The sequence below is a fragment of the Antennarius striatus genome, chromosome 4, assembly GCF_040054535.1.
Source record: "Antennarius striatus isolate MH-2024 chromosome 4, ASM4005453v1, whole genome shotgun sequence".
Taxonomy (NCBI): domain Eukaryota; kingdom Metazoa; phylum Chordata; class Actinopteri; order Lophiiformes; family Antennariidae; genus Antennarius; species Antennarius striatus.
Genome location: NC_090779.1, coordinates 16,900,149 through 17,023,922, shown reverse-complemented (window position 1 = coordinate 17,023,922; position 123,774 = coordinate 16,900,149). Strand labels below are relative to the sequence as shown.

Genomic DNA, 123,774 nt, shown 5'->3' with positions numbered 1-123,774 from the left:
AGCTTATCATTATATCAGGAAAAAGGCAAAATCCTATTGTCGACCAGGATGTAAATTAAAGGTGAGGTTCACCTTAAAAATAAAAGTAGACTCACTCACTCTGGTAGTATTCGGCAACGCAGATGCGTTCGGTTCAAAGATAAGAGTCTTAAGCTGTGATAATAACTGTGCTAACGTCAAATGTTTGTGTCGAGTCTTTGTAATAAATTTTCCACAGACCAAGGTTTATTAATTTTTCACGAATTGCTTTGTACAAACAGCAATCCTGAACCCAGAATATTTTAAAGATTATACAAATATTGAAAAAGTAAAAGCAGCGCAGCTCATTTTAAAATCAAACAATGTTTGGCATTTCTGCTGGTTAAATAATCTCTAGGACGTATGAAATCATTTCATTTTCCTGTGATCATTTCTAAGATTATTGTTGCCTCTCTACTATGTAGATGAAGCTTAATAGATTTTCTTATTTGGTGCTCAGTGCACAAAAATGTATAATTTACAAAAGTTGACAGTGACTGATCAGCTTCAGACAAGTTTTATTATAGAAAGAAACCAGTAACCCTAACCAGTACTTCATAATTGAAGAAATTCTGACCATGTAGTGTTCAAACCGGCAACACATAAGACTGAATATTAAAAAATAGTAGTTTGAATACTATAAATAGTTGAGTCTATCATGTACAATGACAGAATGCTTCAACGTACAAAGGGACGGCAGGAGCTGTTTGTTTAAACAAGGTGGTTGCAAAATTGCTGCAGAAACACTGAGGAGTTGTTTAGGGGAACTATTTTATGGTCTATCCATTACATAGTGATACCATTCTGAAGTCTCTCTGTAGAATTCTGAGTCTGCACATACTCCTGCTTGTGTAAAATGATGAAGTAAGCTGAGTGATGTGAGTAAAAGTAATGGATGGCTCAAAACAAACTATCTGCATGGAAAGATTTGAGTAATAGGTAATTGACTGAGATGTAAGACTATCATTTTTTGGGTTTTTATTTTTTAAACCAATGCCTATCTTTCTTGACCAAATATATTTTTTTGTTAAGCTTTACAAGTCTGTCTCACGGCATGGAGGCTTTTTGTCACGCAGGCGTGGAGGATGTTGTCATCTGTGTCCAAAGCTGAGGCTGGACGTCTCACTGCCCAGCTGTGTTCCACTTTGTGCTTACATTGCCATTTCAGCCTGTCCCACTCTGTGTCCCTTCACTTTAGCCTCTCATCTTCTTCATTCTCCACAGGAAGTCCTCTGTTTTGTTACCATCCTCCTCCTTTTCTGGCCTGTCTGCTCTGTACATCCTGCCTTCTCCCTCAACCCCCCCCCCCCAGACTAAATTAACATTTCAACCAGACTAGATTACACCGCATCTTGAATTAGCACTTTCTCCTTCTCATAGCCTTCCCTCCCGCTGTTGTGATGTTGCATTTGTCTGTTTAGATGTCTTTTTTTTTTAAAAAATGTGATCTGTATCGTAGCACTATTTTTATTTGTTCAGAAGTAATATATGAAGCCAAGGTCTCCTCTGTTTATTCTTGGGGTGGGGGTGGGGGTGGGGGATTAAAACTACAATTGAGCATAAAAATGAAGTCAATAAAGACCAAACTACAAAAACATTTTTTAGAATTTGACTTTGGTTTGATTTAAAGAGACTGAAATCACAATGTACTGTCGTGGCTTGTGAGTGTCGGTAGGGGGCAGTGTTGAGTCAGTCTGGACCTGCAGGTTTCTACTGTTCAACGCCTCTACAAGGTCTCAACCCCACATAAAGCGAGAAACCCGCACTTAAAATGTCTCGTAATTAACAGCAGCATATTTCCACTCGATGTTTATTCCTTGGGGGGTTGAAGGTGGTGACGGAATCTGAGTCAAACATTAAAAAAAAAAAAAATTATTGTTCACGCTTTATAAAAATTAATGAAGGACACAGAAGGAGGAGGAAGAATAAAGCGCAGCGGCGGGGACGCCCGGGGCCCGGCTGTGATCGCGGTGCGCAGGGGTGATGCCCGTGGGACCCCCCCCCCCCACACACACACACACACCCGGGGACACTGCCTACATATTATTCCAGGCTGCCAACTGTTCTTCAACCTTTACGTGTGTGTGTGTGTGTGTGTGTGTGTGTGTGTAAGGGGGTGGCTATTTTTGGTTCCAGCGGCCGCTCAGCAATAATGTTTGACCAGCGGACACAATGGGACCGGAGCGCCGGTGTCAATTGACATGAATGTGAAATCAGCTAATTGTGGAGCTGATTTGTAGTTTTAATTAGTTTTTTTTTCTTCTTCTTCTTCTATAATCATGCAGTTATTAGGCAGCGCCGGGCAGAACATGACAGCTAATTAATGCAAGCCTAAAGAACATCCAGAGGGGAAATAAAAAAAGAAGAGGTAAGAAGAACCCGATCATAGCTCAAGGGAAACATGTGAAGGTGTGAATGAGGAGATAAAAGGTTTTAAAAACTCCACTCTCACAGTGGTCACATGTTTCTGTTCAGGCTTATAATGCTAAGCATGACGCACTGAAGTTCTCCCAGTAGATCTAATTATGAGCCCCTAGAATGAAAGCGTGTTCACCCGTGAACCCAGTGACCTGCTCCTGGACGGGGTTACTGCAAAGAAAAGCAGCTGATGACTAAAGCTGCTGCTGGCAGCACGTTGTTTCCCCTGCACGCATACAAAGCTGATCCATTTATAATAATTTAAAGTTTAAGTTGCCTCCGCATCCAGGCTGTGGAAACAGTTGGGGTTTTTTTTTTTTTTTTTTAAGGCTTTTTGGGCAGCACACTTTTTGTAATTCGACAGTAGGGAGAAGATTGGATGCTGGCACCCAGTTAGAACCTGAACGCCCAGAGTGATCCCACTTTTAGACAATGATACAAACAAGAGGCGGTGAACCATCTGTTCTTTGGGGTGTTGTTTGAATGTTAGGGGCTGTATTTGAGATGTTTAAACCCTAAAGGTTTTAAGATCTGGCAGCACAAAAAGCCTGTCTATGCAACACCCGAACTCAAGTTTATTCCAGCATGAAACATCTCCACAATATTAACATTAACTGTCAGTTAAATAAAAAAAAATAAAAAAAAAGGATATAAAACAAACATACAAAATTGCGAGATGATTATCCCCTTATATCTTAACAACTGTCACCAGTCTGGCCTTTTTTTTGTATCCAAAGACTTTTGATTCAACTTGTGCGGCAAGTTTTTAGTGTTTTAGTTGGGAAATAAAACAGCTGTTTGTCTTTCTATGTACAATGCTCACGATAAAAAAAAAAGGGAAAGCGCTTTACAGCAGATGAAGACATTCTGGGAGAAAAGCCCCAAAATCAATATATGCTGTGTGGGGAAAATGAAGAGAAAATGATGTCTCCCACCACTGGCTGCAATGGAAAAGAAAAATGTGGCAAAGGTCAGCTGAGCGGCTTTGGGCTAAGCGTCTCCCCCATTCACAAACAGCGTTACTCTTCTACAAGTCAATGAGATTTTTTCTGATATTTCTGTGTTGCGGTGGCAATTCCCACTGCGCATTGATTTAAAACACAGCATCCTCCACAGTTTCCTGCTTATCAAACAGCCCGCGGGACGTTTTAGTACGCCATCCCGGTACAATGCAGAAATCTGCAGTGATATTTTTTTTTTTTACTATTAATGAACTGTTTTGGCTTCAAAACCCCTTGGAATAAGATCCTAAAAAGTACAATAAAAGGTGTTTATCCCTCTAACTGACTGCACTTCTTACCAACATTTTCCAGTTCCTCCTGGGAGGGGGATCCCCAGGGATTCCCAGGTTAGATAAGTACTCCCTCCAGTGAGTTCTGGGCTCCACTCTGGGGGTCTCCTCCCAGGTGGATGTGCCTGGAAAACCTCCAAAGGGATGCGCCGCAGAGGTTAATAAAACATAAGAAATGCTAATTTTTCATACCACTGCCTCTGATGTGCCAAATGTTTGCACAGGGAACACTGCACTTATTTTTACATATGAAATTCAGTTTACTCATCACAGAGAGCACTGGATAACATTTAGCTTTGGGTGAGGCTTGATATGTCTAAAAATAACTAAAGATATGATGGTTTAGGTTATGAGGAACGTTTTGACTAACAATGGAGCTTGGAGACCGTGTTTCCTTTGTCCTGCAAACTGGGACTGTTGAGCTTGAGGGACAAGGCATTTACCTTTTAGGAGGCCCTGAGGCATAATGCTATTACAGTATGTTGCATTATGGGAAAAGAGTTCTCAGGAGTTTAAGAGCCTTGGCCTATATTGGGAGTCTGATAATATATAAAACCTGTTTTTATTTATTTATACCATTCTGTTCATTCAGTCTTATGGGAACACATTACAACATTTGTGAAGCTCTCCTTTTTGACACATCCGGCAGGATAATGCGGGACGGGCCATTTAGGCAAGAATGAGCCGGTGCTTAACACTTTAAAACTGATGATGGGTCATGAATACATCTGATAGAAAAACCATGTATTAAATGAGAGAAATTAAAAAATGTCAATAAATACATAAAAAACAATCGACTGACTCCTTGATGTGCTGTCCTGTGTTTTTGTGTGATGCTGCAGGCGCAGCTAAATTGAACTCTGTGTCTTGATGAAAGCTGTCCTCTCGCCGTGGCCGTCCACTTCCTCGCTGTCTGATTCAGACTGGTAGGAGATCAGGTCCTCGTCCCCCCACACAGTGGGGATCCCCTTGTAGGATATCCGTGCTTTCCTGTCCTCTCTTTGGCTGATGCCAAAACCAAGGCCCACCCCCACCCCCCTCATCTCTGAATACACAGAGGGCAGTTTGGTCCTCCAGCTCAAAGAGGCACCACGGGAGCGCATCTGCAACAAGAAGAACACCCCAACGAAGGCAGCAAGGATGAAGGCACAGCTAAGCACGGCCATGACAGCTGGCAGCTGAGTGGAAGGAGCTTTGCTGAGCTCTGGAGGCTCTTTGTCTTTTCCTTCGTCATTATCCGCTGCTGGGATCTCCCCCTCTGGTTCGACTCCTGCAACCTGGAGTGTCCCAACTGGTGGTGTTTTACGCAGGACCTGGTTCTGGTGCAGGCAGGAAGTGAAGACCAGATGGCTGTGAGGCGGACAGGACAGGCAGTCTGACAGTCCTGTGCCAGAGCAGGTGAGGCAAGCAGGGTTGCAGGGCAGACAGGCCTGGACAGAATATAAGTCGACCCAGTTCTCCAGGGAGAGGTTGAGGAGCTGCTGTCCTGAGGTGAAGCCCAGAGGACACAGCTTCACGCAGCCCTGGAGGAAGAGGTAGAAGCCGGGGCTACACTCTGGATGGAGAATGGAAGATGGAAACACAAGGAAGATCTTTTCTCACCATATACAATAAAACAATCAACCTACCATCTAAAACATTTCCTCCTCTGTGACGATTACTTTGGAAATTCACTGGAAAGAGTTACAGTCATCATTTTAACCCCAGAACACCATCGCCAGGTGATTTTCAAGTATATGTATTTACATAATTTTCAACATATTGCGATTGTATGAGTGCCCCCTTGTTCCTTACAGAGTGCTTTCACCAGGATAGTCTTAAATGTCCCAGGAATGGGTGAACCAAAGACAAAGTTTCCAGTATCCTTTTTTTTTTAAATTAATTTTTTGTTTTGTAACAAGTAATTTTTCAGTAATTTTGTCACTTTTTTTTAGGGTCCCCCCACGACACTTTTCTTTCATTTTGTTAGACCTGTCACAATTGGAAATAAAAGAAAAGCACTCTCATTTCTCATGTGTTGTCATATTTTAATGAATTTTGATGACAAGTAAAAATCACTGGCATTACTGATTGTGCTACTATTTTAAAGGATCATGTTCTAGGGCTAATAAAGTAGTTTACCCTAAGTTGTATATTTTTACTTTTTCCGCTGATGTCCCCAGACCCACCGAAAGATATTTGTGTGTTGAATCACCTGAACACTGTCTTTTGTAACCTTTTTTAAAAGAAAAAAAAAAATCACAGAGTGACTCCCAGGAAGCTAAGTTTTTAGGACACACGCCTTATGTAAAAAAAGTGTAATCAGGAACTATTGAAATGTAAATTCTAAATAAATTATGTAGAAGACGGTAGAGATTAAAGCCTCTATGCTTAGAAGCATAGCTTAAGTTCCAAACTCATCTGCCTTTCAATGAGGCAGTCATGCTCCTCTACAGTTGTTGACAACGTTGGACATCTTCAGCACTGATACAGATCTTGCTCTGATGCAGTTTTTTTAATCTGTCGCTGCTCTTTTATGCATCCCATATATGTATATACACATATGCATATCCTGACTTTTTTGATAAACAACAAGAGAGGCTAAAACAGGCAATCTGTATTCACAACATTAGTTTTTAAGCAAGCTAAAATACCAAGCACAGCTCAACCAAAAGCCTGTTTAGTACTAATGACTGTGTGCCAGAGCTAATACAGATGAGCCCATTCAACTTAAGTAGCTCCCGTTCACAGTTTTGTGTGTGAATGATCTCACCAATGCAGATCTGCTGAGCGTCAAAGGTCTTGCAGCTGTTGTTTGACGGTCGAGGGAAGTCAGATGATGAGGGGTTGATGATGCTGGGTCCGGTGCCCCACAAGATGAGGGTGAACTGACTCAACACACCTGAGAGAGTCGGAGAGCGACAGATAACAGAAAAAGAGAAGAGAGGTGAGAGTGTGAGATGTGGATGAGAATATTAATGCAACGATTCACCCAGAGCGTAGTGAGGACAGGATAAAGGGGTGGGAAAAAAAAGAGTGATGACAGTGGACTAAACAACATTGGAGGAGGATAAACAGAAGCTGAGGATACAGATGCATTCCTACTGCATTTTATTTCCCTGGATGCTTTAAGTAAACAAAGCCGCAGTAAAGCTCTAGGATTCGACTTGGACAAGATGCTTCCGTTTGCCTGTTAACAGAAAATGCAGCTCAATACAAGAGTTGTAAAAATAATTCTCAAGATACAAAAGTTCAGAAGGTTGCCTGCAACTTTTATTTGCAAAAGGATATTTTGTTTGCCTGGCAGTTGTAAGGTTTTAATCGGGATATATTTCTGAAAGCTGTGCCCCCGGAACCAAAAATTGGTTCCAACTAAATCAGATGAGAGGACAGGAAGTTTAGGGGAAACTGAGGACAGGCTACAAGGACAGGCGTGAAAAATGTGCAGAAGGACTTGAGTTGATGAGGGGACAGTTAATGACGACAAAACTGTGTGATTGATGCGACCGGGCTGAGCAGCTAATGACATGGAATTACCATAGTCGCGACCATTAGAGGCCACGTTCTCAATTTCCAGGGTCCATTCCCCTCGTGGGTCCTCATCCCATGAGTGGGTGGTCATGAAGGCCCAGTCATTGAATCCCTCTGCTGAAAAGTCATTGGGTCTGAGAGAACAGGGGGAGACAGGAAGATGTTCGCTTTATTTTTCCGCAGTACACCGAACACTTCTTCCCCAGCCAGAATGCTTGCGGGAATACCTGTACACCAGAAAAAAACAAAACACACACACACACACACACACACACACACACACACACACACACACACACACAAACTCATGGCGTGTTCTTCTGTGTGCGAGACAGACGTACAGTATAGGTTTTTAGATGTGGAAGGTGGTGTGTTTGTTCACCTGGGGAACAGTAGGGTGGAACGTGTTCCCAGGGGGCTGATGAGATGAATGGCCAGTTTTCCTCTCTGATTGTGAGCGAGCGTGATGCGAGCCTGAACGTGTTCCAGAGAGCTGACATACTCTGGCCGTCCCCAGCAGGCATCCACACTCTTGCTGAACACCAGCTTGTTCCCAACGTCTCTGCAGATTTTGACAAGTGGTGGGCAGAGTGGTTAATGTTGTGTGGCTGCAGAAGCGGACACAGACTGTGCTGCAAATCTATGCGACCATCACAGCTCTGGGCAGAATGCTATCAATCAGTCCGGGCTGGATTTCACAACAATTGCTTTTACTGTGGTTTGGATTCACTGTAGTTTAAACACATGAGACAGAGCTTCAAATGACCCCCCCCCCAACCTTGGTTCTGTGAGCATGGTGTGAACACACTGGTGCTGCGGTCCAACTGTGGTCCAGTTCTGTGCCAAAGCCACCATAGCACCTGCGTCCAAGAGCCCATAACCGTAGGAATGACTCACTGTGGGGGAGAAAAGAAAAAGCATGTAGCGACTGGCAGGTGGGCAGATTGCGGTGGACATAATATCACATCAAAAGAAATGACAGTCAGCCATCCACTCAGTTAAAGTAAAGTTTTATATTCAGCCCTTAAGCATACTGTCACAAATGGAGATACTTCAGACACACTTGAACTGTGTCCATCTTTAGATTTAAGAGCTTGAGGATCTACTGAGATTAGTCATCCATTTTTGAAGCAAGCAAACATCTGAATATACAGTATGTGTGCTTTTTTAATTTATTATCAGTGACGTTTTTATTCATAAACGCAGACAAATGTGTGAAATATCTGAAAATCGTTTTATCTTTGTTGGAGTGATGATCGTGTCACGTGTGAGTGGGGTAGACAACTGACAGGACGGCATTGTGGGATTACTTTCTGCACAGAAGCAAACACACAAATAAACTTACTGTGTACAGAGTAGATTAGTGTTTTCTTAAATTCAACGAGTCTTTCCACGGTAATTACTTCTCTATTGGCAGCAAGTTGGATTCATGTAACTGCATTAAATACTTTTTTGGGGGGGGAATTCAGAATAACCTATAGTATGGCACAAACATGGCACACACACAATACCACACAAGCTTGATCTGGTCTCGCCAGCCTCTACCTCTACGTCCCACTCCATTGGTCCTCCAGTCTACGGCGCTGAGGTGTGCGCGCTGGGATGTTCTCACCACCAAGTGCTGCATGTCTCTCCAGGTCAGGTTCATGCTGCACAAATACAGAAAAATAAGAAGAGGAAATCATGATGACTGCTGGTATTATGTCTACTTTGTGCAAACAATGACAAAAGCCAGGTTTTGCTGACCTCAGCTGTTTCAAAAGTGAATATGAGGAGGTACACTTGTGACATATTATACAGAACCAGGAAGGCAGCCTGAAGGGTGTGTCAGTCAACCATGACAAACGGAAAGGCTCACACCACGGTTTTAATGCCATTATCAAAGGTATATTATAAAGGTATAGCGATGAAAGGTCAGGGAACACAGTAAAATAGTTGATGCAATATAGTGGAGTTCTGTGTCTTCACCATTCGGTAATACTCTCTAATAAGGTCTGGGACTGGGGGGTGGGGGTCACCTTCCACACAGCGTAAGGCCAACAAAACAGTTTTTTCTTCATATCGATTTATTGGGAGGCGCAGCACAGGAGATGATGAAAACTCTGCTCTGTGGGTTCAGATAATCAAAGCATGACTCACACTGGTGCAACACTATTCGACAGATAAAAACAAAAAAAACAAACACACACCGTGGACCATACGTTCGCATCAGCATTCACATCTCACACCCTCTCATGTGTTATTAATCGACAAGTTTGCCCATCTACTCAATGTCACCTCTGCTGAGAGTAAAGGGGAAAATAATAAAAGACCAGACGGCCAAAAACACTCCGCCTATTAAATGATTCCATCTATGAGACGAGTGTGGTCCCAGTCTGATAAACTGGCTATCCTGTTATTACTGCTGCCTGTCAGAAAGGGGAGCGGCCTGCTCGCTGACAGATACGACAGGATAGACTGTGTGGAGTGAACCTGAAGCTGTCAGTCAAGCGTCCTTCTCTAAGGATATCAGAGGTGACAATGGGACGGCGTGGATGTTCCCCTGAAATGAAACTATGCTTTGAGGTAAATGCTTGATTTGATTTGACACATGAGGGCTAATGTGAGTAAATTATTTATGAATTGACGACCGCTGACTGATAAGAGGATTGAATGCATGCCAGATAAAGATATGAACATAATGGACAACACAGAGCTGCTGATGGGAACGTGGATTCTGGCAGCTGAGGTCTAGAATGAGCGATGATGAGAAGCGTTGTGGAGTTTCTACAGGTATTCAGATGTATGTGTGGGCTGCAGCTGCTGATTTGTCTTGCTAATTAACTGATTATCAAAAGCTTGATTTAGTGAGGGGAAAAAAAAAAATCTGAGCTGGGATTCAGGCACACGGCTGACTGCCAGATGTGTGTGTGTGTGTGTGTGCGCACACGCAAATGAACACCTCTCATGTAAGAAGTGATTACATCGTTGATTGCTCATTGTAAAAAGGATGACACATAGTTTCAGTAGAAGGTTGAGACGTAGCAGTGTGGTTCTTACGCACTTGGCTTCCAGAGCCAGAGCAATGATCCCAGCAGCCAGTGGGGCAGAAGCTGACGTCCCGGTGTGAGAATCTGTGCATTTTTGCCTCAGGTCTGTGGTCACCTTAGAGCCAAGAGGGAGAGGAGAGAGTAAGACACTGAAACAGATACACAAGGAGTTCCTCACCTCAGAATGAGGAAAGGTCACAGTGAGAAAAGCTGAGAATTTGTCATAGGAGAGGACAAGACGAAGTCGGTCTGCAGTGACTGGAGATGGGTGGGGGGAGGGGGGTGAAGGGATGAGCAGGTAGGTTCAGCCTCAGGTCGGTGGATCCCAGCCAAAGGGCCATGCCAGTGATTGTCAACCAAATCAGCCCAGCCAGGTCGGGTGGTGTTGGTAACATGTTTGCACCATAGTCTCTTCCAGTGCCACAAAACTAATGAGGCCTGTCTGGGTCACAATGGGGCATGTCAGCAGTGACAAGAAGGCAGAGGGCAAAGCTAGTTGTGAAGGTTAGGGACAGATTCTGGGTTTGCCACTTTCTCATCAGACGGATTGCAGCACTAATGATCAGTTCCTGCAGGAAGAAGAGATCCGATTCTCCTGTCAGGCAAGTAAATGAAGAGGAGGTGTCAGAGGAGGTGCTGAAAAAAAAAAAAGGCCAAATATTCGCTGGTTCCAGCTTCTCCACTAAAATGTAATTTTAAATAACATGAAATTGAAAGATTAATCAATAGTAAAAACAAATATCAGTTAAAAAAATTAACACATACCCAACACATTGATTGGTCTCTTGGCAGTCCACCCACAAACAACCAAAGCATAAAACTATACAAAGTGATCAAAAAAATAGTAGTGTGGATAAAATAAAACTGTGTGCTCCACAAAGTAACTGATGCAGTGCATTCTTCAATTTAATACATTTGATGAGTTGAGTATTTGCTGGCCTGCAGCATGCTCCTGGTGCATTTAGTCGAGAATGACAGAGTTATGGTTGTTTCATGTTAGTGTACGTCCCTGAGGCGAGTCTTTCTTAAGATCACAAGCAGTTTGAAAGAAACATGTGTGTATCTCTGTGTATTTGTCAGCCGTGCGTGCTGTGTTTCACATCAGTCGCTCTGATTTTGACAGACTGATGCCCGTTTATGAGTTGAGAATTCCTCTTTACATGTACTTGAAAACGGTTGATATTGGATGAACGTGCATCAGCCTTTGACTGACTGCCACGAGGTATGAGATGTATGTTTTTTTTTTGTCATGCTGACACTGACAGTGCAACGAAGATTCAAAGTGCAAAAAAAAAAACCCGTGTAAAATCAGGGACGTTAGAAGTTTTGCTTCTGTGTGTGTGCGTGTGTGTGTGTACACCCACTATTTGTTTCTCCCCTGGGTTTCCAGAGCTGAAGGTGGTTGCAAGGGTGGAAGAGCATGGCTCGCTGTACCAAGGCACATTGCCAGACTGTGTGGTGCTGCTGATGGACAGGGTGTAGATGCTGTTGGTGTAGCCATCACAGTTACAGCTGTCCTGCTCCCGGCCACCGTTTCCAGAAGCCCACACGAAGATGGAGCCGAGTCTGTCACGTCCCTGTGGTGTAGAAACAGGAGACAGAAATGCATATGCTGAAATACCAAACCTCAGAAATGTACAGGATAAAAAGGGAAAGACGCTTAGAAAGACGTGGTTGAAGTGTGACAAACAACAGTCTGACAAAAGTACATGTCTCACCGCTATAATGCCTTGTCATTTATTGAACGCGCTTTGTTTCAGAACGAGCAAATTGCTTTAGGCACAACCGTTATTAATACATCATAATGCCGGGCGACTTACTGCAGCAGAACATCTGGTAACAAACAGAAGAAATGTAATTACAAATTCTACAGAACTGGGGCATGATGAATGATGTGATATCTGGGAAGACGACTGTGCACAAAAAATACACGAGATAAAATATTCACATTTAATCTAGGAAGCCAAAACTATCAGGCTAGTTTATGATTCAAATTTCACATAACATTTTTTTCAAAGAAACAAAGGATGTCCTGGCCAACCCATTTCCCTTTGTCTCAAGCTGATTGAATAAGCAGTTCTTCTTTTTTATTTTTTTATTTGGAAACCGATGGAATGTAGTTCAGTTTCTGCGACACTCAGCTACCAGGATCTTCGTAAGCGGTGGAAACTTTCTCAATTTTGCCCTCCATGCACTGATAACTTTTGGTCTTTAGAATTGATTTTTGAGATTTAGAAATTATTTCTACATTATGGATCTGTTTATCCCTGTCCTTACAGTGCTGATCCTAGGTCTCTGAATATAGCCAGAGGTAGTGTGACCAATACCTCAGGCTATATTCTCTCTGTCTTTGTTCATGACAAAAACAGAGAGCAACTGTAGTCACAAAGTTCTGAAAAAGCCTCTAGTTGTGGAACAACCTCAGTATTCTTTTGTCTTTTAGACACATCTTTTTAAAAGGGCTTTTCATTGAATTTCATTTTTTGCTTTAGGTATGTAGTCATATTTCAGTTTGCTTTTCTCTTCGTAAAATTTGATGAGCAAGGACTGTTTTTCTTTGTAAGGCCTTGCCAGCTCTCTTTTTAAATTTGTTATGTGACGCACCTATTTTTCAGCGCAATGCCAAAGAATCATTGTCACCTAGCAACTCTTTCATTCCGCTCTTACTATATCCCACCGCTCAAAACAATTCAAGCAAAAAATATTTTGTCAAAGTGTGAAATCATCAACACAGAGAAGGTGACTTTCAGATTGAAAGTAAAACATCAATGCAAAGTCAGAAATGAAAACTCTTCTTTTTCCACCAATGGTGGGTGGATGACAAATTCATTTTGTAGAACAAAACAGGAAGTATAGAGATGCATATGCTAAAGAAAGAAGAAAGAAACAGACGAAGCATGTACGAGAGGGACCTCTTTTACATCCCACATGTAGAGAAAAACAATGAAGCAGCGTGAAGCAAGAAAAATGTCAAGATGAGAGACACACAGTATATTCCATTTATTCCTCCAGTCTTGTTTATCTGCAGAAACAGTAAAATATAAAACTAGAATTATGGCCTTGCCATTCCATTCCCCCCACCAACCAGTAAGGTTGTAATTTACATCCATGCTCGTCCAGAATCATAAATCTACTGAAAACCAAGAAGTTTTATCAAAAAGCTTTTTTTTAAAAAATGCAAATTCCCACTATATTGTGATGTGACACCCCAGTGAAAAATCTCCTGTTAACAACACGCTGTTGTCACTTAGAGATGTTTTACTTAATGTTCTGCCAGCCCATGCAAATCACCATAATGCTATAAAATCCACTGAACCTGTGTTGGACTACCAGCAGAGAGATCCGGGCCTGTTTAATGGCTATCACCCAGGGAGAGGAAGTGAAGAAGGTGGACTCAAACAAGTAGCTTGGGGTCCAAATCAATAACGATCTGCACTGGACTAACTCACAACACTGAAGCCCGAAGGGTCGGAGCATGCTGTTGTTCCTGAAGAGACCCACATACAAAATTGATCTGCCTTGACTTTGTCAAGCTTTGTTTTTCTTGTTCTGTTCTATGTCAATATGTGTTTAAGTGCAATGACAAACATGGACAGAAACATAATTCCTGCATGCTTTTACATGCTTTGCCAGTAAAACCAAGTCTAATAAGAAACAATGTTTAGCCAGGAAGCAGACTATGCCTTCAAATATGGATGGTTCTGCAATAAAGCTATATATTATTATTATTATTATAAATGGATGCCTCACACACATCTTTTACGTGGTAGCACAAAAGATCTTGAAAGATTCAAGGTGCGCACTTGAGATTAGTGTCAATAATGCAGTAGAGGACCGAAGGTTACATGTGATTGTCTTGATCCTGATTCTGAGTCATAGTGTTGAACAATGGCTGGAAAACTGTCCCTGTAGAACGTTGTGTTATTGTAGTGTCTGGCTGTGAAGTTGGATAATGGAAAGATACCATTAGGGCATCACTAGATGTCATAATTAGCATATTCATTATTGAGTTATGGCTGATAGTGAATAGCGACCTTCATTTTTGACCTTTTGGAGTTAAAGTCCTAGTAAAGGTCACTAGTTATTGTCAGCCTGGCCTTGAACAATTGCAGCCAGTTAAGATGGGTTTGGATTCACACCCATCGGAGGACCTGGGAGTTCACGTGTTTTCCCATTCTACCTTTCCCTTCAGTCCAAAAATATGCAATATACTTTGAGTATATTTGTGACTTAAATATGGGTGTGAATGCTGGGCTTTATATCCATCAGCAATGTAATAAACCCGTTACCTGAACTTGACCATGCACATGACAAGGTGGTTAAAGAAAATGGATGGATGGATGGATGGATGGCTACAATATACATTGCTTCAGACTCTGGCTGTTGCAGAGGCAGAAAATGTGTGGAAAAAGGAATGTTTTGTATTTTCTGCTCTCTGTTGGCTTGTGTCTACCCTGTTGGTTAATCAAAAATTACTTCATATTATAATTTCCAATATTTTAGCTTCTCGGTCCATACAGCTACAAAGATACCGAGCCTTATCACTGTGTTGCAACACCTCTTTCTCTGGCAAATATGAACAGACCTCAATTTGGCCTCGACAAAGGCTTTGCATGAGCTTATGTTTTATATAGGATTATCCATTTAATTATCCATTTAATTTTGTTAATTGACTCCCACCTCTCTATCTCACATTGACCATGCACAGAAGTTGGGGAGAATGTTTTTCTGCTGTATGTACAATACTGTCTGAACCATACTATATGCTAACATTAAGAGACTTGAGGCTCTGGCTAATCCTCCTAAATCTTCCGGCCCTATTTCTGACCTTGTGCTGTCTTTGCTGCAGGTTATAGGGGGATATAAAGATATCTCAGTGCCAGGGGTTATCTCCTGCCAGAAAAACACACACTGAACCAGAGAGGTCCTATAGTGCTGCTGTCAGGCAATTTTTCCTCACTAAACACATTGTGACATGTGGATCATTTCCCATTTTAGGATGTGAAATTATGACTCATTCTAGTCGAAAGAAAGTGTGCAGTTTAATTCAATTATAAACCAATTACTGCAGCAATTGAATCTATTGAAACCATTGTTCTGCATGGACGCTCGCTGCTCTGTTCCAGTCCTCCCAGCTCATATTTATTGTTTAGCTGCTCTTAGAACCTCCTTGATGCAGCATGCTGACGTATGAGAAATGGCGACATTAGCAGCAGATAGAAAGATATACTCTTTTAATGGTATACTCTATGCAACCTTCATGGACTCTCCAGTAGGTAATGAACAAATTCACCTTGATTTTGTCCTTTTCAATAATATGTAGAAAATATTTGCATCAATGGAAACATGTTCAGGTTTGATTTCAACATCAGTTTGATGGAATGTAAGAAATTTGTCCCAATTTCGTTCAATATTTTGGGAAAAGACACGGGATGTTGAGAGAGTGAGGGAGGAGACTAATACCACTCTTATGCCTGTGGTATAAATATAAGCTAGAGCCAGCAGCCGCATAGCTTAGTTCAGCATAAATACTGGAGTTGGGCAAAGAACTATCTAAGCTTTGTCTACAGTTACAAAATCCTCAGCTCAGAATTACCATATTATGTCAGCTTGGTTTAACCCGTACATAAAGTGAATTCTAAGTAGAAGACTAGCATCCAACGACATAAATGGTGCTTTCAGAAATAATGAATTTGTGCCGATGTGAATAGACGTTAAGCTTTTTCATTGAACACACAATACTATTTAGAAACCTAGAGTGCATAAACCACATTCTCTCATTATAACAGAAAATTGGCAGACAGAGATGAAAACTGGGAAATCTCAAATGTGCATAAAATGTAAAATTCATCCTTGTGATGTCTTTGGGTCAAAAATAACCCAGCAGCTATGTCCAGCATCAGAAAAATCTCTATAATGACCTTTTTATCAACTTGATATTTGAAGACTTTTCCTGGAGTGACCCCAATATTAGGAAAGAAAAGAAGCATCACTTTCCTTCACATTACCATGAAAGTTGTGCACCTCCAGAGGACAGGGATTGTCTACGGGGCTTTTTTGACCCAGCAGTTAAAATCACGGTCACAGCGCCAGTTACACACTACAATAAAACACTACGGCACACACACACACACACACACACACACACGGAATTAAGATGATGAGGAGTGTGTTCTTGACTGATCTCTAACTAAAATAAATCTTTGTCCTGCAGGTACGGCTTCACCCTTCACCTCTACGTTCAAAGGCCTTGGACATAGAGATGAACTCACTAAATTAAGCAACTTAGTCCAACAAGCTAATTTTTTATGACTAGGAGATCGCACACTTCATCTTCTGCCGCTTCCTCCGCCGTAGCGGGTCATGGGGAGCTGGAGACTAACTCAGCTGGCATAGGGCGTGAGGCGGGGGACACTCCCGGCACGACCCACACACAAAGACGGACAGCCGTGCACACACACACTCACTCCTGCAGGCAATTTGGGACCTGCCAATCAACCCGAAGCGCATGTTTTTGGAGGTGGGAGGAAGCCGGAGAACCTGGAGAGAACCCATGCAGACACGGGGAGAGCATGTGAACTCCAGAGCGGGACTCGAACCCGGACCCGCCATGTTGTGAGGCGACAGCGCCACCGTGCCGCCGAGATCGCACACTTGCAAAATAAAATGGAATACATTTTGTAGTTCAATGCCTGAAAACATTACAGCACTGCCCAGAGAACCTGGCCATTATTGGTGTGTTTTATAAGTAGTAAAGCCGTACTACTGCCTGCTACAAGCTTAGTGTTTACATACAGTATAAAAAAGTTATGATAGGTCTGCTGTAAAAACTGAATGAATTGTCTTTCTGCACTGCCCAGAGACAAAACACAAACACTGCCATGACAGGATGATTCTTCACACAAAATTGATTTGGGGATTAAAATTTAATTAGGTTGCTTAATTTTAGGGAGGATTCAGTGAAGGCTGATAATTCTGACCCTTAGGACAAGGAGAGTATAAAGAATGACAAGACCAATTGAACTTAAAGTAAAATGAATAAATAAAATGAATAATGAAATGTAAACCGTTACAGTTCCTTCAAAGAAAGTAACTATAGTGAAGTTTCACTACAGTCAAAGTATTTGTGAGGAGACAATCAACTCTATCACATGTGAATAAGAGCAAACAACATGAAAATTGCTGAAGTAAGCTGAAACAGAAAATTAGAAAAATATAATAAACCAAACTTCTGACAGCTTCTCATTTATGTCAAGGCAGGAAAAAGACAAGGGTAGGTTTAACCTTTAAAGAACAGATGTGAATTTGATAGTGAAGCTCAAAGTAAGAAACAAGGTAGGCATTAGTAAATTAAATGTTCAGTCATATGCTCTTACTGACCTTGGTGATTCCCTGGAAGAAAGCCTCCTTAGCCAGCTTGGCAGGGCCATCCAGTGACTTGCCATCATCCTCTGGGCCCCAGCTGGCGCTATAAATGTGGATGTGCTGAGGATTTAGGCTAAGAGAGTGTGCCTCCACCACATCTGTCACCTCCCCATCCAACATACGAACTCCTGTTAAAAATACAAAAAACGAAATAAATAAGTTACATGCATAGTCGGTTACAAAACTAGAGACGTAAGACAAAAAGTAAAAAATTGTCAAAGGAAGATGGTAAGAAATCATTTAGACTGCAAGTCCAAACGATCAAGTATTTAAAAGAGGAGCAACAAAATATTTCAAAAGGCAAACCGAATGGTTTCAGAGTTCCAGTTTTAATGAGGACGTGTAGAAGAACTCACCTGCTGACGCTGCTCTAACAGATGCAATAGTATTTTACTGGTACATTAATACAAATCTTGCTGGTTGTTGAATCAAGAAAAACCATTTGCTGACCCCACCCAACCCGCAGCGAGGACAAGAAGGAAACAAAACAGAATGCAGAAGGACAAGGACGCACAAACGCACACACACACACACACGCACGCACACACACACACATGCACACAAAGAGACAGAGAGAGAGCTGAGCAGGAAGTTTACAGAAACTTCAACAGACTGGTGTGTCTACCAGATAGTACAGAATGTCACCTTTCATAATACCTGAATGCACCCCCCTGTCTGAGCCTTTGAAGTCAGCAGCATCAGATCTCTCCTCTGAACATGTCTGCACCCTCATCACTGATAAAGGACCCCCCAGGCCCTGAGGTAACACAGCGACTGATGACATTCACGTTAAGCCCTCAATAACCCATTGAAGACAACGTGCCTGGCCCTGCAGGCATGAACACATGCCAGGAGGGATGGAGCCAAAGCAGTAATTACTCTGTTGGAGAGGAGATTTTCCTGTAACACAATTCTGAATACTAAGCAATTTAACCCCTCTTCCAAATAATAATAATAATAATAAAAAAAGAACAAACAACTAAAAGACATAACTGGGCACATGACATTAAGTGCGATGCTTGCTTGGTGTGAAGGGTCTTCGTTACAGCGGTAATGATAACCATCGTGGCAATGTGCATCAACGTCATGTTGCTCGGTAATTTGTTATTAATACACTTTATTGTGAGCTCTCTGTGGCACCACTGAGTCAGAGGGAGCAGGATGGAAGGCAGGTGTGTGTGTGGGTCTGTGTGTGTGTGTGTGTGTGTGTGTGTGTGTGTGTGTGTGTGTGTGTGTGCCAAGACAAAATGTATTGTATGTGGACAGAAACAGCAAGTTAGCAAAGCAGGGTTGATGAACGTTTGTCACACAAATCACCAATTATTGTTCAGTAAGGACTCTTTCATATTTATGCATCACCAACCACATGACCGATTGTTCACAATCACACACTGTTGCTAGCAAATCACAGCTGTTTATAAACAATCTAGTGACCCCCGCAACGTGAACAGATTCATGGAGGAATAATTTACGATTGGTGGGCCGATGCGTGACTTAGTCTGGAGATAAATGCTAATGAAAACAAAGCAGAGTTATGACTAACATCTGTGAATGGGACTGCTCGGGGCCCCACGGGCTCCTCAAGAGTCTTGTTGGCTGGCTTCATGTCATTGACAGATTGTTTTGTTACAAAAATTACTTAACATTTTCTTGGAATATTTCATCAAATGCAAACCCCCCCCCCACCTTATGCTGTCAGGGGCTTTATGCTCCTTTTATGCTCCTGCTAGGGTGTCCTTTTCAGGAAGTCTGTGCATCGCTCCTGAGATCGTTGCCCCTGCGACCCGGCCGCAGTTGAAGATGGATGGATGGATGGATGGATGGATGGATGGGAAAACATCCTTTCTGACTTAATTTGTGGTCAAGGTTATACAGTGGTACCTCTACTTACAAATGTCTCTACATACGAAATTTTCTACTTACGAAACGCCTCAACAGGAAAATATTGCCTCTAGTTACGAAATAAATTTTGAGTTACGAAAGGTAAAAATACAGTATGGGCTGCTACTCGCAAAGGTTCCTGAACGCATCATTCTTATAGCTGCTCTGCCATTGGCTATTACCTAGCATCCTGGCATCCCATTGGCTAAGAGGAACCTCTGTGTGTAGATAGATAGGTGTCTATGCAGCGTCCTCGTCAATCCCATGACGCGTTCTGATAGTTTTACGTAAATATATTAACTTTTTGAGTATTCCCTATGGACCCCAAGAAAGTGACGGAGAAAAGAGGAAAAAAAAAGATGAACAAAATAGTTTTGATCTCACCAAAGAATATGGCCGTAATGCATCTACAATCATCACGTTATTAAAACAAAAGGAAGTTTAAGGAGTTTCAGGCATTGCGTGGGTGGTTGGAGAAGTTCAAGAGGAGGACTGGAATTCACTCTGTTGTTCGGCATCGTGAGGCAAGAGCGCATGAACATAAGAGGGCAAAAAAGAATGAGGACAGCAGTTAAAAGGTAAATGACCATCATTATTATTCTTTATTCTTTGTTTTTTTACATTATAGACAAATCTCATTTATTGTGTAATAATCTAATTGTAACATGTATTTGTTACCTGTTTTGATGCATTTTTATGCTTTATAAAACATTTATGTCTGAATTTTGGGGGGCTTGGAAATTTTTCTACTTACGAAATTTTTGCCAGAACCAATTAATTTCGTAAGTAGGGGTACCACTGTATTTCATATGGAGCTCTGACTCCTGCATCTTCTTTATTCAGGCATAATCGGAAGATACTGGTGGCAATATTAGACACATCATCAATACAGAATTGTGGAAAGAGACCCGCCGTTTTCAGGCAGTTTTCTTGACACCAACATAATACTGAAATTACAACAATTTGATAATTTTTTTTTGTATTGCTCATCCATTTGGTGGAATAAAGACTTAGGTTCCAGAGCCAAGTGCTTAACAACAGTCAGGTGACTTTGACACATTTGTTTTACAAGAACAAGTCAGAAAAGAGCAAATTTCTTCTCATTTGAGGAAAACTGCAGAACTTTGTCAGTGCTATTTCTTTCCCTGCCAAATACCTTGACTTTAGATAGATCTTACAATTCACAGAGTTCTCGTTCTTACTCTGCATCACACTTTCGCTTTAGTCTCTGAACAACAGAAAGTTAATCAGCTTGTAAAACTCAATAAATGGTCCAGAAAACAAACAAATCACTAAAGGGAGTCAAGCTGAAAGAAATCAATGAATACACTAAATGTTACGATTATTGTGAATATTATTTCACTGTAAACAATTTCAGACTAATAAACTCAACACTTCTCCCAATTTTTGAAAAATGGCTGCTTTACTCACCTCCAATTTTAGCATTGTAGGCCACACCTGCGCCACACACACCATTGTTGGCTACAGCTGCAACTTCTCCTGCACATCGCGTTCCATGTCTACAAACACAAGGAGTCAGAAACAAACAGCTCATAAGAGTTTAACAAAAATAAGAGGAATATTATGGAATACCCTAGATAAATACTGATGGTGAAAAAAAAAAGCAACAATTGTTTATAACTCCTGCTTTGAAATACGAATAAAAAGAAGATCCCTTTTGTTACTGCTGCTGATTTGTGTTGGCGTCAGCTCCGTGCTAAGGCTCTTTCAAACCTCGAGTACCACATTTGCAGATACAAAATAAATGTGTAGCAGAGGAGTGTGTGAAATTTTCATTGGATGGTTAGATGACATGCTTAGAAATATTTTACAGAAAAGGCATTCTTAATCAGCCTCTTACACTGCTTCACACGAGTGATTTCCACGCGTGTTTTGTCTTCTAGTTCTAGTCATTTAGCTACTGTATTTAGATGTACAATAGAGACAAATGTGAGATTAATAACAGATATTAGTAAACTTTGGATTAAATTGTGGTGACAGTGTTGAGGTTGTCCGTCTGCACCGTCAATCAAATCTAGTTGAACACCCACACAGTCACAGGTTTTCAACAGTTCTGGTTGTTAAATTCTCAATAACAACACATAGAGGGATAATAACAGTCTGGGGAGCCAGAGCGCCTGGGCTTCCTCTGGTAGGGAAGGTTGAAGACATGCAATTCATCCATCCATCCATCTTCAACTGCTTATCCGGAGCTGGGTCACAGAGGCAACAATCTCAGCAGGGATGCCCATACTTCCCTCTCTCCAGATACCTCATCTTGCTCTTCTGGGTTGGGGGGGTTGGGGTGGATTCCTAAATCAACCGAGAGACATAGTCCCTCCAGTGTGTCCTAGCTCTTCCCTGGGGCCTCCTCCCGGTAGAACATGCCCAGAACACCTCTCTAAGGAGGCGTCTGGAACAAAAGCCCGAGCCACCTCAGCTGACTCCACTCAATATGGGGGAGGAGAAGCGGCTCTGCTCTGAGTTTCTCCCTAGTGACTGAGATCCGTACCCTATCTGTAAGGGTGAGCACAGCCACTCTACGGAGGAAATGCATTTCAACCGCTTGTATGCCCGGATCTTGTTCTTTCGGTCATGACCCAAACCTCATGACCATAGACATGCTATACTCTTTGAATTTGAATGCACTGATCCCACAACAATGAAAATATATACCTACCTTTTCCTAGGCAGTACTACTGTTCACATGACGACACTCCTATAGATAATCTTTCTTGTATCAAGCTGAAATACTGTTCTTTCCTGTTTATGGCATTGTGCATCTACTGAGACATTTTTGATTCAGTTTTTCTGGATCTTCACTCTTGTCTTGGACAAACTAGTAGGACTTTAAAACAAGTATTAAATGATTATAAGGAGTCTTTTCAAAACACTTTGTTCCTTGGACAATTGGTTACATGCATTTTCATCAGTGATCATGTTGTCTACAATATTTCACAGCAAGTACATTGTTTGACTACTTAAGTACAACAGTAAATACAGTCCATAATGCCTTTACTTTACCTTTACTGTCACTGACCAACAAATGAGATAAGAGGTTATCCATGTACATTAATTATTTATCGAGTCTCATTAATATCTCTCAACTCATCGTTAGAGAGATAAGACAGGTTTCTCATAACATGGTGTCAAAACGTCAAACATGAATGCTTCACAGGGAAAAAAGTTCCACTGCAGATACCAAAACATGCTCTATCAACTTCGGGTCCAATCTTGCAAGAAACAAATAAACTGAAACCTCAACAGTTTTGCAACTCTTCAGGAAAAAAAAACAACCCCTAAAACAAAACAGTGTGTTCAGAATGTAAAGGATGGTGCAGCGCCTCAATGTGCTGAATGGAGATATCTGTTTCTGAACTCATTCACACAGATCTTATTGATTTAATTAACACCAGACTTCAGGTGACAGAGCAGTGAAGGCAACTGCCCCTCCCTACCAAAACACACTGAACTAACTCCTCTACATTCAAATCACTACTCAGAACTCACTTGATTCAGTATGCATTTAATCTTTAAGTGTTGTGCAATTTGTTATCTCTACATATGTATTAACTATTTCTATTTGTTTTTAATGGATGGCACTGTTTTCCCCTTTCAACATGCTGTTCTCGATTCATTTCCTTTGAGGTTTTTTAAGTATCATGGAAAGTGCTCTATGAATAAAATGGGCTAATCTGATTAGAATAATTTAACTACAGGTAGTCCTCAACATACCAACATTCGACTTACAAACATTCAGAGATACGAACAAACGAGTCTTGCCATATCTGACTATTGTACTGCAGTTCCCCTTTCTGCCACAACCCCTGCTGAGCAGCACCGACGCATTCGCGCAGCTCCAACACTTGTCTCCCCCTCTTGCTCTTATTTGTTTTTATCTCTGTGAGCAACTCAAAGCATCAGGCTTCATGCCTTGGATACTTTACTGTTTTTCATTGATGATAAAAACAAAGGCTGGTGAAGATAGTGGCAGATTTCTCTGATAACTCTGTCTCTCATCGACAATAATTCCCTCTCCTCCTCTTAATTTACTCTAAAGGTGCTACACGCTACAGTACAATGCAGTGGATCATCAACATCAACAGCTGCTGATGTTGTTGGATGCACTTAAAAAACAGGTCGAGAGTTCCTTGAAGTGTTTTACTCTTCCTCTCAAGGATTAAATTATAAGGAGCAAAAGCTTACCATGAACTGCTCTGTCACTTAAAGTCTGGTGTTAATTAATTAACAAGATCTGCATGAATGACCTCAGAAACAGAAAATATCCAATCAGTATATCAGCTCCACCACCCTTCATATTATGAACACTGTTTTGTTCTAGGGTTTTGTTTTTTTTTCTGAAGAGGTGCAAAGCTGTTGAGGTTTCAGAGTGGTTTATGACAATCACGTGAATCACGAGTGACCTTAACAGTACAAATAGGAAGTACACGTACATATTTTATTATTATTATGTTTTATTTTATTCCCATTTATTGTACAATGACATGACATTATGTGGTTTTAATGGTTTTCTCATGATTTTAAGAGTCCAATATTTGTGGCAGACAGACATTAAGTCGAATGAAATGATGTAAACTTGATTATTATTTTTCCGTGTATTTTTTTGAAAACGATGTATAATCGAGAATGACTTTACTTGAAACTATGTGTTGTTTTTGTGTCCTGTTATTGTTTTTGGTAAGTGTTAAGGCAGACTAGACTTTGAGTAGCTTTGTAATATATATATAAGCCAACTTCTAATTCTTAATCCAAAGCATTTTGCTGAGGATCACTGCTGTCTTCTGCATGTTTCATTTTTTCAAACAACCTCTGGGATTTAGCAAAATACATTGAAGAAAATTGAGGATGTGGAAAAAAAAAGCTACACATTCAATAATGACCTTACAAAACATGCAAGAAAGAGAGTGTTATTTAAACTTGAAGGACTGACTGGACTTATTTTTCACTGAAAGACATGCTGTTACACAAGTAACATTGCAAACCATAAGACAGGTTGGCAGTGTGCATGATAAACTAAAGCTTTAAACAACTTAATGACCTAATTAGCATTATAGATCATTCAAATTCACATACCCGAAGCAGCCAATTTATCTGACTATTCAGGGGATTTGTAGCATATAAAAAATTGAGACTTTCACTTTAGATTTCAGACACATTAACATATCAACACATGTCTGTCAGCATTTTAAGCAGCGAGCATATCTTTTGGTGAGTATCTAACATTTAATCACAGTACTAAATGTGTACGAACTTCATTCATTAGATAGATAGATATTTTATTAATCCCGGAGTAAATTGCACATTACATTTCAGCTCCACATTATACGACTAGCATATTTCCTTTTATGAGTAGCAGCATTCAAGACAGAACCAGCACAGTAACTAACATCATTTTTAGATTTTAATGCCACTGTTTAACATAACAAAACAAACATAATCGGAGACCTACAACACATATGCTTCCAATAATTTAATGGCGCAGAGGGTCACTCCTGCATACCAGTCTCTGTTTCAACAGTTTGAGAACAAGTGAATGAATTAGTTTCTTTGACCTTATCTTTTTTGTTTAATTTTCCAATTATGTAAATGTTAAATTAATTCACATTCGCATTTTCCTCTGCAGTGTAGTTTCTTTCCTTGTGGTGGAAAATGACAAATAAACACAGAGGAAGCCCTTATTACGGATGGAAAAATATTGTCTCACTTTCTTTAAATATCCAAGGCAGGAAGCCCCCAACCAACCAACCAACCAACCACTCTGGATTAATCACACAGTCAGCATTTGAGCTGCATATCTGTCAACTTCATCTGACGCTCACTTATGACACCTGACCTGAAAATCCTCAAGATTCCCAGAAAATCTATGAAGAAAAAAATAACACATACCAAAAAGTTAGAAATAAATCCTAAAACTAGCAAAATAGACATCACCTATGGGACACAAACACAGATGCAGCTGCCTCTGCATTTTCCCCTGAGAAATGTAATGAATTTTCCAGAGCGACTTGGAAATACAAAACAATCTATAAGACTTATGAGTATTCTGTAAGACTTAATGTCTGTGGGGCTGACTGTATGGTGTGACCCAAATATTAGATAGTTCCATTTGTACATGAAAGCTTGGCCTTTTGAAACAAAGGTGCTGTGACTATGTGCACTGGAAATAATCTACAGACTATACCTTTGGCCTTTTCAAAAAGATCTGATTAACAGTGGTTTGATTCAATTAAATAACAGCTCCACTTTTGAAGTCCAAATGAAAGTCCATGATGGCTTGAAGTGATGTCTACACGCCTTTGCTGCAACTAAGGCACTGCAGGCTAAAAAATTCTTGTGTCCACAGCAATGCAAAATAGAAATGTGTGCTCCAGAAAATAGATTTCCTCAGACCAAGAAACTGTGACCATCCATGTGACGCCAGACAGGGCATTGAACCAAGACGAGCAGAAAAAACACAAAGCCAGAGGCCTATGAAGATGTTTGTAGCAAAGCCATTTGCACCAAGATGCAGTTTATAAGACAATCTGCATGCGATCTGTGGCTACGTGTGCAAAAAAAATGAGCAGCCTTGTTTGAATTCAATCAAATCAGCCAGACAGTTTAATTTATCTAGGTTGAAATACGACACAGCAGAAATTGTTTTTTTGAGACTTAAGCACAAAAATCCTTGATGTTAAATTATTTTGGAGACATTTCCAGTCACTGAATAAATCCTTCCAACATCCATTTAAAATAGATTGGAAGAGGTTTCCCATTCAATGACTCGTAGCGTTATATGGATCGTTGTGTTGAATAAACTCAACTGGAATTGTAGGAAAAGCTTGAAGGCATTTCGCCTCTCATCAAAGAGGCTTCTTCATGAACGGCCGGAGCGGAGTTCCAGATATCTAACTTTGACGACTCTTTCTAGGGAGTCATAAAAGTGGTTGAAACATGGTCATAGATTTCACCTACGGGTTGTAAGCTCCCAACCGCTTGAGGTTGGATTCACCTTACAGTCGTTCAGATGATGTTTGAGTCATTTGCTCCCAACAGTCATATAAATAGTATTTGAGTTTTCTGGACAGGACATTTAAAACTGTACTGCACATGAAGCACAGCTGATGTCAAAGGCTTCTGTTCTATTGCTTCTTTGACACCTCTCTTCCCACCAGCCATTCCAAACTGAAGAAATCTCTTTGATGAGACACAAAATATTTTCAAGCTTTTCCTGCAAATGCAGTTGAGATTATTCACAACCTAGATGGCTGAGAATCTTTATAGAAATGGAACTATGTTGTTTGAGCTGAGTATCTGCAACAGACATTTAAGCAAAATAACAGGCTATGAAAATAGTGCAGCCTTATATTACAGAAAGAAAACCAGAGTAAAAACATTATCATTATCTGAAGCAGGGGATGGCAAAACTAAAAACTTTATCCAAGAGCCAAAACTGAAGGGAAAGACCCAACAAAGCTTAAATACAACTTTGATAAGGCTGCTGAACTAGAGATACCCATTTCACACAGCCAGTGGAATCATTGTTATCTTATCAGCAGGAGCAAGAAAAAGCGAAAGAGGGAGGCACTGGTGTTATCTTTCCTGCTCCATTAAAGGAACCATACTCAGTCAAATTTTTGCCCTGTTTTTAAGGAAAGTGTTGATATGTCGCCCAACACATTCTCTGAAGGGAACACAAGGACAGAGAGGTTTATGCTACTATAACATTTGCTTATGTTGTTTGGTTATTTTGCTTAATGGGAATGGTTATTTGCTATTTTAGGACTAGCGGACACCATATAACTTAAGAGATAATTTAAGGGCAAAGTTTAAAATACTACACTTATATACAGGGCTAGCACTAGATTTAAAGTTGAATATATACTCAGTGTAGTATTATTGAAATGATTCCTGATGCAGATACACATAGTGTAGATTTAAGAGTAAGATTCCCCCTGTTGATTATCACAGTGGCAGCACACATGATGTGTGTGGTAACACATCATGATTTAATTACACTCCACCTTTATTTAATTTGCCCTGCATGAAACTATTTCTAAGCAGTCAAAGTGTTTACATCCATTGATTTACTGTCACAGCGAGTTGGGTTTCCGAAAAAGTAGCCCGTAACCTTCTGTGTATTTTGTCTCTACTTTCACCATCTACAAACACGGTCAAAGTCAATCCATGTTGACCAGTTATAGTTCTTGTCTCCATGACTGGATTTCTCTAAAAGAGTCATGAAGAAGCTGTACTACAAAATGAAAAACCCCTTTATACATCAAATGGTAAGGCATTCCACAGTGATTTAGTATGGTTCACCCGTAAACTTGAGGAATTCACAAGCAACAGTAAAAAAGAAGTAAAATTAAACTTCAGGGGTCAAAGTATGTTGAATTATAAGCATCATATATGTCAAACTGCAAAACGCTGAATATCACTTTCCCATTTTATGATGGGCCTCTTTCATTAGACTTTTCTGTCAAATAAGAAGAGTTATCTGAAGATGACATATTGTCCTCATCCTTAAAATATTGTGTACAACTAATGCATCAGCAGATGACATGCCATCCATTTCTTTGGTGAGCTGTGAGTCGTACATATATTATGTTGTCGGGAAGAAGATAACCAACCTTCCAAATCTTGAAGCATTAACTTCAAACCACATCATCCGAGTTTCTTTTAAGATTCTCTATATAGTAGATGTACAGATATTCCTTTCTTTAACAGCTGACGAGACAATCACAAGAGGTAGGTGAGAGGTGTGTGTCACGCAGAAGACTCATGGCAATTCAATGTGTCATCCACCTACCCTATAACGGAAAATGAACCACAGAAAAGTAAAGGATACAAAGCCGAGTCGAGTAGAGCAGAGCCGTTACAGCAAAGAGGAAATATGGCATAAAACTCAGTCCAGCAACCCTACAAAGGAAGCTCCTTTGGATCCATCATTTCATTCTTTTGGTCACCCACCATGACCATAGATGAGAGCTAGAATGATCAACTGCTAAAGACGTTTTATGGCTCAGCTCTCTTAACCACAATAAAACCATTAGTTCATCTCCTGCACCACATCCACATTTCTCATGAGCGATATACCAAGATATTTAATTTCACTCCCTTGTGGCAGTAACTTATCCAGAACCCAGAGAAGGCAGGCCACAAATTTCCAGCAGAAAACCATGGCCTCAGATGTAGAGGGGTTGCGTGTCAAAGCCCGCCTTTCCAGATTTGACTGTAGACTGCTTCAGTGAATGCTGAAGATTGCAAACTGACAAAGTCAATAGAAGCATGTCATCAGAAAACAGCAGAGACATAATTTAAAAGTCATGATGGGTGAAAGTAACTTAACATGTACAGTATGTTTGCATACATTGCCAAGCACAGTGTACAGTGATCCCTCGTTTCTCGCGGTTCCAGGACCGCCCGCAAAAAACAAAAATCCGCGACATTGCAACAAAATATTTGTTTTATTATTTAAGACAATTTAAACGTTTATGAACCCTCCCATACTGATATTAAACTACCTTATATCTGTATTACTTTTCCCCACACTGTTTAAAGTGCTTTTAAGTGTTTCTTTAATACACGGAAGTGCGCTGTGGTCCATTAGTCTCGGAACGCAGCGCACCTCCGGATGCTGTCAGCCAATAGAATGCACGTATGGTATCACATGACTACCTGCTAAAAATCAGTGATGAGGTGAAGCCGGGAATTTTGAGGTTGGAATATGCGAAGGATTACTGTACAGTGTGCCCTCGTGCATTTCAACGCTCACAACTTCACCTCATCGTGGATTTTTGGTAGGCAGTCACGTGATACCTTAGGCGCATTCTATTGGCTGACAGCATCCGGAGGTGCGCTACGTTCTGTGAGTCTCGGACTTCCATGAGACACAAAAGTGCTTTAAACAGTCGATAAGATTGTGGGAAAAGGTAATACAGACATAAGGCGGTTTAATGTCAGTATGGGGAGGGTTCATAAACGTTTAAAGTACCGTAAATAATAAGATAAATAGATTGTCGCCATATCGCGCAATTTGTTATTCATTTTATTTGTTATTGTTTGGTTCATGGAACGCATTAACCACGAGTAATGAGCGCACCGTATTTTGAAAAATGCCCCTATAGTACATATGCATGGGCACAGAAATGCACATCCCTGAATGCGACTGCCATCTGAGCGGTGCTCAGCTCGACTGTGGGATCATGGCACTGCTTTGTGGGATTGTATCTGCTTTTAGAAGGACTGAATAGGGTCTCTTCATTGGAAGTGCCAAAAGGATTAGGCTGTTTTCCATTCAGCACTGCACAACTAAGCCCTGGCCTCAGGCAGGTTTGTTCAAATGGTTTTATTGGAATGTGAAGTGGAGATCTCATTGTGTGGTCGAATATAGAAGGGCTATCTCCTGCCTTGCGAAGATGATAAGATGTTTATTTTAAATTCCAGATTTGAAGGTCATGGGTTTGAAAAAAGAAAGGAAACCAAACACATTCATTAGATAATTTCAGTGAACTCACAGTAGAATGTATAGAGGGCAGAGCTCACAAGTTCATCAGAAACCCAAAGTCCTTCATCTGTCAATAACCACTTGTACCTCTAGGCAGTTAACCGTCTTCTTTATATCTGAATTACAACCTCAAATAAGAGAAAAGGAACAGACATCTGAATGTTTCACATGTTATTCCATGAAAAAGTATTGTTCTGCTTTATGTAGCATCATGGTAAACTATTTTAATAGCACTAATATAGTTGAATTGATTATTAACAAATAATAAAGTACATGAAAATGACATTTAAATAAAAAAACAATAAGATGAACTGTGGAATGTTCACTTTTTTCTTCTTTTGGAAATTGGGTTGCAACATAAAAGTATTGAAATTTAATTGAATAGGATTTTTTTTTCCTCAGCACTCTTGAATGTTGTAAATGGAATATTTTAAATGTGCACGCACAAACTTTTGAATATAAAGATAAATACATCTGATACAGAGGTATCAAGTCACCATAAACTGGGTTGCTGGCTGGGATTTTCAAGGTTTTTTTTTCAAGCATTTTAAGAACAGTTGTTGTATTACACTACAAAAAAAAAGGAAAAAAAAAAGACAGACAGCTACATGAACCAAGTTTAAATATGAGGTTCAGGTTAACAACATTTCAGAAAAAATCCTGTTTGGCTGTCTGAAATATGAAGACATGGTGACCTGCAGAATAATAAAGACAAGAGAAGCAGTATTATAATAATTCATGTTACGGAAAGAGCGGCAGCTTCGTAAATTACAATGGATGCACTGTGCACAACTTATCTCAAGGCCCTTTCCAGGTAAAGCAGGTTTAGACCACTCTCTCAGTTCCACAGAGACTCTATGTTGAGTTTTATAAGATGTCATCACCTAGCTGACCACAGTGCAGTGTTAAACACTGGAACAGTAGTTTATGTGATGTGGGTCCTGCATCCCTCCTTTGAAGATTCAGACTTATTATCTTCCTTTGTATTAAGTGTACTTGCAGTAGATGTATAGAATTACATTTACTAATTCATACTTAAAGTAGGAATGCTCCACAAAGTCACATTGTAACATTTAAATTCTACACTCAGTGAACTGCAAAATAAAAACTATCACATTGATTCTGTAAGAGGTTCATAACGAATGATGGAATCTGCAGGAGATGGTGGAAGGAAACCAATACAGTAAATGTCTTTTAAAGAAAATTGTACAATATATATATATATATATACTGGCGGGAACCCATGGAAATTCAACGATAAAACAATAATATCAGACTTCATACCAAACATATGAAAAGAATAAATAGCTACCTTGTTCTATGGAGCTAACACTTTATCTGGGGAAGTTTCAAATTTCAGAAACTTCCTCAAGAAACATGAAAATTACCACCTTATTTATGCAGTACATTTATCTATGAACATATTTGCTATTGACTATTGATCAACGTTAACTTTTTAACTGCACAAAAATCTTTAAAAAAATTAATTTGATGAAAAGTTGCTCTACAAAAAATCATCAACTACTTTACCTCTTAACAGCGGCGAGGATTCCCTGACCATACGAATGCAGCAGTTCCCTATTCAGCCTTGACTAATACATGAAGAAATTAACACTACGAAGCAAATTAAAAAGATATGTCTACTGCAGTAAATGGTGCAAGTCCCTTTACCGCTTTTCCTATTGAATGCATTCTTGATGGAGAAGTATTTTTATGGTCAGAGAAACTAGTGGCCAAGTACCACCAAGGACGAAGTACTTCGGTAAAATAGCAGATGCATGCAAAACACTTCTTTAGTCTCTCATTGCCATCAGTCAGATCAGGGGACAACACCTATTCCTTTATCTTACAAGCCTTGAAAAGCTTAAGTATTCAATGCCATGGATTGGATTGAAGAATGTGCACAGCTGGCTAGCATGCCAGTACATTTCTAATGAATGCTGCCTTTACAAAATCTCACAGTGAAGGCATGTGTATATGGACTAATGGAAACCTGTGAAAAGTTCCTAACAGGAGAGTCTAGCTCTTTGCAAGGATGTAGGAGGAATGGACGCAGTATGAACGGTTGGTTGAACGCATTAGCAGGGTTTATTTATACAGACCATTTAGAAACAACCTGAATATGAGAAAGCAGTAACTAAATTAATGAGCACAGCTGGTTGTTTTGCTTGATTTTTTGACATATTCAGAGTATGGCATCATGCATTTATTCAGTTGCTAATACTATCCAAACTGTCATGATTCTTGTTTTTAGGAATATACATTTAGTTAAGTGCTCTGCTTTACTTATGGGCTGTGCAAGGGGAGGTGAAATCAATTCTGCGATAATATTTTCTTGCCCAAAACAAAAAATGGACAAATGGATGTAATGGAGGGAAAAGGATGAAAATAGACAAAAAAAAAAAAAAAAAAAACCCCAAACAAAAAAACAATATAGTTACACAAAGAAAAAAATGATTACCCTCCTGGCCAGGTTTCAACTAGCCTTCAACTTCTCCTACACATGTTTGAACAATATCTGCCAGATCTCCCACCTCAAACAGCAAATAGAATCTCTATGGAACAAATCCTGAGATAAGAATTTGAAACTCAGCCTGTGATCATTTCAAATGAACTGGGCTTCCAAGATATGGAAAATACACGCCTCCAACTCTCCTTTGCTTGTTGTTTCCCTATGAATATATTCATATAATCTCATTGTGAGGGGGTTGTGAATATTACTCACTGTCAGTCTGTGCTACTCAGTAGTGATTATACAACTCCCTGGATATAATTTGCCTACAGGTCACTCCAAAACACCACAGACACACCCCTGTCTTTCATTTCATGCCCATAAATTGATCAAATAGAGGCTAATTGCTTTAGCAATTCAACTCACATGGTAGAACAGTCTGCATTAAGTGTATTTATTTCATGTGTATGTATGAGTGTGGGTCTTTGAAGTAATGGCACGTAGCAAGTTAAATAAACCAGAGACATTGACTAATCTGGCCAGTGTTGCTTTGCTCTAACGGAAGGACAGAGTAGGATCTACTTTACACTGACATAAAGGGTTGGGGTCGCTCTGCATGGCTGCTCAAGCTGTCTGCAGGGACAGAAACACAGGCCCAGTTCAAAGAACCGCTGACGCTACTCCCTTTCAATTGAAGCACACGCTGAAGACAAATAGACAACATTGAAAGATGAGGATAGGAAAATAAATGCTACCTGTGAAATGGAGGCACTTTCAATGCATAAACAATGTGAACATGAAATCAGAACAACAACAAAGAAATGATTCCATTCTCACACAGTGTTTTTCACAAGCTCATGAAAACTTGTTAAGCTTATTTAGCATCTCCCTTTGACCAACTACAAGAGAATGATGCACTTTGAAACCGAGATTTAAAAAAAAACACAATAAAAAAATGCAAAAGAAAAAAAGACATTGTGGCAAGTGTCCTCGAAAAGAGACTCCTCAAGTGGGAGAATAAATTGGAAATGAGAAGGCAGAAGGTCTCAGCTTCTCCCTCCTTGGAGCTTTAGGTGTTGCATTATTAAATTGGTGTGAGCATGTTTAAATGTAATCACCAAAGAAGGGAAGTGAAGATGACGAATCACTGAGGGCAAGCCACCAACTAGACTGTATTAGCAACAAATAAGTGTAGGAGTGGGTGTGGGGCTTATGGGATGGGACTTGAATTGCAGCTAGAGCAGCTTGGTTATGTGCACTGAAGCAATGACAGAAAAAAGGGGATCGATCGTTGAAAAATAGTTGCACCGGTGCATTCTTCATATAATTGGTTTCTAAATGCTTGGCAAACAGCCACATAGACTCAACGCCTTCTCAAAGTGTTGCTCTGTGTCAACTAAAATTTGTGTGAAGGTGGCAGAATCAAACGCTATAAGTTGTTCGGTGGAAAAGGAAGATGTTTAAAACATGCAGTGCATGAATGCATTTACTGTACCTACTTTTACAATCAAATTTATGCTGTCCACACTTCTTGCCAAATTCCATCAGGTTTGACACCTCATTTTTAAGCTGTTTATGCACACTGCCAGGTTGCTAGCTGTGTGACACTACCTGTTCTCATTTCGCTGAGTGTATCTCGGTTGGGGGTCAGGATCTCCATCATTAACATCGTAGCTGGCCTCAGGATCCTAAAAGAGACACAAAGAACATCAGCACATCGTGCCAAATTAATTAGCTCTTCAAATTCTTTAAATATCACAGGATTATTTTCTGCAACTGTCAAAAGTGTTCTTTGTAGCTTACATAGTTGCTGATGAGGTCTGGATGATCTTTCTCAATGCCGTCATCTAGGATTGTCACCACAACACCTCTTCCTGTGTAGCCTTCAGCCCAGGCCACTTTGGTATTCAGGTCTTGATGTGTTGGCATGGACTGAAAGATGTACAAGACCTTTGTTTGTCAGTCAATCTGATGCGAATGAAGCCTCCCAGACAAACCATGGCAAAGGGTTTACCAGTCTGAAAACAACTCAAATCCCTCACAAAGACTTTTTATGACAATAAAATTAAAAAAAAAAAAAATCACATTTCAAATTTCATTGCCCTGCCACATTTCAACCCTGTCCACGCATCCCAGGGAGTTCCACAGTCAAAAAAAGACAACATTTTGCAGGTCAGAAATCTGGATGCATCTGCCTCCCAGTAGAAATATCTGTGTCCAGATTTCAATAAGAGAGGCAACAGACAAGTTTAAAATATAGAATTGAAAAGAGTGATTGGGGTGAAAAAGAAATTTGCAATGTGAGCAGTATGAAGAGAAGTGTGTGCTTAAGGTAAATAACATGGCTCCAGATATATACGGCAGACGGAGGAAAGGAATACATCACAAACAATAATTCCTGTCCCTTCTTCTATTTGCTGCCAATTCTCCAATTTCATGACAATTTTCTCCACAGTGCATGTGCACCTCCTCAGCCGCAAAGCCCAGACACTCTAATCTGAAATTGCCTTTGAACAGGCACAGACGGCGTAGTAAACATCAAGAAGTCAATGTTTGCTCCAGCTGATGTTCCCAAATAAACTGATATAAAATGCCTTTCTCTATATATAATAAAATGGCTGTACTATCGACAACTCTGGTGGCAAACACCTAGAGCTTAACCATCCTTGCTTGGTTTTAAAGTAAGAGTTGTACAGAATGGAAAAAAAAAAGGTGTTAAACCTCAGCTGATCAAATGTCCAATGCTGAATGGCGGAGGTGGTTTCAGTTCTTTTCAGTGGTGATAAACATCTGAGATACCCAATGCTGTCACTAATCCATTGCACTGACACGGCCTTTGTGAATATGAAAAAGTAAAAAAGGAGGTCAGAGTAAATTGAAGCACCTCTGAGAAAAGCTACTAATAATGAAACAGACATAGACTTGTTTCTACCAATGTTTCAAGGTGATGCAGCTTAGCAGTCCATCTGTCCTGACAGTTCATTTTACATTCAACTCGGTGTCCTTGGATACATCACATTAAGCTCTTTGCAAAACAATCTTTGGTGAAACTAATGTAACCAAGTTCTATAACATATTTTTTAATTTTTTTTTAATTTTAATTTTATATACTGGTTTGATCCCCGAAGGGAAATTAAGAACGCACACTCTAGCTACTGATTGCAAACGCATGCATACATATATATTTGTGAGTACAGGCCCCTGTAACGTCCCCCGACTGGATTGGTGGACGTTTGAATGACTCATTCTCTTTAGGTGTATGTGATCCAGACTAATTCTAGGACAACTAACAAGAAAGGGCAGAAAGCTTGGCTCTCTCTGTCTTCCTGGGGGTTTGATGCAGAATTTGTTTTGAGGAGTGATAGTGATGTTCCACTCATTGTTGTTTCTTCTGTTTGTCTGTCTGTCTGATGGGGTTTGTAGTCAACATCTGAGGCTTTATTATAGAATGGTTCAAGTAACTAAGTGGACAGTTTATTATTCTTTAATCAGCCAAAATTTGTTTTGATGTCTGGTTGGATTAGTTATTTTAATATTACTTATTCGATCAATGTAGAAAATAATTCTGTGATGCAAGTTCACTTGTGTATTATGTTGGTCCCCTTTCTGCTTATAACAGACTGTACTAAGGACAGTCCAAGACAGTACAATCCTACTTTCAGTCAATACAATGATAAATACACGTTTGAATAAGAGAACCTTCCTCAGAAGTGAATATACTGTGTGCTGCGATTCTTAGACGAGGACTGAGCATCACAGGGCTGAATGAGAACTCTTTCACTTTTTAATAAGAAGTAATGGCACAACATTAACTGAACAGCATCCAGAAGAACACTCCTTTTCATAAACTTGAATTCTTTAGTTCCTAGAAATTCAAAGTGTGGAACACAGATGAATAAAACATGTTGAAATACTGACAGCATCCGTTTGGACTTCTCATAGTTTTTGTATATTACCATGCAACAGCAAAATACAGTGTGAGGCAGTTTGGAAAACAATACTCGTACACTGAATGTTTGATATATTTTCATGTGTTTGCCATAATGATATATGCAAAATGTCCAGCCTGTAAGGGTAAGCGACCATCAAACACACCAGATACCACTGCTTGGGGAAATCGGGGTCTGTTGGGTCTTCGTAGACATCCCTCTTCTTCCTTTTTTTCACCACTTGCTGCTCCACCCACAGGACCTGGGTACACACAGACAGAATCCACAGTTTTACATTCAACCTCACATGAGTTTGCATCATTTCTCATGTTCTAATTTCAGAAAGTGTTGGTATCTCCTACAGAGTGTGGATGTGGAAAAACACGGCTCCAGCTGTGTTCAAAAAGTAATAAGGAGAAAGAGAGGCAGAGATGAGAAGCCAATCTAATTCATTTCATTCCTGAGATGCAAAGGGAAAGTAGCTGCTATACGGGAGGTGGTGGGGGGCTTTGAAGTTCTAAATGGCGCTTGTGTAAGCACAGGCATGGCAGTAGGAGTCATTTTATTCATTTGTTTCTAAAAGAAAGAAACAGCAGCAAAATATCCACAGGAGTGCAAATCATTTTGTGTCCAGCCTCCTGCATGCTAAAAGTAAAATTAGGTATTTTCAGTATTATTTCCACGCAGTCGTATTGTCATTATGCGTGTCCTAAGAATTCACTTGTTTTGCTAGAATGACTTAAAATGAAAAATTTTACATTTTCTTTAAGGGGCAAATATTTTAACACCCAGTACATAAATAAATAATAAAACATCTGTTTGAGCTTTTGTTATATTGTACTCACAAGCCCATGGGGGAGAGATAACAGATCCACCTCCAGATGCAGTGACTCTCTCTTTTTTCCTTCAACACCATCAACTTCTCATTAACAAAGCCAATAATTTCACAGCATCTACACAGCAGACTCAGATTTTGTCTGCTTAAATAAAAACGACATTTTGCTCTGTACACAGAATGATGTAAAATACTGTATATACTAACTCTAACCATTACACACAAAAAGGATACATAGATTTTGGTTGTGACCACCTTATTCAATATTACAAAATATTAACAGTACAGTAACTACGGATATGTACTGTAGTCTATATAATCCATAGTCACACATAGAAAGACAGAGAGAAAGAGAGAAACAGACAGACAGACTGAAACACAGACAGACAGATGGACGGACAGAGAGACAGAGCTGATGGACTTAAAATGTCACAGTTTGATAAAGTTACCGGATATTAAACAACATATCCCAAATAAAAAACAACATTTAATGAAATGAAATAGCTCTGCATACATCATGGCAGAAATGGATCCGGAAAACTATGAAAATGAGTTTGTATTCATTATGGAGGTATAGAGTTATACCAGTCTTTGTGACAGCAGAGCTATGACCAAAGCAATGTACCGTACATCATACTGTTAGATAAATAACAGACAACACTGCAACATCTTGTGTCTTCAGGGATCTTAACTTCCTCAGGAGACGCTAATTGCCTTATTATATACAGTTTACAGGGTTTTCTTTCTTCCTGTTCATCAGGGTGGATGTCTGGGTACTCTGTGAATGCACAAGGTGAGCATATCTATCCCCCCTTCCTTCTAAAATCAATCAACATCTCCATCTTTCTACAGAGAGCTACTCAGTCTCTGATTCACCACCATGTTGTCCTGCGTTTTCCCTCTCTTCTACTCCTTGTGCCGCGGCACCAGGCTGTGGCTTGTGGCTCACATCCACCATCTTCATGATGGTCCGATGCATTGCTGCCATACTGGCCACAGTGTGTTGTTTGCTCCGTGCTTCTCTAAAATGAAATCCCATTTTGAAACACCAGAGTTACGGTGGAATACAGTCCTTTGTCTGATGGTATACTTTACACCATCATATGGCATTTACATCAAATGACCTACATGCATACCAATTACTGTAATACATAGTGCATATATTGTAGTGGATTCATTTTCTACATTACACGTCTGATAGTCCTGACATTTGGATTCCCTTGGGGCTGACATGATGTCGTCTCTGGTCATCCAAGGCCCAGAGCTGCCAAATACCTTCAGCCTCCTCATTCTCTCACCATCCTCCATGGATGGTAAAAACTAACAAAATTGTTGTCGTTGTGAAAGACGGCACAAACAGCACACTGAATAACTGCATAGCTATGAGTATTTACAGCCGCGTTGTAAACCTCAAATCGACCGAGGCTGCCACATTTTCTTCACAAGATTATTTGTAGCGAAGACCCTTTGTTTCATCGATTTCATAAAATTCTCTTATTCCTGACAAAAGACATGGTCTAAGTGATAAAAATATCAGGACTACCGGTGATGATGAACTGTAGCTGCTTCTGACCAGCTGAAATCACTGCCTCAGAGATTGAAGCCATTAACTTCATTCAAATGACCCTAGGCAAATTAAAATTTATCTCATTTCATTACATTAACAACCGTGCATGGCTGACCTGGTTGCACTGCTGCCCAATGTGCGCCATGTTACTATCAGGGCAAAAATACTGATGCATGAATAACACGATGATGAGGATACACCAATCTACTGTGGGGTATGTAGAGTTTCATTTATATAGCCAATTAATGCAAATGACCAGACGCTAACAAATTCACATTGCAGCTTACTTATTTCCGTCGACATTCAATTCAATTCAATTCAACACACAATATGAGGTCACATTTTCAGCAACGGCAAACTGATGTATTTTGGAATTGAATTGAGGGGAAAAAAAGGGAATGCAATTTTCCAGCTTGATCACCCTCCCATTATGGCAAAAAAAGAAAAAAGATGTAACTGATATCTTTGTGAAGATATAGTCAGTCATGGAGAACTAAGAACAGCGGTTCAGTATAAACACTCATCTAAGGTCTGTAACAGAGACAAAGGGGAATCAGGCACAACCACACAAAGAGAAAAGACTATACACGGTCTAAGTTCGTAATCCATGAGCAACAACACTGTTTGTTCCTACTTTTGAACAGTGTCCTGCAGGCTGCTGATGAAGGAGAAGCCACGCTGGTATTGTTTCTAGCATGAGGCACTAACACAGAAAGGGGATTTATTCTGCAGATCTGTTCCAGATGGAGAAAGAATAGATTTGAAAGGACAGACCTGGTGACATTCTATTATTTTCCACCATTCTCAAAAAACTGACAGAATAGAAAAGTAATTTTCAAAAATGTCTATCTATATCTTATATCCCTCTGTGTCGCATGTCTCTATTGTTGGTCAGAGAGTATTAAAAACCTCTCAGTGAGCTAGATTTTACAATGACCACGGGCGCTATGTTTTATTTTGAGTTAGCCTAACATAGACTATTCTTTTATTAGACATTCAATGCAAACCAGAAATTGCAGCAAAAATACCATTCATGTACACTGTGGGTAGTGGATTTAAGTTGAGACAGTTTGAGCTGTCGGGGTCTCTCAAAGAGAAACACACAGAGGCCCTTTGGTGAAAAGTTAAAAGAGTAAATTTTTGGAACAACAAAACCCAAAATCAAGCTGCAGTGGCCAATCATATCAACCCGGCTCAGCAGTATTCTTTTTCAAACAGCTTATAACTTTGTCTGAGTTTCTGTTATATTGTTCCCTGTCTGAACAAAAATCCTGTGCTACTAGGAGACAACACCCACAGAGCAAACACGTTGCAGATACAGAAAAGCCTCTCAGTAAGGGTTGCTGCTCCTGTTACAGCAGCCGGAGACTGGATCTTCTCTGGTCACCGTTAACAGATCAAACAATGATACTGCAGACAAATCTCTTGTAATGAGAGTAATGACAAATTTGGTTTAAAATATACCTTACTCTTTAGTTGTACTGTTTACAACCCCTGGACCTGTATAACCTGTGATTTGAGATACCACCCTATAAACACTGTTCTAATTATGTCAGAATAAATACCGGTACATTATTTCCTCCTGTGGCTCATATCTAAATGAATTTTTCAATAAAGAAACAATTGAGCTTCAGGCTGAGGGTCTTTACAAAGGTGGAACATGTTTAAGGGCAGAAAAACAATGGGATCATTTCATGGGCTTTGTTGACCAAATGTATAGAATAGCACCTGCCATACTGACAGTGAGCCCCTGTTGAAATAATGATATGATGCAATCTTATATCCATAGACAATCTCTGCTGCAAGATGGAGAGCGATGGAGAGAAGGAGAGAGATATACTGAAGGGTAAGACATCTTAGAAACACGGCACGTCACAATGAGGCTCGTCAATATGACGTGAGTAAAAACAGTGTGGTGCAGCTATGGAGAGGGGCTGTGTCTAACAGACTGGTCTAAAGTAATTAATGAAAAATGCGCCGTTGAAAAATTCTGCGTGTATTCAATACATTAATGCGCATCTAAAAACCACAAGGTAAAAGTGATGCAGGGTGCACGAGAAGATCCAATGCCAGGTGTGCTACAATACATGGGCGATATATTTCCGGTGACTCATTTGAACAATATTAATTTCTAACAGCAGCCAACCAAAAAAAAACAACAGTTTTGTTTTCCCTCACAGAGAAGGTGTAAGGTGTAGAGAGGAAACACCAAAAACCCCTCAGAAGCGCAACAGTGAATATGTATACAGCTGCCAATTAAGTCTCATCACTTTTTAGTTGTTGAGATGGGATAAGCAGCATGTCAGGACACTGAAGCAGAGGAAAACACACAACGGGGGTAAATGTGTTCAACAGCATCCAGATCACAGAGAGGAAATACTGCTAAAAACATTAATACAAATCAAAATTTAGAGTTTTCGCTGGCTTTGAATGCATTTTCTTTTGAACCAGGTGAAGCAGTATTTTTTTCTTCATCCCTTTTCCAGGGATCATATAGTCTGTCACACCTATTTGACTTTACATATCATTCAACACAACAAAATAGAAACCCATACATGTATGCTGTGATATTTTTTGGCAGTGGTCATGGTTTGCTTGAGGCTTGGATTTTGACTGTGTGGGCTGATGGGTGACCTGTTGATCTTTAGGCTACACTTCATGTCCTCAATCACTGGGGGTTTGAATACACTGTTAAAACCTGAACTAAAGGCTGAAATGAACCAATAAGATGGGACCTCTGTCAAAAATGTTTTCATATTAGATCTTTATCTTCCTGTCTCTGCTGATCGCCTCTATTTATAAAGCAATTTTCTCTCTTTCATTTGATATCCAAATGGCATGTAAGTATAAAGAAAAGGCAGCTGAGAAAAACTCACACACACAAATCCTCTTCTATCATAAAAAAAATGAAATAAAATCTAGTGGAACTTCAGTACTAAAGTCAATTAAATTACATTAAATAAATCAGTAAAAACCATCAGGGATAAATAAATGAGATTAAAAAGGGCTAACAGAAATGTTTCCTTTCTTTGCAAAATCACCAAGAGTGCTTGGCATTGTAATATCAAGCAGCAGGAAGTTTCACAGGTGGCACAGTTAATGGGACTTTTATGGAACACATGAGGTTGACCCTAATGGGAAGGTGGTTGCATAAAATGAACCAAACTCTTTAATGTAGGGAGGAGTGAGGCCAATTAAAGCTTTTAGAAAGAAGTAAATGCACCATCATTTTAAAAGACGCCATAAGCCAGCACAGTTTTGTTAGATGTTATGTGTTAATAAATTTGATCAGTATCAGGAATTCATTTATTTTCTTTTTTTTCCCCATTCATCTCCAGCCACTTATTTGAATACGGCTAACAGGTTACGCTGGAGCCTACCCAGGCTGACATCGAATGAGAAGCGGGGTACACCCTGCATAAGCTGCCAGTTCATTGCAGGGCTACACCCAAAGACAGGAACCCATTCAAACTCACATTCACACCTACAGTCAATCTAGCGTGTCCAATTCATCTAAACTGGATTTTTCTGGGGAGAACATACAAACTGATTCTGATTCTGATATTCCCAGGAGGCATCCAACCAACGACCTTCTTGGTGTAAGGCAAAAGTGCTGCCCCCTGTGTCTCTATGCTGTCCTAGTGTCAAGAATGTTAGCCAAAATTCACAGCTTTGTCAGACAGAGCATGAACTTCATTATGAAGACGAACATTCTAAATCCAGAAAGGAGTTCTTGCTGCTCACAGAGGGTTATTTTAGTGCTTTCTACTCTTCCTCGGACAATTTGGCTTCCAATGTCATTTTTAAAATCACTGTCTGGGAGATTGAAAAAGAAAAACATCAGTTTTACCAAATTTGACAACTTGTTAATTTTCTCTGGGTTGAGAACTAAAATAAATATTCTTAAGGTATAGTTCTTAATCTGCAAAAGACTGCACGCTGCCAGATCTTTCTCCCACCTAGAATCAGCACAAAAATAGTATGGATCCAGTTCTGGGAACAACACACTGCATATCTCATTACTAAGACAAAAAAAACCCCAACCATCCTCTCCGCTATTTTACCATTTCAGTGCCGATTCGACTATACCTGGCACACAAGGAAGCTGATATTTTTCAGGGATGCAGTAGTCTACATATAAATTTGTGGTGGAGCTGTTTCGGGTCAGACCTCCAGATGGGAATGATATTGAAGGATGGAAAAGGTCTGGATTTTTGACTGTTGACTACAATTTTCCTTCTGCAGTTAACATTTAGGTGTAGATAAGTCTTTAAGGTAAGGCCAAGCAAGGTAGTGTTGTTTGGGAGCCTTTTGTCACATACTTTAAGTGATGAGGATCATTAGATAGACGGACTGGTGTGGACTGATAACAATACTCTGTTTGACGTGCTGTCACTGACGCTGGCATTCTTCCCTCTTGTGATCGATGTTATGTGTGAAATCCAATCTGTATTAGGGCCTTTTGTTGGCAACATGGACAACTGCAATGAGCTGTGTGAAAGCTGACATCTGTCTTACCTGTGGTTCTTTTTGCAGTCTGATGTGCATCTCCCTGTAGCCGGACAAGGCCCTTTTCTCCACAGCATGATGCCTGAAGTGATAATAATCGCCAAAAACCTGCATTAACACAAAGGGAAAAGCAACAAATTGAACTGCAGTAACAAGGTGACCAGATAACATTGACCATGGCATTCCTGTGGTACACACACAAACAAACCTGCATACAGTTTATTTTGGAAACAGACCATTTAAACATCAGAACCTGGAAATATCTGTCTAGGTATTCAAATCTAAGGGAGAATCATTACTGCAATGGTAAGCACAAAAGTGAATATCTTTTCTCTTCATGACAGAAAAAAATAAGCTAATATATCAGTCGAGTCTTTGATATCGACAACCACTAAGAGCAATATACAAATGTAGTTGCTGCATAGTAAGAAGAAGAGTTTTCTAATCTCTCAGAAGGTGTTTCATTTTCACAAGCCAGTGTTCATTATCTACATTTAGCTGAGAGTTTAAACAGACCCAAGAGAGGCATACCGTACATTATAAATCATTTGATGGATGCCATGTACGGAAAAATATTAGATGCATCCGTTCGAGACATAGTCCCTTCAGAGTAAGACTAAAGCGTTCCTCACACCGCAGTCACAGTTGTTTCACTTGTTCCGCTCATAAAAGAGCTTTTAAGGAGAGACGATTTGCTGACAGCTGTCACCAAACTGGCCTTAAGCCTCAGAGGGTACGTTCTTTTTGTTAGCCAAGCTTTTCAGTGATTCACGAGTCAGCCTGTTCCCCAAGTCATGGTCCAGGAAAGCTGACTTGAGAGCAAGACAGAAACTAAGTAAGACAGACACTGAGATATGAGCATGTGAATAAAGACCAAAATAACTAAGCAAAGGGTGGGGGGGAGAGGAATGAAGGAGGAGCAGCCCAGCTACTCTTTATATGGGTATTCACAAGAGAACATCGTCCATTTGAAGCGAAAGCATCGCAATCTGTACAGTAGTGCCACTGGGGTTTGGCTCACCTTCACAAGCCCAGTGGAGCAGTGAAAGAGAGAGGGAGGGTTGGGGTGTAGGGTTTGACAGGCCGACTAGGCAGGATGGATGTTAGTGGGGAGGGAGAAGAGCAGACACAGCAGGATGGAAGCTTCTCCTGAGGCTGCGGTGGATTCTGCTAGCTGGCTGTCTGCAAGTCGACCAGACTGGTGGATGGAGCTCAGAGACCCGTCTGGCAGCACAGATACGAAGCTGCCAGACTTTGCGTTGGCCAATTTGACTACATTTTCTCAAATATTTGTAATTAAGACTTATTTTTTGCTCTGATAATTTGCACATAAACCAGAGGGACCATCATTTTTGAATTATTCAATGCTATACAAAAATGATCCTTTCTACCCTGCAGAGCTGCATGCCATTTTGGACAATGTGTGGAAAAGATTAATGAAGCTGCTTCTGTGATATGACAACTTTGCAGGACATCCTATAAATGATGAAAATGTGGTAAGGCAGAATGTCGACATGAAGTAAGATTTCTTCAACAATTTAAGCTTGCACAGGCAGGTAAGATCGGATATGCCTTCAAGAGTGAATTCTGACAGCTGGTTTTTGTCTTAGTCCTGTGACAAAAGCCCTTATTAGTCTTCATAATTGGGATTTAGTCAACATGATCCTTTAATAATAAGTTGTAGTTGATTGAAAGTCTTGGTATTTTTGTCATATTTTAATTCAAAGGAACCCCTATTTATTTTAGTCTTTCTCAAAGACGTTCATGCATTTTAGTCTTTTCTAAAACATCAGGCCATTAAGATTTCATTACAGTCTATCTGAAACCATTTTCTTTGGTCATTGTACTTTTACTTCACATACGACATAACTTAATGTCTAGAAAAAAGGATCAATGATTGCAAATGCAGCTATGCAGAAAGTGTCTGAAGTCAATTTAAAGGTTCTATTCAGATGGAACATGTTTGATTTAAAATTATTTATTTTGGTGAGATCAGTTTGGATTCACATTCTGCAATTATTGGCGCCACCAGATAAAAATGCAAAACCAGCCATCCATGGGTAAATGATGGAGGATTGGATGATCAATTTGCACATGCTGGGCTTCAACAGAACTCTTTGGCTTCACCCTGAAAATACAGTGAAAAAGTATGAGTACAACACTTTTTTGTGCCCTACTACATGTGTTTGTACTCTGCCTCCCAGAAGAGCAGGCAAGATGGGTAGTTGGCCATGAATAATGCTGGTTTCATCCCACCACCATTTCAGATGTGGAAAAATAAGGTTGCTTAAAACACTTTCGGTAAAAATTTTGTAAATTAACACAACTTCCAAGACAAGCAATACTTTTTTATTTGACTACGTATCATCAAACAGAAATCTTTCAAAATGTGAAATACAGCCTTGATTTAGTAATAAAGTTAATATTACTAGACATAAAGACAGAAAGGTATGTTTAAACAACTATAATCATACCATGCAGATATGAAAGATCCTCAGTTGATACAGACTTCATGATATCTTCAAAAGCAAACGACCTTACATACACCCCATCTTAATAATGTCAACGCCATGTAAAAGGAAATCACCTCTGAAAATCAAGGTATGACTTGAGGAATTAATGAGACCCACTTTACATTGATTGCAGAAGGGCAGACAGTTAATTTGTGGTACACCGGGGTGGCTTGTCTGTGGGACAGGCCTATTTCCAGAAGTGCTGATGTCCTAATTTAAAGACTTCGGCTCTTGGTAAATTGAGATGAACATTGAAATGTTGGTGTAGCTTCTTTCCAAAAAGTGTGGCTGAGTCATGCCTCGCTCTTGTCTGAACCAGAATAATCCACATAGTGTGTAAGTGTGTGTATGTGTGCCAAAGGTAATAATTGAGGCCACCGAGGGCCATTAGTCACCCTGCCACTATGCTCTGAGTCTGCATTATAGGTACACTGGCATTTAAACTCCCCACAGGACACTACCAGAAGTTGCTATTTCAGGTGTTTCTTATTTGAGTTATTTCACTCTGGGATATTCATGTAAATGTTTAACAGGCACTTTTGAAAAGTCTGGCTGATTTCACACCAATTCACTCCTGACAGTCAGAGGATAAAAATCATTTGAAACTTTGTTTGGACCTGATATTGGGCCCAAGTTATCTGTGAGTGTGAAATGTTCACAGATCTTACAGCACCAATGACCTTCAAAAGTGTTTTAAAATATTCAAAAAGAAAGACCTTGCGATAAAAGCCCCATAGACGTTTTAGATGTGGCAGCTGCAACATTGTGACAATGATGTGCAAGTCAATCATTGTCAAGATGTCAGTACACCTTGCACAAATCAACTGCAACGTTTCACTAACGTCAATACCACACGTGTTGTCTATGTACTGGAGTGTCCTTCTCACTGTTTTTATGCAGGACGTACAAAAAGAAAATTAAAAGGCTGAGGTGCAGCGCATGAAAATACAAAAAAAAAATTAAGAGATGAAATTCATCTTTACTCTGGGCCTCTCTCCCTTATTAACTTCTTTCTGTAACCCCGCTCTACTTTTTCTTTGACCAATAACATTACAATTTGCAGTATGAACTGTGTAGATCACCAAATGCTGCTTATTTTTAAACAAGTTCCCATGTGAAACGAAGGCACTTTAAAACACAGAAATCCTACAGCATGCATTGTGGTTTTCTTTATGGTTAACTTTTTGAGACTTGTATAGTGAAGTATTCTTAAGAGGAATGCTGAATAGACGATCGGTACCTTGTGAGGGATAGCACTATTGCCAAGAAAACAGTAATCACTGCTGACAAGTAACAGTGCACATATTGGGCTATTAGGCTTAAGCCAACGATTTAAAGTTCATCTCCAGCTCTTGACAGTCATGCTGTCCAACCACTTTCATATTTGAAATCATACTTTTGTGTTGTTGTTTTTTTTGTTTTCTCAGAGCAAAAAATGCATTTTGCTGGTTCAGTAATTTTATATTACTCCTATACAGATAATAAAATCCTACATAATCTAGAGAGCCTTCTCAAACCCTTGTGGTATGTGATACCTCATTGTTTGTGAATCTTGCAGTGAATGAATGTTTGGGATTTAAGAAAAGGTATGTGGTGAAGATTCTCAGCATATGTCTGACGAAATTCAATTTTAGAATCTGTCAGACAGGTTTTCAGACAGAGCAGAATATGATGGGACTTCTATTCAGGAAATAGGAATATAATGTTTATAAATGATTAAAGTATTCTTTTTTGCTTTTGAAGCAAAATATTTTCCAGCGTTTCTTCATTCGTATGTAAAATCTCGCAGTGGTGTATGGTTTTCAGATAGTGAAAGCTCTTGTTAGAAAAGGAACAGATGAGTCCAGAGAAAGTTGGCATTATGTTTTTTTGGGGTTTTTTTTAGATATAGTGTAAGTACGTATATGGCACCCAATAATTTCTCCTGCTCTTTTCTTGGGCAAATTCAAAGCCATTCATAAGTGAATTTAGTATATTACAGTTATGTTAAAAGAGGAGGTTTATGGATGTAGTGAAAGAGGACATGAAGGTAGCTGGTGTGAGAGAAGAGGATGCAGAAGACATGGTTAGATGGAGGCAACTGATTCGCTGTGGCGACCCCCGAATGGAAAGCCCAAAGGAGAAGAAGATGTTCAGAGTTTTTAACATAAACTGTGTGATTTGTTTTGCTGTGTGAAGATATGAATTTTCTGAATTTATGAAATCTTTGTTTTCTATTATCTGCTTGTACTTTTACTGAAATACTCCTCAATGCAAATATTTATATTAATTTTGATTCTTCAACCATTCATACTAACAATTAAACAAACTAAAATGCTTCCTAGACCAATGGTATTGCAGCAACAAGTTGTACATTAGTATGATGCGTACATGAAAGTCTTTTTGGTCACAATGACTTAAAGTTTTATTTATTTGGTTTATATACCATAATTAAATATTTAATAGGTGAGAAAAATGTTCTTGTGGGCTATTCATGCACGTATAAGTAAATGTTCAGCACAAATTGCCTAGCACAAACTCCCTCATACAACTTTTGTGGCAGGCTTTGCTGTGAATTTGCAAGTATATGTTGACTGAGTCCTTCCAGTTATAATGCAATGGGGAGAAATACTCCTCTCTGTCTGCTCCTGGCTGGAATTCCCTCCTCAATAGCAAGAACTTCAATTTGGAGACTCATTAACTACAAAACTGAGATTTGTCCAAAATGAGTGAATATATTGCGAATGTCAAGCTTTAAACGTTGGTGGGTTGAACAACTTTGAAGTTAAAAGAGCATGCAAGAGGCTGAGAGAGTCAAGACATGGGGGTCTACATATTAGCTGAGTTTGACTGTAACTGACATTATGATCGCTCATCAAAGGCTTCAGTCAGAGGGCTTTGTGACCTCATCACTTGCTGTTTCTTAATCGCCAATGATCTCACTCACATCATTACTTCTCTTTTGAATTTAATTCTTTAATAATCCTTATACAACCTCTTTGTCTCTATCTGCACTGTTAAAAGCATATTTCATATCAGAAGATACCCATGATGTTTTTTCTCCAAATCCCCTGGGGATTTTTAGCCATCTGCTGAAATTCTCACAGTGACTTTTGGATTTTAAAGACTGAAAGTAATGCTTTATTTTTTCCTATGTACCGTATCATGCCGGGTTATGTGCTGATCTCTTTCCTGGTCTTTCACTACTTCCTACCACAGTTGCTATATCAATATTGGCGATATGATGCTTTCACTTGGCTCCAGACTAATGTTGTTTCACATTGCAGAGAACTGCATGTGCTGATTTTTAGGCAAAACTCCAAAATTTTATGAAAAAGTTTTATTTTCAGTCTTATCACACATGCAAAGATACAGTACATTTATGCACTGTACTTATTGAGAAATGTTCATGGACTTTATTTTGTCTCAGACATGCTGTAGTTGTTTCAAGATGTGGGTGATGGTAAATTTAGATAAAATCATGGCTTTGAACCAGAATTTTTTGCCAATCGGTTCGTTCCGAACAGAAACAGAATTATAACGTTTTCGGTTTTGCGTTCCACCCATGAACTGACGTTCCTGAACCGGTTAGAACAAAAAAATAAAGTTCCTGAACTGGTTAATAACGTTCCTTGTAAATATAAATATGTAGGTGCCATATTTTGTGCACCATAAAACACGCTTAAAAGCCTTAACATTTCTCAAAAACAACGCTGCGTCTTTTAACATTAAGCGTCTTGTGTGTACATTTCTTCTTCTTCTTGTCCTTTCGGCTTTTCCCTTCAGGGGTCGCCACAGCGAATCAATTGCCTCCATCTAACCCTGTCTTCTGCATCCTCTTCTCTCACACCAACTACCTTCATGTCTTCCCTCATTACATCCATAAACCTCCTCTTTGGTCTTCCTCTAGACCTCCTGCCTGGCAGTTCAAAGCCTAGCATCCTTCTACTAATATATTCACTATCTCTCCTCTGGACATAGATAGATAGATAGATAGACATGTCCAAACCATCTCAGTCTGGCCTCTCTGACTTTATCTCCAAAACCTCTAACATGTGCTGTCCCTCTGATGTACTCATTCCTGATCCTATCCTTCCTGGTCACTCCCAGAGAGAACCTCAGCATCTTCATCTCTGCTACCTCCAGCTCTGTCTCCTGTCTTTTCCTCAGTGACACTGTCTCTAGACCAAACAACATCGCTGGTCTCACCACAGTTTTGTACATCTTTCCTTTCATTTTAGCTGAAACTCTTCTATCACACATCACACCTGACACTTTCCTCCACCCGTTCCATCCTGCCTGGACACGCTTCTTCACCTCTTTTCCACACTGTCCATTGCTCTGGACTGTTGACCCTAAGTACTTAAAATCCTCCACCTTCTTGATCTCTTCTCCCTGTAACCTCACTCTTCCACTTGGGTCCCTCTCATTCACACACATGTACTCTGTCTTACTGCGGCTAACCTTCATTCCTCTCCTTTCCAGGACAAACCTCCACCTCTCTAGCTTCTCCTCCACCTGTTCCCTGCTCTCACTACAGATCACAATGTCATCTGCAAACATCATAGTCCATGGAGATTCCTGTCTAACCTCGTCTGTCAGCCTGTCCATCACCATAGAGAACAAGAAGGGGCTCAGAGCTGATCTCTGATGCAGTCCCACCTTCACATTGAACTCCTCTGTCACACCTACAGCACACCTCACCACTGTCTTACAGTCCTCATACATGTCCTGCACCGTTCTAACATACTTCTCTGCCACTCCAGACTTCCTCATACAATACCACAGTTGATAGATAGATAGATAGATAGATAGATAGATAGATAGATAGATAGATAGATAGATAGATAGATAGATAGATAGATAGATAGATAGATAGATAGATAGATAGATAGATAGATAGATAGATAGATAGATAGATAGATAGATAGATAGATAGATAGATAGATAGATAGATAGATAGATAGATAGATAGATAGATAGATAGATAGATAGATAGACTTTATTTATCCCAAACTGGGAAATGTAGTTCCTCTCTGGGAACCCTGTCATAAGCTTTCTCCATATCTACAAAAACACAATGCAGCTCCCTCTGGCCTTCTCTGTACTTCTCTATCAACATCCTCAAAGCAAATACTGCATCTGTAGTACTCTTTTTTGGCATGAAACCATACTGCTGCTCACAAATGTTCACGTCTGCCCTTAGTCTAGCTTCCACTACTCTTTCCCATAACTTCATTGTATGACTCATCAGCTTTATTCCTCTGTAGTTGTCACAACTCTCCATGTCTCCCTTGTTCTTAAAAGTGGGCACCAGCACGTCTTATGTGTACACTGAGTTCCAAAATCTGTAAAAATGTTTTTGTGTGACTTCAGTCAGCGATCTGCAAGATCGACCATTGTTCACCGACATAGGACGTATTACGTCACTATGTACGCCGGCAGCGATGGACCAATTACAGAAGATGACGCGAGGCTACGTCCGGCACACCTCCGGTAGGTACCGGTGTGCAGTAAATGCCGATACTGTACCGCAGGTATGCTGTTAACTATATTTGTTTGGCTAAAGACCCCCGACAATGACGTCAGTGAAGAGACACGCTTACGACGCAACATGTAAACTCAATGCTATCAGCTCCGGTTGTTCTGGTTCACGTAAAGAGACCGGGTGGCTTTTTTCATGCTTCGCCATCTCTCCTGATCTGTGACTCCATGAATTCCAACACCACCGCTTCTGTCAAAAACCACGTCAAGCGGCTGAATTCGGAGCTTGTCACCATCCTGAGAGGATTAACGAAAGAACTCCAACCGCCGGACATCGGTGTAAACAGAGCCTTCAAAGTTAAGCTGCGTGCGTGGAGGAGCGATGAATGAGAGACGTGAACAGGACTGGAGGCAGTGCCGAGCGAGTTACACCCCCACAATATGTGTGTGGATTGTGGATCCTGGACTAACGTGTCTGCTTCGACTTTTGTCCAATGTTTTGCTAAAGCCAGCATCATTACCGGACAGCCACCATGAAACCAGACGGTCAGCGATAGTGACATTGCCGAGCTATTCAATGCACACCGAAGATGAGGACTTTGAAGGATTTAGCACAGATTTATCAAAAAAAAAAAAAAAACCATATTTAAAAAATCATGTAGGTGTATTTTTTTAAATTTAAATATAACACAGTTCAACCACAGTCACCTTTTTGCTTCCGTTAGCAAGCATGCACCGAACAATAAGGTGCGCCATGTATAAAAGTAGAGAGAGTAGAGTATAACTTTATCGATCCCTTAAGGTGGTTCCGTCAGGGAAATTGATTTCTCCCTCGCACACAGCATAGTAAGTACACAAAACAAAGAAAAAGCACACAGAAAGCACAAGCACATAGAAAATAGCACATCAAAGTACAGAAAAAAACTCTGTAATTTAGATTGCACCTCTTTATACAATGTGCTGAATGATGCACAAAATATGGTAACTTAAGGACTTTTAATTTGGCAACTAAAGCAGCTAATTTATATACTATAGACAATAATTATAGATATGCCCCTACCCTACAGTAAACAGTACCACAGCACTACACCTCGGCTTTATGCAAGTTATATCACTGTAGTTAAGGCTTATGCCTCCTACTGGGCTTGCACTAGGAGCTAGTGTGACTAAGCCACTGTGGCTCAGTGTAAAAGAATTGAGAAAGCCACAAAAAGCCACACTCTGTGTCCAAGACAGTGGCGCACGGGCGGACGACCAACGCTCGTCGCATGGGTGCGTGGGGGGGTCCAGGGGGCCTCCCCCGGGAAATTTTTAAGAAAATGGGGTTGTTTTCCTGCATTCTGGGGGAAAAATCTTCTGTTTAGTTTACCTACTAAAATACACTAAAGTCAACAGTTCAAGCTGAAACATCTTTATTTCTGTCCTACTTTATGCAGGTATGAATGTCAGATTCAACAACTGAAAACTTCCATTCAATATGTGAAGATAGTCATACAAAATATTACTCAATGTTTACTTGTTTAAGTTTTACTTAGACTAGAAGACATTTCAACTTTGACCACCACCAACACCATTGGTATGCCATAGTTTATTTTTTTAAAATTCAATAACATGATTTTTCATTTCAATTTAAAAAGGCGTGAAAAATAGCAAGCGAGGTGAATACACATTTACATGCATCGCTGGTTATTCCTGCCGGTCATAGGGAACAAAAGTCTAAGACTACAAACAAGTTTTGATAATGGATAATGATAATTTACCTTCTGGTCTGTCACCACTCCTCCCCCCTCTCAGCATTCACCATTTGTTTATTAATGAGGACTTTAACACAAACTCTACTATAAAACACTGGATTCGTTTGATCGATCGTCCTCGCCTTGTCTTACACTAATTCGCGGGTTCAGCTTGTAAAAAAAACAATATTTTTGTTTTTCATTGGACGAAAGGAGGCGATGACCCGAGTGCATATTTAATGATCGGGAGCGTTTGGGTCACTTTGGCTATTTCTGTTGGCGTGCTTCGGCTATATTCCGTCGGCATGCGGAAATAGCGGCGCTAGCGCCGTTCGCTAGTGCCGCTTGCTAAAGGAAATAGCGGCGCTCACTAGCGGAAGTAGCGGCGCTAGCGAAAAAGTTGTAAGTTTTAGCCTTTTTTCCGTAAAACTAAGAACGCCACTGTGGCTACACAGTCTAAAAACTTTGTCTGGAATTTACTTCGCCTATGGCGAAGTGGCAAATGGCTAGCGCAAGCCCAGTCCTACTTAGACACTCCATGAAATAAGACAAGAATAACTTATAGCATGTCATTTATTGCTGAACAACAGATTTTCATTGTGCCTCTCCCATAGCTCAATATTGCTACAAAGCGCTGGCAGTAGGGGACACACTGCTCTGAAAATGACTGCAGCCAATGAGTTAATGTCTAAATCATACATTTTTAAGATTGACATACTGCAGTGTTCACCTGTTATGATTAAATAGTGACTGGGAGACCTCCCTTTTCTTAACTGCTGCTGATAGCAGCTACTTCTCTCTGCTCTCATCCCGCGTCCAGTGAATGACAGGAAGGGAAACATGAGGTCAAATATTTTTTTCAAGAACGAAAAAACCCCGGAATTAACCGGTTTACAATTATTTTCTGTTCCGATTCCGTTCCGGAACGTTAAAAAATAAAAGTTTTCGTTTTCGTTCCTGCCAGAATACCAAAAGTTTCCGGTTTTCGTTTTTGTTCCATGAACCGGTTCAAAGCCCTGCATAAAACTAATACATCTAATTTTTCTTATCTCTCAGTGTAAACTCTACTGGCAGAACCAAACCCAGGATTCAGGGGAAGTGTATACACATACCTTTAATCTGTACACCCTCTACAGTGAATGTGGAGAATGAAAGTAAGTACTACTACTAAGAACTACTACAGCGATGTGTGTGTGTGTGTGTGTGTGTGTGTGTGTGTGTGTGTGTGTGTGTGTGTGTGTGTGTGTGTGCGCTCGTGCGTGTGTGTGTGTGTGTGTGTGTGTGCAGCAAGAGAACTGAATACAAATATTTCAAATATTCAGCATAGGAGCTCAAGGGTCTGTCACACCGATATAGACGGTGACAGAGATCCTCCCTTTTTGTATTCCCCTATGCTTGGGCATAGTGCACAGAGGCAATTCTACCTTATTGGAAATGTAATCAATCAGACCCATCTTTCTTGTGTTTTTCCATCTAGGCAAAACACAAGAAATCAACAAATGGTTACAGGTACCAATAAAGGTATTTCACTCTAAACACAGCGTACCTTCATTCACAGCCTGTATCACAAGATTCTGCTAGCCTTGATGGACGTTTGTCACAGTAGGCGCATAAATGCAAAATGAATGAGGTGCTCTTCTCCTCCTTTGTACAGCAGGAAGGCACTGGCAGGCAGCTTTTGTTGCACATCTCAGATAAAAATGTCAGTGGAACACCAGAGCTCATTGATTGCCACGCAGCCCACCAGCCCTTTCTCCTCTTTCACTCTTCTTTTATACCTCGCATTTCATTTTAGAGTTATTTGTTCAAACAAAGCACACATCAATGAAAGCCCTTACAGGAATGGGTGCTCTCTTTTCTGTATAGCAAATGTGTTGCGTGGTGTTGTGGTACAAAATTTGTCGTTGTGCTAATAGAACGGTCATGTCATTATTGCCTGATGCGTCATTGGGTTATCATCTTTGAGACTAATTATAGTTGAAACTCTGGGGTTCGACTGAATGAGAGAAGCTCATTATTTTACTTTGAAAACCAGGCTAATTAATAGTTTTGAAATGAAGGGTAATTATTTGTTTGTATCCTGGTTCTGATTTTGAATGTCACCTGCCTCCACCGCGTTCGCCAATTCAGTGGACTCATTGTTTTGGGAAGCAGCAGACCCACAAAAAATGTACTCTGCGTAATTGTATGGCTGAAAAACACAGACATAGCAAAATGTGTATGGAGCCGATACTTGGTGATGAATATATAGTGATGAAGCAAAGGGACAGAAGCATAATGAAAAGCATCCCAACTGTTATGTTACTTCTTGACAACAAAATACAGGACAACATATCAAGCGCAAGTGGAAAGAACAAAGACCTTTAAAGTAAAAAGAGCTTTCAGTTCAAGATATGTCCATCCAGACCTTTTCATATTCTGGGTGAGTAGGATGCAGTGACAATATGAAAGAAAGGAGAGAAATGAAAGAGAGGAAGGAAAAATAAATATCACAGGAGAATAATTGTGGAGAGACAGCAGAAAACCGAGTGGAAAATCATTACAATAGGCATACATGATGGAGGACACCAGCCATACTGATAACTGACCCTCGGCTTACAATACAATAAAACTTTGTCACAGTAAATGACTGCCTTGTAAATCTTATCAACGACTGTATCCCCTGAAAATCAAAAATAAAAGAGAATGAAATCCTTCTCCTTAATTAAAAAGGCAGCTACATATCAGTAAGAGCTCTACATTAAGAGCACCAGTCGCAAGACGCAAGGTTACTACAGTATCAAAATATAAAATGAGGGCAGGGCTTTCAGTGACCTGGCACTTCTCTTGTGGACACATCTTCCAGTTTTGCAATGGAATGCAGACATACATTCAACAGCAGAATTACCATCTTAATATGGTTTGTAGTTAGCATTGGTTAATACTAACCACCAGGTCACTGGGGACTGCTGTTGGGAACGCTCCATAATACACTGAGACTCCTTTACATATTTACATCTCATTAGTGCATGTTACAATCTGGGCTTCATCCCCTGAGTATTATTATGGCATTTTAAAATGTAGTAGTACTGTCTTAGTAGTAGTAGTCGTAATAATAATGATGATGAGGATAATAATAATAATAATAATAATAATAATAATATTAAATGATAAATTGATCTATTTTAATTTGTTTTGTGGAACCACCTGACATGATAATATTAAGTAAACTCATCATACTTTTTTTTTTTTGTAATCTATCATTTGATTGGATTTTAGTTCACATTTATCTATATAATTGGGACCGTTTCTAATTTTATTGTTATGGTTTCTCTGTCTCAACACCAATGAGTACCCCACTAACAGCTGGGTTTCGAAAGGTTGCTGTCTATTAAAAGGTAGTTTTTCACCAAGGGATTGCTTATGAGACAACTTTGGGAAAAATAAGTATTTTCTACACAAGGGGCTTTCAATGAAAATTGCAAAGGGTATAGTGAGTCATGACTCCTCCTCTGCTGACATCCAAACGGTTAGAAATCTCCTGTTTTTGACCACACTAAAAAATGTGTTTAGTTTGCTTTTTGTGTTGAACATGAAGTATAAAATGTTAATCGCGTGGCACCAATGCCTTTTTTAAATAATAATTATATGTTAAACAATTTTTTCAATCCATGAAAAAAATTACTCTCAACAAGAGAGAATTGAGGTAAAAAAATATTTAAGATGGGGGGGATAAAACTCTTACATGTCTCATAATTTTGAATAATTTCTTGATTAGAGAGTAGGCATTGGCAAGAAAGAAGCTGGATACAGTGCTATTAGCCTGGCTCATAACCAGGCTTGATTGGTTCTGTTCTGCTTCCTCTTGCATCGCTGCATGTGTCTGCTCTCTGCCACTTTGTTGGTCAATGCACCACATCAAGTGACTAATCTCTGCTGAGGTAGAATTCAATGCTCCAGAGGCAACTTTTCTACACCAGTGTCCTAAATGCAGGATCTCATTTGAGAAACAGTTAATTTTACATGCAAATACAGTATATTAGATGTTGTAGAGCGTTGAGTGACAGCCAGTAGCACAATAACTCAGGACTTACTGTGGTCTTTGTCTGTCTTGATTTGACTTGCAGGCTGATAATTGGCAACCCATGATCTTGATTTGTCATTCTGGAAAGTATAATGCTTTTTTTTTTTTTTTTGCATTTGACACTTTTCAAAGACCAACGATTTGATTCTGTAATTCCATGCTTGAATAAATTATTGGGTATGCACACAAAGTATGTCATGATTTTGAGCAAAGTGTTTTGATTCAAAATAGGTCAGAAAATCAAATCCCCTGAACATATAAATTCCATGCAGACATAAGACTTGTAGAACATATAACTCTCCAGATGTAATTTATATTAGTGTTTTATTAGCACACAGAAAATGTTGAGAGCATAGATGAAGTCCTTATCAAATATTAAATGTGCACAAAGACACATGAACTCACACACACGCACACGCACACGCACACACACACACACACACACACACACACACACACACACACACACACACACACACACACACACACACACACACACACACACACACACACACACAGGAAGTATTCTGAGCTATAGCCTCGAATAAGTGAGACTGAAATACAGTACATAAAAAAGGCTGTGTGTGTCAGTGTGTGTGTCAGAACATTCAATTTGCTCTTTGGGTTTTTAATCTGAGATCCATCCCACTGGGTTGATTCATAGTCTTGACACCCAATCGTAATTGAAGGTATGTGCTAACCAGATTTGTAGACACAAAACTAACTAAGCCTCACCAGAGTAATGAATATTAATCAAGTCAGGGGAAAATTGGGTCCATTTGCCTTTTATTGTGCTCCAGCACAAAATTGGAAATTATACACTTACTGGCTGAGGTAAGTTAAGCATGGATGTAATCTAATATATGTAATATTGGTGCTTTTGTTCAATAAGCAAAAAATGAGACAGAAAATAAAACAGGAGGAAAAACTATGAAAAGAAAAGGTAGAAGAGAGATTAAGAGATCTGGTTGTTTTCAGTATGCTAAATAGAATCTTAGCTGAAGATGTGGCCATAAGGGGCCTCTTCCTTGTGCTATGAGGAAAAATAGACTTAATGATAAATGAAATCAACCAGCAGAAACCAAAGAATTAATCTAAATGGGTTAATTTTCAAGTCATTTGGATAGGGGTTGAATACACAAACATTTTAAGCATCAGTGCTCTGGATCGAAAGAAACTACAAAACAAATATGCCACAATGATGACTGTATAAATGACAAAGAGCTAAGGCAATGGAGCTTAGCATTATGCAAATGAGGAGTGACAAAATATTGGTTGAGAGTGAATTAAAAAAAAAAAAAAAAACCTGCTGCAAATGGAAATTTTCTGAAATACGATGCATATTACAGATTTTAGGATTCAAAGATGTTACGCTATTTAAGTAGAAGTGCTGCTGGCCTTTAGCTTGTGCCTGCAGGCAGCATGCCACCTTCATTCTCATGTCATAAAAATTTACAAGCTAGTCTGATCTGAGGTGCATTGCACACAAGCTGCACTGGATTCCGTCATGCAAAAATAATAACAATAAAAAAAAAACATTTCCCTCCTACTCCTCTACTCCTTTATGTTAATGGCAGCCTTATGCTCAGACATGATTTTCTTTCAAACCACAGTTACAAAAGAACACTTTCCAAAGAAATGAAAAGCCAGCCACTTTTAGGTATACTAACTACAGTCCCCAAAAAAATCAATCTGAAAAGCACTCAAAAGGTTGACTTATTGATTTTTCATAGACACAGAACAGTCAATCTATCAATGTTTGCCTGAATGAGTACCTATGGATGTACAGCATTTTGAAAAGAAAATTATCAGAAAGTCCTCCGTCTTCAATGTGCCCTTCACTTGAAGAGCTCACCTCAGGAAAATGGAAGCTGTCAGCACCTCCAGACAGAATCAAAAAATCTGCTGCTAATACAGGAAGAAACATCACGGCCTGATGATGAAACACCAGCATTCAGACCCACTTGCCAACACACACCAGGCCCACTCTCAGTCTTAAATTTCTCTATCTGCAGTGGTCCATGTGTAATGAAGTCTACATTAAAAAACAATCCAAGCCTCCAGCTGTCCCGTCCGGCTCTCTTCTCACAGTGTCCTGTCGAGGAGCCCTGGGATTCTGCAAGGCTGCTGGATTATTCATGTGCACAATGTAATTCAGCCTGCTCTTTTCCACATTACCAACGCTGAATTCCATGGTGCCAGACCAGCCTGTCAGGCTCTGTGACCCTATAGTTTGAGAACTAAAGCATATAGATTTTACTTTTTAACAGGTCTAGCAGGTCTTCCACTATTCCATTGAGAAAGGGATTCAGAGACCCTTATTAAAATATTTCTTTCAATCTGTCCATTCAGACTGCAAATGATTGCAGATAATGAAATTTATCTTTACTGTACTGTTGTTTTTATTTCAGGACATTTGAGATTCTATGTTTGAGCCTTTTTTTGGGTGAAGAGATGTTTTCCTCCTTTTATTGCACAGTTAAGGATTTTGAAGTCTTGCCTTGCAATGCAGTAGGCTGAAAAGTTCGTGCGAGGTGCCTCGCTCCCTGTCTGGCTGCACACTGCAATTTTGGTGTCAGGATTGAGTTGTCTGTCGCCTGTCTGCATAAATAGGGTAGATTGTGCTATGTGGGCATGTGTACCTGTAGTCATTGAACCACTGTCATGCCATATAAAACTCAGTTTATTTAACTTCAGTTTTTTCTTATAATTATGTTTTCATGATGATCAATAATGTTGCAGAACAGATGATCTTGTTGTTCGACTGGCTTTAGAATATTTATTGGCAGGGTATATCATTATGTACCATTGGTATTGCAAAGTGACATGACAGCTAACCTTTCTTTAGAATTGTGCTGAATTATATGATCGTGTCAGTTATTTGAGAGCAGAAAAACATCTATTATACGAATTTTATACTTTGTTGTATCATTTATGTCATTGTGTATCACACAGCAATACTTGGTAAACAGCATGGGTGAACAGAAATACCATCTCATGTTGTCTCAAGACAACATAAGACGTGCACTTATTGTAGTGTGCGGTTTACAGTTTAACATTGGCTCGCCTTTAGTTGACCTTATAAAACATAGCATACAGCTGATAATGACGGTCAACCAAGCACAGACAAGGACAGGGGAGCAGCAGAGATGTGTTTGTGTGTCTGGGAGGAAAAGAAATTAGTGTCTCTGTCACTCTTATGAACAAAAATAATCTCTTTCACCACCAATATAAGAATGATGTTTCAATTTGCCATTTTATTTTCTCTATTTTGTAACATGTGATTGCAAATTGTACAAAGGCTCTACATAGAAGGAAAAAAATAATAAAAATCAGTCTGCTTTGCAACAGTGAAACAGTGTCTGAAATACATGGCAGACATGGCATCCAGACTTTAAATGGTTTCAACTAAGGAATTGTTTATTACAAGGTCTAAACATACAATGGATGTGAAAAAGAAAAAAAAGAAAAAAGAAAAACCTTACATGCTTCACAGCGGCTTTATACTGTAGATCAAGGATAAATCTTTGAAGAAGCAAGGCTGCAGCTCTCTATGTTTCCTTACTGACAGGGGGGCCGAGGTATGCCGTGCAGTGGCCATGGAACTAGAGCAGCAAGATTGGAAGGGTGTGTGCAACTTTGAACCAGGCATCGTTCAAATTCAAGAAACATCAAACTCCTTCCTTGCACCACAAAAGCTCAAGACAGTTGGGAACATCACAACATAGCTCCTTTAAACTTAGAGCTTTGGGATCTCTGTGTGTTGGGAACAGTAACCTGGAAGCTTTGCATATCATCATCAGAACTTGAAATAACCTCTGTAGGGGAGTTGGCATCATGCTAGTTGGAATGGTGGAAAAGTTTAAGCTACAGAAATACCATTCCACAAAAACACAAGTTACCAGGACATGACACAGACTAAAAGATTTCCATTTGTTGCCAAAAATTTGTTCTGTCTTTAAACTGCAATTCAAAAGAAAAATTCAGTTAAAGGAAATTGAGAGAATTTGAATCAATCAGTACATTTTATAGGCTCAGAGTGACAACAAACAAACAAAAAATCATACAAAATTAAAAAAAAAATCATAAATTGATCTCCACTAAAAGACTGGATGATTAAAATAATTGTGAACCTAATTTGAAATCAGGGCAGCATTGTGGTGAAGGTGAAGTTGGTGGTGGTGGGGGGTGGCTTCTGTTGCCTTACAGCAAGGACATCCTTAGTGTGATTCCACCCGGGATCTGTCTCTTTGTGTCTCCATGGATTCTGAGGGTGCACCCCAACTCTGACCCATAGTCAGCTGGGCTAGGCTTCAACATAAATCTTATCCCAGATTTGGGTCACAATTTATTCATTTATTTTTTACGCTACAAAGATGAATGAATATTGATAGTCACTTCAACAGTTCTCTCATATCAACTGCAACAAGGCATAACCGTGGATATATGGATAACAGAAACCTCGAACAGAAACCTCATTTAAAACCTGGTGTGGAATTCAGTGCTGTCATGTAAGCTTTTACAGTACTGTTCTAAACATTCCTGTGCTTTAAAGGGCATGACATTGACAATCATTTCAATTCAAAACAACACAGTGTCATAAGTGGCAGCAGGAATTTACACTGATCATCCATTTACTAAAAGTTCAAAGGAGACAAAATTGCAGTTATTAAGAAAATATAGTGTTAGAGATGAGAGAATGAGAGAAGGGTTTAGAAGGGTTTAGGAACCATTTTTTTCTTCCTGTTTTAAGAGGATAAAGGCATTATACTGCAGCAGGGCATATATAAATATATATACATCAGTGCAAACAAGCAGAATAAGCTACTACTCATTTTTGCTGTGTGGGTTGTATGCATTTGCGTGGCAAGCCTGAACATGCTTTATTATAAAGGACTGTTGTGCAAGGCTCCATGATAGGTTTCATAACAACGATAAACAGTTGGAGCATTCTGCCCTACTATTACATGAATTGCAAGTTTTGGCCATTTCTTTAAAACTTTGAAAAAGAGAATGTAGTGGGAACATGATATTATCATCCTGGGAAATTCCATTTGTTTTTCATCATATGCTCAACAGATGCAGAGATAAAGACATCTCCTGAAGGCCGGGTGAAGACAGCCGGTGTTTTTCCTGTGCTTAGTTTTCTTTTTCTCACAATTCTATGGTGAAAAAGTAAGCAGTGGTACGGGATTTCTTAACATACTTCCTGTATGCATGACCCTTTTTTAAATCCTGACCCCCATGAACAGGGGCTGTTCAACCATACTGTGACAGGAATGTATTTACCGTTACTAAATAACAAAAGCTGCATATACATACATTCAATATACATTTGATGGCTAGCATAGAACAGAAGTACCACTTAAGGAACAGTGTAATTTATAAGGAGAATTTCAGTGCCATTAAACCTGGGTCCAAGATAATATTTACATATTGTAATGTCAAAATGACTGACGACTAACTGCATGTATGTATGGGCAACTGTGTGTATGCTCACTTGATGTGATTATTTTAGCCACTGGGAAGCTCAGGTTGTTGACTACAGAGATAACCCATTTTGTTACAGAATAAAATCCATTTTGTGTAACCAGAAACAGCTGCTGTGCAGCCCACGTCTTAGCCACAAAATTATTGAAAAAAACAAAACAATAACAAAAAGACAGTAATACTTGTTAAAAACCCCCAACTTTTTTCAGGGTTTTCACCCTAACTTAACAGAAACAAAATCCAGCTATTCCAACAATCAAAAACTATTTTGGTTAAATAAATTCTTTCATTCAGAAAAAATGTCCACAAAAATAGCTGGTGATTGGTGGAAAGACCAATTAAGATGTACAGTAATACATATTTTTCCCTCTTCTCCCATCTCAGTTTCCAGGCATTGCGGTTCTTCATCTTGACACTGTGATTCAGAGCCTTTAACACATGACTGTGTCAGGTTGATATCAGGGTACAGTAGTATACCCCATAATTCATAGAGTAGGCCCAGTTTTCTGCTTCTCTCTGAAATAAGCAGTCACAAATTTACACCAAATGCAAGCCTTAATTATGCACTCATCGGTCCCATTACACTATAATGCAGATTAGATATTTATAGTGTTCCCAATTACAAAACTCTTACTGAGGAATCATTTAGGTAGTGGAGGCATTACTTATAATTATGGCCAAGAATAAAAAAATCAGCTTGCTTGCTCCGTCCCTGGAACAATAGTGCAAATCATCATCATGGGAAAAGCAGACTGCAACAAGGCAGTCATGGACTCTAATATCCTGCGACACCCCTCTGGGCTTGCGCTAGCCATTCGCCACTTCGCCATAGGCGAAGTAAATTCCATATGGCTACAAGGTTTTTAGCCTGTGAAGCCACAGTGGGGTTCTTATTTTTAGGAAAAAAAGGCTAAAACTTAACTTTTTGGACTCGCGAACATCCCCGAGCAATAACATAAGAAAACAATAGCATGCGGCTATTTCCGCATGCCGACGGAAATAGCCCTAGTGACCCGAATGCTCCTGATCATTAAATATGCACTCGGGTCATGACCTCCTCTTGTCCAATGAAAAAAAAAAAAGGATTCTGTTTTTACAAACTAAACACGCAAATTGGTGTACGACAAGACGAGGACGATCGATTGAAAGAAAATGAGAATAGTGTTTTATTGTAGATTTTGCGTTAAAATTCTAATTGAACAACACATGGTGAACGCTGAGAGGGGGTAGGAGTGTTGACAGACCGATCAGAAGGGATCTTAGACTTTTGATCCCTATGACGGGCAGGAATAACCAGCGATGCATATAAATGTGTATTCACCTCGCTTGATATTTTATATGCCTTTTTAAATTGAAATGAAAAATCATTATCGAATTAAAAAACAAAAACAAACTAAACTATTGCATACCAATGGTGTTGTCTAAGTCAAAGTTAAAATGTCTTCTAGTCCAAGTAAAACAAGTAAACATTGAGTAGTATTTTGTATGACTGTATCTTCACATAGTGAATGCAAGTTTTCAATTGTTGAATCTCACATTTATAACTGCATAAAGTAGGACAGAAATAAAGATAGTTCAGCTTGAACTGTTGACTTTAGTGTATTTTTGTAGGTAAACTGAACAGAAGATTTTGCCCTCAGAATGCAGGAAAACAACCCCATTTTCTGAAAAATTTCCCGGGAGAGACCCCCCATACCCACCCTGTGGTTGGTACCCCCCCCCCCACACACACAAGCGTGGTTTTACACTCCCCAACAATTGAAAACTTGCATTCACTATATGAAGATACAGTCATACAAAATATTACTCAATATTTCATTGCAAGTTTTACTTGGACTAGACGACACCTTAACTTTGACACTTTAATAAATTTGTTTCTTGGTATTATTCAATGTTAACTTGTAAATTTTACTTGCTATTATAGCAAGCAGCTGTCTTGGACACAGAATATGGCTTTTTGTGGCTTACTCATTTCTTTTACACTGAGCCATAGTGGCTTAGTCATACTAGCTCCTAGTGCAAGCCCAGCCCCTGAATTCAAAATTTTACCCTGACCTACTTTCCTGACGATCGCAGTATTGAATTATATATTGTACTATCAAGTATGACATTGACCTTCTTTTCCAAAGGTGAAGGTCACCATCATATGTTTGTGCCTTTGGCTTCCTGAAAATGTGGCTTTTTGTTTTATGATTATATCTCATCAGGTTTCAGAGATGTTACCTAAAACGGTATACAGTGTGCCGTCGTTCCTTGCAGCTAATGCGTTCCAGGAACCACACGCGATTAACTAATTCCGCGATAGAGTGACGAAGAATTTATCTTATTATTTACGGTAATTTAAACATTAACGAACCCTTCCCATACTGATATTAAACCACCTTCTATCTGTATTACCTTTTCCCACACTCTTATAGACTGTTTAAAGCACTTTTGTGCCTCACGGAAGTCTGAGACTCACAGAATGTAGCGGACTTCCAGATGCTGTCAGCCAATAGAATGTGTGTACGGTATCATGAGACTGCCTTCCAAAAATTTGCGTAGTGTACAAAAGTTTAAATTTGACCTTGACCTAGTTTTCTCAAGGTCAAGGCCATCATCTAATTTTCATCACCTTTGCCTTCCAAGTAATGAGCCTTTTCTTTCATCTTCTTTGCATCCAGTGAAGCAATGATGTATTGTAACTGTCAGTGTTTGCGGGATGAAAATGAGGTGATCACCTTGACCTTGAGAAAACTAGGTCAAGGTCAAATTTCAACTTGTGTACACTCAGGAACCAGATAAGATAGGAAAGTGAGGTAGAAGGCCAGTGTAAGACAAATAGTCAAAAATAAATTTAACCAAAATCCAGACTCTTACTGGAAGCTATAGAAAACATTTAGTGGCTGTTACTTCTGCAAAAACAGGCTCTTCTAAATACTGATGTAATAATGATGTTTTGTGTTGAGGTGCCCAAATTTATGCACCTGTCTACTTTTGTTTAAATAATAATTGCACTTTTTGTAAATCCTATAAACTTCATTTCACTTCTCAAACACTACTGTATTCATCTGCTATATGATACATTTAACCTAAATTGTTGATCCAAATGGCGGCAGGGTGGTGCAGTGGGTAGCGTTGTCGTCTCACAACACGGCGGTTTCCGGGTTCGAGTCCTGCTCTGTGCAGAGGTTGTATGCTCTCCCCATGTCTGCGTGGGTTCTCTCCGGGTTCTCCCACCTCCAAAAGCATGTGCTTAGGGTTGATTGGCCGGTCCCAAATTGCCCGTAGGAATGGGTGTATGTGTGCATGGTTGTCTGTCTTTGTGTGTGGCTCCGCGGTGCACTGGCGTCATGCCCATCCCCCACCTCATGCCCTATGACAGTTGAGATAGGCTTCAGCTCCCCGTGATCCGCTACGGCGGATAAAGCAGCAGAAAAAGAATGAATGAATGAATGTTGATCCAAACCACCAGTGATTTTTAAAGAAAATTATCTGGGGTGCCCAAACTTTTTCATACCACTGAATGACTGTATATCTGAGCTAAACTATGAGGAGCTTAACTCCATAAGCTTTTAAGTGCAATGTGAAACAAACAAAACAAAGCCTTAGGTAACGTATTGGCCCGAATATAAGACAACCCTGATTATAAGACGACCCCCTCTTTTTCAAGACTCAGGTTTGAAAAAAGACTTTTTGAACACCAAATTTAATTTTTATACAGAAAATAATTACAGTACATCTGAAACAAATGATTATAAAAATTTATTCGAGAGAAAAAGCACCACGGAAAGCTTTTCTCTGACTGTGAGCATTTTTTAGGCAATCTTTTTGAGCTCTCCTTCTCTGTACATTACACTCTGACACCATATTTCACAGCCACTTTGCAATTGTTTGAAGACTCTGCCTCATTTATCACCATCATCTTGAAGTTTGCATCATCAGCTGCCGGTTAACCTGGCCAATCTTCGATCCACTTTTCTCCAGAATGTCGCAATGTTTCTCCATTTTCTGTTATCACTTCTTATTTTCTTCTCTTTTCTTTCTTACCACAATTTTTTATTTTTCTTCTTCGTACTACAGCTATTTTTATTTTTCTTCTTCGTTACAGGGGTTCGCTTTGGCCTGTGGAGTTAATTTCAGCATTCGCTTTAAAGATATCTGGTGCCATCTAGCGTTGTGAGTGGGTATAATGTCTAGACCCGAATGTAAGACGACCCCCACTTATTCAGTCCTATTTCAATGCAAAAAAACACCATCTTATATTCGGGCCAATATGGTATATCTGAGTCAACTGATCCATTTAGTCATGTCAGTTTTCAATTTGAATCATCTTTTCAATGGAACTGCCCGTGCACCCCTGAACATCTTCATCAATTCAAAAAGAAAGAAAACTGTAAAAATTGTCCAAATTCAAATTTATCTTCTTTAACGCAGCTGTCTGTCCACATCGCAAACTCCATTTCTACATTATTCTGGCATAGTATTATCTGGTAGTTTCAAATTAAAACTACAGGCAACTCCTACATTGAGCTGTTTGATTGCATCCATCCACACACACCTCTAATGGCTCTCCATGAAACATTAGTCTGAGGTCATGATTAATGTAAATTAAAGGATGGATGATATTTGTTGAACAGAGACATAATTGACAAAATAATGAGAAATTTATGTACTATTGGCTTCAAACTGAAAATCAAAAAATCATGGACAAAAAATAATACGATCAATTGAGGCAAACTGCTTCCCCAAAATCCACTTGTATACCCTCGCATATATAAACGCTGGTGGCATGTACTTGTACAGCTCACACTTCATCAATAAAAACAAAGATAAGGAACAGGATGCATGCTGTTGTCCCATTGAGTTTTAGCAAATCTTATCAGAACTACAATATTTAACTATCCTTCTTTAGTCACATCTTAGTGTTTTTTTCTACCTTCAGGTGTACAAATGCTATAAGTTATGAATATAAAAATGACAATAACAAATCTATACCATGCTCAAAGGCAAGCAATTATCATATATCTACATAATATAATAAATGTATTAATTTTTACATACATTTTGGAAAATATTGACCAGACACAGAAGCATAGACGCAAGGTAGAGATAGATATTGGTTTATTATTTGAGTAAGTATTTGCTTTGGACAGAAATGTTAGTCGTATGATAATGTTTATTACTACCTTATTGAAATTTCTAAAATTTATATTACAAAATGAAAACATAAAAATGCAGCACATTTCACCATATTCATGTATCTAGATATCGTTCTGGGGTCTTCGAAGAAATAACATGCCCTCTCCTATTTGGAAAATAAAAGGAATTATAACAAAGACTTTTTTCTTGATTAGTTCTGCAAATTCTTGTATATTATCTTATTGTATCAAGCAGAATAAAAGTGGTACGATGATGTATTGGAGTTCATCTTAATAGATCCCGTTTCAAAGCGGTGATGTATTGTAATTATCAGTGTCCGTCCACCCATCAGTCCACCAAATATCTTCGCAACCGTTGCAGATAAAAAGACAAAACAAAAAACACATTACTCCGGCGACAAAGGGGATGAAAATGAGATGATGACCTTCCCAAAACTAGGTCAAGGTCAAATTTCAACATTTGTACACTCAAGGACCCAGGTGGAAGAGTGTTGTTACCGGGAGAAGAGAACAAGAAGGTGGAGGATTTTAAATATAGTCTTTTCCACACTATAAGGCTCACCTAAAAGCCTTTAATTTTTTCAAAAACTGACAGTGTACCTTATAATCCAGTGCGCCTTATATGTGAAAAATGTAATAGAATAGGCCATTCATTGAAGGTGCGCTTTATAGTCCAGTGCGCCTTATAGCGCAGGAAATACTGTACTTAGGGTCAACAGTCCAGAGCAATGGATAGTGTGGAAAAGAGGTGAAGAAGCGTGTACAGGTAGGATGGAACGGGTGGTGGAAAGTGTCAGGTGTGATGTGTGATAGAAGAGTTTCAGCTAAAATGAAAGGAAAGATGTACAAAACTGTGGTGAGACCAGCGATGTTGTTTGGTTTAGAGACAGTGTCACTGAAGAAAAGACAGGAGGCAGAGCTGGAGGTAGCAGAGATGAAGATGCTGAGGTTCTCTCTGGGAGTGACCAGGAAGGATAGGATCAGGAATGAGTACATCAGAGGGACAGCACATGTTAGAGGTTTTAAAGATAAAGTCAGAGAAATCAGACCGAGATGATTTGGACGTGTCCAGAGGAGAGATCGTGAATATAGTCACCCCCTGCACACCACCTTCTCCCAGCAGAGAAGCACCTTCAGCGGCAGACTGCTGTCACACAGCGCCTCCACAGAGAGGCTGAGGTCCTCCTTCGTGCCCCGTGCCATCAGGGGGTACAATGACTCTGTCAGGAGGAGCGGGGGGCAGGTGGCGAGGTCTGCAAGTGGTTGATCAGATTTAATTTTACACTGTTTATATTTTAATTTAATTTTATACTGTTTATATTTTAATTTAATTTTATACTGTTTATATTTAAATTTTATACTGTTTATATTTTAGTTATAGTTTAGTATATAAGTCCTGTTAATGCTGCATGTGTCTGTTAGTTTAGTGTATGTCTTGTGGTATGTCCTGTGATGTCAGTTTCTTTTTCTCATGGTGTTTTTCCAGTATTTATTCGCTATGTAATGCCTGAGCAGTGGATATGTACAATTTCCTCGGGGATTATTAAAGTATCTATCTATCTATCTGTCTATCTACAGTATATTGGTAGAAGGATGCTGAGTTTTGAACTGCCAGGAAGGAGGCCTAGAGAAAGACCAAAGAGGAGGTTTATAGATGTAGTCAAAGAGGATACGAAGGTATTTAGTGTGAGAGAAGAAGATGCAGAAGACTGGGTTAGATGGAGGCAATTGAATCGCTGTGGCGACCCCTTAATGTAAAAGCTGAAAGGAAAAGAAGTACAGGTATACTCAGGAACCGTATAAGAGAAGGCCAGTGGGAGTAAGACCATTGATCAAAGCTAGTGCTTTGATCTGTATAAGTAGGTCTGCGCACTAGCTTTGATCTTTGACCTATGTAAGTAGGTCAGGGTAAAATTTTGAATTCAGGGGTGTCGCGGAAATGTGGCAGTCTGTGACTGCCTTGGTTCTAGTTTATATTGTGTTGTCCAATGTGACTATTGCTTGAGGACACAATGCAGTGCTAATTTTGCAAGGCTACATTGTACAGCCCTGCATATTATTATTTTAAAAAAGTGTGGTTTCAATTAAAATGGCGCACCGGTGCAAAAGTCTAGTAAGAACCTGCATGATCTCCAATAGCACTTGAGTCAAGGAGTCCCAGCTGCATTTTCTGCTTAATTGCATCAGCCAGCCATTGATCAAGTGTCACGCTATCATCAGGCCCCCACGCTAGGTGGGGGCCTGATATATTCAGCCTTACAGACCTTTTACTTCTGCAGTCTACTTTCCTCAAAAGGTCACATTCTTACATTGTTCTATACTATAGTAATACAAAGTACATGCTGCTCTGCACAACTTTTCCATCTAAGGTTGTAAGACTTTACTTATTAAGGGAAAAAACCGTGAAAAGGTTTGATAATAAATTGCTGTAGATTCTTCTACTGCGGGCAATTTCAGATGTACTGTACCGATTTTTGTTTTACGACTTATTGGTAAATTTATGGTTAACTGAATTAATGATGAATATTAGGGTTGCAACATGCTGACATTTTATTAGAATGGATCAGTTTCACGATATTGCGATATCTGGCATGTGCTATTTAATGTTACTATTAATACTATTATGGCTTAATCCATGAAAACATTTGCTTTATTTGTGGGTGAAATCATGAAAATATATGCAAGAAAGTATTAGTAAAAAAACAAGGGCCCTCTTTTGAAAAAACTGAAGATCTCATGCAACTGAGAGGAGGAAAAAATGTGGAATTTTTTTTAAACAGTTTTTTACTATGGCAGAATATATGTGTACGGACTTTTTTCCAAGTGTTATTAAAATAAACACAATGATTAAAAATCCTGTGACTATAAAGTGACCTGTTATGTAAATTCAGCCTGTTATCACCATTGGTGGAGGTTGTATTACATCCCTTAAGTAAAGCTCTTGTAGGTCAGAACACAATTTAACTGAAAGGGGAGCATTATAACCAACATTTAGAGTTTTATATTTTACTTATAGATAGATAGATAGATAGATAGATAGATAGATAGATAGATAGATAGATAGATAGATAGATAGATAGATAGATAGATAGATAGATAGATAGATAGTTTAATAATCCCGGAGGAAATAGCACATATCCACTGCTCAGCCAAACACCAGGAAAAAACGAAAACAAAACAGAACATACCATAAGACACACACTACACTAACAGACACATGTAGCATCAACAGTACATATACTAAAAAAATAAAAATAAAAATAAACAGTATAAAACAAAATTAAAATATAAACAGTATTAAATTAAATTAATTTAACTGCATGCTGACCCCCCCGCTCCTCCTGAGAGAGTCATTGTACCCCCTGATGGCATGGGGCATGAAGGAGGACCTCAGCCTCTCTGTGGAGGTGCTGTGTGACAGCAGTCTGTCGCTGAAGGTGCTCCTCTGCTGGGAGAAGGTGGTGTGTAGGGGGTGGCTGGTGTTGTTCATGATGGCACTGAATTTAGACATGGTCCTGCTCCCCAGAACTGTCTCCACAGAGTCCAGGCTCAGCCCGACCACTGAGCCCACTCTGCGGATGAGTCTGTTAAGACGGTCCATATCTCTTTTCCTGGCCCTGCCACCCCAACACACAATGGCGTATGACAGCATACTGGAGACTACGGACTGATAGAACATGAGAATGAGCTTAGGACAGATGTTGAAGGAGGCCAGCCTCCTCAGGAAGTACATCCTGCTCTGCCCCTTCTTGTACACACAATCCAAGTTGAGTGACCAGTCCAGTCTGCTGTCTAGCTGCAGTCCCAGGTACTTATAGTTTCCTACCACCTCCCCCTCACTGCCCTCGATGATCACTGGCTGTGGAGAGGGAGGTGCCCGCCGGAAATCCAACACCATCTCCTTCGTCTTGGAGACGTTGAGCTGGAGCTGGTCCTGTTGGCACCACTCCACGAAGTCAGCCACCAATGCCCTGTACTCCCCCTCATCACCCTCCTCGATACATGCCACAATGGCAGTGTCATCGGAGTACTTCTGTATGTGGCATGTATCCGAGTTGTGCTTGAAGTCCGATGTGTAGAGGGTGAAGAGAATGGGGGAGAGCACGGTCCCCTGTTGCGCCCCTGTGCTGCCGGTCCCCATAGAAGAAAAACAGTCCCCCATACAGACGTACTGGGGTCTGTCCGTTAGGTAGTCCGTGATCCAGCTTACGAGGTAGGGGTCCACAGCCATGGAGGTCAGTTTGTCCTGTAGGAGCCAGGGCTGGATGGTGTTGAAGGCGCTCGAAAAGTCAAAGAAGAGCACCCTGACGGCACAGCCCCCGGTGTCGAGGTAGGAGAGCACACGGTGGAGGAGGTACAAGACAGCGTCGTCAACCCCAACCTTGGCCTGATAGGCGAACTGGAGAGAGTCCATAGCACCCTGCACCTGTGGACGCATGAGCTCCAGGACCAGTCGTTCTAGGGTCTTCATTACATGGGAGGTAAGAGCGACCGGTTGGTGGTCGTTGAAATATACAGTACATGTCAAATATACATATAACAGGTCGTTATATACAGTGCATGTTGGGTGCAAATGCTTACACAGGACAGAAATCATCCCAGTTTACACTAAAACAAGAAGGAGCAATACAAAGTACAATAAATAAAAAACACTCGCTTTTATCATTGACAGGCTCCTAATTACATCCCGCTTCAAAGCGGTGATGTATTGTAATTGTCAGTGTTCGTCTGTCCTTTCGTTAGTCCACCAAATATCTTTGCAACCGTTGCAGATAGAAAGATGAAAACAAAAGCACATTGCTCGCGCAGCAAAGGGGATGAAAATGAGATAATGACCTTGAGAAAGCTAGGTCAAAGTCAAATTTCAACTTCTGTACTCTTATGAACCGGATAAGATAGAAAGATGAGGGGGAAAGCCAGGGTGAGTAAGACTGTAGATCAAAGCTAGTGCTTTGATTTACGAAACTTGGTCAGAGCACTAGCTTTGATCTTTGACCTTTGCAAGTAGGTCAGGGTAAAATTTTGAATTCAGGGCTGTCGCAGGATGTTGCAGTCTGTGACTGCCTTGGTTCTACTTTTATTAAGTGACTGACAACATGAAACAATTCTACAGAGGCACACTTGGTCCTCACTAACTACAAAAACTATAGAAAATTGCTGATTCATTGTAGTTTTAGTAGGAGTTGGGAAAGAACAGATGGATTGACATTATTTTCGTCTGTCGACTCATATGAATATTTGTTGAATATTTCTTTGTCCGGGAGTAAGACATGAATGGGAAAAACACTTTGATCTCCATAGAGGGTGTGATGTGATGTGAAGTGATGTGATGTGATGGAAAAATGAAGTATCCAGTCATCAAAGTACGTTTCTGGAACTACGTGACTAAGACGTGCATAATAACTAGAGTGTTATTATTGCACTGTAGTTATTATGCGGGATATTGCAGTCTGTGACTGCAATATCCCACGACACCCCTGAATTAAAAATTTTCCCTGACCTACTTACATAGGTCAAAGATCAAAGCTAGTGCTCTGACCTACTGTCATTGATCAAAGCACTAGCTTCGATCTATGGTTTTCCTCACACTGGCGTTCTCCCTCGTCTTTCTATCTTATCCGGTTCCTGACTGTACAAAAGTTGAAATTTGACCTTGAAATAGTTTTCTCAAGGTCAAGGTCATCATCTCATTTTAAACCCCTTCGCCGCCCGACTGATATGCTTTTTGTTTCATCTTTCTATCTGCAACGGTTGTGAAGACATTTGACAGACTAACGAATGAACGAATGAACGAACAGACAAACACACAAAACTGATAATTATAATTCATCACCGCTTTGAAGCGGGATGTAATAAGTGATAGTGTGGTTTCAATCACCATCTTCTAACACTGAAAGACAACTCTGAGCATGATGAATGCAGAGCAGACACTCACAGTCCCTCTTTTATTAAGGGCTCTGATTTCTATTTCATTTAGTCTTCAAATATTCATCCCAAACTGTCCTGTTGCAAACAGGATGTCAGGTCTATTTGGATGCAAATGTGTATACATTATTCATCAGCCACACACATTAAAACTTTATGTAGGTCTCGCTTTTTTTAACCTTAATAGCTCATCAATGAACAGCAGCTGCCCAAGACAATGTCTCCAGTTCACTGGTTGTCTTATTTTGAACACTTTAGTATGAACTACCGACTGCAAAACATCAGGGTGGCATTAACGTTTTAGAGAACCTCTCAAGCATTAAGTCATCACAATTTGGCTTTTGACAAAGTGAATCAGTTCCTTACATTTATACATTTTCCTGCTTCAAAATCTTTATCACTGGTGTCCTGATATATTCCACCCACTGACAGGCATTATGGTAGCAAGATAATCGATGTATATGTATACAATGGCATCCAAATAGAACATGCAATTCAATCATAGAAAAATGTGATTCTGACTCATCAAATAAAAGATTAATGTTTGTTACATTTCATACGGCATTTCATCAGGTAAAAAATAACTTTTCACTAATTGGTGCCATGTCTTTAGTCATATTCAAAGTACTTGTTTGTATGTTTTGATAGCATCTTTTTGCCATTTCATGTTTTTGTAGAGCAGGAATAAAAAGAGGTTTCAGGGGTTCTCACAGCAGAATGTGACTGATGTGAACTGATCTCATCTAAAATGCTCACCCCTGGGTAACAATTTACCCCTCATATGTAGTTTTATTTCTTGGTTTTATTTCCATTCATACCATTCTTGATAATGGTATGAAATTTCTACAACGGTTTCTAAAAACCAGGATTAGAATGCTGAAAGATGAAAAGAAAAAAGAGCCAGAGTAATGTCACTGATAGGGATAACGGTGAAGAAGAATGACTGAGATATGAGGAACTTTTAAAAACTTTTTTCATAGTAATCTTGTTTGGCATGCAAAATGTTTGAAGGTCGTTTCCCATGTGGGCAGCCCAAGGCTGCTCTGTGCTTCTTCTATTTTTTTCGTTTTTACCTGGAAGCTGGACAAAGGATGAGCTGCAATGCTCTACAGTACTGCCAAGGAAATACAATCCTTTTCAGACATTAAAACAGCGTAGTAGGTGCATGGATTACTGTCTTGACAGCATTTTGCAATTCACTTAAATGGGAGTTATTTTTTTCCTTTTTTGAAATAATTCACTTCAATCAATGAACAAACAAAAACAGGAAAATTCAAATCTTCAACAGATCCTGCATATAAATTAACAGTTGAACATTTTCAAGAAAATGGTTGTGTTTGCATTTTAGCAGCTATAATTCAAGTATTCTGCCATCAGTGGTCAAATGAGTAACAGCAATAATTGCAGAAGCAGTCATAGTACCAGTTTCCGCTTTTCAATCCTGGCAAACAAGTGAGTAGATTCATTGCAATTTGATTATTGCAATTCAAATTATCTCACATTGATTGTTGCTAGAGCTGGAGTGATTTGATTACTTCTTTTAGCAGAATGATGCATTGAATTGGCAGCATCTTTTATTCATACTTTCATGCAATAAATGAATCATTACACATCTACAGAGAAATTTAGAAATATGTGCTTCTCCAAATGCTTCATACAAATATTGTAAATAAACCTCACTTGTGCCACTGCATTAGTCCATTTCTGATTAAATGGAGCATGATTTCAAAAAGTTGGTGCCGGCATTGACTGTTGCATATATCACTCTGTGAAGTTATACGGTCATAGAAGGCGAGGACTCTGACAGTTACACAGTACAATTGAAGAGCAGTTAGAGTGTTGTTTCAAACCATCGCTGCACACACATACATTAATTCCATCCATCCATCCATCCATCCATCCATCATCAACCGCTTATCCGGGGCCGGGTCGCTGGGGCAACAGTCTCAGCAGGGATGCCCATATTTCCCTCTCCCTAGACACCTCCCCCAGCTCCTCCAGGGGGAGCCCGAGGCGTTCCCAGGCCAGCCGAGAGACATAGTCCCTCCAGTGTGTCCTAGGTCTTCCTCAAAGTCTCCTCCTGGTAGGACATGCCCGGAAAACCTCCCAAGGGAAGCGTTCAGGAGGCATCCGGAACAGATGACCGAGCCATCTCAGCTGGCTCCGCTCGAGGTGGAGGAGCAGCGGCGCTACTCCGAGCTCCTCGCTGGTGACTGAGCTCCTCACCCTATCTCTAAGGGTGCGCCCAGGCACTCTACGGAGGAAACTCATTTCAGCCGTTGTATCAGTAATCTTGTCCTTTCGGTCATGACCCAAAGCTCATGACCATAGGTGAGAGTAGGAACGCAGATTGACCGGTAAATCGAGAGCTTCGTCTTGCGACTCAGCTCTTTCTTCACCACAAAGGACCTATACAGCTACTGCATCACTGCAGAAGCTGCACCGATCCGTCTGTCAATCTCACGTTCCATCCTTCCCTCACTCATGAACAAGACCCAAGATACTTTAACTCCTCCACTTGGGGCAATGACTATCCACCAACCTGAAGAGGGCACACCACCCTTTTCTGGACGAGAACCGTGGCCCCGGATTTAGAGGTGCTGATCCTCATCCCACTCGCATCACACTCTGCTACAAACCGTCCCAGTGCACGCTGAAGGTCCACGTTTGATGAGGCCAACAGGACAACATCGTCTGCAAAAAGCAGAGATGAAATTCTTTGGTTACCAATCCAGACTCCCTCCAGGTCCTAGCTGCTCCTGGAAATTCTGTCCATAAAGATTATGAACAGAACCGGTGATAGAGGGCAGCCCTGCCGGAGTCCAACAAGCACCTGGAACAGGTCTGACTTACTGCCGGCAATGCGAACCAAGCTCTGGCTTTGGTCATGCAGGGACCAGACAGCACTTAGCAAATGGCCCCGGACCCCATACTCCCGAAGCACTTCCCACAAGATACCATGAGGGACACAATTGAATGCCTTCTCCAGATCCACAAAACACACGTGGACTGGTTGGGCAAAATCCCATGAACCCTCGAGCATGCGATGGAGAGTATAGCTGGTCCAGTGTTCCACGAACGGGACAATAACCGCATTGTTCCTCCTGAATCCGCGGTTCGACTACAGGTCTAATCCTCCTCTCCAGTACCCTGGAATAGACTTTCCCCAGGAGGCTGAGGAGTGTGATCCCCCTATAGTTGGAACACACCCTCCGGTCCCCTTTTTTGAAAAGAGGGACCACTGCCCCGGTCTGCCAATCCAGAGGTATTGTCCCCGACTGCATTGCGATGTTACAGAGACATGTCAACCATGACAGTCCCTGCACATCCAGAGACTTGAGGTAGTCAGGGTGAATCTCATCCACACCCGGTGCTTTGCCACCGAGGAGTTTGGCAATCACCTCGGTGACTTCAGCTTGGGTGATGGACGAGTCCACCTCTGAGACCTCAGCCTCTGCTTCTTCTGTGTAAGACATTGTAGCGGGATTGAGGAGATCCTCAAAGTATTCTTTCCACCGCTCGATAATATCCTCAGTCAAGGTCAGCAGCTCTCTGCCTCTACTGTAAACAGTGTTGGCTGTGCACCATTTTCCCCTCCTGAGGCGCCGAATGGTTTCCCAGAATTTCTTCGAGGCTGACCGATAGTCTTCCTGCATGGCCACTCCGAACTCCTCCCAAACCCGAGTTTTTGCCTCTGCGACTACTCGAGCCACAGTACGCCTGGCCTGCCTGTACCTGTCAGCTGTCTCCGGAGTCCTACAATTCAACAAGATTTGATAGGACTCCTTCTTGAGCTTGACGGCATCCCTTACTTCTGGTGTCCACTACTGGGTTCAGGGCTTACCGTCGGACAGGCACCAGAGACCTTGCAACCACAGCTCCGAGCAGCCGCTTCGACAATGGAGGCAAGAACATGGTCTACTCCAACTCAATGTCCCCAGCCTCCAGTGGGATCAGGGAGAAGCTCCCCTGGAGGTGGGAATCGAAGACCTCACTGACAGAGGGTTCTGCCAGACGTTCCCAGCAGACTCTCAAAACACGTTTGGGTCTGCCAAGTCTGTCTGGCCTCCTGCTCTGCCAGCGGATCCAACTCACCACCAGGTTGTGATTGGTTGACAGCTCTACCCCTCTCTTCACCTGAGTGTCCAACACACGCGGTCGGTGGTCTGATGATACAACAACAAAGTCGATCATCGACCTCCGGCCTAGGGTGTCCTGGTGCCATGTGCACTTATGGACATCCCTATGGTTGAACAAGGTGTTTGTTATGGACAAACTGTGACTAGCACAGAAGTCCAATAACAGAACACCACTAGTGTTCGGATCGGGGAGGCCGTTCATCCCAATCACCACCTTCCAGGTCTCACTGTCATTGCCCACGTGAGCATTGCAGTCCCCATGGAGAACAATGGAGTTCCCAGTCGGAGCACTCTTCAGTAATCCTCCCAGGGACTCCCAAGAAGGCCAGGTATTCCACACTGCCATTTGGCCCACAGGCCGAAACGACAGTGAGACACCTTTCCCCAACCAGAAGGCGCAGGGACACGACTCTCTCGCTCACCAGGGTGAACTCTAACATATGATGGCTGAGCTGTGAGGCCACAAGCAAGCCCACACCAGCCCACTGCCTCTCACCTTAAGCAACCCCAGAAAAGTGGAGAGTCCAGTCCATGTCAAGGGTTTGGGTTCCAGAGCCCAACTATATCTAGTCGGTACCTCTCAACTTCCCTCACAAGCTCTGGCTCCTTTCCCCCCAGCGAGGTGACATTCCATGTCCCTAGAGCTAGACTCTTTGTCTGGGGATTGGGTCATCGAGCCCCATGCTGACGACTGCCACCCAATCCATACTGCACCCGTCCCCTACGGTTTCCTAGGTGGGTGGTGAGTCCATCGGAGGTTGGGCCCACGTCGTCCTTTCGGGTTGAGCCCGGCCGGGCCCCGTGGGCAGAGGCCCTGCCACCAGGCGCTCACATACGAGCCCCAACCCCGCGTCTGGCTTCAGGGTGGGGCCCCGGTTGCGCCTTACCAGGCGACGTCACAGTCCTTGATTTTTCTGTCATCATACGGGTTTTCATAAGGTGGCAGCTCTCGGAGGAGAGCTGCCACCTTATGAATAATTAAAGGAAAATACATTTCTTTTGAATCTAATGAACACGATTTCAAACATATTCTATTACTCACAGAAAACCTCATCATATTAATTACAATGCACACAACAATACTAAACAGGCATCAGATTAGTCCCAAAAAAACCCTGACAGACTACTAGGTAACCTTGTCTGTGAATTAATACAGTAACAGTGGTGGGAGTGTAATAATTCAACTGAAAAAAAATGCAAAACAGCAGAGTGGTGGCTAAACTGAAGAGGGATTATACTGAGACTTCATCTTCTCTGTTGGCTAAAGTCAATACCTTAGAAAAAGGAAAGTGCCATCTTCAATTTACTGAAGGGCATCCAAAGTCAATAATAATGGGTAGATTATGAATTTAAGCAGTCTTTAAAAGAACTCCCCTAGTGGAAAGATACTTTAATGAAGGTGGATGATGTACATGCATGGCTGGCTTCACATCTCTCAGGAACAGAGAGCAGTCTGACAGACTATGTTTCCTGATCGAAACAGTCTCATCTTTGAGTAAAACAACCATCCTTGACACAACAACAAACACTGCTCCTTCAAACTCTCCTTCTCTTCAAGCCAAAAAACCCTGACTGAAAAGGCAGCAGACATGGCATAAGTCTTATAGTTTTCCGGGGCAATTTTTTTTAAGTTAATCCAACCTAATTTTGAGCAGTTTATAAGCAAAGATTTCTCTGGCGTAGCACCAACCCATTTCGCTTGGACATTTTTTGAAATGGCTAAATCGTCTGTGGCTGCTGGCTCTATATAATGTATTTATATAAGAGACAGCACTGGTTCGAAGATGTCAGACCGCTAAAAACACAAAGTGTGGACACTGGAAGTTGAAAAAAGGGATAAAAGGACGACTAAAAGCGTGGAATCAAGAACATTGCAGAGACACATTTACCAGCAGATTTTTCTGAGCCGTTTGAAGAGGCAGATGATATAAGAATGTTGCTCAAAAAAAAAAGGAAACAAACCCAGAAGACCTTCATTGTTAAAAGTTAAATTTCTAAATGGCAGGCAGCCTTGAGATGGAGGGAAACTCATAACATTTTGTTGCCAACAAAATTGACCCCCTCTACTGACACTGAAGTGAAGAAATCTACTGGAAATAATATGCTGGCAATTTTCTCCATGGCAACCTAATAGCAGTACAGGCTGTAGATTGGTATGCCAGCAGGCAGAAGGTCAGAAGGGCTTAGCAATATGTGTATGAGGCAGTGAGCAGGAAGGGAAGCATCGTATCCAAAACGAAATATAGTCAACCCTCGGTTTTTGAGCATAATCCGTTCCAGAAGGCTGTTTGAAAAGCGAGTTGTTCGAAATCCGAAACTATTTTTCCCATTATAATTAATGTAAATAATTTCAATCCATTCCAAGTCTAAAAAACAACTTTTTCTAAGTTTAAAAAAAAACTATTTTACACCATAAACTGCACTGTACACTGTTTTCCATAAATAAAAAGAGGTAGAAATAGACACTGTGTTTTATTTTAATTAAAGATATCCTATCGAACTTTGAACACGAATGCGCTACGGAGGAAGCATCCTGGGCAGTTCGCTCGGCTCCCAAGTGAGTGGCGTTCAGGTACGCTCGGCTTCTTTCGGTTTACACCATAAACTGCACGGTATACTGTTTACCATAAATAAAAAAGGGTAGAAATAGACACTGTGTTTTATTTTTATAAAAGATATCCTATCGAACTTTGAACACAAATGCGCTACGGAGGAAGCATCCTGGGCATTCGAGTTCGCTCGGCTCCTGAATGAGTCACTTTCAGGTACGCTCGGCTTCTTTCGGTTTGGTCGAGAGCCGAATTTTGGTCGAGTTCAGAGACGTAAAATTCTCAGATTTTTCTGGTCGAAAACCGATTTGGTCGAGAACAAAATCATTCGAAAACCGAGGTTTGACTAACAATAAATTAATTAAATGATAAATAAGAGATAAAGCGAGTCAGACAGATAGAGATAGAGAAAGACAGAGAGAGAAAGAGAAAGACAGAACTCGAGACAAGACAACAAGTAAGGAAGGATGAGATGTTCAAGAGCAATTTGGGCACAGTCAATTTGTTAACAGTCATTTTAAATGTAAAAGATAACTGGTATCAACGACCTCTTAAGAAGCAGTGTTATTGCTACAATGTGTGCATGTTGAAAGGGGATTTAAAGGTATATAATCTCATGATGATGGCTGAATCCTTCAATTTCACCAATTCAAATTCCTTGAAAGGCTTCAGAATGAGGCAGCATTGGGGTATTAACGAAAATGTGTGCTTACAAATGTACTGAGACCAATAATACAGAAAGTAGTAGTAGTGGAAACACAAAGGGCAGCACTTCATAAAACAGTTCACATTGTTTGTTTACTGTCGATCCTGCCATTTTTCATGACAGTAAAACTACAAAATACAGATTCTAACTAAAATGAACATTCAAGTTGATTGTCCATTCATTTTACAACCAGTCTTCAATTTCAGTTCTCTTCCCTGACAGTGTAAGCACGTGCTGTTCATAGACTTTCTAAAACAACTCCTGAAAGTTCTACGGATTTAAGAAGCGAGGATGGAAGGAAAGCTGGCAATAAAAGAGGCTCAACAGCAAGGAAATCTTTTCAACCTTATAGTTGTTTGTTTTTTGTTCTCTATTGATTGCACTTTGAAAAAAATAACAAACATTTGTCTAGACAATAAATGTTCAACGTTCATTTACAAGCTGCATGTTTTTGGATAGCTTCTTCTTTTTCAGAGATTGAACACTCTTTTGGTGCCAGCAACAGTTGTGAACCATCACCCCATGGTGACATATTGGTTTTTCACTGCGCTAAGCAAGAATCTATATGGTCATAGCTCTGCTGACTGCTCACAGCAGTTAATTTATGTGCTTGGTAGTTGTTGTTGATCACTTTTCAGTCCCATCTTAAAATACACGTATCTAAAACAATAAAAAATAAAATTAGCATACAATATCATTCTTGATGCTAGAATGGAGTTTGCCCAGATATGCCCTAGAAATAAAAAGGACTATGGACAGACACAGGGACTGCAACAACCTGTCATTTGTATCTCTAGGGGATTAGAACACAGGAAGAAAAAAAAATCTTGGTGTTGTCATTTTGAAATTTGTGTTTTTTGGATCATATCATGCAGCTTAATGACGCTTGGGATGAAATTGTGTTGCAAAAGCAAAAGTGGATGAGGTGGGTGTTATTGATGTTGTTGTTATTAACAATGAACATCCTAAAAGCATCACAAGCAAACTAAAATCTTAATTCGCAAAAGCATTATTGAACATTCCTACAAGCGACTCCATTATTTGTTCTTCCCCATTTCTGGCTTCAGAATAGTAAATATTGAGTCAACAATCCTGACAGTAGAAATATGGAATGCATCAAATCTTCATGTCACATTAAATGCTCACTCGAGAGGCATCTGATACGTCTTCCTGAACCCCCGCAAGAACAGATGCGTCAGTATGTGACACATCTTCAACTCCTGCGGTGACCCTAGAGTAGTGTCCATAAATAAAACTAAAAAAATGAATAATGAACAATGCATAATAAATAGACAATGAAGAAACGCTGTAACCTGTACAAGAAAATCGTAATATCACAAGGCACTGCAATGCAGCATGGTTAATACACAGAAGTAAAGTAAGGTGAAGCTACATGGAAGGTGGACACATCTATTACCTCCTATATATGACCTCATCAGGTCATGCTCAGAGGGATAGAAACCTGTTCATCACTATCAAGACAAGTGAAGAGAGAATCTGCACTCCTTCAAAGTGAATATTCATTACAGCGACAACATCTTTATTACCTATGAAAAATAAATGAAGAACCAAAGGGAAAAGACAAAATGTTCTGAAGAATAAACAGTGTGACAGAGGAAAAATAAACTGAGGCTTCTGCTGAGAGAGAATATTATTCTTATAATAATTTCCTGATACCATTACAATATAATATATTAGCACCTCCGCAGACTTTCTATTGGGATTCGTTAGTGCCAATGGCAAGACTTCACAGTTCCCTTTCAGAGAGGCACTCCTTATTTCCATTCAAAGTCCCGCGGGAAATAGGAGATAGCAAATACTGCAGGTGCAGTCATTGTCTATCTGTGGGCTGCAGAACAGTGTAGTTTGGGTTTATGAGTGAAACTGGAGTTCTGAAGTGTGAGAATATAAACATCTCAGAATGCATTGGAGAGAAAACAGCAAGCGAAGACTGAGAGTGAGACCAAGAGATATGTTTGATGTTCCTTTTAGTAAACTACTAAGTGAAAATGAGGGCAAAATCATTTCACACAAATTAACTGACACGCACGCACACACACACACACACACACACACACACACACACACACACACACACACACACACACACACACACACACACACACACACACACACACACACACACACACACAGTACTTTCAAGGTATAAATAAAAAAAAGACTAAAGCATTAAACCAGCTCACATTTGAATAAAATACAATAATCAAAAACCCTTCACTAAAAGAGCAAAATGCCCATGTATATTCTTTAAAAGCATCTGTGCTATTTCTTAGTCTGTGAAACACTTACTCGATCCTGACATACAGTGACATATCACACAAGAATAGAGAGACTGGGAATGAGTGACGATGAGTACATCAGGCATTTATTTTGTTACATTTCTTGCCAATATAGCTCATTTGACTGGAATTGAATTGGCAGGCAGGCAGGCAGGGAGGGAGAGAGGTAGAGAGAGAGGTAGAGAGAGAGAGAGAGAGAGAGAGAGAGAGAGAGAGAGAGAGAGAGAGAGAGAGAGAGAGAGAGAGGTAGAGAGGTAGAGAGGTAGAGAGGTAGAGAGGTAGAGAGGTAGAGAGAGGTAGAGAGAGGTAGAGAGAGGTAGAGAGAGGTAGAGAGAGGTAGAGAGAGGTAGAGAGAGGTAGAGAGAGGTAGAGAGAGAGAGAGAGGTAGAGAGAGAGAACCTACCAGTAGGGTGGCGCTTCATACAGTTGGCAGGGTATTACATGCAGAGTAATGGACAATAGCTTTAGAGCACAATATATTTTACATGTGTTTGTGTGTGTTCGGAGCTATGCTGGTATGAAATTGGAAAACTGTGGTCCGTAAAAATGAGAAATTACAAGACGAATATTGGATTTTGAAGGCATATTATAGTATGATCAGCAAACACAAGGTGACTGCAATCAAACACTTGCTCACTACCTGGAAACTACCTGCTACGTCTGCAAAACAAGAGTCAATGTGGAGCTCGTTCCTGGACTTTCTGGAGAGGGGCTGAGGCTGCCACAGCAGATGGCAGTGAGATGGATAACAAAACCTGTGTGTTGTTTACTTTAGATCAAACCATAGCCACAATTTGAGCAAATGATCCATAAATGGAAAGAGACCAAATCGCCACAGATGGATAGATGTGATGAGAGAGAATGAACAACGTAGAGGGGTTCTGGCATTTGACGTCTATTCCATGGAGTGGAGTGACTCAGTCTGTCATCGCCCACAGACTGTGCCCAGCCTCATGAAAACAATAATCCTGACTCCGTTGACCAAGAACAAAACATGACATTTAGCTCTAAACCCTGCTATGGCACTCCCACACAGACACAAACGTATGATTGAAAAAAGACAACAAAACAATCCGTAACAGATTACACAGAGACAGATACCAGCGCTTGTCAGGAAATGTCAGGAAAACCAGGAAGTCTGGACGACCTTTACACTTTAAACCCCAGCACTGAATAAATGTGCGCACACATGTGGTGGTGGTGGGAGGATGATGGGCAACCCACAGGTAACCCACACGCACACGCACACACACACACACACACACACACACACACACACACACACACACACACACACACACACACACACACACACACACCTAATACCCACTAAAAAAAGCAGAAATATAATCATTGAATCCATTGAATGAAGACAATGAAGCATTACTGGGCACCACTGTGAACAAATCAGTTACACGATGAATCCGTAATCACCGAAGTTATCAAAATCCCATTTCCTCCCGATAATACTTTGGCTTTTTTGCTTTCTTCAAGAGCCGCACAGTACAACAGCCAAGGACAATGCAAGATTTCCAATTCACTCACAACAAACCTGCAGAGCTTTCTTGTTTAAAACTCACTCTCACAAGGGGTTAAATACAAAGGTTGTCCAACTACAGATTAATTCATACAGTGTTATTTTTAGGTATAAGAAAATATTTCAGTTTTCTAAATATCATAAAGCCTATTTCCTGTCCATGGGACATGTGTGTACAGAAAGTTTTGTAAAAAGCTTTTGATTCATGCCCCTAAAACCATCATCTGTAACAAATACCGAGTCTAAATCCAACTACTAGCTGTGAAAGCAAAAGAATATACAAAGGAAAAAGGATCCTAAACAGCATAAAGAACTGTGTCAGTATTTGGTTATTGTGCAGAAAGTTTCATGAAAAATAAGAAACCTTAAAAAGACTTTGGAGTTATGAATCAGATATGAATATTTAGGACAGACGGAGATAACACACATTCCTCCTGAGAGGGTCAATAACAACAGCAACAACAACGGCTACTTCTGCCTCCACTAATAATAATGTTAATAATACTAATGATGATGAGCCCAGATGCTGCACAGACTGTGGATTATCCTTCTATCACTGCACCCACTCAGGGACTAGAGAGTAAAATAAATTCATTTTGAAGCCTCTGTGAAACAATGACTGAAGATCGACTCCCACATAATCTAATTCCAGACTGTATACTAAATTTCACCCTTCCAGTCATCCAGCACTCGCGCTTTTCGGTCGGTAATACCAAACTCCATTAGTAATCAACAAGGGCCTGATGTATGTTTTTAGCTCTCCTTGTTATTCCTGGTGTCTGTCACACATCCTCACCTTCTGTGACACCGCGTCTCATATCTGTTCTTTATTCTGAAATGTGCCAAGAAGATCCAACACAATGGTTTGTTGGGAAAAGAACAAAAGATTAAAAGGAGATGGGCATTTTGAAACCTGAGATGGTGTCACACACCCCAAAACCACAGAGGAGTACCGTTGGGCCGCTAGCTGAAGTGACAGCATTATTTTTGGACCCACCTAGGGAAACAGGGTTACAATAGTTCAAACCAGGATGTGAGCAGTTTAATGCTACATGCACTGAAATGAAGAGACACAAAATGGAGTCAGACATTCCACTACAGACCGTTCTTGGAGTAATCCATCCTCCAACAACATCTTAGCTGTATTTCTTCAATGAAATTGCTATTTAACGGGAGGAAAATTAAAGCTATAGATCTTCACAACAACCTCATGGTTTAATGATGAGAACGTAGGCTGGAGATGTACTTGTGATCGGGTGCAATGAGGGAAGGACAAATAAAGAGCAGAAAGACAGTCGTTACACTTTTTAAGGAAAGTGATCACAAAAATTGCCTCGTTCAGAGGACTTTGTTCACTGCGTCTTTTGGTAACATACAATGCATGATCTAAGTGAGCATCATTTTAACATCTTGTTTTAACAAATGCAGTAAAACTGGTAACTGATACAATATTCAGAACCAACATGAGCATTCATTTAGTAGTGAAAGCCTCTCTGGGATAATTTCTTCTGATATACACTTCTCTCACTCTGCAGTATAATAGTTTTATACTGTTGGAACAACAGCAGTAATCTAGATCAATACTGAATGAACTCAAAAGTCAAGCACAATATAAATTCCTTAGACACACTCCTCTTGATTCATATGGAAACAGCATCAAGAATAAAGAGCTTCTGATAATTATAAAAATCTAATCTAGTTTGTCCTGCATGTGACAATGGTTCACTCTGAACAGGTCTAACTAACAACATCTAGCTTTGTACTCCGCATTAAGATCCATCAATGACAAACTAAAAAAAAAGCAAATTAAGTCAGAATTAATTTGTCAAACCTCCCTTTTAAAAAAATCTCCATTATTTGAGGTGAGAAGAAGTGTGGTGAGAATATGCTCAACCTCCTTTGCATAGAAAGTTGTTTGCTGGTGTGTGCAGCACTCCAGCAGCTCCACAATGACTCATGCAAATGGAGCTAAGCCTGAAGTAGATCAACAGGGGACTAGGGGACCAAACAGTGACTCGCTGTCAACTGCTGAGCACAAATATTGAAAACCATAGCTTGAGAAGCATTTTGCTTTTCAAGAGACCTACCACATCACTGAAAGAACTGTAAGTCACTACATTCCCCGTCTTTCTCCCCCTGTTCTGACATTTTTCTCCACTTATCCTCAAACTGTGTCACGGTGAACCATTTAATTAAAATGACCTGCTGTTTCCAGAAAAACAGAAGCCAAAGTGGCAGCAATAAAATTTGACAAGCTTCATTCATAATTATACATAAAAACCTTTCTTATGACCCTGAAACAAAGGAGTTAGTATTCTTCCCAACATCATCAGTAAACACCACCATCTGCTCGAGTGTTAGGAAGTCTCGCCTGGCCCACGTCAAGCTGGATGAGGTGATGGAGGCCACACTTTTGCAATCTGCTGCACAAACAGCATTGCCTGGAGGTGTGATGTCAAGAACTCTGATGCTTGGCTTTGATGTTTTATAGGATTGATGTTCATCTACAATCCGGAGCTGCGTGAGGCGGTAGACTCACGTGGAGTGCTGTAGATACATGCCTTTAAGAGAGCGCACAAACACACAGTATAAAACAGGAAGAACGTACATTGCCGTGGTTGATGAAACCATGTTTCCTTGCAATGCGATCAGCCTCCTCTGATCCTCCATCAATCTGGACCGCCCAGGTGTTAGTGTAGATCTCTGCAGCATCAGTCCACATCTGTTCTGCTGTCAGGAGGACAAGGATTGTCCATAGCTGCAGCAAGGCTATCCTGGCATCCATGAAAAGGTGGAACACCTCACAGGTCACTCAATCCGTCCGTCTGTCTGTCGCTGCTTCCCAGTCTCGATCTCACAGCAGCAAAAGTAGAACAGCGGCCTGCAGAGAAGGACAGAGCTATCTGTGAAAACCAAAACACGGCCTTCTTAACTGGGTCACACTTTGACCTGAATAATCTGCAACAGAAGCCATTCAGAGAGAAGCCAAACCTGCAGGAAAAAAAACCGAAACACATTTGTAATCCTCATCATGCTCTTCATACTTAACTCACTGGCAAATGTCCAAGAAAACACAAAATGATAAATATCAAGTTAAAACAGACACATGCACACCAAAACCAAAAATTGTTTTTCAGTGTATTTGGAGTTGTGGAATTTCTATACAGCATATTCTAATTAAAGTCTAAAATAATGAGCATGACAAAAGAAAAGTCTATTATTTGGGCATTCGAACTAAGAACGTTTTCAGACTTCAACATCCAGTCGCCTTTTGAGTTGTAGGAAAGGAGGCTGAAAGGCACGCAAGAAAACGACAACCGCCTCTGACTGTGAAGAAGGATAAGGTGTGGGAAAAATGTACCACTTCATCAAAAGGAAGACAGGGAGGAGAGAGCTGGTGCAGATTTACATGGCGGTCCATTCCCACTGCTGGTTTCACCTAACTTGAATCAAACTGTCACTCAAGCCAATCCCTACCTCACCACAAACTGATGTGACAAGAAATAGATGTAAACTGACAGGGCAAATTTTTTTTCCTTTTTTCCTCCTGGTTTAGTAACAATCTGACCTTTCTGTTAGCTCCGGAAATGTATTAATGGTCTGAATATGTCATTATTATAATTTTATATATTACCATATACAGTATAAAATAATACAAAAATTACACATCAGGTGCTGCCAGAACAAAAACAGGATGCTGAAGTCCTGAAGACAAAAAAGTGCAGTGTGCCCCTGTCCTTTCTCATCATCTATATCTTCAATTCACGTCATTTCCATTCAATCTGTAGATTATAACAGCAGCCTTGATAGGAGATAAATAAATCAAACAACAGACTAAAGATCTACTTTCAGTGTTTGATGGCAAGGGAGGTGCCAAAGATAATGTGAACGGTACTTGAATCCCAGTGTCAAGTCCAACGTGTCTTGTCAGACTCCTAGTCCTAAAAAGACGACTTAGCCATTTTCAGAACTTCCTGGAAACATTCTCGTTTCAGCCAAAAATCACATGGATCACAGGACACTGGGTGGATAGATTCTGTTCTTTTTCAGCAATTTTGGGCTCCCAGGGTGAAAAAACCTTTTATTATTCTAATGACCATGTTGTTTTTCACCTAAGGACAAATTAACATTTTTATACCCACTCCATTAAGGTTCTGAAAATAGCAGCAGCATCAGTGACATTCATTCTGTCAAACAGCTTCAAATTAAGGATTGTAATGAACACTGCAGGCTTAAGGGACTGTGAAGGGGCTTCAGGCTTTCAGTCGCATTAATAAATCTTTTTAAAAAACTGCAGAAGCATATATATCTAACGCCAGATAAGGCAAACGGTGCTGCGCATTCTGTTTCCTTGACTGTGGCTGAGTGTGTTTAAATTCTTCATAGGCTCTGAAGGTGAAAGAAAAAAGGGGTACTCTCACAGTGCATTTCAAATAAGTGGGACAGAGGATCCATCCTTCTGTGGAAGAGTTAGGGTACAGGACGGCGTGCTGTTGTCCTGGCAAACGTACACAGAACCGGTAAAACATTGAACATTTTCTTAAGATGATCTCATCCCACAGTGTATTACAAGGAACAAAGATCTTGGCCTCTCTGACAAAGTTTCTACTTAAGGTTGACTCATATTAAATAACAACAACAACAAAAAAATCTCAGAATGATCACACCAAGATTGATTTTGCCACAGTTCATACATGCACAACCAATAAAAACGTGCCATTTCTCATTTAGTTGAAATACAAGTGCTCTCTGAGAAGGTATATGTTCGCCAAGACCATAATGTTTGGATGGGTCTATGGATGAGGTTCACCTTACAATTTGATATTCTAAGCACTTTATAATTTGCAAAATAATGAACCGCTCTGTCTCACAATGTTAAGGGGTCATTTAATAATTTGTCAGTTCCAGGTACTGATCCAGATCATCACTGAAAATTTCCACTCATTAGTTTTTGCATGAACCTGCTAACAGACAAAGAAACCGAACCACTCACATAAAACCCATTAGTTGTAATTTGAAGCATACATTTTGGCGATGGAGAATTTGTCGTGAGACAACATGATTAATAATTTGATTTGCTGTTGAATTTTCCTTAATTTTGTTCAAATAGGAAAGGCTTAAGACCTTTTTGCACAGAGAATGCCGTCCTCTTCCTTCACCGCATTCAGTGCTATGCAGCTAGGTCTATCCAAATTATTCAATGGGGAGAAGCCCAGAATATATATCGGTGGCTTGACTGATGCATTTAGGAATGGTGGGACTTGGTTCTAGCAAGGAAGGTGATGGAAATATGATCAGGAGGTATCGTTGTTCCTGTAGGGCAATCCTCCTGAGATCATTGGATGCTACACTTCAGTCACAAAAAGAAGAAGGGGACAGTTTTGTCAAAGGTGGCAGTGGCTCAGTGGTAGAGCTGGTAGTCTAATGTTCCAAGATCAGCGGTTCAATTCCCGTTCCTGTCCAAAAATACCAGGAATGTGAGCTGACAGTGGGAGGTGTCAGCTCACCTCTGGACCACTGCCGAGGCGCCCTTAAACAAGGCGCCATCCCCCTCACAAGCTGCTACTTTGGGAGCTCCCCAAAGGGGTTGCCCGCCACTCTACCTCCCAATGCATGCTAACAGACCCCCTTGTGTGTGGTTGTGTGTATTACAAGGGCCTGTACACACTAATATGCATGCATGTAATTGACTAACATACTAATGTGTGCATTCTTAAGTACTCAAAAATCATACAACTAGAATGTTATTTTGGTAAAAGTGAAAAGTGAGACAAGTAGAAGTAAAATATAAAATCTGAAGTTAAAATTTGGACTGACAGTGTACATTGACAACACAATTAAGTACAAAAACTTCAATGTTGTACTTAAGCAGAGTACTTGAATAACTGTACTGGCTTACACTCCCTTCCTGGAGGGGTCTGTTGTCACTGGAAATGCAGACAGAAGGAGGAGTAGATGGGGGCAAAAGGGATAGTTTCCCTCCATTATACAGCACTGTGGAAAATAACGAGAACATAATAACGTCTAAAACACCTTCTTACAAAGCACAGCCTGGAGAGGAGTTAACAAGAGGCTGCTTACTCTTACAATATACATCAAAGGCCTAAAACTGAGTAGAATCCACAACCCCCCCAAATCCATGAGAGAACTTAAGACTCCAGAATCTCAACTACAAAGCAAATACCACATCAGTCGCATAACCTCTTTCCACATTGGTACCGTGCTCCAGTAAATGTGTCGGCAGAGATGCATGGGCGGATAAATGACCTGTGTTACGCAAAAAAAACATGTCAGCTACAAATGACTAATTCAGGAATTTCTGTTCAGCAACTAAAGATATTTTGAAACTGTTCATTCATTGGGGAAAAATAAGAAACTGCTGTCAACAGTTTGATGCGAATGAGCGTAATTATACTGACATTATTTCACATGTCAGATGAGAAGTCTCTGCACCTGACTGATGACAGTATTTCATTCTACAGTACAGTACAGTATATGTCAGCATTACCATGCATCCCTTGTGGTTAAAAACCTCGTGGCGAGAAGGAAAATTTCCTTGCTTGCGGAACAGCCCAGAAGAACAGCTTGGTCATATCAAAAAGCTTTGGTTACAGGTTCTCTTCTGCTGAGCCGATAGTCACTAATCACACATCTAATTTTTCTTTAAATTTAATACACCGTTATAATTCCCGAAGGCAAATTAAGAACCCACTCTAGTTTTTTTTGGTCAGTAAATCACACGCATTCATATAAGTGTACAGGCCCCTGTAATACACACAACGACACACAAGGGGGCCTGTAGGCATGCAACGGGAGGTAGAGTGGCAGGCAGCTTCTTCGTGGTGCGCCCAAATGAGCAGCTTGTGAGGGGGCCTTGCTCAAGGGCGCCTCAGCAGTGCTCCGCAGGTGAGCTGACACCTCCCACTGTCAGCTCACCTTTGGGTGTTTTTTTTGGGGGCGGGAGCAGGAATCGAACCGCCGATTTCAGAACATTGGACGACCCGCTCTACCACCCGCTCTACCACTGAGCCACTGCCGCCCCCTCTATACACATCTATACATTAACAACCCCTGTCTTGGGTCTGGCCTTGGCATGGCGAGGGGGCTTGTGCGTTCCAGTGACCCTGGTGAGCGGTACCGTTGGGAGCTCGCTCCTGGTAGGGTCACCCATGGCGAGCCGGTCTCCGGGTAGGTTTCAGACAAACAAATATCCCAGCGTGTCGGAACACTGTGGAGTGGCAGCCCTACACTAGCTTATTACCCTATACGGAGGGCTAACAACCCACCCAGGAGAAACCCCTTTGTAATGAAACTGATCACAAAAAGAGTACAGATCCGATCACACCCGAGGAAGTCAGAGCCGCTCTGAAAAAACTTAACAACAGGAAAGTCCCCGGCATCTGTGCAGTAATGGCTGAGATGCTAAAATCTTGCGGTGACAGTATTGTTGAGTGGCTCACCCACACTCTCAACCGTGTGTGAGAGACAGAGAGGCTTCCCAGCAACTGGACTGGACGAATCAACCTATCCAAACAAAAATACAACTGTCAAGCATTTTTATCAACCCGTCTTTAACGTGGAGCTGTTATATGTCAGAATATAGTGGTTTTAACTCCGCCCATTATGTGTGTACATGTAGACACGGATCACACACACTAACGTCACAGCGGTTTTCATCGCAGGGAGAAGTTTTGGTTACAGCGTCCACACAACAACTCAGACCAATGCGCTTTCAAAAAAACTTCACTTTGGCCGGCATTTCCGTCCCGGATATCCGTGTTGTCATGTGGACAAAAGGTGTAACCGCAACAAAAAGCCTTGCTGCCCGATGTCTTACACCATATTGTTAACGGAATTCCTTCTTGCAGATGTGCCGTGATTGGTTGGGCAGGTAGTGGATGGAGTTAAAACGTAATACCATGAGGTTTTCAAGTGATCTTATTCAAATATATAGGTGGGGAGATATTCAATTTCTGGTCATTGCTAATACTTCAATCCCACAGGCTCTTCAATGCAGTTTCTCATGGCAGCAGCTGTCATCAGTGGCAGCAGCTGCCATGCAAGGCACCGAAGAAGTGAAGCAGCGTGGCAAGTACCCTCACTAAATTTCTATGCTTAGCCACACAGAGAACCACGCAAATGCTAAGAGAGCTGGCAATTTAGGGTTCAGCACGTTATCGGAGGACTTTAAGCATGCAGCCGGTGTCAGGGACTGAAGCATCGGTCGTCTGATTAGTGGACAACTGCATGCAAATTCAAAGTTCTGTCTGAATATGTAATGGTAAAAGTTTAATGTCAGAATATAAAACTGTTAAAATATCAAGGATGTGGCCTCAGTAACCCTCTTCCTCTCAATAAAATTTGAGGGATCCTTCACAAAGAATTTGTTAAAATTTTAGATCAGCCAGAATATCATTACTGCTTTTAGCACTCTTTAATATTCAAATGCGTTTTTTTGTCATCAAAGACTCAGTACTGCTCAGTTGTGGATGAAAATGATTATTGAATGACTGCTGGTGCATCTTTTCATTATGTCTTAAAATACAGTTAAAAAAACATAAACCGGTTACACTGAAAGCCCAGTGCTAATTTGAATTGCTTTAATGTACTAGTAGACAAGATCTACGTGTAGAAAACTGGCTTTGAAAGCAGTGTTGCCAATTTGAATTTTCCATCTGGAAAATGCCAATATCCTCGAAAACACTTGACCCCTGCTGCACCAGAGAAACTACTCAGTGAACATCAGCAGCCGCCCACAGTTTTAGACACGAACATGTCCAAGTGGGAAAAATATGATGCATTTGAAAAACAGTATATGCACACAATTCACTTTCTCTCAGGAGTGATGTCATAAATATAACGTGAGAAAATAACAGATCTACTCACTGTGAGAATGAGCAGGTATTTCTATTGTGAATGAGAAAAAGACAAAACTGTGAAAGAACAATTGCAGTACTTCAGGCTCTATAGGGTCTGATCAGTCACATCAACACCCACAGCATTTGTGAAGTAACACCATCAGCCAAGCATCATCTTCTGAGAGGTACATTTACTCCACATACAGTGGAAAACCAGAGGCATTTCACAGGCATGTTGTGCTCAAGTCCAGACAGTTGTACACAGCTGGAAGTGAATTGTGTGGCGCTCGTCTGAGGCACGGTGTGAAGTGAGCAAAACTCTAACGCCAGATTCATCTTAGCTTTCACTGCCTATGACATACAGACATGGAAAAGCTCGATGAAATGATGTCTAGGACAGCAGCAATAAGTTCAAGAGATCAAATCAATGCTGAGAGTAACGTCCCACAGAGAGATCCAACCCATTTTGTTACTGTCATCTGAATCTTGGCGTCTGTACCAGACCTTTTCTCGTCAAATCTGCCCTAGTTTAAAGACAAGTTACACTGTGAACAAGTTTGTCTTCCAATGTCTTCCTTCCTCGCAGCATCCCTGCTTTATTCTTAAAATTTAGTTTCACAAAAATGTGTCTCATTTCCTACAATGACATGAACCTGACACAGGATCAAACTACTTAGCAGCTTTGCTCTGGTCACTGGCAGGATTTAGCCCTCAAAGAAACAAATGCACTGTTGTAAAAAAAATAAGTTTTGTTACATTTAAGGTACAATCCAGTTGAATGTGGACTACTTTGTGCCTCAGTGGATGGTGACCTTGACTTCTTCCCTTGTCAAGATCCCAGTGGGAGTTGTTCCAGAGGTACAGTAGATAGAAAAAAACAAGATGAGTTTGACCGGTTCAAGTTTTCCTGCTTGTGGGTTAGAACTGGGCACAATTTGATTTTCATAAAATAGGCTCAAGTCCCTCGGGCAAGCGTGGGGTGGGGGAGAGAAACAGCGCGTTGCCGTGCTTTGCCTGAGAAACACAATTAACTGAAATGCATTACAGCAATTCCCACCATAGACAGATGAAAGTGCTTGATGAGGGGTTTAGCAAATTAAGGCTTCAGGGTTGAAGTGAGAGAGAAAGAAAATGGAAATGCAAGAGATGCAGGTGGGAGGGAGGGAAGGGAAGGGCAGCATGGATCTGAATTATTAACAGTAAAATGAAACATTCTGGACACGACAACAAAACACACGGACAACTCACCAACAATTAAACTTCAGAGGGGACCAGAGCTGGTCAGTGATCGGGTTAAGTCATGTCTCCTCCAGCATCCGAGGTCCACCTTTGATGAAGGCTGGTTGTCACACAGGTATGTGCCCACCTTACTGGGAGGACTGGCGAGAGCTACCAGGCTGCGATGGCAGAGGCTTTATACTGGAATAGCCGTCATGTCGTTCGCAAACACTCCCATTGTTCCCACCCACTCAGCCAGGGCGCCCCTGCTTTCCAACACATCTAACTTACATGAACAAAAACACCAACAAGAAGAGACGACATGCCGCTGCATCCTCCTCCTCCTCTTCCCTCCGATCGGAGCTCCCCTTTTCTCCCAGCAGCTTTGAACTTTACACGCAACCTGAAGCCACTAGTTCCACTTCTTAATCCAACAAAACTAACAAAATATATCGCTGTCCAAACGCAATTTTCTTAGAAAGAAATGGAATTCAACTATCCATCTCACAAACATCACGGTTACATTATTCTACCAGTTAACTTCATCCATCGCATCCCGCAGATTTTTTTTTTTTTTTTTTTGATGCTTTTGTTCCAGCGGTCTCAGTTCTCACACGTGGTTTTCTTGGCTAGTGTCGCGCCACGCTGACGTCCACTCCCAAATGCAAAGTAAAGGTACGGGAAGACAAAGAGGCAACGAGCCAACACAGCGTGAAGACTCACTACTTCATAGAGATGACAACAAACTGCCACAAGCCCTTTTTCTCCAGGAAATACGTCACCGTTAAGCCGACTGGACCGTCGCGTTTGCTTGATTCGCACACCGTGATCGTTGAGAGGGGCGGGGTTTACTGGGTTTGTTTACACATCAGGAGAATCAGTGATCGCACGCAAAGTGAAGTTAACATACAGGTTACTCAGCGTTACATTAGGTTGAACAAACCTTTGAAATACATTAATTTGTGACCTAGCACAAGCTTGTAAACTCATGGTGTTGGATAGCAAAAAAAAAAAAATTTAATTCTATAGATGAAAAGATTTTGAAGGCTGAACAAATATTGAAGCTTTTATAATGTTAATCTACATATTTTTTTGTTAAAATAATCATAGCTTGTGGGATTCTTAAACCACTCACATGCTTATTTTATCCTTAAGAAGGAATTCCGGGATAATCCGGTGACCAAACCACACATACCTGCCTTCCGGGTAGATAATTTATACTGCTGTGTGCTATCACCATCTTGTGGAAACGTCACGTAACTGCACACACACGCACAACACAAACAGAAGTAAATTGTACGCTAGAGGGCGTCATTTTACAAAATTGGTCCGACTGGTACATTTGAATGGTCGACTCTGCCAGGATACAGACTGGAGCGAGTAAACCCCCCCCTCGCCTTGAGCAGCTCCTCCCGTTGTCACGGACCAAAGTTATCCCGGAATAAGGACAAGCACGCATGTGCCGTCAACCCGGATGTAATCTTTTTGGCACAGGTACTGTAACGGCAAGACGTGAGAAAAAAAAAAAAAAAACTGCAGTTGATAACCATTTCCATATTTTACCACAGACTGGATGAAGGCTTTACCATTACCAACAAGTTCAAATCGAGTTAATCTTTAAGAAGACCTGTACTTTCTGATTTTACGGTGAGGGGACATAACAACGGAAGATTTCTCCCGTATATTTATTGCTTACGTGAATATGGACGTAAAACAATCACCGTGATTAACACAAAAGCAACATTTACGCACACCCTATTTGCCCTGCGTAAAGTTCACATGACAGCGGGGGGCATCGAACTGCCCTCCTGTCTGCTGGAACACGTCCTTCTTAAACATAGAGGATGGACTTCCGCGGCAGGAGACACGAACGAGGCAGCAACTGGACCGACCCGGAGATAGTGGAGCTGCTCCAGCTGTGGTCCGACGAGTCGGTCCAGATCGAGCTGGAGAGCTCACTGCGCAACCAGCGCGTATTTGACCGGATCGCTCACATTCTGCGGGAAAGAGGCATCTACCGCACCGGTGACCAGTGTAGGGAGAAGATCAAGAAGATGAAGCTGGAGTACCGTCGCATTAAGGATAACCACAAGATGAGGTCTTGGAAGTTCTACGACGTGATGGACAGGGTGCTGGCCAACCGACCGGCCATCACCTACTCATCCCTGGGAGGAGCTGTCATCGCTCAACAGGTGTTGCAGAACCAGGGAGGATCATCTGACTCCTCCTACGCGCAAGGAGGTCCAGCTAGCTCCTTTGGTCCCGTTTCCTCAGGTGGGTTTCTGTTTGGTCAGCCGCCGAAAACAGGAGATCCACTGGATATTAAATGTGAAGATGTTGGAGAGAGCACGCCGAACTCGGCTGCCGCACCTGAGATGTACTATGGTTCTGGAGAGGACCAGGAGGTGGTGGATGGGCAGTCTCTGCTGGGACCAGAGGACACTTTGGGTCGAGGGGAGAGCTCGGCAAATGCAAGAATCTCACCTTCAGGTTGTCAGTCCCTGTTTCGTTATCTTTTTTGTTGTCACTATAAGGTTAGAAAGTGTAAGTAGTGGTTGAAAACGTGTTCTCTTTTTCAAATGCACAGGTTTTAGTGACCTGAACCTTGCAGATTCTGCCACCGCTTCCACTCAGGACACATCCGAACAGCCCAGGAAGGGTCGTTCTAACCCGTTCACTTCCGCGAAGCAGAGGAAGCACTGTCAGGGTGGCAAGACAACATGGAACCATAGGGGTGTTAAATGTTGCAGTCAGGGGCGTTTGGATAAAGCGTTGGCCAGCTTCCTGACATGGCAGCAGTCGGCAGAGGAGCGATTGCTCTCCCTGGAGGAGGCGAGGCTGGAGAGAGAGTTCCAGACTGAGGAGCAGAGGGAGCGGCGGGAGGAGAGGAGGGCAGAACAGGAGCGTCAGCATGAGCTCCACCTGTTCAGCATGCTCACAGAGGCATTGGTTGCCGTCAAACAGAGTGCACCAACCACTGAGAAAAAACATTGTGACCCCTCCCTCTCATCCGTTGCTCCTCTGTCCCCTTCATTTATAGCCAATACCAACCCTTCTCTGACGCCATCCTTATCTCAGCCGCCATCGACAGTTCTAGCAGCAAAGGTCATTTCCAATCAGGAGAAGTTAAAGACAATGGCGTGCACACCTGTCAAATCCTGCGACAGGTACCCGGATGTCTTAAAAACTCCGAGAGAAGCAGAGCCTGCTGGTCCCGGGGCGTACCTGTCCAACCGAGGTAACAGCATTCTACAGCATCAAAACATTCTCCAGCAGGGCTTTGATATGTATAAAAAGGATACATATCACAGCACGGAGAACGCTGAGGTGAGTATTTCGTCAATCAGGCTGTCAGACAAGTCAACTTCTTGAATTATGTTACAAAAGCCTGCTGCTTGTCCTGTTTCTTTCAGGGTATCATCAACTTGGGCACCAGTGAAAACAAACTATGCCACGATCTTCTTCATGAACGGGTGAGATTAATGCAATAAATAAAATCCTGGTAGCAGTGAAGTTATGCTGCATTAAATTAAAGTTCAGTAAGTTGATGTTTGTATTGAAAAAGACAAGAGTTTGTAAAGAGCCCAGCAGTAGCTCAGCTTTACAAAGTTGGCATGGGGACCAGAGTTGGTTCAACATCACGTCATCTTCTTTCTATTGTAGTTGCATAGATCCTTTGTGTGTGTGTCTCCATTTATGTTTGCTTTTTCTTCCAGGCAGCTTTATTTAAAAAAAAAATATGAATGTGAAATATCAAAATGACTACAATACAATTTTTTTTACATGAATACAAACTATGAATAAACATGAGGAAGTAAAAAAAACGGTTTTTCTTCAATCTTTGTTATTAATGAGAAAAAAAACTGCCTTAACTCTTTTCCCAATTAAGTGATGTAACATCATTTCAATTCATTCGTCTTACATTCATTGATTTTTTTATTTTTTTTATTTAACTGCTTTGTGTTTACAGCTGACCAAGCCTGACATGTTGCATGTTGAACCACATTTGTTGGAATATGGAGACTGGAGGGGACATCTGTTGTGAGTAATTAATTAAATTTACCAGGTACCTCACCGATAAATTATGACCAGACCTTTAAATTTGCATTGTACTTTTTTGCAGCTTGAGAGAGGAAACTGCGAAATTCTTAACCTATTACTGCTGTTCTCCAAATCCTCTAAAAGCTGAAAATGTGAGTAAAGGTTAATGCTGGCAATGTTTAAACACCCGTTTGACTTTATAATATAAAACTTTGGAAAACGTTTTTCTGGCATGTAGAGTCTGTTGCAATCCATACAAGAGATATATCTGTGAGATTAAACAACTGTACCACACAGAACCACAATTCTGTGTTAACATTGTTTTATCAATTATTTTAAATTCACAATGAATCCAAATTACATGTTACTTCTAAAACAGGGTTTAGATGAGATGATTACGGTTGTCTTGTCTACAAGAAACTGGATTGATAGTATTAATTAGGGAGGCGCAGTGGGTAGCGCTTACGCTGCACAGCAAGGCGGTTCCGGGTTCGTGCCCCACTCTTTGCGGTGTTTTGCATGTTCTCCCCGTGTCTGCGTGGGTTCTCTCCGGGTTCTTCGACTTCCTCCCACCCACCAAAAACATGCACCTCACGTGAATTGACCGCTCTCAAATTGTCGGTAGGTGTGAGTGTTCATGCATGTCTGTCTCGTTCATGTCTCTCTGAGGTGAATCCCCTGCCTCACGCCCCGCTGGGGCGGAGGAAGTGGGTACTCAAGATGAAGGAATGAATCTAATGACTTAGTTATTAATTACACAATTACATAACCTACTCCTAGTCTCTGTGGCGGAGGTAAACATGACAAGTAGTTTTGCTTTTCAATGTTGAGATTTTTTTGCAAACTTTTATTTGTTGAGCTTTTATTTTTCATTTATTTTCATTAAAAAGGGTTCTAACCCTTTTAATGGAAAGGACTAAACATGAATAATCAAGGACTAGACATCATCTTGCCATGATGCTTATTCCTGACAGTAATTGCTTTTGTAAGATAATCAAATGAATGGAAAATTCATCAGATGTTGCTCAATTTGTTAAATTCTTTGGGAGGGGTGTCAGGAGGATATGCCTGAGAGTAACTCTTAACAAACATGAAGTCAATGGATTCAATTAATTTATTTTTTTTTGTAATTAAGTAAAAAGTAATCCAAATTCTGAAGCTGAATTAACTTAAATGTGTAGGTGAATCATGAAGGTAAGGTAGGATATACAAATTAATTTGATATGCTTAAAATTAAAGCTATAATGAATTGATGTCTTAGCAGGTGAATGGATTTGACCTTCTCCATGATTAGGTCTTTCACAACACGATTTGGTGTGTATGTTTGTCTAGGTTGTGGTGGTCAATGGCTGTGCGTCTCTCTTTTCATGTATTGCTGCTGTCATTTGTGATCCTGAAGGTATGTTAATAGTGCATTATCATAAATAAACGATAAATCCACATTGATGATTGCGAATACAATACATGTGCGCTATTGCCTCATTGATTTACAATATGACAATATGATTTACAATATACAATCAATGAGGCTATTGCCTCATTGATTTACAATATGAGGCAATACAATATGTATTGTTCAGTTCCACCTTGGGTGTTTTTCTGTGTGTGTTTGTATGGTCTCCCTGTGTCTAGGTGGGTTCTCTTCAAGTTCTTCTCCTTCCTCCTACCACCAAAAACATGCAGCTTTGGTGAATTGGTCACTGTAAACTGACTATTGGTGTAAAAGTGTGTGTGAATGTTTGTCTATGCCCTGCTGGAATAAGCTACGGTAAACATGTGACAAGTATTGTGTCTAAGTGGATGAAGATGAATAAAAAAACAAACAAATGAAGGAACGAATGAATACAGATGTGTTAATAATGATAGTACCAAAACTTCCAGGTTGAGACTTAAATTACCAGTGCAGTACATTTGTTATAGCTGTATAACAACAGAAATCAGAAAATTCTCCTCAATGACCACTAATAACCCTAAAAGTACCCAGAAATTATATCACCTGATGATTTGTCATGAATACACCTCTGTTCCATTTGAATGTATTGTGCACATTAAGGAATTGTATTGAGATTTCATGTGGTCATTTTGTTTATTCATGTCGTAGATGCCTTACTCATCTCCACGCCTTTCTATGGTGCTATAACTGGTGATGTTTTTCTGTATTGTGGTGTGAGACTCTTTCACATTCCTCTTGACTCTGAGGTAGGAACTCAAACCCTAATTTACTTACATTGTTCAGTTTGCCTGTGCTTTTGTTCAGTCTAAATACTAACATGCGCCTCAAATCATAACACATGGTGACAGGTTCCAGTTTGGATGTGGATGATTTGTATTCCTTGTTTATTTATTTACAGACGGACGGTAAAGGGTTAGGCCCATTCCACCTGACTGTATCAAAGCTAGAAGAAGGTCTGACAAGGGCTAAACAGGAGGTAATTTAAAATGCATTTTTGTCACAAATGGAATCAAATTAAATGGAATGAATGGATAATCAGACAACGATGGACTTGTTAGGGTTAGGGGTTAAACCCTTACCCCTAACCCTAACCCAAAAATACCAGGGAGTTTAGGCACACATGTAGGAAGTTTTTCTTTTCCAGGTGTTGTCCTTTTTTTAATAGATTTGTCACTATAAAGAATTAAAGACACCATTCTTTTGACATTAATTTAATAGAAAACTGCATTTCTTTAGGGATTGACCATCCGAGGAGTTGTACTGATGAATCCACATAATCCTCTGGCCAATGTCTATTCCCCGAAGGAGATGACTGACTTTTTGGAGTTTGCCAAGAGGTGTGTTTATTCCACTACTGCGTCATGCTATAATCTGAAACTGAAATCATCCACATATACAATCCTGTGACTCCTTGATGCACTTATATATAACGTCTACTTCTCTCTGGCCTATTGGTGGAATGTTTGCTGCTCTTGAGTTTTATCACCACTCTTAAACATTAACAATTTATAACGTGGAGTCATGTGCCAATGATCTGCATGACCTACTGTTTTCCTATTGCTGTTTCCAGATTTATTTTCCCAAATGACCCCTGCAGGAATTGAGATCATGTATCGATAAACCACAATGATTTTACAAGGATGTGGGATGTTCAAGGAGCTATTTTACATTAATGTTGCATTTGTTTTGTTATTCACAATCCTAAACACTAAGAAATCCAAGGTTTCTTAATGTGGCGCAATGTATATTATTATCATCTTTTTCTTCACTTCTTAGAAATGAACTCCATACCATTGTAGATGAAGTGTACATGCTTACGGTGTTTGATGAATCTCTCACCTTTCACAGTGTTCTCAGTATGAAAAGGTAATGTTTGAGCCTTTTGTCTGCATAAGTATTCTGTGACACCTTTAATCGCAACTATTATGACAGAAGACAGCCTCCTAACTGCTAATGATATGCTGTTATCCCAGTTTGCCTGACCCACAGAGGACACATGTAATTTGGGGACTAACCAAGGTACGTAGTACTGAGATCTTGTATGAGTGCCAGACTGTGACATTCAACGTTTCTGCTGACAGCACAGAGATATGTAATTTTTCTGCCAGCATGTGTCTTTATATGTGGATCTGTCTGATTTACTTCATCTTTTCATTTCTAGGACTTTGCGATGTCAGGAATCAGAATTGGAACCCTGTACACTGAGAACAAAGACGTTGTGGAAGCATTAGCCTGCTTGGGCAATTTCCATGGTCTCCCTGGAACCGTCCAGCACCAAGTAGCACAGCTGTTTCAGGACAGAGGTATGAACCTATCACATTTGCTTTTGCTCATTGTATCGGGATAGTAAACTTTATATTGAACACTTTTTTTTTCCTGAAGACCTGTCAAACTTTGCACAAATGCAAATAAATCATTTTGTAGACGTAAAGTTGTTGTTTGGTTGACTGTTAATTCATAATAATAATTGATCGAACTTTTGAGATTGCAAGCCTTTTGGCAGTTTAGCTCAGTTCAGAAAGATTTTGGCCTGTTTTTTAATATACCAGGTGTTGCTGCACTTGATGCTGCTCAAAGACCCAATGTTTTTTTTTCACTCTTCTTCTGTCTCTTCACCCTGACACATACCAGAGTGGATCAACGAGGTGTTTTTGCCTGAGAATAGGTCTCGAGTGAAAGCTGCTCACAATTACCTGACAGGTGAGCTGAAGAGTATGGGGATCCGCTTCCTGAACAAGCCTGCTACATTGTTTGTCTGGGTTGACCTCAGAAAGGTAACAGGTCAAAATCACGGATATTTCAGTTCTTACTTGTGCATCACCAAAGGAAATGAATTTGAGTTTGAAGTGTTACTTTTATATTTTTGTTACGCAGTACCTCAGAGTGCTGTCATTTGAAGAGGAGTGGTCTCTGTGGAAGGTGTTTTTGAGACATAAGGTGCTTGTGAGCTGTGGTCAGGCCTTCTTCTGTGGTACTCCTGGCTGGTTTCGCTTTGTCTTTTCAGTGCAGCAGGACCAACTTCAGATCGGTTGGTGCAATGTATATGTATATGTAATAAATACTATACTACTGTATTTGCTATTCAGTTATTTTGCTAATTTTTTTGCAGGCCTTAAGCGAATTAGGGAGGCTTTGAAAGAAACTGAAGACAACATTAAGGCATACAGAAAATCGTTGATGGCAAACGCAGCAGATTCAGACAATGCTACTGTTGTCAATTCAACATCATCACCCAAGAACAAGTCAGCTGACCGTCTGAAGGAGAAGGATAACACTGTTCTTAACACAGTCTCAGTGGCCACTGAAGATTTTGTGTTGCTGAACAACCAAGCAGCAAAGCCCACAGAGAGCGTGGAGTCTCTGATTGGGACTCTCAGGAACCAGATCCGCTCTTCCAACTGGCTGGAGAAAAACACTCCTGAGTTGTCTGGAGCAGAGGATCCAGAGATTCTTAATGTATTCAAGGATTTGTTGCAAAAAGCCGGAAAGTAAATTTAGGAAATAAAGGTTTGGGATCGGTTAGCTGCTATTGAAACCAAGTCCATCTTACTGCCTACAAGTCATACACACACACACACACACACACACACACACACACACACACACACACACACACACACACACACACACACACACACACACACACACACACACACACACACACACACAGACACACACACACATACACACACACACACACACACACACACACACACACACACACACACACACACACACACACACACACACACACACATTTGTACTTGGGTACATCTGTGTACGTGACAAAGTCAAGCCCTGGTGTGGCATACATTTGTTACACAGTCTTAATCATAAAATGAAAAGCTTCATTTTAGATACAATGAAATAAGATAGGGTAGGATAAGTTAAGATACATTTTGCTAATAGTTCATTTAAGTACAGATAAGTTAAGATCAGATAAGATTTGAGTGGTGTGGCGACACATTTTTGCACTTCAAGTAGGTTTTGGATGCTGGGATATTTTCTAAGTTTATTTTCAATTGTTTTTTGATGGCCCTACACATAGCTTCTCTGTCTTGGGCTAATGCTATCATAGGTGATGGTTTATGATGTGAAACATCATGGTCGCTTTATTTTAGTTTCGTACATTACTTACAAATCCCTGGTGTCTATCCAGCTCCCTCATCTCTTCTGTTCACAAAATCCAAACTAGGTCAACCAATTCAACCCAAACAGGAATTGCACTTGTGTGATTATTTTGTCCGACTCCATATTTGTTTTATCAGCTTCCTCCCACATGATAAAACATAACCATTACTGACTTCTGCAGCTCAATGGCGCCACATTGTTGATGTCAAAAGCAATTGATTTTATTATTGAGATGTGAATGTTAATTTATATTTGCAGGTTGGATGGCAGTACAGTTTTTGCTGTCCATCTGTTGATTTACTATTGGTTAAATTTATATGATATTTTGCCCACCCCCCTCATTCATAGTTTTTGATATCAAATATTTACGGAATGTTGAAAGTAAATCAGCCAAAGCCACAGTGTTTTTAAAGTATGTAAGGCTGACAGGCTTATCTTTTAGGACACACTTATTTTATCAGAACATAATGTACTTATGTAACATTGAACCATAAATAAAGGGTTTGATTATTATGTCTGTGCTTATCAACATTCTTTCTTATTGAGTAAACGTGAAAGAAATATTTTAACAGTTCTCATTCATTGTGTGTGTGTGTGTGTGTGTGTGTGTGTGTGTGTGTGTGTGTGTGTGTGTGTGTGTGTGTGTGTGTGTATATATATGTGTGTTATGAAGGTTTTTCGGTGTATTTATATTCAAACATTACTGTGTGAGTTGTGGGTGACCTTCCATTGCAACAAAGGAAAGTGATGGAGGAGGTATTTGTGACGAAGTGGAGCAACATCTGAGGTTAAAGAAAAATTGGCACATTCATGTGTAGCCCACTCTGTTAAACCAAGAGTGGGTTTTCTTCAAATGTTCCGGATTACACCCTCCACACAATTTGTGGTTTAATCATTTAAAAAAATGGTCAGAGTGGTATTTTCCTTTTATTTTCAATTATGTTCTTTTGGGTATAAAATAATTTCAAATACTCTCACTCCCGTTTAATGTGTATAGTCTTTGTTCCCAATTCTAACAGACAAACGTCTGCTTCCTCTGATCTTGAACAGCTGCTATTGGTACTTTCACTTTGCATACAGTATGTGTTGGTAGGTGTCAGTGGAGAGTTTACTGAAAAACTGCCGGCTGGGGAGTTTCCGTAGAACTAGAGGCAGAGTAACCCTGACCTACGAGTGACGACTTGTGGTCATGTGCAGAAGAGCCAATAAAATGACGGGATGCCAAACATGTTTGTACAGAAGGAATTGTACAACAGCAACCACAAGGTGTTCCTAAGTAAGCAGAGTGTTATTTGTACAGAGACTAGCTTCACAGCTGTGTTCTTGTCCTGAGACAAAGGTAAGATTGTACTTCAGTTATAATTCTGCATTCTAACTGCTAATACAACCAAATTGGAAGAAAAAGAAGAAAAAAAAACATGATGATGAGGATGACTTTAACTTTGATTATTCAACCTGAAATAAAGTCATTTAAATCCATAATTGTTCTGTGTGCCTCTCTTTCAGTGGTGCACAAACATGAAGTTTCTGGATCTGGGAGACAGCATCAGTCGCTTTCGGTTTTCTCAGTCGTGTCTGGGATTGGCAGGATGCCTCTGTGTGTTGTATGCAGTCTGGACACCATTCTGGCTGAAGGAGAGGGGGCTTTGGACAGACTGGAATAACACTACAAGTGACATGACCAATCATAAAGTGGTCTTCAATGGTGAGAAACAAGCTGTATTAACCTGTTCGATGGTTTTCTGTTGTCAAGGTAAAGTACCTGTCTAAAGCCACCATTCAGTGTTTAGGTGGAAGGAATGAACGGCGTGGGCAGTAACATGAATGTCTCTGCTGTGTTGTGCTAATAGCTTTAAGAGGCTATTTTATGTTTCTGAATCTCTAGAGGAGTTTAACGTCAGGAGGAGGAACATTTGAAAATACACTCAAATGATAAGAAACAACAAAAAACTTGAACAGTGGCTTTGGGTGGATTGCATCATACAAAATGACTGTACTTTTTCTTATTAATATTGTTTTCTTTGAAAAATTATCATATTTTTGGTCAGTAACGCAAACAGAGACAAAACAAAGCTGTTACATTCCCACTCCAAAGCCGTCTCGGTCTGAATGCTACAACCCCCTCTAGCATTCCAGTATCACGGTGCTGGTCATGTTGCCCCAGCCATGGCTTTGTATTTTCTTGACAATTTTCATTTTTTCTTATTGTAGGTGAGGATGAGTTTTAGGAAGGGGGTGGATTACTTGGTTGAGTTGGATATTGGTTGCTTCTGTAAAAATTGTGTTTTCAGTCTGAAGTGTGACTTTAAATCCCCTGAGTGAGCATCAGGTAGAAAATTATCTCCTCAGCATTTGTAAGCAAGTCTGAGCTTGAACTGGCACTGGTGTTGCTCTCACACCTGGTAGAAAGAAAATATGTTGAAATCTTGGCTGTTGTGTCTCTTAGGTGTTTTTTGTTGCTGTTTTTACATGCAGCCATACTTCAAGAGGTTTCTCCCCTTTCACTGGAATATAGGGAGGTCAAGAACTTTGAGGAAAGGCTGAAGAAAGATGTTGCCCTTGAATATAGATTGTACTCTATATTCAAACTATGAAAGGAGTATTTAACAACACTTATGCAGAGTTCATTTTACCTCAAGAAAGTAGAGCATGCCTGGGATGCGCTTCATCCCAACTTGTGCATCCCAAAGTAATAAAAGAATTTAAGGATTGATGTGCAAGGATTGAGTTTTTCCAATGGTGCAATATAAAAACTTTTTAAAAAATGTATTATAATGTTTATATTAATAATGATGTCATAACTGTTTAAGTAAGAACAAAAAAAGAATAAAATTATATATTAGTTTAATCAAAATGTTAAAGCCTGGTAGTCATGGCCGGGCCGGGTTGTGGGCTTGGGCTGGTTGAGCGACTGTGATGCTGGTCCCCCTTATGGCCCTGTTCATGTGGGCCAGGCCCACACCAGATTGCCTCCTAATGTTCACTTCACATATCTCACGCTGCACAATACATAATAACTTTTAGGCACATACAGGGCACAGTTAGGGCTTTGGGAATGGATGGGGGCGATGACAGTGGGCTTGGTTGTGGGGCGGATTGCATCGCTCTAGGGCGCTGCATCCTCACCATATATGCCTCACTTGTCCCCTCCTTACCCCATGCCCCTTGGGCCTGTTCCGTGCGCCCTGGTGGTGGCAGCCACTGCCTCCCATGGGTCTGCGTGGCTCTCGGTGCCCCTGGTGGCTCTGCGGGTGATGACTTCTGGATGCTCCTGGCTGACAGGGTTGGGAGTTCTCAGCTAGCGTGGCCTTGTTAGGTTCTAGTAGCCTATCTGGGCGTTGGTTTCCATCACACATACATGTTGGTTCAGGGCTTACCAGCTACTGTCGAGTCCAATTATTGAGAACCATTGGGTCCCGTCACAATCTTATGCCCTCTATCTTCCTCCTACACTGTTTTCTTCTGGTGGTCTGTTCTATACTGTCAGGACCTCCACTAATCTGGTGTTTTATAAAATTGGTATTAAGGTATCAGTTCTAAGATATGATAAAACAGCCTAAATCTTTTTCACTCCAACAGCACTGCCTGTCTATCCACTACCTTGTTTGTGTTTTCTCTCCCTGTCTCCTTTTGCTTCCCCCCTTAATGCAGAGGTGCGGCACTTCCCTCTCTGGTTCACAATAGGAAATTCTAATAAAGAATGACAATTTAGTTCCCTAAGAGGACTGGTGATGGTCACATGCACACATTAAAATATATAAAAGATTTTGCTGCACGACAAAAATAAGCATTGATCTCATAAAAAGTTGACCCCCTTTTATGGGGTTAAACTATGAGAATACATGCGGAAAAAAAAGGTTCTTTGATAGATTTTTCTACCAGCTCTTTTTTGCAAGTCCAACTGGACCATAATTTTCAGAAATTTAAGGAGAAGGAAACAGATTTGTCTTAATATGTAGGAAATAGGTGTCACACTCAAGCAAATAATAGAATAGATATTCAATTATGAAAAGGTCTTGTCTCCATGGTAATGTTTGTGGGGAAAACAAAAACATGTGTTGACATGTGTTTTAAATTCTAGCTTACTGGATGCTAAATATTGTTTACCCACTCTGATGGTTGTTGTTGCCTCTCAAGATGATGAACTGATTTCTAACTTCTTCTTCTGGTTCTGATTATTTTGTTTTTTCTATTTGTCCATTCAGAGCCCGTACAAATCTTTGGGGTAAATATTTGAATCCTCTTCTTCAATAGCATCTTAAGGCCCAACTGTTGATCACATTCTATGTGGCCACTGGCGCTCCCTGTTGGGAACACAACATAAAGCACTGTCTGGGAGCAGTTCTCATGAAAACCAGAAGTAATTATGTGTCCTTTTCCAGTCTTTAACTTTTATAATGTTTTTTATAAATGTTTTGAATGTTCACATTTGCTACGTACACTATATTTTATCTCAGATGCAGATTTAATGATCCTTATTTAGGGTTTTTTTGTACTAGATTTAATCAGATTATTTAATATTATTAGAAAACAAGTTACTTTAAGTGTTTTACTGCATTTATATATGGATGCAAAATGAAAACATATTGAAATGGACATGTTATCAGAGGTCAAAATGATATTGAAAGCAGAAGTAGTCCTCTTTGTGAAGAAGCTGTAAAAATAAGATAAGATAATCCTTTATTGTCCCACAGTTGGGAAATATTTCACATCCTGATCACAAAAATGATCACATCCTCATGAAAGCATGACTGCAGCAGATGTTTTCATATATGAGGATTTTTCTTTTTTAATATTGAAGGGTTGACATTATATTACGGCCTCACCTGCCATAATGAGGGGAAAAAAGAAAAATGGAAGAAATAAATTAAATGGCTATATTTATCCGATGATGAGTATTATAAAGTTATTTTATATTCAACATCACCAATTTTAGGTTATTTTTACTGAAAATTGCTGAATTTTCGCATTTAACGCTGAATACTGAGAAGAGACCTGCGGTGAGTCACCAGCCAGCCGAGCCTCAACATGGATTGCGCAATGGCTCGGCTAGCTGTGCTGGTAGCTATACAGTGAGACAGTAATGCTTTCTCTCTATATGTCGCTATTAAAATGTTCAAACACGTTTGCTCTGTGAACTAAATTTCCATAATTTAGCAAATGTATATAATGTACGGTGTTTTTTGTCAACAACTGCGTGATTGTAACGTCTTCCTTGAGTTGAGGGGTCCTGAAACCGCTGTGACAAGGCACTACGTGAGGCACGATGATGTCGTGCCTCATTGGTAGGGGGCGCTGGTGATCCCAGGGATTCGGCCAAGGAGTCTTCTTCCTCGGCCGTAGAAGAAGTGACAGCAAACTGCAGTACAGCCATTCATTTGTTTTCCACTCGCCTTGCCGTACTATATAATTTTTTTCGCAGCTTTTGTTCAGAACGAGCAGCGCATAGACTTCATTTATAAGTAAACGTAACATATAAACAAACATGTAGGTAACAACATAACATAATTTTTAATCAAATGTGCTTATTTGCGTGTTACAGTTTGTACGTGTAAATTATTCTAATAATTCTGCTCTGAGACTTCAAAAATAATGAATTGATAATTAAATGGTGAATAAGCTACACTGTAGGTTCATATGTTTGTAAATCTAATTGTGATGAGATCAGTGCCTCACCAGCCATGGACCTCACCGCACGTCACTGTATTACACATGTTTCTATGCACACTAATCTGATGTAAAATGCTTCCGCTGATGACAAAAAGAAGTTTCAGAAATAAAGAAAGATGTAGTAAAGTTTTTTTTTTTTTTCACTTTTGCTTTTCACTCATTACTTTTCTTTGCCTTTAATTCACAGACTGTATTCTCCTGTGGAACTGGCACTAAACTGACAGAGCCTTCTCTGTTAACATCTGTCTCATTTGAGCAGAGGTTGTGTTACCGTTTGGTCGATTTTAATAAGTCAGAATCCTGCCGATGAGTCTCGTGACGAGAAACTCGCGCAAGATCAAAACATAATGGCGATTTTGAGTTCCAAATTTAAGCTAAGAAATGAAAAAATTGTGAATATTTTTGTTGAATGTAAGTGCATTTCAAGAGTGCGTCCCTCATAAAATGTGCGTCAAAGACATAGGAACGCACGCACATGAGAACACTGCTTATGATGTTAATCATTCTAAAATAAAGCAATTCCAGGAAAAAGTACACATGGACTTATTTGACTCAGAAGGCGATCAAGGTCAGTGAACTCAGAGAAACGGTAAAGTACAGACAAGAATAAGTAACAAATAATTAGTCATGTCAGTCAGTCATTTTCTAACCCCCTTAATCCGCTAACGCAGGTCGCGGGGGAGCTGGTGCCTATCCCGGCAGTCTCAGGGTGTGAGGCGGGGGACACTCTGGGCACAACGCCACTGTAACGCGGAGCCACATAGAGACAAACAATCATTCACACACACACACACACTCACTCCTATGGTCAATTTGGGACTGGCCAGTCAACCTGAAGCGCATGCTTTTGGAGGTGGGAGGAAGCCGGAGAAGCATGCGAACTCCACTCAGAGCGGGACTCGAACCCTCGTCCGCCGTGTTGTGAGGCGGCAGCGCTAACCACTGCGCCAACGTGCCGCCCCAAACAGATAATTAATTACAAATAAAAAATGATGTGTAATAACACTCTAAATATGTTTTTAGCATGAAGGTGGGGTGACAGATGAAATTTTTGGCCAGTATCAGTGTCAATCAAATAGATAACTATCAAATATAACATTGTGCTATCTGTGTTTGCTTGTCTGTTAGCAGGATTGTACAGAAAATCATGAAGTCAGGTTGATGACAATTTTTGGAAAGGTAGGATTTGTTCAGGACATAATTAGTTCTTTTGTCAGTGTTAATTGTATTATGGTGGAAATACACTTTCTGAATGGAATTTCCTGTTTGGAGGAACTTTTGGTAGAAGGAAGCATTGGAGTGCTAGGCATGGACTGTGCTTCACTTTCGTTTTGCCACATATTCATTTAAAGTATTAACTTATAAAATACTGAGTTAATCAGCAACAAGCATTTTTACCGGTCTTTGACCTTTATCCTTTCTTTTTGTTCCTTTGTATTCCAGCCATGGAAGCAGAGAGAGCATTTGCTGTTCTTTCTTTCTTTATGGCCCTGAGCACTGGCGCACTCTGTGTGGTGTTTGCCCTCTGCTGGACGTCTGAGACGGTGCGCTCGTACTCCAACACAAGAGCTCTCCTCATGGCAGGACAAGCGCTCTACCCCACCACTCTGTTGCTGCTCACCATGGGCTCCACAGGTAATGTCACTATTCTGGTTGAACCATGAGAAACACTTGTGCACCAGAGCAACAAATTGTGTTTTTGTGTTTGTCTCTAATAATAAGTGGTTTGTTATTGTGACATTTTTAAAATACATGAATCCTTGGTAAAGGGATGCAAAATAGATCCATTTCCATTTACTCTGCTGCCGTTTGATTTTGTGGTTCAGGTCAAACCAGTATTGTGTTACTTATTACCCAGTGGGGCTGTGGTTTTTATAGCTCATTATCACATGACTTTTTATCTAAAGATTTAGATTTAGATATGCACTAATTGAATTTAATGAGTTTTCTTGTTCCTTACAATTGTATATGATCTGACTTGATTTTCTATGTATCTGCAGGTTTTTTCTTCCTCTTCAGTTGGTCTCTCTTCACGTATCAGCACCGGAAGGAAATCAGTCAAAACTTTTCCAGCCTTGGATCTTCCTACTGGCTGGGGGCTTTAGGATGGGTTCTGCTATTGGTGATAGAGATAATTGTATTTATAGCTGAACAAGTTGTTGTGCCAGAAATCCTACCAGACTTAGAGAGAGCCGTGGAGTCATGGCGGCTTTCATCTCAACCTAAGGCTGCTAAACACTCCTTTAGTGATAGTTATCACCCTGGGTAGAGCAAAAGAAAAAGAAAAAAATGACATGGCTCTGCAGAGCTATATGCCACCTTGAGTGGAGTTGGGAAGTAACACGGTGGAGAAAAAGAATGTGAATGTGAATCATACACATTCCTGCACACAGACTCAATGAGAACCCAATAATCCCATTCTGCTTTATAGATCCACGTGACCAGACTGAATATTGATTGACTGTGTCTAGAGAATGGGCTTAGCATGACAATTTAAGATCTGTAATCCTAGAAGTCAATGTGCCTGAAAGCATTCTGAGCAGCTGATTGGACTGGTCATCAAGTTTACTTCCATTACTGACAGAAAAGACACAATGACACAAAACACTACAGGACCATTAAGATGAAATCAACTGACTCAGTTTAGACCAGATTTGTTTCTGTTTTTTTTCTTCTTTTAACCAGACTGGACTCTCATTAGACTCACATATAAAACTGTTACTGAATATCCACTAACTTATAATTTATCAGTTAATAGACTCATTTTAATTTTACCATTTTTTCACTGAACAATAGTTTCTGTTCATGTTGGAGAAGGTTAGGCTGTAAGACATATTTTACTTAATAATTGGATCACTATTCTTTGCTACAATATTCACAGGGACTGTTTTTCTGAGGTCCACTAGAGAGTACAGAGTAGAGTATATCTTTATTTATCTCTTAAGGAGGTTCCATCAGGGAAATTAATTTCTCCTTCGCCCACAGCACAGTGAGTACACAAAACACAGAAAAAGCACACAGAAAGCACCAGCACATAGAAAGTATTACAACACCAAATAGAAAGATTAATAAATAACCCATCAAGAATATATAAATAGAAAATCATAAATAGGCATAGAAATTAAAAAAAATAAACAGGCCTAGTTAAGTATGGGTATAGTGAAATGTCTATAGTGTTTGTATTGTTTTTGTTGTATTGTACTACTACTGTTGTGTTAATATATCTGTGTTTTTGTGGAGGTTTTTCTTTCTAGTGATTATTAATCTGTTTGTGGGCTTGAGAAATTGCTGACCTGCTTGGACTTTTGTTAGGGTTGGACAAACATCCATTTTGTCATTTATTCACACCTATGGTTGATTTAGAGTCAACATTTCACCTGTACAGTATTCCATGTTGTGGTGGTGGGAGGATGATGGGCAACCCACAGGTAACCCACACGCACAGACACACACAGACACACACAGACACACACACACACACACACACACACACACACACACACACACACACACACACACACACACACACACACACACACACACACACACACACACACACACACACACACACACACACGTAGGGAGAACGTACAAACCCCACACAGAAAGTTCCAGGTCTTCAGGTGCATTTGAAGTTTGTCCAGTGTAGTCTGTTAGTGAAAATAGAAAGAAAATCTTAATCTTCCACTTAAACGTTTAAAAAATGGTGCAATGCAGTTTATGAATGTTAAAACCTTGTGTACACCATGTGATGTTTAGACAACTGAAAATGTTTTATTCTACTTTCGTGTATGTGCGGAAGCCCAGTGATTGTTGTTAAGTTGGAATGAGAAATACACACTGTACTTGTATATTTTTACTTAATATCTTACATACACATCCTATTTGCTGATAACAAACTGTCAAAGGATTGAACCCCTTTTTAAATAATCCCTTATTACTGTTAACCATTTGGAGAGATTACTTAAGGTACCGAATTTACAACATGTTCGCCTTTACATAACTTGACTCTGCTGGTCAGAATTAAATAAAAGTTACAACAATATTTTTGTCAATTTTTGTCTTGATGACAAGGATTCCACGTGAAAATGAGAAAATTACAAGTTCATATTTTGTGGCAAAGCATGGTGCCTCAGCACTTGGGCAGTTTTTGGAACTTTTAACTCATGCATTTAAAAGATTCTCTTCTCAGCTCAGCACAGCATTTGGACAACCACACAACAGACTTGCTCCAAAGTCGTTATTTACTTTTCCTTCACACAGTCCCTGGAGGAGAGGAAGCAGTCAGATGCAGGGCTGCTTATGTTTATGCTCTCAACCTGCCAAAGTAAAGGAGAATTAAGTGGCTCTGGCTCTGTTAATTGGGCGTTAATCAGGTGTTGCTCTAATTAAAAGGCAGTTCCGTCCTGTTGGGCTCTGGTAATGAGTTTGTTATTAAATCCACAGAGGATTTTTGTCTCTTTTTCAATTTACCAACAGGGTACTGCTTAATTGCTGTGTAAATGAGGGTAATGTCCTTGAAGGTCGACTTGCCCCAGAACACAATCCATGGACGGAATTTCTCTAAAGAATGTTACCACTCAAACTTAAAATTCATTCCATCCACTATCTGTCGTCCTCTTATGTCAAGCTGGGTCTTTCAGCAGTTTTTTTTTTTTTCCTGTTTTCATCTTTTTAAAGAAACATCTTTAAAAGCATCTATCAGTTTTAAAAAGAAAAAAAAGTGACCCATGATATTTTGTAAATAAAATACATGAATGGATTTCGTCTTTTTCAAAATCTGGAGCCAGTGAAAAGACAGCCTTTTCTGGCTACAGTTATTTCACCTACCATGGAGAAGGAGACCAAAGGTTGAGAATGCCTCAGAGAAAGATGGACTGATTCAGTGCACAAATGGAAAAAAAAAAAAATAGTGAGACGTTTAGGCACAAAGATGACAGATGAATGGTGGAAGATGTTTTACACAGATAGACAGCTGGCCTGATAGACACAGAGAGATTGCGAACACTGATTGTTGAAGGACATTTCTACAGAGACATCAATCAGAAAATGGCACCATGAATGTGGGGGTTGTCGTCGTTTCATTTGTGCGACAGGCAGCATGTGTAAAAAATACAACCTAGGGTAACTGCTGCTCTTCCCTTTTATTAAAGACCAATTATACAACCATGTCCAACTAATTATGCAACTACTGTATATGATTTCTTAGAATTAGGAATGTGTTTCTCCTCTCTCCTGTGTTTGTGTGATACACTAAAACAAACCCTACTGTCTGCCAAGGTGAAGCGCCATGAATCTGATGTTTAATGCTATAAATATTCATTATGGAGGCAGAGAAAAATAAAGGAAGAGCCACAAGAACCTGTTGTTTACTACTTCTCCTTTTGGTGGTGCTGGTGTAACATCTAATGTTTTTTTCTGAGCTCATGAAATCTGTAGAAACATGGGAGAACCTGCTCCATAAAATAAAGAACATAGAACAAAGGCAAAGAGAGGATTTACAATGTCACAACAAATTTTCAATGTCCCTGAATTCTGTACAGCAATTTGTGGTTTAATATTTTGATGAACTTTGTACCTTTCTTTCTCTTCCTTCCAATTACTTAGCACCAGCTCTCTATTGTCCTGTAATGCCCCTGATGTAGTCTCTAAGACTCTGACCACTGCAGCATTGTGCACACCAATGCACTGTCATCAGGGCACAATCTTTGAAAATGGGAAAGTCAGGCAGCAGAAAATCTGCAGTTCACAATCTTTGAAAAAGCAAGGGAGGACAGACTTCAGAGAAGATGTGGGGAGAGTATTTCTTGTGTCTTTCAGTCGTTTTTGTTTTTTGGTTTTTTTGCGGGGGTCAAGTTCATCTTGCCTGTGGAATCTGCAATGAGCCATTGTTCTTTGTGACCGACATTCCACCCGGGCCACAGTGATAACTATGTTTGTTCAGCAGAACTGTGTACAAGAGAAATGGACTGAAAGGAAGGAGACAGTTTCAGCAAGCAGAAACAGTTTCATGATTTTTCTACACTCAAAATCTACGCGTTCAATATGAAAGTGCATGTCCTTTTTGCTCAGTGGAATGCTCACTGCTGCTTCACGAACTAAAATTTTTTTGTCCTTAGAGTTAAGAATTATAAATCGCTGTGTCTGTACCGTATCTGCCCGCCAGTACCTTGTTCGTAAGTGGTGTCGACTCGGACATTTCAGTCCAGACAATGAAGCTGTAGTCCCATTCTCGTCACTCTATTCATCGCTGGCCAACAGCAGCCACTCCTTTCTCTTATCTCTGTGTGACCAAGGAAATTAAATTACAAATATAATCACTTGGCACCAATTTCTTTAGCAGTGTGCTTCTGCTTTGCATAGTGAGTGTGCTTGCTTTGGAGACACACCATGTGAAGTTACTTATTGGCCTATTTACGATAATGGGCTCTGCTCCACTAGAGGAGTCAAACACGCCTTTTCACAATGACAGTGAATGGTATGAAAAAGTGAAGCGAGATGAGACCGAAGAAAAAGAGCATAAAAGAGAGACATGAAGACATGCAGCCATCTGGAGAGAAGAACCGTGCATGGTTGATAACTCCCTGACTCAGTCTGTCACTCACTTGACAATTTATGTATTATAATGAGAATCTATTCTGTATTATGCACCTTTACATGGAGGGAAAAAAATGCTGCACTGGAGCTACGGTGAATATGATGTCAGTCTGTTAGTCTGTATTCTGTGAATTTTCTTTTCGGTCTATTACATAGATTGGCCTGATATTTTGATTTTGACATCAATGGTTTCATTCAATAATTGGATGGATTGCTGTGGATATGCACAGACATTTTCAGTTAGAATATGAGTATAAATGAATAGAAATATACATTGCAAAATATTTGTCATGATAACTCTGTAAATACTCTGTTTTCTACTAAATTCCTACAGAAATTATCGTTTTTAATGTCATGTCACCTGTATTATGAGTTTATTCTTAATTTGGAAATGCTAGCTTAGCTGTTGACATGGGAAACAGGTATGCTTGAAGTCATACGAAGTTGTTGTGTTTATTAATGGTCAAAATCCATGTAAGCATTGTGCTGTTGTCGGCTGTAAGCAGGTTAGCCACATCAATCGATTATCGCAGCAGATGTGATTCTCTCTGTACATATTTAATTCTGCAAAATACCACAAACAGTACATGGCTCTGCGATAAACTGACCACTTGTCCAGGATTTATGCCTGACGTCACTTGGGATAGGCTCCAAATAAGCCTGTGACCCAGATTTGAATGAGTAACTGAAATGAGACAATTAGGGAAAGTCTTGTCTTTATGAGAAGTAATGATTGAACGAAATATCATATACCAACATTTCGCTTTACCTCAAATGATTTGCATTACCATTATGCCAAAAGTTTATTATCATAGACAATGATTTATAAATGTCCAAAATGCTGAATTTATTCTTCAACATAGAGTAAATTAAAAGAGTGATTGAGATAAAGGTTTTGGACACAGCACCATTCACTTACTTACCAATGCCAGTTCACATTATGTAGACAACTTCCTCTTTGGCACAAATTTATTCCAAACACGTTGGACCATCTGACTGAATAAACAGTCCCCATCTCTCTCCCTCTCCTTTCTCTGACTCTCCAGCAGGACGCTCACAAAAAAGCAAAGGGATGAAAACCTGTGTATATAAGAATGACACGTATCCCACAGGAATCGGAAGGAAAAGTTGGTAAAGGAAGAGTAAGGGGAGTATGAATAGACGAATAGCAGTTTTATCATTCTTATTATGAGAAGGCCATCACAGTCCTCCCTGGGCTCTTTCGTTATTCCCTATTCAGTTCCCCTTTCCATTTGCTTATGCAAAAACTCTTTCAATTGCTTGTACAGGCAGACCGACAAATGCAAAACTGTTGCAACGCATTCCGATCTTTCTGGTCCCAAAGCACTCGCCAAAGCAGGTGGATGGGTATTTATTTGTAAACCTTATGTATTCTGTGTTACTCTCCTCTCCAACAACAGGGACCAGTCTCTTCCTGGGGCATGTCTGTGTTCTGTTGCAGTGAAAAGAGACCATCTGCCCCTGACTGAGTCTGAACTGCTTGATTCATTCTCATAGTAGTCCAATCCACAGACCACTTATGACACTATGAATTCTCAAAAAAGATGGGTCTCTCCAAACTAGTTTTCTCAAACAATTACTAGATATGTCTGCTCCCATGCCAATGAGGCAGTAAAAAAACCCGTCTTCCCTCTGGATTGTGTGAATCATTGCGATGACTGGTTGATAAATGCTTCACCACCCAGGGTCTGGCTCCTGTAATTATTTCTCTCTCCAACTGCACCGGCTGCCAAATGACAATAATCTCACTCACCAAGCCCCTACCTATCCAGAGCATCCCTCACACTCCCTCCTTCAACTCCTATAATTACTATACTCTATAAGTCACTCTAAATCAGCCCTAAATCTCTGTATGTTACTGGGTCCATTGTTTCTTGTCTGAACTCTGGCAGAGATAGAACAGAAAAGGGCACTGGTGTTCTGGCACTTTATATAATGGACTCTGGAAGACGTGGATATAATATGCAGTCCTACATGTGGGAAAATACATTTCTGTGTTTGGTGGGAAGCAAAGACCATGAACAGTCAGGGGTTAGAGTTGACAGACAACAGCACTGCTCTTTTCACAGTCCTTGACACATAATGGGACAAAACTCTCTCTAACATCTTTCCCTAGGGACTACAATTTGCTCATTACATTGATGGAGGGGACTGAGAGAGGGAGCAAGAACGAGAAAGAAAAAGAATGATTAGTGGAGAGAGAAATGGCGGTATTTAGTATTAATGCATTATCATTATTTTAATTTGAGAACTGTGTGCATGTTAGGCACTTATTGATGTGTTAATAACAACTGCCTGAGAAATACCACCATTCAAGATCCTGAATGTTTGAAGTCTTTAGGAGTTGTTTGCGAGTATTATCCTTCAGCTGACATTCTGTGTAAACCAGCACCAGGCAGTATGGGAAAAGATGACTAATACACGATTAAACACAACACAATACAAATCAAGAGAGCGGGTGTTTATATGACTGTAGGTCCCCCATCATCAATGGGCCTGCTCCTCAATCAGGGAAATCTGCATTTAATTAACACAAAATTAAATAGCATTGTTATTCTGATTGAAGATACTGGTCTTGTGTAACATATGTGTATATTAACAAATTAACAATATCAAATTGGGCTTTCTCAGAAGATGTGGTTCGGCTCTAGGAGTGGAGAGAGGAAGAGACTGAGACAGAGGTTTGAATTTGGTACCATATATTTAAAAATAAAAATTGTAGAACACAAAGAATGGCTATTCTCACAAAGGAAAAACAAATGACATTTCTAACTTAAATTAGCCTCAAGGAAAACAAAACAAAATCAATGCCGTCAAATGCATACATTCAAGTAATACATTCAAATCTGAAGTCCAATGAGCCCACTTAATTGGGTCTCAGTCCATGTGCGCATTACGCACAACAAAAGTTCAGGTTGTCCACAACACGGGGTTGTACCAGTGTTGACTCGAGCAGGATTTCCAGAGGGGTAGTGTGCAAAGTGAGGGAAGGGAATGTGTGAATGTGAGTGTGGGACAGACCGCAAAATTCAGTTCACAAGGATTTTGCTTTCCAAGTTCTTTCTTTTCTTAGCTCGCCATCCAAACCTGGCCTGAATAAAAAAGGAACAGGACCAGTTTCAGCTCGGTGTACACCAAATATATATATACACAGTATATATATATATCAATCAATTAATCAAAATCAATAAATAATGCAGTTTGCATCACAATACTGTACAATATTTACTTTGTTCTTTTTTAAAGTGTATAACCAAAGATACTTAAATACACACATTCGGAGAAACGGGCATAGTTACGCTCGCTAACCCCATTGTATGCATACAGCCTAAAAGCTAACTTAGCGCAGCTCACCGGTTCCGCCGTTTCACGAATGTAGTCGCGCTGCAGTTGGCTCTCACAAGTTGACATTCAGGCAATACGTCAAAAACCTTTCAAGTGTTGTCACCGTGAAATGAAAACTATGAATTCGGCGTCCGTCTCCTCACGGCCCCTCTCGCATCACCCGACTCACTTCCTGGGACGCCGTTTTATGGGCACCGATAGGCTGCGTGGGGTCATGTGACGCCCCGACGGTCGCTAGGAGACGACTAGAAACGCCAAATAGATTGTTTCTTCACCTGGGTTACACCCTCCCCCCTTTAGATCATGCAACTCCTGATGCATGCTAAACTTCAAAAACAGGAGGGTGCACATGATTGTTTGCTGCAGAGGTACCAATTGCTCCACTATACATGTCAACTAACCCATGGAAAAGAGTCTGCACAACAGAAATTAGAGGGTTACCCAACACTGAGTACTGCAAGCGATTTGGTAGTTGGCGCTGACGACTTGAACGTCGGACAACCGTATCAGACTCAACTACAGAGTCAGATGTATTTTGTGCTGTAACAAGGGTCTCAGCTGGGATGAGTAATGGCTCATTGAGGTTGGGTGATGTCTCTGCTTGACCAGGAAGCTCAGGTTCTCCAGGTAAGCTGTCTGGAGCACAGGTAAATTGAACTCGGTCAGGTGAGTCATCAGCTACAGGTTCAGAAGCTTCAGGATCAGCAGAGGAATCCCCATCTCCAGGTAAGTGGTTTATTTCATGTGCAGATAAATTGGTTCCTTCATTTGCAGGTAAGATGGGTTCTTCATTTCCAGGCAAGTTGGTTCGCAGAGAAGAAGGTTCAGCATCAACAGGATTCTCATGCGTTTTGGCCAAGGACACATTTGTAGAGTCAGCTTGAGGCAGTGAACTTACAGCTGAATGTTCACTCCTGAAAGCAAAAGAAGTTGGAGGAATATGAGGTTGAGGTGACTCCCATTCTTCATCTTCATCCAGATTTTCGTTGGGATCTTCAAGTGCCAAAGTCTGGCTTCGAGTTTTCGCACGACGGGGTGGAGTGTCTGGCAAAAGATTAGAATCATTCATGTCGGCTTGGAATGGACATGGAAGAAGTAAATCGCGGTGCAATGTACGAATTGGCCCATCCTTTGTTTCAGGGCGCACAGTGTACACAGGCAACTCTCCAGCCCGTTTCAAGACAATGTAGATATCTTGTTCCCATTTGTCTTCAAGCTTGTGCTTCCCGCGCAGCCTGACATTGCGAACAAGAACTCTATCACCTTCGTCCAACTTTGAGGGTGTAACTTGTTTGTCAAAGCGCATTTTGTTTCTCTCACCTGCTTTTGCAGCATTCTTGGATGCTATCTGAAAACTTTCTTCAAGACGAGATCGGAGACGTTCAACATATTGGGAATGAGAAATGGACTGATTTCTTTGCAGAGGCAGACCAAAGGCGAGATCTACTGGAAGCCTTGGTGAACGACCAAACATTAATTCATAAGGCGTAAAGCCAGTGACGTCATTCCGAGTGCAATTGTACGCATGCACTAGAGGCTTCACATACTCTTTCCATCTGGTCTTCTGCTTTGGTTCCAAAGTTCCAAGCATGCCGAGTAGCGTCCTGTTGAACCTTTCAACTGGGTTTCCCCTAGGATGATAGGGGGTTGTCCGTGTCTTTTCCATCCCTGTGAATTGGCAAAGTTCTTTGATTAACTTGGACTCGAAGTCTGGTCCTTGATCGGTGTGGAGACGTTCAGGTATTCCATAGCACACTATGAAATTCTCCCACAAACACTTTGCCACTGTCCTGGCTTTTTGGTTTGGTGTGGGTATTGCAACAGAATATTTTGTAAAATGGTCAGTTAGTACAAGGATGTCCTTTGTGTTGCTCTGGTCTGGTTCAAGTGAAAGATAGTCCATGCAGACCAACTCAAGAGGACGTGTGGTTTTAATATTAACAAGAGGTGCGGATCTCTCAGGTAGTGCTTTGCGTCTCACACATCGGCTACAAGTCTTGATTTTGCATTCTATATCAGCTGCCATGTGAGGCCAGAAAAATCTGGAGCGTACAAGGTCTAAAGTGCGCTCAATGCCCATATGACCCATGTCATCATGCAGGCTTGTTAGAACAACCGATCTCAGCTCCTTGGGCAGAACCAGCTGGAACGAGGCTCGTTCCCCATCCCACCTCCGCCGGTACAAGATGTCCTCGTGCAGCTCGAGGCGATTCAGCTCCCTCAATAACAGAGCTAGGTCTGGAAGCTCATGCTTTGCAGTGGGAGGCACTTTTTCTCCAGTCTTCATCTGGTGAATCACCTCTCTTATAGCTGGATCAGCATGTTGCTGTTCTTTGAGGTCCAGATGTGACAAGGAAGGAACAACTGGTAGCCCATGGTTGGTTTCACTGGAATAACAATCAGGAATGGCTTCAGCTGACAGGCTCAAGGACTCAACCAAAGTGATAGGACTCTCTACTGAACTGCTGGGCTGGTTGGAGACAAGGCAGCGATGACAAATAGCAGACACAACATCAGGGTCCACTTCCTCTATTTCACTTGGTTCATTCAGGGAGAATTTGTTGATCAAATCCCAATCTTTCTGTGATGAAACATCAGTGAATTGGTTCTGAGGACGGCGGGATAAACCATCAGCGTCAGAGTTCAACTTTCCAGATCTATACTGCAGTTTGAAGGTATAGGTGGACAGGGCAGCGAGCCACCTGTGGCTGGCAGCATCTAACTTTGCTGATGTTAACAGGTAAGTTAGGGGATTGTTGTCAGTTACCACTACAAAGCTGGCCCCATACAGGTAGTCGTGCAGTTTCTCTGTCACACTCCACTTCAGAGCAAGGAATTCAAGCTTGTGTGCGGGGTATCTGGATTCGCTTGGCGATAAGCCACGGCTGGCGTATGCAATTACTCTCAGCTGACCTTCCTGCTTTTGATACAATGCAGCTCCAAGTCCAGTGGTGCTGGCATCAGTATGGAGGATATAAGGTAGCTTGGGATCAGCAAAGCCAAGGACCGGAGAGCTTGTCAGCTTTGCTATCAGTGTTTCAAATGCATTTTGGCAGACAGATGACCATCGCTCTCCAAAGGGCTGCTTTGCATCTTGAAGTTTGGCTGAATGGTGTTTGGACTGGGACTTCGGCATAGACACATAGCCACGCGTAAGATCATTTAGTGGTTTAGCAATGGCAGCATACCCTTTGATGAATCTACGGTAATACCCAGCAAATCCTAAAAATGACTTGAGCTCTTTCAGGGTCTGTGGAACCGGCCAGGATTTAAGAGCAAGAATCTTATCGGGATCAGTTTCAACTCCTCTCTCCGAAACAATATGTCCAAGATATCGCACGGATGTCTGACAGAACTTGCACTTCTCTGGAGAGAGTTTCAACCCATATTCTTTTAAACGATTGAGCACTCGCAGCAGCCTCTGCTCATGCTCTTCAAGTGAGCTTGAAAATACAATAAGATCGTCAATGAAAACAAGCACTTCTTTTAAATGGAGATCCCCCATGC

The 123,774-nt window shown here is 40.5% G+C and overlaps 3 protein-coding genes across 5 annotated transcripts; 2 read left to right on the top strand and 1 right to left on the bottom strand.

The window, feature by feature from the left end:
* Positions 1–4,562: 4,562 nt before the first annotated feature.
* furinb (furin (paired basic amino acid cleaving enzyme) b) lies at positions 4,563–95,919 on the bottom strand. Of its 2 annotated transcripts, none has more exons than XM_068312886.1 (16): positions 95,040–95,919; positions 87,542–87,814; positions 43,384–43,482; positions 36,630–36,725; positions 34,338–34,466; positions 34,146–34,222; positions 21,004–21,092; positions 17,647–17,819; positions 11,631–11,843; positions 10,281–10,381; positions 8,783–8,886; positions 8,016–8,133; positions 7,620–7,799; positions 7,244–7,371; positions 6,480–6,608; positions 4,563–5,282 (listed from the first exon to the last, which is right to left on the bottom strand). In XM_068312886.1, the coding sequence occupies exons 2-16, from the start codon at positions 87,716–87,718 to the stop codon at positions 4,576–4,578; spliced, it is 2,520 nt and encodes an 839-aa protein (XP_068168987.1). In that variant the 5' UTR covers positions 87,719–87,814; positions 95,040–95,919; the 3' UTR covers positions 4,563–4,575. The 2 variants fall into 2 exon arrangements, with proteins under 2 accessions (XP_068168987.1, XP_068168988.1); XM_068312887.1 differs by having other exon boundaries at positions 95,301–95,919.
* A 595-nt stretch (positions 95,920–96,514) lies between these two features.
* Positions 96,515–105,147, top strand: accs (1-aminocyclopropane-1-carboxylate synthase homolog (Arabidopsis)(non-functional)). 2 transcript variants are annotated; one of them, XM_068312885.1, is made up of 15 exons: positions 96,515–97,499; positions 97,597–98,336; positions 98,423–98,482; positions 98,980–99,050; positions 99,133–99,202; positions 100,383–100,449; positions 101,152–101,249; positions 101,402–101,479; positions 101,740–101,840; positions 102,280–102,369; positions 102,477–102,522; positions 102,665–102,806; positions 103,135–103,277; positions 103,378–103,531; positions 103,613–105,147. In XM_068312885.1, the coding sequence occupies exons 1-15, from the start codon at positions 96,854–96,856 to the stop codon at positions 103,993–103,995; spliced, it is 2,889 nt and encodes a 962-aa protein (XP_068168986.1). In that variant the 5' UTR covers positions 96,515–96,853; the 3' UTR covers positions 103,996–105,147. The 2 variants fall into 2 exon arrangements, with proteins under 2 accessions (XP_068168986.1, XP_068168985.1); XM_068312884.1 differs by having other exon boundaries at positions 96,515–97,502.
* A 730-nt stretch (positions 105,148–105,877) lies between these two features.
* LOC137594307 (uncharacterized) lies at positions 105,878–114,339 on the top strand. Its single transcript, XM_068313711.1, has 4 exons — positions 105,878–105,973; positions 106,141–106,339; positions 111,748–111,939; positions 112,305–114,339. The coding sequence occupies exons 2-4, from the start codon at positions 106,153–106,155 to the stop codon at positions 112,571–112,573; spliced, it is 648 nt and encodes a 215-aa protein (XP_068169812.1). The 5' UTR covers positions 105,878–105,973; positions 106,141–106,152; the 3' UTR covers positions 112,574–114,339.
* Positions 114,340–123,774: the final 9,435 nt, after the last annotated feature.

Excerpts from the sequence above, each read along its gene's own strand:
- furinb (XM_068312886.1), bottom strand. The coding sequence starts at position 87,718 with ATGGATGCCAGGATAGCCTTGCTGCAGCTATGGACAATCCTTGTCCTC. Across the intron at positions 36,726-43,383 it reads GACTGCAAAAAGAACCACAG|GTCCTGTGGGTGGAGCAGCA; the intron begins GTAAGACAGATG and ends GTGTGTACCCAG. Across the intron at positions 11,844-17,646 it reads TCTTCCAGGGAATCACCAAG|GGACGTGACAGACTCGGCTC; the intron begins GTCAGTAAGAGC and ends TCTACACCACAG.
- accs (XM_068312884.1), top strand. The coding sequence starts at position 96,854 with ATGGACTTCCGCGGCAGGAGACACGAACGAGGCAGCAACTGGACCGAC. Across the intron at positions 99,051-99,132 it reads GACTGGAGGGGACATCTGTT|CTTGAGAGAGGAAACTGCGA; the intron begins GTGAGTAATTAA and ends ACTTTTTTGCAG. Across the intron at positions 103,532-103,612 it reads GCAGGACCAACTTCAGATCG|GCCTTAAGCGAATTAGGGAG; the intron begins GTTGGTGCAATG and ends ATTTTTTTGCAG.
- LOC137594307 (XM_068313711.1), top strand. The coding sequence starts at position 106,153 with ATGAAGTTTCTGGATCTGGGAGACAGCATCAGTCGCTTTCGGTTTTCT. Across the intron at positions 106,340-111,747 it reads TCATAAAGTGGTCTTCAATG|CCATGGAAGCAGAGAGAGCA; the intron begins GTGAGAAACAAG and ends TTTGTATTCCAG. Across the intron at positions 111,940-112,304 it reads GCTCACCATGGGCTCCACAG|GTTTTTTCTTCCTCTTCAGT; the intron begins GTAATGTCACTA and ends ATGTATCTGCAG.